Below are 144,179 nucleotides of genomic sequence, written 5' to 3'. Positions count from 1 at the left end.
GGGCTGGTGTTCCACTTCCCGGAGGGATGCTGTCATTGGTCTTGTTTGTGGATGGCACATTGGAGGTATCACTGAATCAAGCTAATGTGCTTTCAGTGTGAATGTCTGGCAACACCATCTGGTTATAGGGAAACCAGAGGTCTCATTGGACAAAATGTTGCACCTCTCATCCAGGAGACTTCTTCTGTTCTGGAGGGGAGTAAATATATTTATTTGTTTAAATCAATGAAGACATAAGAAGTTTGTTTGCCCAATGGGACATAATTTGAGTTTTGAGGTTTATTATCAGTTTCACTTGGTTGAGGGTGTGAACAGTTGTGAGAATTTCTGGGGACTTCCCAGTGCAAGTAACACCCTCAGACACAAATTGGTTCACCCGAAGGACAAAAAAGCCAAACCAAAACCCAACAGTTTTGCCGTTCAACGCATCGAGGAGTACTTAGACCTGTATGTAAGGGTTCAGGTTCAAACTTCAAGAATTGCCATGACTTGGATGAATGAGAATCTACAATACTAACTGAGAGTCTCTACCTGTAACTCCAGAAGTACACAGACTAGAGTGTCAGCCTCACCCCCAGGCAAGGAGGGGAAAACTTCACATGAAAATCTAATTAGCATTTGTTGTTTGATTGAAGTCCATAAAACTCACTTTCTTGTTAATAATTTCCAACACTGGTCATGCTGAAAGGTAAAGAAGCATAGAGACAAAAGGGCTCTTATATATTTGGTGGACAAATAGTAAGCATTTAACAAAAAACCAGGAGATAATTGTGATGTGGCTAAGTTATAGAGCAGCTCTTATCTAAAGCAAGGGTTGAGTGATGACTCCCACCTGGTCCATCACACTACCACACCATCCTCTTCTAATACAGATTAATATTATTATTCCATGGTTTCAAAAAGGCAATATGCCCAGCACGTGCAAAAAAAACCAAAAACAGAATCTGATGAGCATATGGTACCTTATATGTCAACTTCACAAAATGTGTGTTGTAATGCAGCGTATGGGTACAGCTAAGGATGAGAAGATTCAATCTCTGCATTTCAACCTAATGAAAACCATATGTTGCAATGGACACACAAGGTTGACCTTCACTTGGATGCATTTCAACTTCTCACTCAAGTGTGAAAAGGGGGAGGGGGGGCAGGTGTGTAATATGTAAGCTTAATGTAAAGAGGCATGCCCCCAGAAGAAGGGCAGGAGTCAGACAACAAAGGAAGAGTACTTACGTTATGCAAAGGAATTTTTGCAATTGAATGGAACTTTGAGTTGGCTTTATTGCTGAGCACATACCTGCAGGTTAAGCCTACACATATGTTGCAGTGCAGGTTACAGTTGGATGATGATACTGCCCATAGAACAGAGCCTTACCAAAAGCATGGGAGTTGGCAGAGTGATGTTGTAATGTTGTAATAATTCTCTGTGACCCCCTGGTAGATTTCACTTGACCTGTTTCTAAATATCTCAGCTCTAACTGATACGGCACCATGGGACCTCCAAGCCCACTGTTCTTCCTCCCAGGTTTTCCAATTGACTGTGTGGGCTTGACCCCCTTAAAGACTGGTCACCGATGGGCCCACAACATATTGTACTGTACACCTTTCAGGGAGTTTCGGTTCCATGCAAAAGAAGCTCTTATCACAAGTATATATTTGATTTATGGTGCAGAACAACCCAAGCCAATTCCAAGCATATCCGGAACCCTGGAGATCCTGCTAATCTCACAGGTTCAGCCAAATGGTGACAGTCTCATCCATTCCCAGAAGCATAGTGGGTGCCATTGGTGAAGACTTTGTGAGAAAATGCAGGTTTTTGGATAATGCACAATCGTATTTGCACAACTCTGGAGAGATACCTAAAGACTCTGCCACCATCGGGCCGAGTTGGACTTACAGTCCCTGCAGCACACCTTCTCTGATGTGAACCTCAAATGACTTGATTAATGATTTTCTATTTGTATATTCTTGATGGGTTATTTATTAATCTTTCTATTTGGTGTTGTACTACTTTCTATGTGCTGGTGCTTTCTGTGTGCTTTTTCTGTGTTTTGTGTGCAGTGTGCGATGAAGAAATTAATTTCCCTGATAGGACCTCCTTAAGGGATGAATAAAGTTATACTGTACTCTCTACTCTACTCTGTCTCTCTAGGCATTTCTTTTCTTTTTTGGCAGTAACATTTGCATGAAGAGTAGTAGAGATGCATTCCCTGTCATTACCAAGAGCAGCACTGCAAATTCATGTCCTACAACATGAGCATCGTGTTATGCCCCAGTTCGCCCTTTTTACCCAAGGTCATCTTGAGAGTTTCCCTTACAAGTACTGCCTTATCACCAGGCCTTACAAGTCCACTGAGTTACTGACCAACTCTTTATGGGAATGTCTTGTGAATACACTGACAATATACATTATGCAAGATTGGCTAATCCACACAAAAATACCCAACCCTGGAGTATTTTGTCATTCCAGCTTTTAAAAAAAAAAAGAAGAATCAACAGCAATTTGAGTTCTAAAATGTAACTAAGGATAATATTTAGCCAAAAATGTTTTGACGTCAAGAAAGAGACAGAAAGTGTCATTTGAAGGAGTTCTGTATCCTCGCACCAAGTGACAAGGATTCCAGTGCCATCTGCTTTTGATCGTTATAGATTGAACAAACCTCTAGTGACAATACAATGTGTGATGGGAGACAATAAACAAACAGATCCACTGACTAAATGTTTGGGGCTCAGAAGCTTATGAAGCTTGTAGAAGGAAAGAGAAAGAAATTGAAAGGGTATTCCCCGTGTGGGGCACAATGTCTGTAAAATACAGAAAAAAAATTACAAACAGTCTCTGGACTATTTCCATAAAGGACTAATGCAAGTGTTTAATAGCAGTGGAGTGATTGACCAGACAGGGGTTTAGGGATTGAGTGTTGGCAGAGGGATGACATCTATTTGAATAACCTCTGATGTCGAAATGGTTATTTTCTTGGACCATCTGCCACAGCATGGAAAATAATAACTTTGAACTTTGTTCCAGACTAAAGCTTTGCCAGGCATTATGAATACTTCAGAGCATATTTAGATTTCTAACCTGAGACATTTTTCTCTATATACTTTAGCTTTGGCTGAACCAAGGCATTTATATGACCCCTCAGTAAACGTGCTTTCATTGGACGATAAAAGACCATAATAAAAAAATGGATTTATGGATTTTTAGGGTTCTAAGTAAAATAATTTTATTTTTTATTTTATTTTAACCTTTATTTATCCAGGTTAGACTCATTGACATTAAGAATCTATTTTTCAAGAGGGACCTGGGCCATAAGTTTTGTTTTGTTTTGTTTTTATCAAAGAGGGTTTTTTTTAAGTTTTTTTGAGTTTATAATCTGAACAGCCTCCATCTTCCATTGGAAAATACAATGAGATTAACAATGTCAGCCAACAAAGAGTGATGTTATCATTTAGATAAAGTCTGGCAGTTTATACATTATTTACTTGGTAAACTCCTTTATGAACTACTATTACTATTATGTAATACCTACAAATTCAGGTTACAAGTGCATTCCTCAATTTTGGGTCCCATGGGGGTTAAAAACACTTTGAAAATGGCATTTCCTGTGATAGAGGGGTAAAACATCACCAGGCACTCATCCAACTATATGTTTCCTATGGTCAGCACAACTTTCTTCATATGTTTCTAATTTTTTCTCGACTGTTATCAAGGTCTGTCTTTGTTTAAGATGCAGATTCCCTTTCTTGCTAAATAGAGACATGCAGATTGATTAAAGTATGAATCAAATTAAATCCATATTTGTGCCATAGTCATTATAAAATGGACAGCCATCATCTTTTTCAACAGCTTATAGTAGAAGTTCATGTGATAAAGGCATGAAGTCTCTTTCCTTCTCGACCACAGTGAATAACATGAGCCATAAAAAGCCAAGCTACATTTCTGATTCACACTGTGCCGCCATGGGCACAGAATCAAAGTTGTCATCTAAATCATTTAGCATATTTATCCAGTTGGCATGCTAATGGGCAACCAAACCTGTCCATATGCACTCCTTCAATTGTATTTTCTGCTGACACACATTGGAAAGTGCAGAGTCAGTGACAGTCACTGTCTCATTAGCAGATTTTCAGTGGAGACTCCAAAACCTGTGGGTGGCCTGGAGCAGGAGAAAAGCAATTTATGTCTGTATCTACTGCTTTTTTCCATGGCGACCTGAAGTCTCCAGTCATTGTGAATGTCCTGTTTCCAGTGTCTGTGTAAATAAAAAGGATTCCAATATTTCAGTAAATAGAAAACCCAACAAAACAAAGGTAGGATACTGTCAGTACTTTCAATCAAAAGCATGTGTGAAAAAAAAAAGACCTGACACTTATTACATTTAAAACACAACCTTGTAAAGTGCAGAGTGCAGTTTGAGGGTGATTCATTATTAGTTTCTTTATTTGATTTTACTATCAAGGAATGTGAGAAAATGACGTATTGCCGCTCTCATCACCTTAAATTAAAAAAAGATCAACAGAATATCTATAAAGTTGTTTAACATTGTGGAATAGTTCTTTGCGATATCTTTTAGATGACATCTTCCCTGTTGTCATTACAAGCAGATTACAAAGAGTGGGAAGAGAAGACAATGAATGGTGCAAATGGCTTTACCTTTTGGAGTCTGCACTTAACTTGAAATACAAATACTGAACATCTGTTGAACACATTTACACGAGAGATCACGCCCTCATTTCTCCCATAGACTGTAAAATAATCTAATGACTGTTGAGGAAAAATTGAATATGTATTAAAAATTATTTGCAGAGGACATAAGACACAACCGATAAAAACCCAGCAGCTATTTTACAACAAGGCTGGAAGAGTCTGGTCTCTTCACAATAGCGCCACATGTTTAAGCTTAAGAATTTTTTACTTTCACAATGCATATAGCTTATATTGGCATTCTGGCCCCCTCTAAATATATACTGACAGTCAAGCTGGAAATTATACTACACAATGATTGTAAATCTAAAATGATTTGGTAGCAGATTGTGACACTGCAGCTGTTCAAAGAGTCACGTAATCCTTACATCTGGTTTAAAGCGCATTTACAACATTCTGAACAAAAGATTAGAAAGAGTAGCATGGCTCTACTGCTGAGACAATATCTATCTATCTATCTATCTATCTATCTATCTATCTATCTATCTATCTATCTATCTATCTATCTATCTATCTATCTACATATACAGTAATATGTTACTCTCTTGAGAACAGTCAGAACAAGTTGTGAAAGTTGATAATGTAGTAACATAGTAATCTTAGTCATGGAAGTGTTGTCTTGAGCAATTTCAATATCAATGTCATCATATGCTACGTTCAGTTATTACAGTAAAATTATACATTGTCTCTACCTAGCCAAACATATCTTCTACACTGGAAGACAACCATTTTAGCATATTCATCCAAGATCACATCTGAAAATCATCAGTCTGTAATGGCTCTCTTGAAATCATATTTGTAGTCATGAAAAAATTCTCACATGTAACCACAGTCAGTGGAGTTTAAAGGCGAATGAAGAGTTTCAGCATTTATTGGTTTAGTCTGTTGTTGTTTTCTATTTGATGATTACTTCATATTCAATTATCTATTCAGTTGACATGGTAACATCTAATGGTATTTTATGTTTTTACTTTGTCATTTCATTAGCCTCAACAGATCCATCTGCCACCACCACCACCACCACCACCACCACCACCAGTGTGTAGACTTGGACTCCAGGACTGGTGTTCTATCTTTCCTCTGCTCAGGCCAGACAACCTTTAATCCCAACCTCCCTGACGGATCAAAGTCTTTCTAAGCGACAAATTAACTCGTGCCATCAGCTGCAATAAACAGTTACATTCAATCCATTCCCTTTTCTGTCTTTTGTGTTATATGCACCAAATGATTACCAGTCTTTTGTAACCAATGATACAAAATACATTCTTTTATTCGTTCATCATTGTAAATACAAAAAAAAAAATCAATGCAATGTATTAACACAATATTTAGGGGGATATAAATCTTGACACCATTTACACACCCTTTACACAAACTATTTTGGAAGTTATTGGACTTGTCTCTGTTTCGGAAAACCCCTTTTTAATCACAGAGTCTGTAATATCAGTCACAGTTAGCTATGCCTCTCCCCATTACTTAAACTCACAGCTTTTATCAATTCAACTATATTATTTCAACTGTGCTCGTCCCCTCTTCCCTTCATATCAGCCTTCATCACACTCGCCTATATCATTTTGCTGTAGCGTTCAAGATTTATATTTTTTGTAATATGTACATGATATACATTGATTCTTAAATACATTTTCATTGTTTCCTATCTATTTACAATATAAAAGCTTATTGATATTTTAAGTTGTTACAAATATTTGTAGTTGATGCTCTCGAAACAGTAAAGCAAAAATGTGATATTATATTGACTATGTAGGTAACAAATGATTGTTTAAAGTTGTCCAAAAAAAGCATGCTTCGCCTCCGGGACAACAGCACTGCAGAGTATTTCATGAGAAGAAAGAATGCAGCCATATTTGATAAGCCAGAAATTAAACAGGGCTGTGTGCAATCAACAAAATATTGATTAAAACTATGATTTTCTTTTGAAAACATGCGGTTTATGGCACATTTGTGTAATTAATTAATCTTCTTTTATCTCTCATTCCTACTGGCTTTGTGAATGGAAACAAACGTACCTTCATTAAAACTTTAAATTCGGTTCAAATGATTAAAAAGGCAGAACCACTCTCTGACTGGTATCAAAAACTACACAGTCTGCAGAGCACTATCTCAGTGCAACTGTTTTAACCCACATATTTGTATAACAATAGATTACAGCTGTATCTGACAGATCAAACAAGGTTTCCTTTACGGATACAATACATTATCTCTTTCTTCTTCAGGCTAAATATCGGGCAGAGACTTTGTTCCATATGAGGCCCATCACTCTGATGCAAATGTTCATGCGTTCTTCTTTTAAGAATTTTATGCCTTGCATTGAAGTCTGTGAAGCAAACAAGTCAAGCTCCAGAGTAAACGGTGTAAGCCATTAGTCCCTCATATGAATGATATTTAGTCAGTCTGGACATTGTTACTGGTTACAAATATCTTTCCTGGCATTGGTTGAATTCTTTAAACCTTAAATAAATGTTGTGCAGAAAGGGATATTGAGATTTACTGACATAAACAACACATTATGGCAAAACTCAGCTCCGGTATTGAAACACAGGATATTGTGATTCCAATCTTTGACTTTGGAATTTGATTTGTAGACATATGTCTTGTGTGTAAATGAAAGAGTGTATCCGTCTCATTATAAATTTAAACTTGTTGAAAGATTGATGCGTCTGTTTCATCCATCTCGAAAAGGTACAAACCTATAAGCATTTAGCAGTTAACTTTGTGGCTCCCTAAATGTCATGAAAGTGTGTAAAAACGTTGTATTTGTGTGTGAGCACAGCATTGATCTCAGAAACCCATGAGGTGCATGTGTGCCTTTGTGTGAGGGCACATGTTTGTATGTGGGTGAAGGGATGGACCATTCACAGCAAACACATTAAAGCTATCCCATTCGCTCTCCGCTTGCCGAATAGCGAGCCTGAATCCACAGTCTGTTCTGTCTCTTGTTAGTCTCTGTTTTTTTACTCCTTTCAGTTCAGCCACAACCCATCCTTTAAAAACTTTCCTTGGCAGATGGAGACAGAGGCCTCTACGCAGACAGCAGCTGCCTCCATTTCAGATCTTCTGGCACATGTGGAGCCTGGACTTGGATGAGGAGGTGGCATCTTTCCACACCTTGCAGGAAAGGCCCTTGGCACAATCACAACGTTGGAAGATCTCCAAGCCATGAGAGCCTTTCTTCCTCTGCTTCGTACACACCTCTCCTTGCCTCAGCACTGGCTTGCAGATTTTGGTCCAGAAATGGCGGGCGCAGCAGTAGCCCTCCGAGCAATCAGAGGAACGCAGACAAGGGTCACCCTCGTGCCCTAACAAACAGATTAGAGACAGTATTGATCAGTGATGAACCAGCATATAGTATATCTCCATAGAGTATATTCAGTTGCCACATGTCCACTTCAAAATGGAAACAAATGTATCACCAGAGACACAGAAGATCCACTTAAAATCAAAAACTATCCAGTATCTTGGAGTTTTAGTGGTCTACTTAAATAAAGCAAATGTATCATTATTATTCATTAGACTGTTATGTTTTCACTTTGTCCATGGTTTTCGATGTCAAAATGTTTAAGCTAGCCTTTCTTCATGTCTGAGTTTGGACTGCATTATGTGTGGCCATGTCAGAGACCAAAGAAATTCATAGAGCTGTCAACAGAAATCAAGCAAACAATTTGCTTATTCTTTACATTAACCATAACTTTCCATCTGGTCTGAGGCTGACACTTTGGCAGGAGGTCAACAATACTTTAATGAACACATATTTCGCACCATTTAGTCATGCAATTTTTTTTTCTCCTAAACATGCTTAAACACACACCACTTTTTTGCCAAAAGCTGCTCCACCATTTAAGTTCTGATGGACTGCATAGACTGACTGTGTGTTCATTACTTTATTGCCACTGATTCTCTTTCTCAAGTAGTAACTTGCATAAACACTATAATGTTTTAGGAGAAGGAGAGAGTCAAGCACAAATAAAAGTAAATGGCCTTTTTTATGGCAAGTTTAAGTAGTGCTGCTTTCTACACATTGATTTGAGCATTGCAGCCTTCTGTCCTGTTGGTCCATTTAAAGCTGAGTAATTTCGGCGTCTCATTAAGCACACTGCTTTATGGATAGGTCCTTACATAAACTCATATAAGGTGAGATAGACGTTAAGAAGGGGGCTAAGAGAGCCATTACCTATAATTGTGCTAAACCTGCATTCTGTGGTTTTCACTTGTGTATCACACAATGTCTCCTGTCAAAGAAAGTGCTTGTATGGCTTTACGTAGGTGCAGAAAAGCAGGGGCATTGTGGTTTCTTTTAGGTTTCCCATGCTGTGCGCTTGGCTCTCAGACACTGACATACGAGCAGAGGGGTAATTATCAACATAGTTTGTGGACTGGAATTGGCCATGAACTCTGTAGGGCAAGCAGACAGCGCAAAACAGAAAAGCCCAGCCAACCAAACCCGATTTAGCGAGAACAACAGCAGAACAAGAAGAACGACATTTGGAGACGACAGGATTTTTCAGTGAACGATGAATTCAGGGATATGAATCTCAAAGACTTAATTATCCAGGCTATCTTAATAATCTTGCCTTTAAGAGTATGCTTAGGATGCTTAGCATGTGTCTTCCCATTCTTCCTCCAGTTGTGGTCTTTGGCAGAGGGTTTGTAATGCTCATCTAAAGCGGAGATGTGAGGTGAGAGCACACTCTCGGAGATAGGGACACAAATATCTGAAGACAGAAAAAGAAAAGAGAATATTAATTTGATAGAAAACAATATGCACCCTGATTCCATTTGTGTTGCTTGATCAGATCAATATGGCACTAGCTTATTTTAGTGGTTGCTGAAGGAGGCTTTTCAACAAAACCGACTGCGATTGTGAAGGAAGGTCTTTATTTGTTGGTAACCGTCTCTGCACAAACATCTATAAATGCCATTCAAACTGTTCATGATGAAACAACACCTTAAAAATGTGACTATTAATTCTTGACCTCTCAGCATCAATTCAATACAGGTCAATTAGATTGAGGATTTTGTGTGAAAGCATGTGTTCACCATTATTTAAATGTGTTGGCTCCTACGCAAGGTCTCTTGGCTAGCTGTTGTGATGCTGTCACATTTTCTGTAATATCTGCAAAGGTCAACATCTCCAAAGAAATTCTAAATCACCTCCAGTCAGAAAATAACCAAAAACAACATGCATTGAAGCCCTGCTTGTGTGTCAGATATGTACAGTTACTGCAGCGGTTGCCAGGGCAGCACATGGCATCTCGGTTGCAGCGCTTCTTCCTCCTGCGGCAGGAGAGACAGCGAGACGCAGCCTGTTGAGGGCTGTGACAGTAGCTTCCCACACTGCACTCTTTGTCATTGCTGCATGGATACACCTGCTGGGGAAAACATGCATTTATTCAGTTTATAAAAACATACTTTTAAACCATAAAGTCAGCAGTTCTTCACAACCCTAAAAGCTGCAACACTTGGCTTGTACTTCTTTGGAATGTTTTATATCTGTCATCTGGTTTGTCAATAAGAATCAAGGACATCCAAAATTAGAAGATGACTATATTCGTCTTCTGTATGTGTGTATATGAAAGGCATTTGTATAAAGCCACAGGGTTACTCCTTTTGTGCTCTACACAGGAGTGTCTGGGCAGATTATAACTACTGTATGCTGTCCTGACAGGGAGTTAATCCAGAGTGCATGTTAAGCAGCAGGTACACATGTGCCCCCTGGCATGCTGGTACACTACCTTTGGAGGTTTGAGCTCTTTTTCAGCATGAAGGATTTTTGCAGAGTCAACTTTGCATGCTGCTTTGCACTTAGTGTCAGAGATTCTCCCCTGGAAGACAATTCAAGAGGTTGGCAGCCGTATTGTCTTTTGCTTAAGTTGTGGTGATGACTGCACACATGTCAGCTAGTTTGGTATCTAGTGGGCTCATCAAAGCAATAATTTCACCCCATGATCATCGTGGATCCTTTGTGTCTTGCAGGCTCACTGAGGCTCTGGATGGTTAGCATCTTGTATCAAGCACACAGTGCTTGATACAAGTGATTGTTCCTGGCTGTAATACCAGCTCAGGGGTTTGCATAGAAGGGTCATGTGACTGGGTTTAGTAAAGGTTGTTTTGTAATGACTGTTCTCTGAGTTGAGAGGTTGTCTCTTAACATCAAAGTTACTCAGAACCAGGTTTGAGTCCAGAGTGATGATGCGCACTGGTGCCTTATGAAGGTTACGTTTCTGAGTCAGCGCAGCTGGTGTGTCTTATTGAATAACCAACATCATCTGTAAACTGGGAACGGATCCCAGTATGTATGGAATAAGCAGCTGCATGGAGACTTACACTCAAAGAATATTAGTTACAACATAACCTAATGTTATATATACAGAATGTATACTGTACTAGTTTCACAATCCTGTTTTCCACCATTGCTGAAGAGAAAGAACATAGTGGATTTGTTGGTCACAGTCCAGCAAACCCCTACTTACCCAGCAACACAAACCATAATTGCATTCCATCTAATTACATTGTATGCACCACAGTTGCACCATGAACCTCAGGTCGCAAAAGTAGCAGTTAACAAGCCAAAAAATACCTTTGTTATGTTCAGGTTAGAGGTCTTTGGGGGCTTAAATTGCTGTGTGATATTGCTGAGTTTAACTGCTGAGCAAAATTTTGGTTGGACCAAATCCAAAAGCTGAAGCAGACCTTGACTTAAACATAGTTTATCGTGTTATAAATCACATAATTAACATTAACAGTATTACACTTTGTCAAAGTGGAGGACAGCATCTACCATTGCCTCACAAAAACACTGTAAGTATATGAGCTCACTATAAGTTATAAACACTCCTAACTGGAACTTTGAGAAGAACAAATATAGCCTCTAGAATGAGACATGGCAGATAGGTTATATAAATGTCATTTTTGAAGTTTTGGAAATCAAAACCAAATGTCACTCACCCTCACTCTAATGAGGATGTGACAGCAGTGTCAGCAGCATGCAAAGATCTGAAAGCCTGGATAATGAAGTCTGCAAGAATACCACTGGGCGTAAGTGGGAAAATCTGTTGGTTGTTTGTTTTGGGTGATCAAACTACAGGCTGTGGTCCCTCTGCACCCAATCACAGTGGACAACATGTTGTAGGCATATCTCTCACTGGTGTAGTCTTTCTTTTTTTTTCTTTTTTTCCAGGACCAAGACAACAGAGCCTCTGCCAAATCAAAACAACAAACCTAATAAGGCACTCAGGGGCTTAATGAGTCTACAGATGTCATTAAAGGGTGTTTATAATACTGCAGCTAATCAGAGTCATTTAACATCAATTTGGCATTATTTCTGTTGTACTTTGTAAAAATACATTCATTGATTTGTTTTACAAGAACAAATTGTTGAGCTGTCGTAACTCTTTTATCTACAACAGACCATTTGAGTGCTTTCTGTGAGAGCAATTAAAGGACCAGGCCAGATCAACAAACCCACCATCCACCATTCACTGCATCCAGAACTACAGTTCAATCCAAGCTCACTTTTTCCATTCAAATTCCTTGCATCCGTGTGAAGGTTTACTGGAATCTTTTGTCTTTATATAATTTCTTGCACATGCAAATGCTGTTGCTGTTAGACTTGGAGCAGGAGCACAGGAGTTTCACATAAATTACATCAATATCCAATTAACTTGAACAAATGTAATAATGTTGCACGTTTGCACGGAACTCATCAAGAGCGGGTGACATTCTGCACAGCTGCAGGGAAGTGTTGGATCTCTGGCTCCGGTCCACACCCACTGGGCGAGATACAATGAAGATCATCTTTATCTTATTTTAAGGCATTCGGTTGATTATGAGGGAGTTTCTGTTGCCATGGGTGGACTGAGTCATCTTTCACTTGAAAACAACATATTCAACTATGCCGATCAGTAAATATTATCAGGATGTGAGTTATGAATGTGTGAATTGTGTCCAGCGTAGACTGACATGAAGATACATGCTTGGCACCATCAGCGTCACAACCACATTTCACTGGTATCGCACCAACAGATGGGATCCGGTGTAGTTTACCACTGACAAACAACGAATAATAAACTTGAAAATGAAAAAGGGAGAAAAAAATCATTACAGCCCCAATAAACAGCTAACTCCATTTGGGTTACAAAGGTAAGCAGAGCTGCCATGGCTAAAAGAATAGGCAAACATAAACCCACACCACATGTTGAAATCAACAGTCAACAATATTAGTCTGTCATTACATGGGAAGTTGTTATTTGATGTGCTTGTCTTTCAGAAAGCGAACAAGATTCGACTCACTGGACAGACGCCACGCTAACTGACTTAGGCTGAGGTCGCATGGAAACAATTATACAAACAGAAAAATGTGTAGGAATATTGAAAGCTCATTCATCATTATGACAGACTTGCACAATTTTTAATTTGTTGATGAAAGTAGCCGAGTGTAGGATGAATTATACATTTTTCTTAATTTCTTCAATGTTAAGAATCAATCATGGAATGTTCAGACACCATAAATTGAATGAAATTTTTGCTAAATCAATTTACCCAAACTTATTCAATGTGTTCCATGGCCATGCAGGAACTTAAATTGAAAAAGAAAAATTGAGGGGTTATTTTAGCTCCAGCTTTTTGCATTTATAAATCAGAACAAAAGAGGTTTGAGAAGCAGACATATTTGTCCATGCTCGCACTTGTGTTTAAAGCAGTCAAAAATGAATTTGTGATATTTGAAGAAAACAATTAACTCATTGAGGCAGAATCTAATCTGTTTTATTACCGTTCATCAGAGACGCCATGCCAGCTTGAATACATACTGTAATAGTTAAAGGCTGAAGAAACTGATTTAATCTTCAAAGATCAGAATAAAGAGTGCCTATTCAGAGTTTTAGCTCAAGAAAGTAGTGCATCCCTGGGATGCGCTTCAACAAACAATTGTGCATCCCAACACAACATTAGGCATCCCAAACGCAGTAACAGAATATATGGTAGAAGCCCTACTCAAGGATTGAGTTTTGCTAATAGTACAATATAAAAACTAAACAAACTGTTAATTTTAATGATTTTATTAATAACGATGTCATAACTGTTTCAGTAAAAATGAAAATTAAATATTATTTTTATCAAAATGTTACACCCTGGTGGTCATTCTTTAAAAAAAAAAAAACGTTTAAGAAATAAAGAAAGATGTAATACAGTTTTTTTACACTTTTGCTTTTCACTCAATAATTTTGTTTGCCTTTAATTTATATATTCCCCTGTGGACGCTGGACCAAGCTGACATTTTTTCTAAACTGCATTTTGTTGTAGGTGCTGACATTTAGCCATGGCTCGCCCATGGAAAAAATCGCGTCCACTGCGGTACAAATGTTTGGATTTTTACTGGTTTTCACTTGGCTTCTTCTGCATCTTCCTCCGTACTGTCCACAGTAATATCTGTCTCTTTCTTTACATTAACATTTGTTTTTTATTCAGGAAAGCACTCATTGTCACTTGGGTTTTCTCCAACTTTTACATCTTTTTCAGAGGCATGGTGATAATGACAGACTAAGTCATCGTTCTCTCACTGCAGCGTGTAAAATAAGCAGACGTCGCGTTGCCGTTAGCTCAATTTTTATTCATTCATTCATTGTCACAACCGTTTCATCCATCTATCCCAGCTGACTGAGGGCGTGAGGCAGCAGAGACTCCGGGCCAGTGCACCGCGGAGCCACACAGAGACAGACAAAGACGTAAGCACACACTCATACCTACGGTCAATTTGGAGCGACCAATTAACCCTAAGCGCTTGATCTTGCGTGACTAGAAATTCACGCAAGATCAAAACATAATGTCGATTTCCGGGTTCGAAATTTAATTGGAAAAATGGATAAATTGTGAATATTTTTGTTGAATGGAACTACATTTTTTTCCCTCAATATTATATAGCAGGTAAAAGGTAGCATCGATTTTTCTTTTTTATTGTAAGTATTTAAAGCTTGTGTTCCAGGGACGCACGTAGTCTGAAAATTGTGCGTCCCTGTCAAAAAATGTGTGTCGAAGACACTGCCCATTATTATCAGACATACTTTATTAGACAGCTAATGTGTGTATGTTCCACTTCAGCCTTAATCAATGAACACATTCCCTTTTTATCAAATTTTTATCCTTCCTTTTGAAGTGTTCTCTGGCAAGGTCCCTAACTTTATGGAAGTGTAATATGAAATATTTAGCCTGTCCTTTAAAGCTGTAAACCAGCCTTATGTATCCAATGACACGCTCTAGTATCCAGACCTAAAAATAAAGTGTCTTCTAGTGGGTCAGTCTGATATTTTAGTGGGTTTACTTCTGTAGGAAAAGTTGTTGACAGTTCATTGTTGACCCCAACAGCATCTCACTGACTGAAAACTGTTCACCCTGGCGCTTTGAGAAACCTCTTCACCGGCTGCTTTGTAACCTCATTGCAACGGCAATAGTCCAAGGAGCCATTGTCCCAGCCAAGAAATAATTACACCATATGGGTTCCTGTCTCAAAAATCACAACTGACCATTTTTACATGTCGGTGCTTGTGCACAAATTGAACAAATAATATTTAATTTGTTAATAAGAAGCTTTGGCTGAGCTGTGGTCGGTAAAGTTCTGAATATTGGAAAAGCCATACTAGTGCTTTAACTCTAACCTAAACTAATTGCCACTTGGCTTGAGCTGTCTTTTAACACACAGAGATTAGAGGCCATATCATGTAATCTAATTCTTGACAAGAAAGCGAAACTGTCCACTTTTGCTTCTAACCACATTTCAGTACTCCTCAGATGAGCATCTGCTGCCAAGAAAGACCACTGAAAAGATGATTAAAAGAAGTTGTTGGATTTTTTTTTTTGATACACTACTATTTCCAAAGTCAAGCATGAACTTTCAACCTCTGTGGAGTTTTCTGTTTTTGTGTCATCCGATATGCACCTGCAGGATTTATTGGTATAATCACAGCAGAGGAGGGAAAATGCAGTAAATATGAAGAGAAGAAAAGTTCAAGAAAATACAGTGGGAGTTTTTGACTTGACATGAAGAATGTGGTGTTATCTAAATTTAAAGACAAATGGACTCAGCCACGTGCGGTATTACTTCACACTACCTGCTCTGATTCATATCAGTCTCTCTGGCCAGCAGGCTTGGATCGATTACAGTTCATAGTCCATATGGCATGGGGGGGAGGGGGGGCTCACCTCTTCCATCACGGCTGAAACCGCAAGACAGCCCTTTGAAATCCAATGATACAACACCCCCAAAAATGAATCACGACCAACAATCCCACCTTATCTTGTCAAGTTTTTAACACCTCAATCGCAACTTCTGAGGGAGGGCATTTCATTTCAGCGCACCTCACATCCGTCTACTTCGCCGCTCCCTTATTTTTCCTGGGAAGGTCTTCACACATAAAAGCACAGCGGTGGATATTGAGCAGGAAGTGGGTTTGAAAACTGTGTATCCTGCAACCTCTCTTGGTATGCTGGTGAGACGATAAAGGCAGAGACAGACAGCCATAAGGGAAGCCCCGGGGCCTGTCTCGTGCTGCTCTCGTGCTGGTAAAGCACTGCAGCTTTGAAGAGGAACCTCAAATGTGCGGGAGCAACAATCTACAAGGGATTTACTGCAGGATATGCTGGGCTTTGAAAGCTTCCCCTGGTCTTGGATCCCATATTTACCTAAGTAGAGTCATTCCAAAGGGCTGATATAATTTGATGGAAGTAATGCAGAAAACACAACATAAAGTCTGGCTTTTTCTGCTGACTTTTGAGTCTGAGGGTTGAATATTTTGTGACAGTATGAAAATTGTGTGGATGCCGAGGTTGAAGCACATATTTTTACTTCCCAGAATTGATAGTGGATCATTTGAACCCTCCCACGAGTATTAGCAGCAGCAGCTGTGCTCCCATTATTTTCATTTGAAGACAAAAGACCTGAAATCTATGGAGGGCTTCTCCACACACTAGTTGCTCACATCCACACACTTATTTGGGCGTTGTGTCATAAATGTGCATGACCTCCAGATATGAAGCATGTAACACGAAACTGTGAATGGTGTTAATGAATGGCAGAGGCCTTACCGAGTCAAATAAATGAACTTCATATGCCCTGAAAGCACAGACAGCCGGTATCAGATAACATAGAGTTGGCTGTGCGTAAGTCACTCGTACAAACCATGTCATTCAAACATGACTTGGTGTCTTTCATCACTCGAAACACATGTGTTTACAGGCATGTCTCTTTGAGTGCTAGAATCCAACGTTTCCAAAAGCGAGACCCTTTTTTAAGTTTACATTCTGGGTTTATCTTATTCATTAGACACAAAGAGTGGCAGACAGTCATCTTGCACAACTCCTCCCTTCAAAGGCAGAGGAAGGAAAGGGGGAAAGCTTGTGATGGTGATCTAGTTAGGTGTGCTGCTCTGCGCTAAAAGGTGTAATCCTGTGGAATGAAGGTTGCACAGGTCTCCTCTCTCATTAACAGGTCCAATTACAGTAAAGGTAGTTTTCACAGTAGGCCCCTAATGGCTCCGGGGCAGGGCCCTCAGAGCACCCTCGGGACCCACAGACTGGAAAGGCCACCAGATGGGAAACTGAGGAATGAACTGAGCTTGGTGCTAACAAGCACTCACACTTCTCCTCTCCTTTTTTCTCACTTTTTCAGCTAATTAGGATCATTAAACAGTCATTTTAGTTTTAAATGGGGTTCGGCAGAAAAAGCGAAAGGACTTGGCTTTTCTTTTATAGCCTATGCCCTAAGAGATTGTTGCTTGTTTAAATAACCTCTGTCTTGAATTATATAATGCAAAAAAGAATGGATGGTTGACCAGTGGCTGATGTTTTACAGATCCATACACACCCCCATGCTGTCAGTTCCTTGTGGGATCTACAGTGGTGAGTTCTCCCTTCATACTGGTCATCTTCCAAGGAGCCAACAGTGCCACACACAAGAGCTGGCTATCAGGGTCTAAGTGCCATACCTCTTGGTTGTGTTCATTTTAATCCACTTGTACTTCTGATGTGAAAAAAAAGTAGCCAATGAGAAAAAACTTGACGCCATGGGAAAGCCAAAAACCTGACCCTGGTTGTGATTAATGGAACTCTTTTCGACAAACATCGTCTGCAGTTTCAGGAAGTAAAATTACATCAAGCTGTCAGATGCTTCCTCCAACCAAAAGCTTTGAACAACAATTCTTATCTGATGCCTAAAACACAAGATTCCATTCCTGCATCCTGCTACAGTTCATCTCCAATAGGAGGTTGAACTCTTTCCTACAGTGATTCACAGCTTTTGAAATAAAGCCAATGAGGATGAGTTTGGGGGAAATTTCTCGTGAATTTTGAACAAATCTCAAGAATTTTTCAGCCAACTAAAGAACTGCCTCTCAGCTTATAAACCTATTGTATTTGAATGTTCAGTGGAATCAAATGAATCACATATACTGTATATCCCACATAAATGATCAGCTCACAATCACTCACATACCAAACACCACTGTGTTATCAAGAGACCATAATCATACTTACAAAATAACGAGGTGCCTGTAGCGGTCTACACTCAACCTATTCAATGGTATGTATCATAAATTGAAAAAGAAATTGAAGTCACACATAGATATTCCACATTTGTGATAATATGGTGGTTGGCAAAAATGTAAGCTGGCATTCATGGTCTGGAACAGTTGCTTGTGGTTGAACCTCTACATTTTACAGATGAGAAGTGCCTTTTTAATCATGTCTTCTGTCTGACCTGGACATCAGGTCAGATATCTAATATTATCATTATTAGAAGTGATAATACAGGTGGTTAAACTGTCAGAACGCAAACCTGAAGTAAGTCAATTAAGAAGTATTCATCAGTTTCTGTCGTCTGATATGCAGACTCTGCTGTAGGACATGTGGCAGTGCCATCTGCTGCTCAAAAAGATACTGTGAGGCTTAAACTGCATCTCTAAGCTCCGCAGAATCTGACTCATTATCACATGTCTATTCAATCGAGAGCTAAAGTTCACAGTGATCATTCATGGCAAATCAGAATTTCATGGCGGACCATATTAATATTAATTACCCAAATCTCTCTAGAGTGAACTAAAAAACGATTTATGGGAGACAGTTTGACATACTGAGAAGTCTTCTTACAAAACAATCAATACAGTATCTTATTCCTCTCATGATGAAGGAAAAATATTTCTCCCATAATGTTCACAACTTTTTAAAAATATATTTAGCAGAATGAAACCCGTCGTGTCTTTATAGTCTTAAAGTACATGTTTGCTGCAGGACTTTGTTGAACAGCAGGCGCTGATGAGACTTTGAGTGGCGCTAAGTGCATCCCTCAGAAGCCCCACAGTAAGAACCTCATAATCCCAGCAAGCGTCTGGACCATTTTACTGACACTGAGACCCAGACAGAAAATTACCCAAAGTGTTAACTTTTTCTCACATTTCTGGCATTAATGATTTACTGTCGAAGTGCGCTGCACCCGACTGTGGCGTCGGGTCTGGGAGGCAATTAGGGTTTATGAGGGGTCCAATCCCTGCAATTTCCAATAAAGATCCACACGTGAGTAAGTGCTTTTTAAAGGCATAGGGCCAGTTTGTTCGCGCACCTTTAAAGTGCGCTCCACAGTGTCGGGGCGAACTGAACAATTACGCACGCTTATCCACGGCACTGTCACATATCAATTGAGAAGTTTAGAGAGATTTTTTTTCTTATTATTATTTTTCTTATTATCTACGGTTGACTGTGAACTTCTAAAATGTTGATTACCACTGAGAATAAAGTATCGCACTTGCTCTGATCCGTGTGGCCAATATCAGGCTGTGCGTAAACGTTGGACTACGTGTCCATGTGTACGTCGTGAGACATTTAATGAATTAAAAGTTACCTGCGCAAGGATGTTATATTTCTTGGTGACCCTGCTGTGGACAGTGGTCGAGCGGTTTGTTGCGGGTGTAGGTGTCTCTTCCAAAAGAGCTGGCTTGATTGAGTTCGCCTTTGGGCGCGCCTCTGATACCTGGGATGTCCCCGTCTTCAGCGCAGCGACGAGAAACATTACCACACAGCATCCATTCCAAGTAAGTACGAGCATCCTTTAAAAAAAAAAAATACTGATATAACAATAAAAAAATTTAAAAAATTATCACTTGAATTACGTTAACTTTTTGTGTCACAAAAAATGAGGGTTTTCAATGAAAAGAGCGCGTTCTCTCAGTATCCACGCTTGCCCGACTGTGATGGGGCGAAATTTGTGTTCCTGAAAATCAGATTTTTCAGAAGAATGCCATCGACATCCTTATCTGAAAAACAAAGAGCCCGCTGTAGAATGGAAACAAATAAGAAGTGAATGCTGACGCACAATGGGTCAGACAGAAACCTGACAAGAGGTTCCCACTCTGTGTCTGTCAGGCTGTGAGTGTGCATTTAGTCCTGCAGCCGGGCGTTTTATGATCTCGGATACTTTCTTTTTATAGGATTCTAATGAGCTCACTTCCTCCGCCCCTATTCTACCGACAAAGAATAAAACTGACCTGTGAACGGCACTGTTGCTTGCGCATTGTCGTCTCGACACCGGCACCGTCAGTGTCGCCCAGAGGAGTCATAAAATCATAAATCGTGTGTTTTTTTTTACTAAAGTGAGTCTTTTTTTTTTTCTACCAATCTCAAAGGACGTGGAAGGGAGATGCTACTCTAAAGAGGGTTTGGAGGTAACGTGACACATTTCCCACAATCACCCGAAAAACTTTGCACCTATATGAAAATGTTCTCCACATTCATCTTGAAGAAATGTCCTGACTAAAACGAAAATAAATAAATAAATAAGTAAATAAATTCAACCAGCAGTCCAAAATAATATGTCCATACTGTATATATGTAAAAATGAATAATAATAATAATTATCCTGTATTGGAAATACATCGATCATGATGTAAGGTATGACAAAGATAAAGTTAGTGGTACTTAATTGTTAATGTGACTCTCTTACATTTAGTATAGTGATACACTTAAACCCATGTTGCTCAGATAATATCTGTGCAGGTACAATGAACTCTTTTAGTTTCAGACACGTAAAGACAGATGGATTTGGACAGATAATGCTTTTAGTATGAGGGCATGAGTTCATTGAGACGATTCCTTTTCCTGATATTATCAACTGTAACACACCTTGTGCTGCCCTTTTAATGTTTGTGCGCATGATGCTAAATCTTTGCGGCAAATGTTAAAAGAGAATCATCTCCTTGCTAAACCACTGATATGTAAAGTGTGACTCACAAGTAAGAACTACAGAGTACGTAAATCACAAATCCCATCTCAGTAATGTAAAAAACAAAAGCATCCAGTCACCAAAGACATCTTTCCCATAATTGCTCTATGACTCTACACCTGCTTCCGTCTCCATACAAGAAATATCTATTGAAGGCTGGAAACTCGGCTGGGCTGGGATGAAACCGGTATACCAGTAAAGGCGTCTGACCTCAAAAGCGATCCATCACAGGCTCCAATTCAAAGTGTCAATCCCTTTTGTTGAACACAATGGACAACCAACTGAACTGGGGAGTGGGAGGAAGTATTGGACTTGTCTGCTGTAACTGTAGATGCTTAGAGGTGATACTATTTTTGCCACCTTTGTCACCCCCGACTGAACAGTGATTTATCTTGAAAGACTGCCATCGGACAGTTGCTTATTTGCAGGAGAATATCTTTATTCAGAGGAAAGGTTACCAGCTGGACACAGAAATTTAATGGAGTCTAAGGGTGAGATTGATCTGCTGGATAATAAACTTTTACTGCCATTGTCCAGATTTCATTACATGTTCTGGGGGATTACTTTTAAATGATGAAGAAAACATTGACTCACAGCAGAAAGGAGAGGGAAAAAAAGATATATTCCTCAAAGACTGGGTCATCCAGCTGGATTCTGTCTTCTTTCAATGCAGCTGATTAACAGCTGAAACAGTTCCTGAAGAGAGGGTGAAAGTGTCTCAAATTGAACTAGAAGACTAAAGAAAAAGAGGGATGGGACTGGTTTGGATTTTCTTTGACATTTCATCACTTAAATAAATGCTCAAAGAAAAAAAATGAGACACTTAAAATAACATATTGCTGAAACTTCGGAGGACAAAAGAGCAGCATGTTGATATCCTGGTGCTGATAAGTTCCAGAGGAACCACAGCAGAGATGTGACAGGCCTGAGTAACAGAAGTACCCCGACGGAGGGAAGGTGATACTATATATCCATGTGGTGAGTCCACTCGAAACGTTTTTAGGATGAATGACTTTTCTTTTTATTACTGATCAAAAAAGAACTTTCGGGATGTCAACAATTAGTGTCAAAATGTAATCTTTAAAAAAATAGAAAAATGCACTAAACAGAAACTTCCTTTCTGGTTTAAGTTTTGCTTCAGAGAAACACAAAGGAGATCTCGTGGGCCAAGATATGAGATTGTTTTAGTGGCACTTATTGTCAGAGCCTTCACACAAGATTCACATGAAATATTATCTGTGAATCTATTAACGTCAACTCACCTGATAACATTAAATGAAGCACCTCTGCTGTGTAGAAGACTGAAGATGTATTATGGAAGTTGGGCTCCCCTGAGTCCAGAGTGGAAAGCTTCAATATCAGGGAACAAATTCAGTTTCAAGCCTTTGGCTGACACGATTGAAGGTGTAGAAACAGTAGCATAAATAAACATCATGTTTTGTCCATCAGCATTAAAGGAGTGTTAAAAGACTTAAATCTTCAGCACAACTCTCAGCATAATGTCTTGAAAACACTAAAAAGACTGGAGCTGTAATAAATATGTGGGATGCTGGGCTGTGACATCATAGTTTGAGAGCAGTTGTGTTTTGCCAGTTTGCACATGGATGCTGGTGGTATGGTGGCATTATCAAAAGATTACACTCTGGAAAAAAAGGAAGAAACATTTGGTTTCAGGTTCTGAAAAAAACTGTTTTGTATGAAAACTACAGCCAGAACACAACAAAAGTGTCCTTTTTTTAGATGAAAAGATTTTTTATTTGTATGTGTGTGTGTGTGTGTGTGTTTGTCATCAGCATTGCTGCACCTCTTAATTCACTGTCAAGCTAGTTTAAGATCAGAGGAAGAGGGGTAGACCCAAAAGTAAACCAAAGTCATTTACAATAAAAATAATAATTTGGATCCACTGAAAAATTAATGGCTCCGTCCTCGATGTTCCTACACCCTGCCATCAAGTGTCAAGAAAATTAGACTGGTACATATTCTGTAATCCTGATAATAAACAGACAAAAAACAAACGAAAACACAAACTCCTCGGCAGATGTCATCACCAGTTTGGTTTCAACGTTGTCCTTTAATGTCACTGAAGATGGGATCAGTCAGTTTCAATGTGGTACACTGAAACTGTTTTTTATTAATGGATCACTCAGTCCAGGACTGGTTTCAGCCTCCCGGCTGGTTGACCACCCGCAGCCACACATCAATACAAGGCATCAGTCAGCCCACCCTGAGTGTCCCTTTGATTCAGGGTTGGTCATAAATGCGGGTGTTTATGTGTGCAGAACATGGGGTTCTCCCCAGTTGGGACCCAGCAACATGTAAATCATGCTTTGTTAGTGCGGTGGAGCTCAGTGAAAAGGCTGACATGCTGACTTTGATGTGACTCACTCAGAACATGCATATGGACTACACCCATACTAGATGATAAACAAATGATCCAGGAGTTTGTCGATCCCTTCCTTCGTGGGTCACTGCTTCTGGGTCCTTACAGATGTGAGCTGGCAGTCGGATGACGCACTTCTTGGATGTCACAGGAAACACAATAGAGGAGAGTTGTTTTTGATTTAAAATCTAGACGTCTGTTCTAATTTTTTACGACTGAAATATTGCAGATTTAACTTTTTTTATGGATTATGTGGAAATATCTTGTCATTACAGACAGTTTCCAAACAGGATTTAGCAACATCCCAGACAGAACATCCCTTATCTAGGGGCGCTAATATACAGTATCTGGAGTTGTAAAAGCTCTTTCAGCTCTTTCAAAATAAAATACAACCTAAGTATGTGTTTATTATCAAAGGTCCTGACAATCCACCAGAAACTGGAGGGTCTCACATGTACTAGAAGATAATCACTAGTGTTTTTCTGAGACAAAACTGTCATGTCTTCATGGTAACCATTCTGAAAAGCATCTCATTAAGAGCGATTCCTCCCTATTGAGACATTTAGTAGACCGATTGAAGTCTGGGCTAAAGCGATGCCCACATGTCCATATGAGCATTAAAGCATTCGCTCTTTGAAGTCATACCTTCTGCTCAAACTGGCTATTAAGAGTTCAATTAGTATGAGTCTTAAAAAGCTTGACTCAACAAAACTCTTGTGGGTATTTTTTTTCCATGTTGTTATTCAGTCTTTTCTGTGTGAAATTGTTCTTATTTGTGTTTCATAATGAAATGCATGCAACACAAGAGGCAGAACCAATAATTTGTTTTAGTATAGAGTATACATAGTTGTGTACTGTTTTAAGACAAGCCTTGGAAAGACTGTAAAGAAATCCTTCATTGGTAGGATTAAGTGTCACGTGTCCCGTAACTTTTATTTACTGCACATGTCATATTTGATAAAGTAAACATTAAAGCAGGTTCAGCTGGATGTAGCAGGTTCAGAATGTATGCATTTAAATGCAAAAAACAGCGGGAGAAAGAAGGCACTCCAAAAAACACAGATGCACAGACTGGAAAAGAGTTGGTTTTCTGTTTAATGTGGAATCTGTCATCACTGCTTGTGCTTGTGTTTCACTTAAAGAGCTTGAATGTATTCTCAACACTGTTTAAAAAAAAAAAAAAAGCATTGCCATGTAGTCTGACAGTTATGACTACGGTGGGCATATCAGAAATGTACTGGGATGCCAAAGCATGTAATGTTTAGATGGTTATTATAATAATTCAAACATACATATGATCAAACATCAAACGTAATAACATATGGGTGTTACGGCTGTAATACCAAGACTTCAAAGTGCTTAATTAAAACAATAGCAGTTGGCAAAGTTACTTTTCTTGGTCATTAATTTTGTGTGAATTACGATTAGATCATTTCTGCCACATGTGAATGCTCATTAATCACAGCATTTAAATTTGCGGGCTTTAACCAAGCATAAAGGAAGGTAGAAAAGTTCTCAATGTTCTGTTCTATAACTCCTTTAGTTTTTGAGCCAGTGAAATTAAAGCCACTGAATAACTTCCTCTGAAATCAAAATGGTTCATTGTTCCGGCAAAGCCTAGAGTACATAGAGTGCACGTCCTGCAGCTCTGTTCTGGATCGTTAACATCATCACTTTAATCAAAAGTCCAGAAAGTGCTCTCATAACTTCCAACCGCACATTCCAGGAGGATGAACTGGAGGCCGTAGCGAGCCGTTGGCACAGCGTTTCAAGACAGGACGTGTTGCTTGAAGATAATTGTTCCTATCCTCTAAATTCCCAGGAAGATGGATTAGACCATTTCCGAAAGGGTCGAACCATCAGTTGAGAACATGAATGCACCCTGTTTCTGCTTTTAAATGACTCCGATTATTTAATCGATAACAGCGACAGTTCTCTGGCGGAATAATGACCACATAAAAGCATACATGGTTCTGGTAATCAGAGGCGCGGAAGGCCACTCCCGCCTCCAAATCAAACGATGCCCTTTTTGCCTCGGGCTGTGGGAAGAGGCGACACAGAGGCGCATTGTCGCTGCAACCGCTGCTATTTGAAGTCTTTAAAGATGGGTATACCTGCCTTGTGAAGCTTCGTAGCATACAGTAGATTGGAGACAAAAGGCAGCTTTGACATTCCTTATGATCATGTATTATAAAGAGGTACAACAGAAGACATTAGAGCACAGGTATTTCTGCGCAAATAAACCAGGCTTATTTATTTCCCCTGGTCTTTAACACCGTAGCCACTGCAAAATGACGTGTGGAGAGGCAGGACTGAATATAGCTGTCTATGCTGAGGCTGACATATTTGAAAAGAAAATTTGAGTCTGTGGTGCAGACCAGTATGAACCATGAATAACAGGCTCCAGGTACGTATTTCTGCAGAGCAGTATGCTGTGGGGCCAATAGTCTGTCAACTTGTGGCCAACTCTTCAAATGAGATTTATGATGTGCCTGACCAATATAAACTATAAATATCATGTTCTCATGATAAACTGTAATTTTTTTTTTCAAATATTCCACTGAATCAAGTTGGTAAACCAGAAAATTAGATAATAACATGTGTGGGATTTTAATGACATACTTAGAGCCCAGCTCTGTATGGACAGCACAGATAAATGTAAGCTTAATTATTCATGGTGAGATCCCCATGACGAGTGTTGATTGGTTTTGACAGTAATGGTGTTCTAATTGAAGCCAGCCCTGCCAAAAAAAAAAAAAAAAAGCAATGTGAGCATGGTATAGATGCTATGCCTGGCTGACATGAACAAGTTTCACTGTGAAACGCTGCATTAAAACGTCTGCCGTCATTACAACAGCATGCAGGCCTGTTTGTGTGAGTCCAGTCAGCACTTTAAGGGTTTGTGTTTTCCAGTAGCTGTATCAGTAGATATTCAAGCATCTAATGTCAATTTTTTATTAACGGTTTTCTAAATTAATGTGTTAGTGTCTCTCCATGTAGGTACATTATAGATACAGTAAAAACTGCTTGTAACTCTGCTCTTTGCAAAGGTTTAGTTTAGTGCCATTTTGAGATATAGAAACTCAAACAAATATCTGAATATTAAAATTGTTGCTTAACAAATGTGCATAAATATGACTGCATGTTTGCCTATAAACTTGATATATCAACTTTATGTGGTAATAAATATTCAGATCCTGTTTCTGCTGCCCCAGCTTCATCTTTGGATAGTCGAGCATTTCATATCACATTATTTCTCACTCAAAGTTGCTAGAGTCTAAACCTGAGTGTTTAAACCGACAAATACATTCAATGCAGAGAGGGGTTCAAATTTAATAAGTAAATTTAATGCTGCAATCAGATATAAATGCTCGGAATACTTTTGACCTCTGACCCAAGTTCTAGCCCACATCTTCTGAGAGATTCTGTCAACAGTGCCATGTAATCACTGTGACCCTGTGTGTATTATTTAGGGCTCCTCAATCTAGGAGTTCCCTTCTGGCTTTAATCTGACTTCAGATCTGCCCATCTTAAAAGGTACTTCTTTGTTGTTCCAACAAGCAGCTGTGATGACATCATATTCTGTGATCACTCGCTATCAGTGTTACAGCCGACCAGTGGGTTGAATTACTGCCACACAATGCTCCATTGTCCCCAAACCTGTGATGTCGGTGCACAGAGAAGTCACAGAGATGGACCTCTTTGTATATTTTAAGCGTGGGTTTATATCAGTGTAGTTCCTTAGAATATTTCATTCTTTATATTTAGAACTCTCAGCATCCAACACAGTGACTATACACACAGGCCAAGATATGTATACTGTACATCACACACACACACACACACACACACACACACACACACACACACACACACACACACACACACACACACACACACACACATTATCTGAATACATGCATAATTTTGTTTTGTTTCTTTAATGAAAAAAAGTTATCGCTTAATGTGCGTTGAAACATATTTTTCTGTGCGTGCAGGATTCTCGATAAAGTTCTTTTTTTTAATGAACATTCAGTTTCGAATTATTTCAAAAACTTACCTCAGGTCTTATTACTGTTAATACGACTATCATATCATATTCAACTAAGTTGGAGCTCAAACAGATGCTGAAACATCTTATTCCCTTGGCTTAACATGAGAGGACGCTTGTTCTACTACTTTCCTTTTCACCAGTAAGAAAGACAATCTTTGCATATCCATGACTGCCTTACTGACTTTCTGTGACTCATTTGATACACAACAGATTGACCTGTCAGCCAACTAGATGCAAGGATTTTCACATACTTTGCTGTAATCTCTTTGGAAGAAATAGATTTCCTGAATGAACATCATTTGAAATCAGTTTTCCAAGCACCGCCATTCACCACACGACCACAGCCATCTATGGCATCTCTTTTTAATTTCAAACGCATTTTGGTTCAGTCATGGGTCACACAGATGTATCACTCAAGTCTGGAATATTTCTGGTTTGCACAAGCTTAAAGATGTAATATCCAAAATAAATTATTTCCTTTTCGTGAAATACTTGCATGCAGCTCTGAACTGAAAATGATAAATTTCTACAAGCATATATATACAATGAAATATTAAACCAACAGTTTAAGCAAATGTATTGAAACTTTTGACCTCCACTGTGTTTTATAACAGAGCCCTGCGAAAGACGTTTTGGGGTTCAGTCTTCCTTGATCTGACATCAGATTGTTCACACGTGCCCACAAATGGTGGTCTGTTCTCAGATGTTAATCTATTTTCATTAAATGGGTTCTTTTCAAGAATACACGATTGAATTGTTTTTTCTTCCTGGCCGATTCATATCTTGAATAGATATGGCGGTAGGTCGGTAAAGGCGCACGTTAAACAAAAGCAGTGGGAAAGCATGTAGATGACACATTCTGGATTCACCACTGTCTGTCTGCCCAAAGGACGGGAGGGTTTTCAAAAACCTTTGTCATGGAGGAAAAATCATAATATTGTTGGAGCGGCTCTGCATAAATGATGCATGAGTTTCTTTCACTTTCTTTAACATATGCCATATTTCAGCATTTTTATCAGACATGCATAAACTTTGGCATCCATCGTGTCTGAGTGCTCAGATATTCAGACATTCCTCCTTTGCACTCTTTTCTTAATTGTACTAAACAGTCATTCATGCAGTCTGAGAATAAAGCAACGTAATCAATATTTTAAAAAAATAAAATGGATTTGATTCAGTACAGAACTTGCGCATGAAAAAAAAAACATTCCAATTTTTTAGTAAGAAACCAATACATCCAATCTGAAATGACTTTTTTTTTATTCTGCAAAGTCATCTGACTGTTCGTGTTTGGTTGTGTTTCTAACTTGTTAAGTACAGTATTTAACCATTAACCATCAAAGTTATGGTCAAATAATTTCATATAAAACAATGTTCAAAGTCAAAATTTGAGACAAAATGTTACGATTAGGAATGTGTTGCTTTCTAGGATTACTTTCTGTACACCATTTCAGCTTAAAGTGCTTTCATATTGAATGTGACAATATAACAAAGGGGAATTGTGACAGGAGACAAATCTGCGTCCTACTGAGAAAGGTAATATCATGTATGTGCAATGTCATTGATGTAAATTAGGGCCCCCCCAAAGCTCCCCGGAGACCCACTTTTCTTAATTGAAGTAATCCTCCTGGGATTTTTCTCAGTCAAAACCTTCCAGGCCGGTGTTCCAACATTCAGTCACCTTCAGTGCAGCAGTGGGTCAAACACCCACACAGAACATCTGACAGAAGAAAAAGTCTGGTTGTTAGTTATTGCCGTCATCTGTCCTGGTCCTCTCTGTTTTTTAATCAGTTTGATGAAATGGGACCAGATGTCCTCAGCTGTTAACTTTGAACTGCCAAAACTTTCCCTGTCCCTGTCTTTTTCCAACAAAGAGAAACACCAACAAACAAAGCAAAACCTGAGGTGAAAATAATCCCAATGGTATGTTTCTCATTTCTTTGCAGTCAGAGTTAAAGTGAAGCAACTTGAATCCGCTAATGTTAACATGTCAAACCTGGCAACCTTACAGACAGTGTCCTGGGAAAATATCCTTTGATATATCCTCAATCGTCTTGCGACTACTTACATCAACTTAAAAATGATCAAATTCAGGATTTACTGTTTCCTCCAGATAATGTTTTGCATTTAAATATCCAGTAATTCAATGTTTGCAGTAAAATTTCCAGTGAACACATTTAGCTGTACAAGTATTCCAATCCACTTCCTAGATGACGGAAGCGTACGGGACGTTGTATTTCTGTGAGTCGCCGAAGGCTCATCTGAGCAACGCTCATCCTTTGAACGACAAACACACAACACATCTTCAACAGGGTGCATCCTTCTCCTCTGTTTATTCACTAACAAACAGCGCTAAGCAATTACCCAAGAAGCAACAAGCCATGGAAACACGAGCGTTCATGGTAGACAGCTTAAAATATTTTCTTAATTATGCAACATCGACCACAAACTTCGCTGACCAAACAACATTCACAGATGTTAACACATGCCCAGATGCTGACTCGCTGGTATAAATTACAGACTTACGTGAATGATGGAAGCTTTGCACTGCCTGCTTATTTCTTTTAGTATTATCGTCTTACATTATTCCTTTTTCATCCCAAACTGTGCAGTAAACAGTACAACACAACATTTAAGGCTTTCCTTGGGCAGATGTGGAAAGCAGTGACCACAGGAACACCACCAGCTCTTCACTTCCCTCAGTTGTAATGTTTGTCATGCAGACCTTTAGGCCTCCACCTCTGGTTCTTTTTCTCTTCTCTTCCATATGATTTTACTCTTCATCTGCATGCTAAGTACCTGCAGCTTGACACGCTTAAAAAACAATAATAATATTCTGATAGTGTGGATAGCAAGTTTGTTATATTTGTAGAAAATATCTTAACACCCCGCAATTAAAAATTTAGTTGTATGAAAATAGACAGAGAAAACAAACATTTGTAAGCATTTTTTTAAAAAGCATTTTCTACTGATGGCATGTGTAACAAAAGGCTACGTTTACATGAATTATAATATCAGCTGGTTCTCTTTGGCATATTTAGAAAGGTTCTACCTTCATGGGGGAACACATTCAGAAGCAACAAATTTACAGTTTTGGGCCACTGTCATGCAAACCACTCCTGAGACACAAAACAGAACTCTGTTGTTGAACAGTGAGTCAATGCAACCGTGGGAACATGTTTTTTTCCAACAGCTAATAGTTATCTGCAGCATTTAGCAGTAACACCGTGAGCTGAAGAAAGAGACACCACCTGCATGATCGTTGAATTCAGCTTTTCTCTCCGTTTGGTTGGAAATTACACTGAATATTCCTTTAAAACTCTTCTTGACTGTGCAAATCCCGTGCAGTGAGGTTTCTGTCATCATCTGTGACAACCAAAGCCGAAGCACTTGTAGCTTCAAGCATCAAAACTGTTTTCAATCAATGCATCACTGGAAGGGCAGCCTCACAAAAAAAAAAAAAAAATCAATCCCAGGGAAAAGAGATGAGGAGAGCTGCTGACTCAAATACGGTTTTCTCGTAAGCAGCAAAGATATTAAAACATTCTATGATTCAGCGTGTTTATCTTTGTGTCTCCATGCACGTGTGCATTCAATATGTGCTGTAATAGATGCCAGGTGCTTGACCATTCTCAGGTAGAAGATCCATAAAGTACAAGAGGAGTGAAATCTGATTTCTATAATAAAATACGCTGTTGGTGAACCAGTGGTGCTGCAGGATGAGAGGCTGTTAAACTTATAAGACGGCTTCTGTGACTACATTAAATGACACCACAACATGACGAGGGATGTGAGGCAGAACTGTTTGGGGTGAGAGCAGTTACATAGCAGATGTTAGACTTCGCGGAGGTCTGCTACTTGAAAAGCTCTTATTTTTTATTATCTATTTACAATGACTGAGTCCAGCTGAAATTAAACCTGTGTTAACGCAGCCCAGTCAAAGAATAACTTCAACTGTCCTTTTTCAGACAGCAATATTTGGTCAGATTTCACTTTGGCTAATTGTGGTGTGGAACCACAACTCTTGCGTCGGTTTTGACAACACTGAAATGCTGAATGGGTCTTGTGAACTTCTCAGAAGCATGCTGACCCATCACCTCCTCGGGGGAGTTGTTGCGGGGGGGGGGGTTCATGTGGGATGCATATTGCGGATGTTTTGTTCCTCAGTCACCAGGCAGATTCCAACAACTTTGGCTGCCGTGAGAAAATGAAAAATGTCTGTGGTCAGCGTGGAAAAACCACGGCACACCGAGAAGATCTCTTTCCTGAGGCTACATGGAGAAACAAAATGTCCCATTTTTTGCATGTAAATGACACTAAAAGCACTTCCCAGAAACTGGAACCCTTCATCTAATACCTTAAACCCTCCAGCAAAAAATTTTCTGTGAGCATAAAATGAGGAACGTATGTTGGATAGGAAATTAGAAAAACCCCTGAGAAGCAATTACAAACTCCTTTGAATCATTTCTCACCGCTGAAGTGAACTGAGGCATGTAATCTATATATTATAAAATACCGCTAAGCATCACCGCGTCCTGTGGGTCCAAGACAGATTCTCAAATTGTGTTTTAATGTCTAATTAACAAATAATATATAAAATAAAAAGAGATATACTGTGTACTGTCAATATACAAGGATTTACAGTCCTGACTCTATCGGATAGATTTGTTCCACACTCATAAGTAATTGTTCCAGACAACTCAAATTAATGTACTGAAGAGTCACAGCGGAAGATACAAAAATATGTACAGACCCTGGATATGGGACTCCTGTCGTGGCCCCCTTCTGGGTCCCTTAGGGGTGAGAGACACGTGTTCTTGAGCCCTTCAAGCTTGGTGGGGCTGCGGTGTTGGTTTGGGTTCCCGCCTGCTTACGGTCAATGTGGTGTTGTAGCGACCCCCCACTTCAAACCGCATCCATCCACAATGGTTCACACACACACACACCCATACACCACTGACACACATACACACCCTAAGGTTCACGTTGTTGTCCTATTATATGTTTAGTCGAACCTCGGAATCAAGAGAAGCCGTGCGGTTTTTGTCCTGGTTTTGGAATGAGGGCGGAGACGGCGTAGGATCATGTCCCTTGTAGTTCTGTCTGGTATTCCTGAATCGAGTCTCGATTTAGAGAACAACTCATAAACAAACACAAAAAAGAAAGCAGAGCGCCATAGTTTATCCTGTAAACTACACCTTACTGAGTGCGAAGCATGACAACATCCCTACTGTTTAATTCAGTGGTAAAAAGAATATAAAAACTGTCTTCCAGGGCAGAATTATTACCGCCGCTAAGAAGAGATGATCACCCATGTGTCTTTGTTTGTCTGTTTATTCACAGGATACTTCTTTAACTTGTGAACTGGTTTTGATGACATTCTGTGTTTGGATGGATCTTGCAAAGAGCTGATTAGATTTTGAAGAGAATCCAGGTTTGGATTTGGTTCTGAATCAATTTTCCTTTTAAATTTATGAGATAGAGCCTCCTCATATTTTTGTTTGTCTATGGAAGATAAGACATTGTATCTCAATAAATGACCGATCCATACCTCACCAGTACGGAAAGTTAGATTTTTTTATTGATGATTACATAAATGATTAGAAAGACTCAATTTCCAAATGCTAGGGATGGTATCTCCTGATAGACGGAACACTATTTGGGTTCTACCTAGAATTCTGCAGTTCAGTGAAATCCTGATTGAATGAGACGATGCAAAAGAATCAAGAAGAAGCTCATCACTCACCAAAAACATGTCTCTGGACAAACATAAAAGTGTTTAGGTGGACTGTGTGCGTTGTATTGCTTATTGCTGCAACCTCATAGCTTTTCCTTCGTACTTTGAAAGTCCTTCTAAAAGCTTGGTTAAACTGCATGTATATACGTGTGTATTGATGTTGGCTTCTTTTATTCGCTTTAATCCTCAATTTATGAAGTTATGTGACAATATTCTACCAAGCATTCCAGCAACAACACAGGATTCTTTGTCACTTCATCAGTAGAGCACTTACGCTAAATGTCTTCACCTTGAGCACCTAATTTATCACAGATTTCTACAGTTGATCCCTGAGGTTTGTGGCTCTGTATTTGTTTATTGTCAGGTTGTAACATTAAACGCATGTTAATAAAGTATAAATAAAACCATTTTTCATCTTGCTAAACGTATTCCACTATAATTCAGTAAAAGGGACTCACTGGGCTTACAAGAGAAACCCTTTTTCAAGAAGCTCAAAAAAATTTTTTTGTCACCACTAAGAATCCTTTTAAGGCCGCTTCATCTTAAAGCGACAGTTCAACTTTTTTCTTTCTCACAACTTACTGGTTTATGTTAGCATAAGAACAGCAGTGAGTGCGATGGGATCAAGCCTAGTCGTATGGAGAAAACAATAAGCATTCTAAGAGGGTAGTATGAGTACACAGTATGTGCGGAACTATTTTTTTCGCTTTTGAAAAAAAAACAAAAAACTTTAGTCTTTGTTTTTATCATAAACATTCATTTTTTTAATTAGCATAAATCACATAACACTTGCATGTGCCGTATAACTTTTAATAGTAACATATGTTCATGAGGCTTCACTTGAATTTTTTGGTTTGAGCCTCGGCTTTTTTCGGAATTGTGCCAGTAAATGGCCCAAATTGAAACGTAGTCACAATCGACAAACATGTGTGTGTCTAAACTCTGTGTAACATTACTGCTTACGTGTCCTTACACTACATGAGCGCCAGCTGAAGGGGTCTTCTGGTGGTTCTGACCTCGGGCTAATGCGAGATAAAATACGATTTTAACAGTGAAATTCAGCTTGGAACTCTGAGCCAAATAAATGCGTGACTTTTTTGAGGAAGTTCGATAGATAGATAGATAGATAGATAGATAGATAGATAGATAGATAGATAGATAGATAGATAGATAGATAGATAGATAGATAGATAGATAGATAGATAGATAGATAGATAGATAGATAGATAGAAAGATAGATAGATAGATAGATAGATAGATAGATAGATAGATAGATAGATAGATAGATAGATAGATAGATAGATAGATAGATAGATAGATAGATAGATAGATAGATAGATAGATAGATAGATAGATAGATAGATAGATAGATAGATAGATAGATAGATAGATAGATACTTACTTACTTTAATAATCCTAAGGGAAATTCAGGGTGACATCTGCTCACAAAAGATACAAATAAATACACATAACAGTGACTGGCACAGACAAAAGGACGTTGCGTAAATTACATAATTAACATAATGACATAATTATAACAACAGCAAAACAGAAGAACCTAACATAAAAAGGAAGCATAGGAACATGACGAACATGAAAGATTCAATTTGATTTTTAAGAAAACCAGATGGTGTATGGACACAGTGGTTAAGAATGAGTTCATGAAACGTGTTAATGTGTTAATATACAGTGATACTGACTGATTTATCTTTAAAACATTTCAATCTGTAGGTCTGATATTTAGCCTGTTAATTGGATTTTAAAGCTAAACATATGGTTTGTGGTGACAAACCCACAGAGAATTATCACTTTGCTGTGCAGACCCCCCCTCATCTCAAGAGACTACTTTAGGGTTACTGTCTTAGTGTCTTTAAGCTCATTGTTTTGATTCCATTGTCGCTGCCCCCGGCAGGGTAAAACCAATGGAACCAGCACACAAAGCTAGAGAGGAGCTTAGTGGAGCATTAATGAGCCGCAGCTGAGGTTGCACTAAAATATTTTCATTAACCTTAATTCCTGTAAATCTTGATGTATAACTTCTTGCTTGAACATAATGTCAGATTGATAACACAATGCAAAGTTCTTATTCCACTCAGGATTGAAATCAGAACCTGATTTCCTCTTCTGTACTCGTGTGGCGATAGGCAGCGGCTGTTAATGTTAAATCCGGTCCAGGAAATGCACAGAGCATTTATATTGAACAGCAGTGTTCACTTGCGCACAACAGTGAACAAAACGTCTAGAGGTGGATTATTACAATTTGGCATCTGAACACACCGCATTATAAAGTAATGATCTCCCTGGGGCTACACATTTGATACTGTTAAAGGGTGCACATTTCCTTTTCCAAGTGTTGCACAATTGACTGTGAGGCTGGGGCTCGTTCTGAAATCATATTCGGTCTTGTTTTCCATCGGGGTATGCTCCCTTAGAGCCACCGGCAAAGATTTACTCATCGTCTTATTTTGAAACACTCTTGGCCTGGCTTTGGAGTGCCCATATTCTTCATCTGACACTGTAGCAGCAGATCGGACTACCTATGGATCATTTTATCTTAAACTAATGCATATGGAATGAAGTTCTAACTTGTCAGAGTATAACATTCCTTAGATCACCATTCCTTTGCTCATGTCCCAGTTGAAATACGGTCATATTTTTCACATTAGACAGCTTGTGGCTTTAGAGTGACTCAATGAGAATACGTGGGAAATAATTTTCAGTTTTCAGCATGAGGAAATCATCATCCCGCTCCGGGTCATGTGCATCTTCTTTTTAATCATGGCCTGTTAAAACAAGTCCACAAAACAATCTCACCTCAAGGTCTCTTTGGTAGCTCATCAAGAGCTTCCATCTGTATGCCATGGTCTTCATCAGCAGAGTGTGCTCGATTCCAGTGGGAATGTAGATGGATGTAGGAACACAATTCCTGCGATCGGTACCATAAATACATTGCTGCACAGGACACATTGCGTCGCATCCAGCGCTTACTACACGTCTCATCCACGTCGACTAAAGCCTTTATTCTTGATGCTACAAAATAGCAACTGACAAAACAATGTCACCTTAAAGTAACCTTGGAGAAAGACTGCTTTCAATTGACAAACCCAATCCACTGATTGAAACCACGGTGATTTTGTCAAAAGCTCCACAACACATTCGACATAAATCTTGTTGTTTTGTCAGCTGCTGCTGCAGGGATTACACTTGTCTTCCAAGCGTGGCGTACATTCAACAAAATCCATTACAGGTCAGGTTTTATTAGTATGAGGCACAAAATTTGATCGAAATGCATTTTGAAGTGTTTACTGAAACGACCAATGACTGCTGCTGGCTCCTGAAGCAAACATGATTTGAAACATTACAGACAAAAAAAAAAAAAGAAAAGAAATGCTATACATATCCTGATAATGTTCAAACATCACATGTTCAGTTCCACAACATAAAATTTTCAAAGAGAAAATTGTAGTGCTGATGGTTATCAGCTCTCTTGCAACCTCTTAGGCTTAAAAAACATGTCCTGACACCACTGGAAGGTTTAGCGCTCACATCATGAAGGGTTTTCTGGTTAGAAATACAGGATCCTTGGAAATTTTGTCACAATTTTTGGATAACCACACTGAGGTTCCACTGTGGCCTGATGTTGAATTTCCAGTGACAGAGGTTTTTTTGATGTCCCAGGAAGTTTCATTGTAATATGTCAGGAATTCTAATTACCAAATTTTATCTTGGTAGGGACGCATAACTTGGATTTCAAACATGTTTGTTTCCTGTTGAACAGAGGCTTTTTTTTTTAATTTCTTTTTTTTTTTTTTTTTCTGAAGTAGATGAAAGACCATGTGGCAAGTGCAAGGGCTAATTGTGTAGCTCCTACTATTGACTGACCAAAATCACATCCTGTTGTAAATCCTGGTTGCTGCTGTTTTCTAGTCCATAGTGAACAATTCCCTCTGCTCATACCTCAGATTCAATCATGTATAGATTTTTCTTAAAGATGTAAGAATTTATGGAAATAGGAAGCAGAGGAGGAGGCAGAAATAGATCAGTATTATCTGCACATCTTAACATTTTCTGATGGGTGCGTCCTCGCTGTAGCTGAGCTGTGAAGTGCTTTGTGAATGAAGATTCCTCCTGCCACAGAAAAAGTAATTTACAGTATGTGAAGCAACATACCACAGGCCTCCGTGACGGTTCTTGCGAACACACCAGCTTCTCCTGTTTCCAGAGGAAAGGGGTAAGGGCCTTGAGTAATTACTGCTTTACATGATCAGATCTACAGCGATGTCCAAGACAAATACAACCGTGGCATCGGATAGCAGCACATTTGATGATACGGTGGGAACTTGAGATAGCCCGCGAGAGCCGTGGCAAAAGCGAGAGAGAGGCTGAAACCGCATCGCCACGTTTTGGTTTTTTTTGCAGGCGAAAGCGGCTGGAAGTCAATCGCAGGTATTCGTTACGTCTTTGAGCGTGAGTCGACCCCGTGAACTCCCATCAAACTGCGCCCAATGATTTACGATTCACCAAATGCAATAGGGGTCAACAACACATGGATTATACAAACCGGCTGTCACATGGTGCAAGAGTGTGGAAAATATGCTCGAATTCGTGGCGCTGATCTGTGTTGTATTACAAATGAAGTGTTTTTTAAACTTAGAGTCAATATTCATTTTTAGCTTTGAAGTTGGATATGAGTCTGTTGGAGCCTGTTTTTTACTCACAGGACAGCACAGGTGTAAATAATAAAATTACTGATGGTTGAATTGCATTTCGCTGCCTTAGTGTCAGGGTCCTGGCATCGTGAACGCTGGCTCGCTGTCACACACGAGGCTTACAGGGATATTTGAGTCGAGCAGAGACCATTGATATTATTACTAACACCTGTGCTTTCCCTCATGTGAAAAGTGTGCTGTGCTAAAACAAAATGAAATTCAAATTTAGTCTTTATCTCGCATCTATATTCAACCGCCATCAGCGCTGCGGTACATTTGTACTCTTCGCTCTTGATTCTGCTGCAGCATTTGGCCGCCATTCAGCAGTTGTTGTTTTTTTGTTTGGTTTTTTCTACCTCCACTTAAAGAAGATTAGTTGATTAATCTGCTGGGTGAGACAGATCCCAACAGGATATCAGACGATGAGGTTATAAATCAAAACTTACGGTGATCAATCAATGGTTGAGTCACGCGTTACCTATATCTCTTGTTAGGAGATCTATAAACAAAGACGAAGACGTTCATTTTCTTCACATGTTTGTGGCATATTGATTAATAGATTTCCCAAATGGAGAGGAGAAAATAATACACACTGGCTGGTTTGCTTTCCTTTGTGATGAAAGAGCACAACAGCATGCATTAAAACCATCATAAACTAGACGCACATGCCCCGTAAGTCTACGTAACACCTTTTTAGATTCTTGTAATTGAGGAAAACAAACATAGAGGCTGGAGAGAAGAAGACTTTTGCCAGCTGCAGTAGTAGCCAGAGCAACAATCTCAGATCAGCATAGAGAGTGATTGACAGTGTGGAGGCCTTTTAAACCAGACCTGCACCCAGAGATGTGATGAGTGTGGTTGGTGAGTGGTCGACTGACTCAGCACTGTGTCATGCGTCACTTTGAGTCCTGCCAGAAGTGATTTATTTAGTGTTGATTCATGTAATCTAAGCTGATAAAAGAGCCACAATAAGAAGCTTTGTTTCACACCTAGTAAGCCTTTCTCTGCACATCATCATGTAGACTTTACAAAAGGTTTTACCCAGATAATACCTATAATAATCCCAATAGATCCATCTCAAATGAATGGATTATGTTGCGATAATCATACTGGACTTGGATGCAACTTTTCATGTCAATGCTGCTGCAGCTCCATGTGCGTACCGCCGCTGCGCTGTCAGCCTCACCACCATCCAAGTGTTCACCTCCAGGCTCTGATTTTCAACATATCTGCGGCAGGCAACATGATCAGAGCCCAGAGGCAAAACCCAAATTATGTTCAACCACTGCAATAATAAATATTTCAAAATTGTTGTTGGACTGAAATTTTTTTTTGATTAGTTCGTGTGCTGGATCCATTTTTATGGTTATAGTTAAACGTCAGTGATTTAATCTATTCAGGAACCTTTGAGTCTGATGTATAGAGTACTGTTCATATCTCACGTCATCTACATGCCGGTCCGTAGGAGCTGTACTTTTTATGAAGATGTCTTTTAATATATAAAAAAGCCTCCTTTAAACTCTGTCCATAGAATATAACATCAACATAAATAAGAAATGTTGAAAGTTTCTGGCTGTGGAACATAAACCCTACAGGTTCTGGTTATCTTTCCCAACTTGCACTTTATAAAAAGCAGTGGCTTTTCTCAGCTACAATAAATCAATGCATTGTCACAGTTTAAATCTTAGAATTTAATGCTGGAAGCAACTGGCAAGCAAATGACATGAATGAATTGATACAATGCCCACTGAGATTAGCGAGACAATAACAGGAGCGACGCAGTGCAGGTAAGTGCATCAACCTAACACTGTTATTTGCAGACATCAAACTTGGAAAGGGGAGAACACGAGTTTCACCTATCATAGAGATTTTTTTTTCTCCTCTGGTGACCACAATAGTTCCATTTAATGTTCACTTCAAAGTTGCACACATTGTTACCTGCTTTTAGAAGGGAGACACGGAACCCTGACGTAATTTTCTGGCACGGCACAACCTGAGTAGTAACTATGTTGGACCACCCAGTTCCGAACATGAGACTTAGGCACCGTCAGACAAAAGCAGGCATGTGATAACGAGAAAGGGTGAGCGTTTGGTTCTGCCCCCTGGGTGATGCAGTTTATTTAGTGGCATAATTAATCTTTCAGAGAACATGATATAGAGAGATCAGCACCTTCTGAGAAAGAGGGCTACATCAAAGAGTAAAGCATCACAATGCGTTAAATCTTCGCTGCTAAATATTGCCCCACTTTGAGCACTGGAAAACATGCAGACCACAAACGGGCTTCCGACCCTGCCTTGTACTGGTGGGATAAAATGGAGCAACATTTTATCCCACCAGTGCATTTGATCCACTCTGTGCTCAATAGTTTGTTGTCTTCTCCCAAAACAGCGTAGTTATTTTAGGTTGGCCTTCGCCCACATGAATTGGCCAGAATAATTACTTCAGTATTGTAATCATCCCTTATTCATCGTGTCAATGTTATTTGTCCTTGAGCTACTACATGAAAAGATTATTTTCATGCTGAGGATGATCTGTAAAACAATCACTCAAGCTCTTGTCAGACGCAACTGTCTGCACGACCACTACAAGTTATACAGAGAGAAGCTTCACGGGTCCATCTCTGTCCTGTGAGGCCTAAGCTGCTAAAGGATGAAGGTCCCACAACTCATCTCCATGTCAGTCAGAAACCAAAGAAGTTTTTGATGAAATTTATGAAGGGATGTTCAGCTCATGATGTTCCACCATAATGATCCATTATAATTCAGAATCCAGCATCACCGTAATGCGTGTGTGCTACATCCTGGGTGCAATTACACAAAAATTAATTATCTTCTCATGGTGAAACAAAATATAAAGCACTTATTGTTGACTCTTACAAGCACCCATTTCTTCTTTCAAAGATCTAAATGAGGATGGGAATTGATGAAAAAGATGGGAAAAACATTTTGAGACATTTCAGGTTTTAGAGATTTCGCCCAGAGGCTTTCGCGCTCTCGTGCTTTCTTGTTTATGTTGACAAATGCAAATCACATGGCAGCCAACAGTACTTGACTTGTTGCTGTTGACGACAGTATGGAACTGCACCTGTGAACAGTATTAATTATATAAGTAATTGGTGGGAAAAGTTCAATCAAGTGGAAAATGTAATGTAATGTTTCAAAGGCTGACAGAAGTTTAGCCAATTTTTAATCCGAAGATAAATATTTCGTCCAAGTGACAGAAACCTGAGGAAGTGAGACGACGACTTGTGACACACTCAAACCGCAGCTTAAAGTCCTTCCTAATAATGGATTTGGAACAGGGAATGAAAAGGATTTATATTTCTGGATATGGAAATAGAGAAATATATGTCTACCGCACTCACTCTGATGCAATTGAATTATCACATAGTCTCCAAAGTGAATCTGCTGTTTATTATACATGACTGTGTGCCAATGTCTTCTTTATTGGAGAAACATGATGCTGACCAATAAACATTGGGAAGAAATGCTTTTAATAAACGCACATGGCAGGACATGAAAAGTTGATACCAGAACGTATCAATAACATTCACTCAGTTCATTTACAGCATATTTCTTTGGTTTTGCAAAACATAAAAAAAAAAAAAAGATTTTATCTTAACTTTGTATGTCCACCATCAACCCAGACCCATCATGGTGCAACTGTAGTGCAACACGTAAATGTAGAGTCATTCAATCAAGTAAATGTTGTCTTTGAACACAATCCAATAACAAAAACCAATCCAGTATTGAAAAGTGGATTTTGTTGGCTTGTACTGACTCTTTCCTGAATTTCATTATCTCTGCCAATGAGAGTTGGAGGACGCTATGCGATCGCCCACATTTGTTAGTTTGTCCATGAGATGTCTCAAAAAACGTCAACTAGTTTTGATGAAAATTTGTGTGGTGATGGATCTGATGGCCCAAGAAAGGCTCATAAAATTTTGGGACAGATCTGAGTACGGATGTGGATTGTGGATCACTACTTCATTCTCTATTTTTTCATTATATTAAACAAATATTAAGATCTGTTGAGGCCAAGATGTTCCACCACTGTGTATAATTAAGAGGTAAATATATATATTTGGAAGACATTTGACTCTCAAATATAATACTTTCCTATTGAACCTAGTCTGTTTGAGGGTACATGTGCATTCACGCTAATGAGTGTGTCAAAATGACTTCCAGGATGGGACAGTGTTTAACACTGGACACCTCTAACCTTCAATGGACACCATCTTGCCTACATAGCAGGAGATGAGGCCATCCTCATGTAGGAGATCAAGAGCACAGTATAAATGTAGTTGATTTACGTCTAGCAGCTTCTGCACCTACGAAGTACCATTATACTGTTGAAATGAATGGACTTCTGGTTGACTCAATCCCTTTTCATCTGTCCGGTCGACTCTCCTGTAACTTTCCACTGCACAGAGCTGTCAATCCTGGGTGCTGGTCGCAGGCTCCAATAAACTGTTTTCCTGTCTCTGTCTCAGCTGGGCTATGGGTGGCTTCCTCGCTGAGGAGGGTCGTGCAATTTCTGGAGGTGCTAATGGCTATCATCCCTGCTTCTGTGCCCGACGGTGTATCCGCGGTAGAAGGGCCTGGAATTCTCCTATTCCAAGGTTGTGAAACAGATGCTTTCCTTTGATGTACTCACAAAACAGCATCTGATGCATGATCCGTCTCCCTCCACATTATCTCTTTATATGGAGCCTCTGGCTTGTGAGGTAATGTTCCCGACATGGTGCTCTGACAAGTGAATCATGCAGCAAAATTATGTTTCAGGTTCTGGTTTGTGTCTCCTGCATCCCGTATCATAGGTCTTTGTGATGAAGATGTGATGGCGGCATGACTAATTATTTGTGATTATTCACTTACAATCACAATGTAATGGTATGCATTAAGCAGTCAGCAACTCTGGAGTGTCTCACAGAAACCATACAAACAAATGACATCATGACCCTTTTGGATTTAATTTGTACCTTTTCTACATTCATTATCCTTGTGAGACATTTTAGGGGTTGTGCAATGCTGCACAATAATAGCAAATCAGTTAATGATCATACTTGATACATTTTAATTTGGTAATTTGAGAACTAGAAATGAAGATTGAGTCTGGACAATGTGTGAAGATTAAACCTCAAGGGAAATTACTTGGTAAATATATGCTGGTCTAGAATTCAGTCACCATACAGGAACCAAATAATATATAACTTTTTTTAATGTATTATAATCTTACAGTGGGTATATTTCTTTTGTGTGATTCAGGATAAATTACAGTACAAGATGTTAACCAGGTTTTTTTTTACTGCAGTCGATAAAACGATATGTGAGATAACTCCTTCTGCTGCCATGACGATCCAGATGATCATGAACAATCATGACTGCCCAGCATGCACCTCAAAGAATCGCAGACGTCCGTGGCTTTTCTTACATTTTGACCATGTCCTATCACTATATTGCACTTTGCAAAGTAAAGCTTGTTTTTATCATGACTGTCTTTGAATGAAACTCAAACCAGATGGAAGGAAATTGGAGATAAATGCAGCTGGAGTCCATGTTAAAAGCAGAACCTTTTGGTGCTATGGAATGAGACAGCAGTGATGTCATTGCATGTGCAATATTGCATATATATGTGTGTCTGTGTGTGTGTGTGTATTTATGCCTGTGTGTAAAACAAATTTTCTGCCACCCTCAGTCTGGCACTCCCAACACAATGACACAGCACAGGATTCTTAGAGGGATGAACATTTTCAAAGTAAGATCTGATTATGAGGAAAACAAGCTGAAAAAAGACCCGGCGCTAGAAGTGCACTGTACAAGTAAGATAACATCAAGAGATTAAAGACACACATAGTAACAGACACCTGCATTACACAAACCCCTGATCTTCTACAGATTGAAAAAAAAAAAATCATATGGTAGTTTCTCCAAAATCATTTGATCACTTTTTTGCGTGTGAAAAAAGTACTCTTCTTTTGAAGTGACACTGAGAAGCCAGCTTGATTACCATTTGAGATTGAACACGATCTGGCCAAAGGTAAAAAACATTGCTGCTGGCAGGTCTCTTCATTACATCTTGGATTTAGATTAGATGAAATATCCAGGGTGTTTCTAACAGTCACTTTTCTCAGTCTGAGTTTAACCCTGTGTGTTCCACTTTCACTGCGCTGCAGCATCTGGGATCCAGCTGTCGTTCTTTATACATTGTGCGAGAGAGTCTGAGTCTGATTAGGGTCAATGGAGGGTCTGTCTCATTACAACTGACTGACCAACTAGGATGTCACAAACATACCAGCAAGGGAGGCAGGAGAAATTCTAGAAATGTTCGTAAAAATTCAATTTACCTTTGAATAAGTCACTTAGACATGAAACGATGGAGTCACAAAGTTGTCACAGGCAGCTATAAGTCTCCGACATCTCATCACGGCAAGTTAGTTCCCAAAACTAACTCGGCGCTATCATTTAGAATTGAGTTCTTTATTTGAAATTCTTTCCCGCGCTGCGAAAATAAAAAGAGAACACATACATACATCATACATACGTATATAACAAGACGCAAATAATTAACACAAAGATCACAGAAAGGCAAAGTAAACATTCTTTTTTTTTTTTTGCTATAAATGGTTTATTGGACAAAGAAGATTACAAACTGATCCCTTGATGGCAACCATCAACTGTTTATACAGGTCGACTCCTTACAATGAAACACCACATGGAAAATATTAGGAGGGGAAAACAATAGAAATTAAGAAAATGTAACAAAATATTAAGACTGCAGGGAGACGAGTTAAAAACACACACATGCAGTTTGAAAAAGAGAATGTAATTATGTAACAGAGAAAAAAAAAATCAAACATAAAGACAAAAAAAAAAACACGTGTCTTCCTGTGGGTTTTGGAACGTTAGGCTTGCTTATCCACATAAAAACATATTTAAATGCCGATGTGCGTTGCAGACCATTTGGGGATAAATCTGGTGTGGTATTGAATATACGTGGGACGAGAAGCAGGTGTGTCATAAGTAAAACATGATGTCAAGCAAAATCACTTTCCCAAGATCGAGGCACTAAAACTTCACATCAAATTCACCAAAATCTGTGCAAATTCCACCTCAGCTTTTAAATGTACAGTGCAAAGAATGGTTTCCGGGGGTAACAGAAGTGAGCTACAGTATGTGCACACAGCTTTTTAAACTTGTACATGATTCCTTCATCAACACCTGTTTCAGTTACTGTTCAACAGTTACCAGGAGTACTTAACTTTGTATTTTTATGACAGGATATCATTTGTGTGACTTTTCTGTCCTCTTTCCTGACATGTTAGTCAGAGTGGGTTTAGTAGCATGAAGTAAATACAGTACAAACCGACAGGATGAGTCTTAAATCAGCCAAGTGTAAAGAGTGGCAGGCAGAAGTCAGAGCATGATTGGAAAGAGTTATGGTCCCCGCATTCACCGGTTTACAATACCAGTCAAGACCAACGTTTTGTGTCATTTTTAATCTGCTCCACATTTAAGCCTTCTCCAAAGATTTATAGTATTCTTTAAGCACAGCCCACGCCTTTGGCGCCATGAAGCCGTCAGGAGGGTTCTCTCCGCTGCGGGCCATCTTCCGCATACGTGTGCCTGAGATGAAGTCATAATTTTGATGGCTGAATAAAGAAGGGAGAAAAAAAAGAAGAGAAAGAGTTAATATATATATTTTAGATCAATAAAAAGATGATTATCAACAGCACTGGTGAAATGGGCCAACAATAACTGCCTGCTGCTTTAGAATCAAGTGCATGACCCAGTGGAAGCAGTCTAGCTTTTTATTTCTGCAAGCACACTGCAGCATCCAGGATCAAACATACACTTTTAAAAATTACACGTCCCATTGCGGATCGATGCTGAGCTTTTAAAACACATCCAGGCTGGCCCAGATCCTTCAGATCCACATCAGCTTGGGAGAAATGAGACGTGAGCGGTGGCGTGTTGCGACGCCTTTGGCAACTGATTTATCTTTAATTCCTCCAAATCACTCTGTGATTACAGAGACACAAGGACAATCCTGCAAGCGCCAACAACACACCGCGGCGAGAATGTGAGCTCAGTGCAGCTGACACTCAAGCGTCCATTAGTTTTAATTCAGTGTTGGAATAGTAAACAAATTCATCTTATTTTTTATCCCTGTTTGTGAAGAAAAACTTTCTCCCCATCAATACAATATGATGAGAGTTCATCACGTTACTCTGAACGATGAAAAACTTACAAATTAAAAAAAAAACGCTCACACAGAGCGAGGTAAAAGAGCTCCAGGGAAATTTTTACAAGAACATTTTAATGCAGTGTCAAATTAGAAACAGCTTCTTTGTGATCTGAACCATTACACCGTTTAAAGACGGAGGGGTTTAGCCGTGATTAGGTCAAGTATTCATAGTCATCCTAAAATGTTTGTGAGGCGCTGTCAGTATGTGCAAGAATGGAATGCGATAAATTTGAGTGAGTGACGACAAAGAGATGTAGAACACACCCACTAGAACTAACCTTCAACTGATCAGTGACATTCTATTAAAAATACAACGTAGTTGATTTTATGTAAAATCACGCAGAAGTGTTCTTACAGTTTAGTGAAGGCGCCAGCTTATGTTACATTTGATACAACTATAAAAAATGTAATATATCAACATTTTTTATATCAACACTCTAACGTGTCTAAATTGTAGTGGACAGTAATATAAAGTAACTTATAAAAACATAAAATTATTGTTTTTGTGTTATAGCCCTCAAACCTCTCTTGATTTCTAGCATGCTACATTTCTCTTCACACTGGCTTGTATATTTGGCGAATAAAAGCCTTAAATCCTTCAGCCTGAGACTGACGAAAAGATGATTTGACTTCACCTCAAAGATTTTGACTGCCAGTTACTGAAGCTGTTAGAGATTATAGATCCATTTAGAAATCTGGATCATCTCTCCATGTATAACATGTGATAAATAAAGTTTTCATCTCGCTGAGGAAAAGGGAGATGTTCGACAAACAGAGATTTAAGTGTTTAAAACTTTCTTCTTCTTTTTTTTAAAACTTTTTCTTAAATCATGTCATGATTTAAAACTTTTAAATCTAATCCAATAGCTGAAACATACTATTTTTAGAGGCACTAAAAGTACTAGATGTTCATGATCAACAATTTTCTTTTGGACTCAACATCATAAATATGCATCACAAAAAACAAAGCAAATCTTTTGATTAGTCTGGCCATATTTAGTCTTAAAATTCCTGGCCAGACTCAGCTGAAGTTGCATAACCTGATGGCGGAGGCTAAATCAAACCCGGACGTGAGGGAGTGAGATTGCACGATCCTTATGTGCAGTCTGTCTGTGTACAGACTTTAATTAAGGGCAGGTCTTTCTAATTTATGAGCAACAACAAACCTCTAATCAACAAAATCTTTTAACTGCATAAGAAAGAAAAGCAATTCCTTTTGTTCTCGACTTGATTTAACTGTCCACAGGCGAGGAGACGAAAAGGACAGCAGGAACTTTTTGGTTTTTAGAACAAGACAAGCTTAATAAGTAAGCTGCTGGTAAATAGTCTAAACAAATAACATTCGGAATTAAATTCACGAATGAGATATTTAATTCACTGTGAGATATGAAATTTATTTTTTATTATTTATTTCTTGCGTTGCTGTTCTGACTGAAAACTATTACTGTAATCAAAAACTACAGTAATTCAATTCAATAAAGAAAAAAAAAAGAACAGACTTTTAAATTGATTTGCAAGAAATACAAATGCTCACTTTTTCGGGTCATAAAAGTCCATGGCTTGTTTGACCTTGTTGTAAGCAGCAACCTTGAAGGGCACGATCTCCAGTGTGATGAGGCCCGGGGCCATGGTGAGGACCTTGGCCCCGTGAGTGGGCTCATACAGGTCCTTCCCTGTGTTGGGATGGGGCATGCCTGCGGGGTCCCGGCCCACGATATAGAAGTTGGCTCCAGCCACCATGCGAGCTCTGCAATGCCACTGCACCTGAAGGCCGAGCAGAGAAAAAAGATTTAAAAAACACCCGGTGGGAGTTAAGGAAGATAAGATTGGTTATTTAATGTGGTATTTAATCTTGAACCATTCAAATCATTGAAACAAATGAACTGAATTGTGAACTGGGAGCTTATGCAGTGGGCTGGGAACCATTCTGGCTTGTCGGCCTCTGAGTAGAAATGTTTGATGACGGTAGCTAACTTTACAGAGGGACAGCATATTTCTGTACGATAAATCATTCTGATTTTAATATCATGTTGACCTTTCATGGTGTTTGGAACCTACTTTCTGCGGGTGCTGCTCTGTAATTCCAAATATTATTTAAGAAATCGAGGAGGTTATAATTGCATAAAATAAGCTGACATTTCAAAAGAGCTGGCAGCAACGGGCCCATTTTTTCAGCCTCCTGGCGTCAAACAACTATTGACTTAAGAAATCTGAATCCACCAACACGCAATGAGGATGTTCTTCTATGTCTTATTATGAATACATTTATTATATGGTAAATCTAAGCATCAAGCCTTGAAAGTTCCTAATTTGGGTGTCATTTCTGATTTTTTTCCCCTGCAGTTTGTATATTTTAAGGATACACTATTCAAATTAGCACCACAAAGCAAGTGGAAGCTATACACTTTCAGTGTGTTGCTACACAATATTCTTGGCATGACCGACACCAGGATGGTGTAATTAATATTTGACTGGAAGAGGGATCAAGGGAATGCATTGTAATTAAAGGGTAAACAAGGTCGAAGATAATGGGACTGGAGCTCAGCCTGGCTATCAAAAGTAATAAATTGAATCGATCAGCCTCCAGTCTGCTCCTAATAATTTGTGCTGTGTCTTTTCCATCAACATGAGTGAATGATAAAAGGATTCTTGGCGATACAAAAATGCTTAGTCACCCCGAGGTGGTGTGCATGGCATGGAAACACTTAACACGGTAATTCTAGACATCATAAATTCCCTCTCCTGACACTTTTCATCCAAAGATTTGTGAGAACATGACAGCATGTTTTCACAAACAAGCTGTCATGTTTGTCATTTCTGTGATGCAGTCATATTTTCTTTATCTGTTCTTAGGACAGGATGTAGCACACTACAATCGTTACCTCAGTTGGTCCAGCATACATCATGGGTGAAGGAAAGATTGCTACAATGGTGGACTCAGGGTTCAGGATGCCCTCCTCCAGCACAGCAGTGTGCTGCTTCATTCGCCACGGCAGCGGCACGTCGTCGTCCTTGGTCCAACCTCCCAGTGGGTGGAGCAGCAGGACGGGCCGGCGGTAGCCTCGATCAATGAGTCGCTTGTGAGTGTCCTGCATGAGAAGAGCGTGGCCATTGTGGACTGGGTTACGGAGCTGGAAGGCAAATACTGCATCTAAATAGAGAAAGAGAGGGAGGATGGGAAGGGTTTTTATTTTAAACTGTGATCAAATACATCTGTGGAGCACAAACAAAGGGGAGCAATGTGCCCAGAGATGAAGCAGCAAAATGTCAAACCACTAAAACCAAATAGAGCAACGGACTGAATCACTTTTGTCACTCCTGCGACTTCAATAGGATTCAATACCAAAGAGTTCAAGTAGGTTGGCTCCTTTTTTAAGAAGAAAGTGAAAAACACAGATGTCCCTGTTATAGAAATGCAAAAATGCCAAATTAGCAGAAACCAATTACGCTATGCCCACCAGCCGGGTCGCAAAACTTTTGAGGAACTTCCATAAAGACAGTTTCTGAAGAGATGTTGGCAGACTGTACCCATAAAAAAAAGAAAAAAAAGATCTTCACTCATACCTGCATTCATTTCTTTAAACTTCTGTTTGAGCTCAGTGGGCGTCAGTCGGTACTGATCCAATCCATCGTTCCAGTAGATCCTGTCTAGAACCTGCAGGTCTCCCCCGACCAGCCAGTCGCCACTTTCCATCACTATCTGCAATATCACACAATGTCACAACAATCATGACAAGGAGACACAACTTAAAATTAATCCAGACTTAAGATGCTGCAGTCTATAAAAGCTGTTGGAAACAGGCAGCATTAATTCTAATAAAATGCCTGAGTTATTACCCACTTGCAACAATGACATAGTTGCATAAATCAGAGAATGGGTTCCATTAAATTATCAACAAAACTCTGGCATGCAAGTCTTCGTCCTTGCTATATCAATTACCAGACCAGAGACAAAAATCTGATGATAGAGCATGACCACAGTCTTTCCTCTCAACAGATAAATCCAGTGTTGTCGCAGAAATACAGCTGAGGCTATTGTTTCAGGGAATATCTTATACCTGCTTCCAGCGGTGTTCATGAGGCTCTAGCCAGAATTAGTGAAAACTCACACTTGTGTGATGCTACTGTGAGATGAGCTGACAACTCTCTGCAGCATCGACAGTAAAAAAAAAAAAAAGTGCACCTCCTGCATTGAGTCAACAAGCTCAAAAACAGAAGGTGGCAAATGAAACCATAAGTCTGTGGGCATGGTGCAAAGCTGATCTGGCAGTTGATAAAAAAAAGACATTATTTCATTGACATGTTATTTATCATGAGGGAGAGACAAAAAAAAAACCAACGCTCTTTGATATCCAGACTTGACTGGTTTAAGACCAGTTTTGGTTTGATCCAGTGAACCATATAAAAATCAAATCTCTGTCAGCAGTATGGATGTCTGTGTGATGTGATCAATAACCGCTTGGCTCTGTTGAAAGAAAATTTCAAGATCGTGTTGAGATTTGTTTTCCACACTCCTATTAATCCAACCTGTCCTCTCCTGGACTAAGAGCAGTCTTATTCTTTGAAGAGATCAACGGTCATAATTTATTTTCAAGCTAGAGTGCATGGAAAATATCACGTATGCACGGACGTATGAAAAGGCGAGTGCCCCACTCGTACATATGTGCTCTGTTGGACTGTTTGAAATAACCCGAGACTTCACATGTGAAAAGGGACCTAGCCAAATAAACAGTTTCCGATGGCTGGCATCCTGTCTGAGTGACGACCGGCTAAACAGGAAACGGAGGATTAACTGCGTGTAATATTGAGCTGTCGTTTCTGGTTTAAAAGGGACAGGATGGAAGTGGAGATATACGCGCAGGTGTGTTGACAGACCAGCTCTGGCGCAGGGAGTTAAAACATACCCTTAAAGTATACATACACTCTCTCTTAATGAGTGACACCCTAATCACAGCAAGCTGAGCACACATCGTCAGCTGTGACGGGTTAGAGGGGATTAAGAGTGACAGCTGAAAGTTAACATGGACTGTATTTCCACTCAGGTTGCGTTGAAGCGAGAACTGGGTCATCAGGTCCCGACACTGGATTTAAGAAAGGATAGGTAATGATTTCGTAAACATCATAGAATGTATTATCAAACCACATTTAAATTACAAAGTCAAATGAGCTGAGATTAAAAGATCTAGAACCATAGAAGCAGCTGTGGATTAAGATTCAGGTTTTTTGCGCATAGTCTGCCGTTAGTGACACCAAAAAGTGGTCAACCAACTGCACAATATGAAAACAGAGGCATGTTAATTTTGAAAGTAACCTGGCACTCGCAGCCAAGGGTTTATGGAAAGGTTATCTTTGTCTGCGAGCGACAGCGAACCATCACGGTCTTTTCCATGTACATTTCAGGATGTTGTATCTCGCCTCTGGTTCTACCTGAGCCCCAAAGCAGTCGACGGGTGACAGATGGAAACAATTCAATAATGTTTGGAGGTCAGAATGAGGTGGGAAAGGTGGAAGCTGGCAGGGATCCCACAGCCTGCCGGGCTGTACGAGACCAAACAACAACCTCCAAATTTAACACCTGCGACGCGAGGGTGGACCAAGAAAATCAAGCGATTACACTGGACGATCTGCTAGACTGTGAGAAATGCTCCGCTGCTCCACCTATTCAGTTCTTTCCAAACGAAATGAGCAGTGGTTGGCTCGGATCTGTGTTGGATCAGCGTCTGGGAGGCTGTTTGTTTCCACATGCAGAGTGTTTATCACCAGGCCAGACTGTTTGCACTTCTACAACGCCGCTCATTCCTTCCCCCTGAGGTTGAGTTTTTTGGATTCCGACACATTAGCCTATTTATTTAATTTTGAATTCCGTTTTCAGATGAAGAAAACTGTGACCCCCCAAGTGTGTCGTGGCTGACATTCACCTTGATGTAGGGATGATCTTTGCAGGTGGTGCCCCACTGGCGAGCGCATCGCTCTTCTTTCCGATGCTCATAAAATTCAGGGTTTCTCAGGATGGCGACCCGTCTGCCCTCATAAACCAAGGCCATAGCGGTCACGCCATCCAAACACTCTTTGTCTGCAGTAGACACCGGCAGTACCACTGGCACAGATAGGTTGATGACTCCACCTGGAATGACAGATAATTTTTTAAAACATCAAAAGTAGAGATAATATTCAGGGTTTTTTTTTTTTTTTTTTTTACATTTAGGGAATTTTAGCTTCAAGAAATGCAATTTGCCATTTACCATAAGCAAGACATTTGTTCCAGTAATAAATGAACTGCTTCAACCATAACATTCATTTCACTTTTGTGCTATTTTTCCACTGCCTCAGTTCAAGACACACATTTAACGGCCACCTGTGAATTTACGACCACCGGCAGCAATGAGGAGCAACTTTGTAAGAAAGTCTCTGACATATGGATGTGATACACAATCCTGCCAGATGGTGGCAGTAACACACCAAGAAGTCATGTGGTGAATAAAACAAAAGCAAGATAGAAATTGTGCCTGTATATATCCCATAATTTCAAATATAAAAAGAATGTTTTTTTTCAGCTGGTTTTATCCGGGAAGGAAATGCCTTCAGTACGATCCACTTCAAACTCTTTGAAGTTGGAAACTTCTGAACTGCAAACGCTGCATTTGTGTGCAACTTCAGTTTGTTTACAAGAAAACTCCACAGGCCATCTTTATTATCAGATAAGCATCCAAGAGAGACAATGTAAAGGATCCCAGTGTTTTGCGCTGCGACCCAGACAACAAACGTCCCGCAAAAAGCAGGTTAAAAATGTTCAAAGGTTAGGTATCAACAGAGCAGCTCAACCATTCTAATTAAGTTTCCATGCTGTACCCCTTCAGGCTAAATGTGGAATATACAGCTAAACCACAGGCTGCACTGAGTCTTCAAGGCTGCAATTTAAGAAGCTTGTGGAGAAAAATCCCCTCTCAAAAGAAGCTGGATCTTGACCCTTTCTCATTTTATTATTTGGGGCTGTGTAGTGAAAGCGTTACGTTCGTTTGGTCGTCCAGGTTGATGAAAATGCTTTGGAGTAGCACGCTTTTCACATCACATCAGATCAAATACAGTGGGAACAGGAGAGGACGCAGACTGTTGTTGCCCCCCCACCCTGGACCCTCTTCATCTACCCTCTGTCAGTGAGGAGCTTACAGCTGGTTCCAATATAAAACACACACACACACACACACACACACACCAAATGTCCAAGCAAGAGACGTTCTTGACTTTTGAGTCTGTTCATGTCTGCAGTATATTTCAATAGTCAAGCACACCGTTTTCTGCATCCCAACAACTTTTAGTATTGGAGTGTGTGCTCTTTCTTTATGATTCTTTCTCAAGTAAATCCCTTGTGAAGGATTTACTTTGCTCTGTCTCTCTTGGGAAACGTGGACCCAAGACTTTTGACATCGATACATATTTTTGTCTTTGTCAGCTCCTGACTGCTTGGTTTCTCAGGATAGCATGTTTCTGGGGAACAAATTTGAATCATTTGTGGTTTTGTACCAAGATATAAGAATTTGTAAAATTATCCCTGAATGAGGACCGTGGTTGTAATAAAATGCCTGTCAAAATCTGAAAATGAAACACAGGAAATATTGACTTTTGGTTTATCTTATGCAATTTACATTTGACTGTTTGTATGTAACACAATAATTGCTGTAACAACCCACAACTGAGGTTTTAGTGGTCGTATAAGCAATAAAAATAAATGGGCCTTTATGTGAAATTTCAAACAATGCATGAGAAGTTGCTGTAAGCAGACCAAGAAGCTGTATACCAAATATGATATTCAATTTCTTCTGTTATGACAAATTCTGTTTTAAAATAAATTAATTAAATATGATACCACATAACACAATATTGCCAGAGACCAGTTGGGAAAGTAAAGGTAAGCAGATATCATCTGCACCCAGTATGGTCAGTTGTGGAAAGGAGATGACAACAATAAGACATAAATAACCACTAAGCAAAAGATAAATTAGAGATAATACAGAAATAATTCCTCAGAAAAAATAATCACCTGTGTAACTGTATGTACTGTATTTATTTAAAATCCAAATCCGATAAATACATTTTAAAAACAAATAATTCCTATTCATTGAATTCAGTTTTCAAATTGAGCTGATGGTGAGACACTATTGATCCTAGTTGAATAACTGAGAGGCATGTTTCTTAACCGTGACCTTCGTAACAGTTAGGAGAGAACAGATCAATTAAAAATGACAGATTAAGCGAACACCCGAGGTGCTGAATTTCTAGTAAACATCCAATGATGGATATTTACAATCCTAAAATTTAAGATTTGACTTCACTTGTGAGAATCGGTACTGACGTCCTGACAGAAAGCCAGTCAAATCTTTGAGTATTGCATTCTGTGAAGGCTTATCACTACCTAATACCATTACTTCAGAACAGAAACAGTATGTTTTTTTTAAAGCTTAAAAATCTTACCATCCAGCAGACAGTCAAAATGAAGACACTGCAAATACTCTCTCTCTCTCATGAAGCCGTTCAGAGGAGTGGCCCAGCCTTCAGCCAATACCTGCACCCACTGCATGTCCACCTGGGGAACGTAGTCAAACACTAGGTTAAGTCCAAAAGAACAACTTGAAACACATGCTGTTCAAAAGAGCATGACCTGATGAATGAATCAGTGGATAAATAACTACTTTTTGTACATTACTGTATATAAAAAGAGTATTCATCGTTAGTTAGCAAAGGATTAACCAAAATGATTTAAAAAAAGACATCTTCTTAATCACCTTCCCAATCTGGACAGCAGGCAGAGTCTCTGCATCGGCTTTAGCCAGGTCCAGTTTATTCTCCTGGACGTAAAGCTCTTTCACTTCATAAGATGCATCAACAGGAACTATGTCCTGCAGAATCATACAAATGTGAAATCAGCCATAATTCAATCAATTAATAATAAATAAGATATCCAAAATAAGCAAACACAAAACACAGAGCATAAATAAAACATTCAGCAAAAGAACACTGATTTGTGATACGTTTACCGGTGATTCACAGATGTGAGGCGCTACACCCACCTAGTGGCCAGTATTATATGACGGTAATGTGTCACAAATATAAAGGGAAAACTTGAAGCGCTTGGACGTCTGTAACGGTTGTTTCAAAATTCTTTTAAGAGGACACGGCAAGTAAAAAAATCACCTAGATGTTTCTGAACATGATTTGTCTCACAGCAGGACTTTTCTTCGCCTCACCCTCTCCTGAAGCAAGTCAACAAGCTGTTGAATGCACTCATTCACACTGCAGGAGTCCGTTTTCAGCACCAGCTCTGGGGCTTCTGGTTTCTCATACTCTGAGTCGATTCCAGTGAAGCCTGTTGATAAAATACAGAAAGTCACATGCATGGCTTGGGTTTTATCATCTACACAAAATATATAATTGCAATGAGATTAACTCTGTAGAGAACAAATTATATCACAAAATTCTTACTTGTTAACCAAATACACCATGATCAATCAATGTCAAAAGTGATGTGGTTAATAATTTCTTTATCTATACTCTTGCATCGAGACCTGTATCCAGGAGATAGGCCTTTTTTCTGAAGAAAAAAAAGAGCAATGAACCTGAATTAATTAGAACTTTAGTGCGGGTGCTAGAACAAAATATTTCTACTTGTATGTACCCTCTGTTCTGGAATTATAATCTGACATTTTATTAACAAACGGTTCAGAGCACTACATTTTTCTACATGAGTCTTAGTACGAACGAGTCTGGATTAATTATAATAAGTGCAAAGACCAAAACCATGGATATATTGATATTTTGCATCAACAATTCACATTTCTTTTTCATCACCTGTTATCTCCCCCGCTCTGGCTCTCTTGTACAGTCCCTTCACATCCCGCTGCTCACAGACATCCAGTGGAGCGTCCACAAACACCTCAAAGAAAGGCAGTCCCGCAGCTTCGTGAATCTTCCTAGCATTGAGGCGATCCTGGCACACAAACATTTGGTTGCAAACAACAGTATGTCATCTCTGTCATCTTACAATTCTTTCTTTTAGCAACTGATGTTTTCTTTGCAGAGGCGCTCACCCTGCTGTAGGGAGAAATGAAGCTGGCAATGCAAACCAGTCCAGCATCAGCAAAAAGGCGGGCCACCTCGGCAATACGCCTGATGTTCTCTTCACGATCCTCTGGGCTGAAGCCTAGGTTTTTGTTCAGGCCCTGACGGATGTTATCTCCATCCAGCGTGTAGCAGGGGATGCCGTGACACACCAGGTACTCCTCCAAAGCCATACTCACTGTGGTCTTCCCTGCGCCTGACAAACCTGAGCACAGAGGAAAACAAAGCGGTATGAAATCAAGCAGTGGGGACACCTTGAACTCTGATTTTGCAACACAAAGCTGCTGAAATATCATGACTTACCACTTAGCCAAACCGTGCATCCTCGGAAACCTCCTCTTGTACCCACAACCTGCCCACGCTTGTTTCGACTGACATGATGAGCTTGATAGGTAACATTAGTTGCACGTTGCATTCCCTGAAATGACAGATTACTATCAATTAATCCAGTCAATTTAGTAAAGATTGTACAAGCTGTAACAGTAGGGTAACGTGAACAGATCAGCCCCAATCACATCAGATACCAAAAGCCGGCTTTATGTTTTGTTTGGAATAAATAAATCTGATGGAAAAATATCAATGAAACATTACATCTTATTAAATCTGTTGATGAATAACCGGACAACAAAGTATAAATGTTATACTGGCATATCATCGATCCTGTACTATTTTTCCTCGCGGAGGAGAGTCACCTGGAAAAAGGCAAAACACTACTGTATATCGCTACCACTGTTGTTGGAAACGTGGAGGCCAATGTGACCACAGCTCCAAGGGCATAAAACAAACATGCCTCTTATAAGCTGTATTAGCAGCTAGTTGTTTAGCAGCGTTTCAGTCAAAGTGTGCCTAAAATCCCCTCGTCATTAGAGATAATATTTCTCAATAACAGCGTCATATTTCACTCGTCTGGTTAGCATGGAAGCTCAGTATTAGCAAGTTAGCGGTGAGCTGCCGGGATAACTCACCCAGTTCTCGGCAGCGTTGCCGAGCTTCTGTTTCTTGTTCGAGCTGCCATACGTTTCCATGGCTGGCAGCGGAAAGTAGCGACTTCAAGCGGGTTCTTCTTTTGAAATAGGAAACGTCTAACCGTTTGGGTGCGGTATATTTGAGATTACTGTGATTGTTTTTGTATTATTATTATAATTTGCATAAGAACCTTCACTGAATAAAGACGCCCGGAGCCTGCCTGCCAACCAGGAAGAGCTTTCACAAGTCTCCACGTCACCGCCGAAGTGATGACGCATCTCCTTATTCAAAACTGATCTAAGATCAGCTTTGTCTCGTTTTTGTCCCCTAGAACGGCGGCTGGCCCAACAATTCAACAGATCTGTAACCAGCTGAATCACAGTCTCGACGTCTCTTCTCGCGTCCCATTAATGGCCTGAAATTGTTCGGGGTAAAAAAAAAATCACTTTTACAGACGTCACTATAAATCAGTGAAATGACTTGGAAGAGTTTAATACGTGAATATTAAACAGTATTTTATCTTTTCCGTAGGCTTTATAACTTGTCGTAAAAAATAATATTATTTATGTCAATAATAAATATTATTTTAGAAGCAAATAATGTAATATCCCACACTTTTCCCAGCGGTTGAACATCTCAAGACACCAGAGGTACAGGACGACTGATTACAGGACAGTTACTCGCAATTAAAGGGGATACTAGGCGGGAGGCCGGGAACAGAGGCTGGATGTGGGGCTTCAGGGAGGGGCGCTCTCTCAAAAGCGAGCGGCACCGTTACACAGCAGACATTTGAGCCTAAGCGGAGCGAGTGTCCAACAGGGCGCAGTATCAGAGATCCAAGGAACTGCAAGTACAGGAAGAGGCACTAGGAGGCCCGAGGAAGGCAGGCAGGTAGGATGCTACCAATTGTGCAACATGTGAATCTAACCGCAGTTCTTCCCCTCCATAGAATGTTTTGTATTTCTTCTTTGTCAAATAGACAAACTGTGGGATGGATGAATGTGATCCTCCACAGGATGTGACAGACTGGGCTGGATTTTGTAGGATGATGTTGAACTTTTTCCTCCGTCTTTCAGATGCAGTTATACAAATACGAATAGCCGTAAACATGGTCAATGTTTGCATCGTGGTTAGAATAGTGATCAGTGACAACCATGTAAAATATTATATGGCAGATTATTAGATTAATCGTGTTTGTGGTGATGTCATTGATGTGGATATTTATATCGGGTTATCAGCGTCACGTGGTGCAAATAGATAAAAATAGATTGATTAAAAAGAATAAGTCAGGTGGTCACTGCTTTTTAAACTTTAAAATTCAAATGTGCAATGTAATTTGTGAATGACCCAGTAATCACACTGAGATGCAGCCGTGCATTGCTTTAATGTCGATTTCAGCATGAACAGCATTAAGTTTGACTGAAAACGACATGACTTAATTACAGAACACACAAACGATGATGACCTGTGGCCCCACCCAGCAGCTTCAAGAGGAACATGGTGGTTGGCACTGTGTGGGGTCAGGGTGCTTCGCCCCAAAAAGCAAACTTTAAAAACCAGCTGTGCCGCACACATCACGTGACACACTGCCGCCCTGTAATCCACGGGTGGCACTGGTGACACCCTGTCTTCAAGCTGGCATTCCCACCCACATGTGGTTGTGGTACCCGGGGGAAAAAAGCAGGGATGGCTAGTGTGTGTTATAAAATTAGATGTCTTCTCAGGAGGGGAAAAAAAACAACAAAAAACATAACACTACAAAATGCATTTATTTTTTCAGAAATGCTGTGTATTCGTGTGTGTGTGTGTTTTCAGTGTGTGTGTGTGTCTTTTTTCTTGTGCAGAGAAATATAGTTTCCTCTATGATAGTAATTGGACTCATTACAGGAAATGAACATCATTGCCGTAAAAACCAATTGTTTGAAACATTTGTCTTTCAGTGACATTACAGACATCATGTTTCCTGAGAAATGAAAAAACAGGATCAGTACGTATGACAAACATGCTAATTAAGACCATACGTACTGTGTACATCCGATAAGCCTGTTCTTTTTATTACTGCACTTTAGAAGCAGTTATGTTAGTTTCTGCTCTTTGTTGACAACCACAAAAGCAGCAAAGACTCAGAGTTACGGTATATAACATATGATGTGCTTATGCAATATATGATGCATTGTTTTAAACTCATTTACATTGGGTTATAAGGAGGGTATTCAAAATGAACCAGCTACATGCATCAGTAATCTGTCCATCTGATAGCACTCCAAAATAAATCTTATTGTTACTTAAAGCATATTTTAGGTACTATTTTAAGAGCAGGTTTTTGTTAATGAATTTGTTTTGGTTTGCATTTTTATTTAACTTATCTAATATAAATTCCTAATAAGTGCTTTTTTGCTTTACTCTGTAAAACCTTTAAATGTAAATTTATGGTAAATAACTATAGCAGCTGCCTCACCTGGAAAGAACTGTATTTTTTTATAGTATATTAATTTTAGACCAGCATACATCTGCAAATGATGTGTGCAGACATCTAAATTTACAACAACTAGTCAGTTGTTTTTTTCACCATAGTGCTGTATATTTTAAACACTTACTGTAACACTACCAATAAAATGATAATGGACTATATTTTAAGATTGCACCTTTCTAGCTGTACTGCTCAATGAAATTTACCACAAAATTATTAATATAAAACAAATGATAGAAAAATATCAACACAGTTTTAGAAGGATGGTGTTCCAATGTTTAACATTTGACATTAAATTAGAATTATACGGTTTGACGTCCCTGGTTATTGAAAAACCAAATATACCGATGTGGACAAATCATAAGTTCTGTCTTTGCAGAAGTATAGCAGAATGACTTCCAAATGGTTGGAGCAGTGGAGATTGCCCCAGTTGTTCAGATTCTGTTTTATTGTAAACATTTTGGAGCCCTCCAACTATCCAGAGGAATCTGTCATTTATTTCAAACCCATGGTGTGTTTCATTTGTTCACTTATTTACTGGAGAGAGTCGGAGCATGAGGAAGGAAGTGGACGATTAGATTTTTATCTGCGTTGGTTGGTGTTTAACTATTAGGGTACCGGCTTACATGAGCCAAGCTACTTGTGTCTTTTGTTTTCTTCATTACGAGAGATGCCCAGCAGCACACTCTACACATTGTTTATTACAGCAAACTGTTATTCATAAAGCATTTTTTTAAAGCACACTGATCTTTCCATGTTAGACTCAGTGAGACTTGAAACTTAAAACTCTATGCAGGTTTTATTAAAAGCAAATAACTTAATGGAAAATGAAACTAAATCCTAAACCAGTTGTACCCGCAAATTTAACACTTCATTTTCGACAAGTACATTTTTACAAGCCGGCATCGCCTCTCTGTGGTTTTGCCTCTTGCTAAGAGGGCTGGGCCACACTTCTGTGACTTATTTTTAAACCTCTCTTTGATGAAGACAATCCACATGATTTACAGAAGAAAATGAGTGGATGGCGATAGTAGCGTGTTATTACCAAGGCCTCAAAATGGAGTCCAAGCTGTGGTAACTCTGGTGCAAACTATAGCCTTCAAGACAACTGGATGGCTTCTCTTGAAATAGCCTGAGTGAGTGGAGGCAGCCAAGTTATCCATTACAGCCCCGTGACCATGTGGAATCATTTTTTTCTGCCAGTTTTCCATCACCACCCATCCCAATGGTGGGAAAACTGTCTGCTGTACCCCAGGGAGGAGGGAACCAATGGAAAACTAGTCTAATAGAGACACACGGCGGGCCTCCCCTGTGCAACACACTGTTACAGTCCTACAGTGAAAATAAAGGTTGTACCACATGTAATGTTGAATGAGCGATGTGATGGTGTCACAGAAGATACACACTTGAGGAAAATATGAGGTTTATTTGATTAAAAAGAGAAATCCAACCAAACGCAGAACATTTTGATCCTTTCAAATTCTGGGCAGTAAAATAAATATTTCTGACAATTAGACCATCCATAAGCTGAAAATCCAAGCATTAAGACTGGCAGGAATTGTCCTCACCAAGCATTTGACGACAGCATTTGTCATTAAGTGTTTTTAATACAAGATGAAAATGTAGATGAAATGAAATTTAGCCGCAAGAGGGAAAATGTAGCTGCAAGAGGGCACAAGCCAGTGTCTTATTGTGCCAGTCCCAAGCCCGGATAAATACAGAGGGTTGTGTCATGAAGGGCATCTGACGTAAAAGTTTTGCCAAATCAAACATGCCAGATCAAATCTATGACTTCTATACCGGATCGATCGAGGTCCGGGTTAACAATGATCGCCTTCGGTGCTGTTCACCTACAGGGTGCCGGTGGAAATTAGACTACTGTTGGTGGTAGAAGGAGAGGAGGAAAGTGTGATCGTAGGAAGAGAGAGAAGAGGAATGGCAAGAGTATAGGACTGAGGGTAGGGACATTGACTGTTAGAACTATGACAGGAAAAGGTAGAGCGTTGGTTGACTTGATGAAGAGGAGGAAGGTAGACATACTGTGTGTCCAGGAGACCAGATGGAAAGGTAGCAAGGTTAGAAGTTTACGAGCAGAGTTCAAGTTGTTCTTTCATGGTGTAGATAGGAAGAGAAATGAAGGAGGAGGAGTTGAAGGAGGAGTTTGCTAGGAATGTCCTGGAGGTAAAAAGAGTGTCAGATAGAGTGATGAGTCTGAAGCTAGAAATCGAATGTGTGACGTTCAATGTTGCTAGTGTGTATGATCCACAGGTAGGATTTGAGCTGTGATGCAGACCAGGAAGTGATGCAGAGCATGTCTAAAAGTGAGTGTTGTCATTGGTGCAGACTTTAATGGACATGTTGGTGCAGGAAATAAAGGTGATGAGGAGGTGATGGGCAGGTTTGGTATCCAGGAGAGAAATGCAGGACAGATGGTGGTTGACTTTGTAAAAAGGGTGGAAATGGCTATAGTGAATACTTTCTTCCAGAAGAGGCAGGAATATAAGGTGACCTATAAGAGTGGTGGTAGGAGCACACAGGTAGACAACATCTTGTGTAGACAGTATAATCTGAAGGAGATCAGTGTAGTGGTAGGCAAGAGTGTAGCCAAACAGCATAGGATGGTGTTGTGTGGGATGGACTCTGGTGGTGAGGAAGATGAAGAGGACAAAAGCAGAGCAGAGGACGGAATGGGGGAAGCTGAATAAGGAAGAGTGTTGCATGACTTTTAGGAAGGAGTTAAGACATTTTTTTATATAAAAGGTAATTTTTTAAATTAATCAAGTTATGAAAAGAGTTTGTACAATAATGTAAATCCGACAAAGAAGAAGAAAAAGAAGAAAAAAATCCCTCCCACCCAACCACCCCTTCCCAGTCAAGACATTTTTCAGAACAAGGGAGATGTGCAGAGTTGTGGCAACTGCAAAGAAATAAAGCTGATGAGCCATACGATGAAGTTATGGGAAAGAATAGTTGAAGTTAGACTGAGGGCAGAAGTGAGCATTTGGTTTCATGTTCATAGGAAAGTACAAAGAAGTCCAGAGGGAGCTGCATTGTGTTTTTGTAGATCTGGAGAACGCTTATGACAGGTTGCCCAGAGAGGAAGTGTGGTATTGTATGAGGAAGTCTGGAGTGGCAGAGAAGTATGTTAGAGCAGTGCAGGACATGTATGAGGACTGTAAGACAGTGGTGAGGTGTGCTGTAGGTGTGACAGAGGAGTTCAAGGTGGAGGTGGGACTGCATCAGGGATCAGCTCTGAGCCCCTTCTTGTTGCTATGGTGATGGACAGGCTGACAGACGAGGTTGGACAGGAATCTCCATGGACTATGATGTTTGCAGATGACATTGTGATCTGCAGTGAGAGCAGGGAACAGGTGGAGGAGAAGCTAGAGAGGTGGAGGTTTGTCCTGGAAAGGAGAGGAATGAAGGGTAGCCGCAGTAAGACAGAGTACATGTGTGTGAATGAGAGGGACCCAAGTAGAAGAGTGAGGTTACAGGGGGAAGAGATCAAGAAGGTGGAGGATTTTAAGTACTTAGGGTCAACAGTCCAGATGGAGAGTGGAGAGTGTGGAAAAGAGGTGAAGTGTGTCCAGACAGGATGGAACGGGTGGAGAAAAGTGTCAGGTGTGAAAAATAAGTTAACAAAATATAGGGTAGGCTTCTACCGTATATTCTGTTATTACTTTTGGGGATGCATGAACCTTATGTTGGGATGCACAATTTTTTCTTGAAGCACATCCCAGGGATGTACTACTTTCTTAAGGTAAAATGAACTCTGACAGCTTAAAGTTTCCTCCTTCAACAAAACCACCTGACTTAAGGTTCCTTACATTTAGCTTTTTCTGTATCTTCAACCTCATCTTGCTCTGAAATGCTTCAAAATGCTTTGATGATCAGCTGTAGAGGGACTACAAAATGGGTCTTGACATATAGGTTCACAGCCTGTTGCATGACACAGGGCTGCAACATAATCTCAATGATAACAGAGAGGACATGACATTATAATTGGCTTATTTTGTTTCTCTGTCCTTGCTGATCTTATTTTCCTTCTCATGGTCTCATTAAATTCCTTAAAGTCTGTCAGACTTTGCGTCGTGTTGCCATCCATCAGTTTTGTAACAGAGGCTGAATCGGCTGTGGCTTGTCAGAGGACATTCTACTTTGAGCCTTTCTCCACTGTAATATTTTCTCAAAAATTGATTCTGAGGAAATTGATACTTGCAGCGGCTCTTATGTCTCATGTTTCCAGCCATACTCTATTTCTATTTAGCTCAAGAGCCACGTTTTGTTTTTGAGTGAACATGCTATTCTCTACGTATCTCAGAAGGTTTTTTTATTGTGATGCATTTCAGAGCTGATGGGAGCCTTCTTACATCCGTTAATGGAGCTGTTAAAAGAACCAGACGCCATTTAGAAATGTAAGAATGGAAATGGTCATTTTGTTGCTGCGCTTTCTGAAGTCATTAACTGAAAAAGCATAACAACAACCACCACATCTCCGAGAGTATTTGTCTTCCATATATCACTACAATGCAATAATTCCAGCCTCCCAAACATTGTTTTAATCTATTTTATCTCAGATTACAGTTCATCTTTAAATTTAATTTCACTTTTGTTTTGTGTTGTCAATCAAATGATGGCATCAGCAGCAGTTTTGGTCATATCACAGAGTTGTCTTCAACTGGTGTAGTGTAGTTTCCTCAGATGCTCAGAAAATAAGTACTATCGCATAAAATATTATGAAAAAAATGAGCAAACTGTGTAGGAGATATGGCAGGAAGTGGCGCAAAGCTCCAAGGTTATAATTTCAAAAGTGTACATTTGGCTGGTTGGTTGGGTTGTCAGGAGGATGACTCAAAAACTACCCAATGGATTTTTGTTTTTCATTTGCTCTTCTTCAGTAGTCATTTGTGTCCCAGCGTTTACTCTACAACTTTTTACTGCAAGACAGGGATGTCAAACTCATTTTCACCGAGGTCCACATCAGCATAATAGTTGTCCTCTAAGAGCCAGGTGTAACTTATAAATGTAACTAAATATATTTCAATGTAATATATTTCAATGTAATGTTAAATAACTCTGAATTTATTAATTATTCAAGTTACAAACATTACAGTTGTACAGAAAAAAATATGTTTGTTGCTCTGTTTTAACATAAATCCTTTTAATGTCAGCTTATGAAACCCACAAAACTCCATCAATCTGGGATCAAACCATCCAAGTGAATAAAGAATAATAACATCAAACACAATGTAGGACATTAACTTTGTTCAAAACGATTTTGACAATGTTAAAATGGGATTAATTACTGCATTGTGGGAAATGTAGTTTTGTTCAAAGCACACTTTTGACCTATTTATTAATAGACACTGACATTTTATGCTCTTGTGGGCTACATAAAATGACGTGGCGGGCCACATTTGGCCCCTGGGCCTTGAGTTTGACACATGTGCTATAAGATAAAATTATTAGGAAACAAATGTGCTGTAAGTGGTCTCTCCAGTGGCCAAACCAAATTCCATTCTTTAAGCAGGTTCTTACAGTATGGCAATATTTTTTTCCTCAGTAAAAGCTTTAGATACATTACCCCCTGGAATCAAGATGTTTGCATCCATCTAAAACTTTATCTCCTTCTTTGTTTATCTGTAGGACAATTGGAAAACAAAGTTCAACTGCTCCGTGTTTCTCATGTGAGTGATTTTGGCAACCTCAGCACAACTTGTTGAGTCAAGCTGCTTTGCTCTCCTGTGCAGAATATAATTCCTGGATTGTGCTTTTCCAGTCGAAGAGTTTATACGATTCCAACATTCTGTTTTGTTCCACTACAGTGGAAAACCTTCAGAGGACCAGCTTCTGTGGACGGTCAGCATACGCACCCATGGCATCGCAGGACCTCAGTGATGCGAGAAACTCTGCCGCTGATCTGAAGTCGGGCGTGGAGGGTAACGCTGAGGGCATCAACGGCCAAATGTGTACCGTCCATGCGTTGGGTGGAGAGGACACAAAGAGGGGTTTTCGGAAAGGCATGGGGAGGCATAACGACTACGAGAAGATTTCTGTGCCAGAGTCCAAGGTCAACCGTCTGCCCATGGAGTGGTGGAAGACGATTATCGCCTTCTTTTACGCTGCTTTTAACTTATTCCTCACGACATTCGTCATCGCTGTGGTCCACGAAAGGGTCCCTCCGAAAGATAGCAACCCACCTCTCCCTGATATGTTTTTTGATTACATTGACAGGGTCAAGTGGGCCTTTACCGTGACTGAGATCAGTGGCATTGTGCTCATGGCTATTTGGATGATCCAGTTGTTTTTCTTCAGATACAAGTAAGATCCTACGAATCATTGTATTCCAGCTTCAGTGGAATCTCATGTTCTATATTTAAAAGCAGTTATTTTTTTTTAGGTTTGTTTACAAGGAAAATACAGAAACATGGCAGACTTGTAATGTAGAATCAACATCTGATTGTTTTTTTTTTTTAAAGCACTAAAGATACAGCAAGTGGAACAAAAACATTTTAATTTGCTAAAGACAGTTTTGGCTGCAGCATTTTATTTTTATTTGGCACAATTAGGACATTCGTGGGCATGTGTTTCCCATCATATTATAATGAATGTTATATTCACCGATGATGCTGTATTTGTCTTTCTATCTTCTTCTGCTCTCTGGCTCTGACAACAAAAGAGACACATTTTTGTATAAATCATTTAAAATGTCTGATCAAATTCAGAGTTTATCTTCCATATCTGCCTATGGGAATAAAGATATAAAAATACAAACAGAATCAAATGAAATGTAAAGTTAAGATGCTGACGGTTTATAATTAGTATGTGTATATACATGAATGCATCGCTCACGTGTGGCTCTAATATTGTCCATTCGCAGATCAATAGTAAGCAGGCGGTTCTTCTTCCTCGTTGGAACCCTGTACTTGTATCGCTGTGTCACTATGTACGTCACCACCCTGCCTGTACCTGGCATGCATATGACTTGTGCTCCTAAGGTGAGAGTGGTGCATCAGCTGTCTTTGCTCATTTGTGGACTCCTTAGCGCCCACAGGGACTCATTTTGCACAACCGCGAAGGAGAGGCAGCAATAATAAAAAAAAATAAAAAGCCATTTTGACTTTTTTATTGCCTCAACAAACAATATTGAGGTGCATCAGTGTTTGATGAAAAACATGTGCGCCTGGCATTTGTTGTGTGGTGTGGAAGTGTAGCAGTTGTTTGTTTCAAAGGTTTTGGAAGGTTTTGAACAATGATTTAAATCCATTATTTATTGGTAACACGGGTCATCTGTGGCTGCCAGTGATCTATCTTCACTGGCCTTGCTTCAATTCCACCTCATTTTGACTAAATGTTTCCCAGGGTAGTAAATTATCACTTCTAATTACGTTCGCAAGACTTGAAGATGAACAGATGATTACAGAAATTGTTACCTATTGGTTTCAAGACTGTTAAGTTTACTGGAAACAGCTACCTCCCTGTGTCTCTGTGTCGCTATATCTAATTATTATAAAAGCATGTTAAGTAAGTAGAAACAACACATTTACTGGGATATCTTTGTAGTTATTTCATGTCCTTCCCCAAAAATGTCCTATAATCCTAATCTTTTTCATTATCCTTAGCAGTTGCTGTAAATTACTTTAAATGTAGTTTATTTGACTTTTGAGCTGGTCAAGCAATTTGTAGAGGAAATGTTTAGCACTCGGCTATTACTACTTTATTCTAACATCAGGGATTAAATTATTAAGGAATTAAAAGTTGAATTAATTAAATTTGGTAATAATTTAAAGATGGCAATAATCATTAGCCCTGCTGTTGATGAGGTATTCATCTACTCCACTGCCTGTTTCTCATCAGCTTCACGGAGATTTCCATGCAAGATTTCAACGAATTCTGAAACTGGTCTCAGGAGGAGGTTTGTCCATCACAGGCACCCATCTGTTTTGTGGAGACTATCTTTACAGCGGACACACTGTTATGCTCACCCTCACCTACCTGTTCATCAAGGAGTGTGAGTATTCAACACTTGTTGACTTGCTTTTACTGAACAATTGCATTCATTTCCCATGATTAATATATGAACACATGAACCTTCATAGTGGTGAGATGAAGAATAGTAACATGTTGAACCGCTGATCTTTTTCTTTGTTGTAACATTAGAATTACTCCCAGAAGTAGCCTAAATCAAAATGATGCAAATCTCTATTCTTCAATGCATTTTGTATATCTGTCCAAAGTTAATGCCATCTTAACAACACCCCCCAATAATTTATTCTTCTTTCGCGATGGCTGTAATGCTCGGATATACTGTATGTTATTTTGTGCTTTTTTCCCCACAGTATCAATAGAAAAAAGCATAATGCAAATCAACACTATCTAAAAAATTGTAATTCAACACTTCTATATAAAAATTTCATCTTCTTTTAGCCTGTCGAACCATGAAGTACTTTCTTCCTGATAAAATCAGATATACGGTAATTAGGTCAAAATATGTATAAAAGCTAAAAAAACAGCAACATGTTTTGTGAAGATGAGTCAAGATAAATAAAGGTTATAAAACCTCCTTTACATTGATACCATCATGAAACCCATGTCTCTGCGCCTCTTTCTCCAGACTCCCCTCGGTCGTTTTGGTGGTACCACCTGATGTGCTGGCTGCTGAGCGCTGTGGGCATCGGCTGTATCCTGGTGGCACACGAACACTACACTGTGGATGTGGTTGTGGCCTATTTCATCACCTCCCGCCTGTTCTGGTGGTATCACACTATGGCCAACTTACAGGTACACACGGCCTGATACTGATGGGTTTTACTGTCTGTTTGGTGATACAGGGTTTATCTTTGGTTGTGTTAGTTCAGTCCCACCATTTTTCAAGACTTTCTTAAAACAGTTAGTACTCACTTAAGAAAAGGAAAGCACTTTAATGCCAAGTATGCAATGCCCTGTTGTCATGTGTGCAAAGGTATGTGAATTAGTTTTAAAACCAAAAAATTTAATACATTCTGTGATATTATGAAATATTATTTCTTCTTCACATTTTGAAATAAGGGAGATTAATTAATAGGGAGTTGATGGAAGGAAATATATGTGATATTAAATATTACTATAGATGATACTTTTGTCCTCTTCACAGACTCTGAAATGTTCACCAAACAACTACCTCACCAATACCTGGTGGAACCCGCTGTTCAACTTCCTAGAGAAGAATGTCCAAACCGCAGTGCCATGCTCGTACAGTTGGCCTATCACCTGGCCTCCATCCTGCCTTAAGAACAGCTGCAAGAAATACAACATGGTACAGAGCATATGAGAGGACTGACAAGGCACGGATACCCCAGAAGAGTTGCCTGATAACTAAGTCGCTTAAGTGTTCTGAGAGCTATGAAAGAAGTGTTTCCATAAAAATGTCTGTAGAAAGGTAGTCCTGTTGTCTCTGTGTGTTATTTGTCAGTGCAATTTATTTATGAAATAAAGTCCTTCGAAGCATTTATTGCTTCTATAGCCAGTGCTTTTGTCAGCTCTTCACACATGAACATACACTTGTTGTCAACATTGTATTAAAATGTAACCATATTAAACCTCTAATGTGTTTGTTGATTTAATTTTTAAAAATCATACATGAGCTTAAATAATCACATTTCAACATCTTTAACCCAATTTTTAATTGGTTGAACTAATCCGGAATTCGAAGTTGTAATAATAATAATAATAGGAGGTCCCTATACATCCAATTTTAGGTTCATTTCATTTCATACCAAATTTTATTATTGACCTAAAAGGTAAATCCACTCATCTGAGTCTTTGTGTGTCACCTTTAAATCTGTTATACAAATAAAGTTATGTCATTTTAAAGGGCTGGATATCGCGGAGGTGAAGTGCACCAATCACAGCAAGCCTAAACAGTGTCGACCAATAAGAAGCCAATAAATGTATCACGTGGTCACAACAGGAAGAGCGTGAGCTGCAGCCTGCAGGATTTTCCACCTGTGAAAACTTCACCGTAAAACGTTAATAGTTTTCAATAATACTGACTTTTTTTAAAAATGATTTCGCTAACATGGCTGGAAAACCTGGGCAGCTGCGGGTCGTTGCATGTCGCGGTCATAGTGTTCTTAATGGTATATTACCTTCTTAATTGGCATCAGAGACGAAGGGACCTCGCAAACATTCCACCGGGCCCCAAACCGTGGCCTTTTGTTGGTAATTTAAGCGGCTTTCTTGTCCCCGCTTTCATCCGTAAAATAATCGGGCAGAAACCGTTCAGAACCGACAGAAACGCGCTGGTAGTTTTCATGGAACAAGCTAAGAAGTATGGCAACGTTTACAGCTTCTTCGTGGGGAATCAGCTGTGCGTGGTGCTTAATGGCTTCGAAGTGGTCAAGGATGCTCTCTCCAACCATTCCGAGGTCTTTTCTGACAGACCAGACATTCCTGTCATCACTATGATGACCAAGCATAAAGGTAAGGTGCGTTCAAAGATCATGTATGTCAAGTTTATCCTGACGTGATTTATCATTTACGGGTTGTACTTTGTGGTGGTGTGGAGTTGCTGTATATTGTCTTGTAAAGATAGGCATTTCCATTTCAGGACATAAACACAGCAGATTGATAAAAAAGTAGTCTTAAAATCTTAAAGGATCACACTCAAAAATCTCTTATGAATGTAAACCAAATAAGCTGGATATTGTAATCATAAAACTCTGACTGTATCAAATGTGCTGTGCAAATAAACCTTTAAAGCATTGAAGCTCTTCTTTAACTGGATTTCAGGAATAGTCTTTGCACCTTATGGGCCAGTGTGGAGAAAGCAGCGAAGGTTTTGCCACGCCACACTTCGAAACTTTGGCCTGGGGAAGCTGAGCTTGGAGCCTTGTATCCTGGAAGGCCTGGCCACACTCACAACAGAGCTACTGCGACTGAGTGAGGAATCCGATGGAGCCGGCGTGGACCCGGCCCCACTAATCGGTAACGCTGTGTCAAACGTTATCTGCTCGATGATCATGGGTCAGCGCTTCCATCACAAAGATCACGAGTTCCGCACCATTATGGACCTGATGATTCATGGACTGGAGATCTCTGTGAACAGCCATGCGGTCCTCATCAACATTTGTCCCCTGCTCTACTACTTGCCTTTTGGGGTTTTCAAGGAGTTACGGCAGGTGGAAAGGGACATCGCCGTGTTTCTGAAGAGGATTATTACAGAGCATCGGGAAACGCTAGACCCTGACAACCCAAGGGATCTCACAGATATGTACTTAATGGAGATGTTGGCCAAGCAAGCTGCTGGTGAAGAGGACAGCAGCTTCACTGAAGACTATCTCTTCTATATAATAGGAGATCTCTTCATTGCTGGAACTGACACCACTGCCAATTCTGTTTTATGGGTTCTTCTCTACATGGTCTCGTATCCTGATATCCAAGGTAAAATTAGTCACTGTCCATGCAGCCGGTTCTGTTCAAACTGCTTGCATGCTCTTGTAAAAGGTAGACCTTGTTTGTATGTATCACCATGACATCCATAGTGACACTGGAGCAGAGCTGTTGATACCATCACCTGCAAGCCTGAAATGACTCCAGTCTGATTTTATCCAGTTCTGAGGAAGGAATAAACCTGTTATTTCTCTATATTGGCCATCCAGAACAATACATCTGATCCGAGTTCATGTACCAGTAGGTTTGTAACGAATAAGAACATTTAAGAGTAGTGAATTGTTAATGATATAGACAAAAAACTTATCAAAATCAACATTGCTTATGGATTAATAATTAATTTGTTGGGTTGATGTTCCTCAGATGATGTCTGTATGGATGTGGGACATAGGCGAAAGCAAAAACTATCTACCTAAACTGATCCACTTTCAGTAGAGGTGAATGTGACATTCGAAGCAGTTTGTCTCGATACTTTTGTTTACTGGATGCCATCTGCATGATCTTTTTGTTTCATCTGTATTCAGGTGTGGAAAAATGAAGGTCTCTTGAACTTGTAGATATGTGTTCCACCAGTGGGGGGTGCCAAAGGTCTGTGTTGCAAGATAGCGAGAACTAAGACTTTGCACCAGGTGAATTAAATAGGTGGAACTCCCCAGCAGCCGTGTGGAACAGAAGAAGCCTGATAGTTGACTTTATTCAACACAGAGATCCGAGTAGGGTGAAGGGGGGAAAGGAAGGAATAAAAAATAGATAATTAGTTCTCATTGAAAACTTTAATGGGAAAATCTGTTTTAATTTACATTATACAAAGATCTCCACCAATAAGGTGAGAAATGTTATGTGAACATCCATGTTTGGTTGATTGTCTGCAAGATATCATGAAACGTTCTCAGATGAGTTTGCTTTCATTTTTGTAAGAGAAGATTGTGGCCCAAGATGAAGCTGATTGAATGCCGAGTTGGATCCGGGATGTGGATTCTGTATCACCTCTCTTTAACATAGTGAGACAGGGCTTTTTTGCCACTACGGGTAACTAGATCATATCCAGCCCTTAGAGATCATTTTCATTTGGAGGGGGACAGTGAATGTTGAGTAACGGTACAACATGTTTAAATAATTTTCACATGCGTTCCATGCATTTCTATAAAAGAATCAAGACGCTTAGTACTGTTTCACTTTTATTATTTTGACTCCAGATAAGGTCCAGGCAGAGATTGATGAAGTGCTGGGGATGCATCGGGGCCCCTCCCTGACTGATAAGGGCAGTTTGCCTTTTACTGAATCCACCATCATGGAGGTGCAGAGACTGACAACAGCAGTTCCTCTGGCTATTCCTCACATGGCCTCTGAGACAACAGGTAGATTTTAACATCGACCAGTGTCATTAACTAATCATCTTGTAATGCTGAACTGATAAAAAAAATAAACTCAGAGCTGGATTCAGTTGATTTCTCATACGTTCATGTGCATCTTTCCATTGATCAAAGTTTTTTTTTTGTTTTCCTTCTTTTTTCCAGAATTCAGAGGCTACATTATTCCCAAAGGAACTGTTCTGGTGCCCAACCTGTGGTCTGTCCATAGAGATCCCACCGTGTGGGATGACCCAGATACTTTCAGGCCTACACGCTTCTTGGATGACGAGGGAAGGTTAATAAAGAAGGAGTGCTTCATACCTTTTGGGATCGGTATGTTTTTCCTTTTCCATACAGGCTAAATATCTGAAGCATTGATCTGTTAATCAATTTAATTCAACCAAGCTCTTCTGATGTATATCTTTCAGGTCGCAGGGTGTGTATGGGTGAACAGCTGGCGAAGATGGAGCTGTTCCTGATGGTCACCGACTTACTGCAGGCCTTTAGATTCAGGATCCCAGAGGGATTGCCTCCTCCACCCCTCCATGGACGGTTTGGCCTGACGCTGGCACCCTGCTCTTATACCGTGTGTGTGAGCCGTCGCAGATGAAGAACAAACAGAAGATGACATATTGCATGATAGCAATGATGTACTAGATGTTATTTAATATAAGACTATTGCATTGTTATATATTTATAATTTATTCATAATTATGTTTATATATGATCTGGGTTTTTTTAACCCCAACCCTGATTGTTTGACACGGGGTAAGGACAAGTCTCCTCTAACTGGAATATGAGTGAGAGACTGTAAAAATAACAAGGGAATGACAGCACACAGGAAAACTGGAAGAACGAAAACTGGAATACTGGAACCATTCTGGAGGGGACGGGTGAAGAGAGATTTAAGTTCCCTATGTCAGACCCTCCTTCAAGACATCACAACAAAATAACCATGAATATATCTGTATAGGAAACGGCTCTGGGGTTCCCATTATCACAGCACAAGTGAGGTGGTGAAGAATCTTGAGAAGCATTTCATTTAATAGGAAAATCAAGAAAAAAAAGAAGCACAATTGTTTTCAAAGGCAATAGGATTAGGGGCCACAGTGGATGAGTGGCCCCAGCGGATCCAGGTACAAGTGAGGGCTCTGGTCAAAGGAGTGTGGAGTTCAGCAGGATGAGGGAGAGATTTTTATTGACTTTTATTTATTGTTATTATGACTCAATCTTCTACTCCATCCATCTCACTCCTCATCCATGTGTTGTCTTGTTCCAGTGGCCCCTTTCCCCTCATCATCCTGGTTCTCCAATCTCTAACTCTGACTCTTAGTCCATGGTACGCGTGTATTGGCATGGCTGTAGTTAAATTTCTCATTAATATTAATGGACATCCATCCATCCGTCTTCCACCGCTTATCCGTAGTCGGGTCACGGGGGCAGCAGCTTCAACAGGGAGCCACAAACTTCCCTTTCCCCGGCCACATCCACCAGCTCTGACTGGGGGATCCCAAGGCGTTCCCAGGCCAGTGTTGAGATATAATCCCTCCACCTGGTCCTGGGTCTGCCCCGAGGTCTCCTCCCAGCTGGGCGTGCCAGAAACACCTCCCTAGGAAGGGGCCCTGGAGGCATCCTCACCAGATGCCCAAACCACCTCAACTGATTTCTTTCCACGTGAAGGAGCAGCGGCTCTACTCTGATATTCTTCTACTTTAAAAGTGGACAGATTTTGGTGCAATAAACGTAGACTTAAATTTTAAATATTACTGACCTCGGTACTATATATGGTTCAGCTGCCATAACTACCTCCACCTTGATCAGACGATTTAAAAAAATCAGTATTTAAATATTTATGATCTTTGTGCATTAACATTTTAACAAATATTTAAGTCTTCTGGCAATAATTTCTTACCGTCTGTTAATAAATAATATTTTAAATACAGAACGCGCTGGTCTCTCATTATCTGTGCTTAAGGCCACCGCCTGGAGCGCTCCTTATCACGTGACTGGTAACCTTCCGCCTACTTTCCGCGTGTTTCCGAACCAGAGCCAGTCTCACGTCACGTCCAGTACACACACACACTAACACACACAACATGGCTTTCTTCGTCCACCATTTCTGCAGACGGTTCTCCACCTCCGCCGTCAGGAATGTCGCTATTAAGCACGTAACCGTCATCGGAGGAGGGCAAATGGGCGCAGGCATCGCTCAGGTGAGCCCCGACACCCGGCGGAGCGTTAGCCACTTAGCTAGCAACTAGCCTCGCAGTAGCTAGCCAGCTGTCATTGCGATCGACCAGACAGAAACTCTTCAGATTCTTCTCGAGTTTTGTTTTTGATTCAACCACAGGAAGATTTATCATCTCTCAGTGTATTCAAACGTACAGCAGGAGTTATGGCATTGAAATGAAGTTGGATCGTTGCTGCAACATGTGCGTTTATCAGTATCATGTATGTATGAAGATCAGTAATGTGATCAATACAGTCCACACATGACCTGGACTTTGACGAGCTGCTTGTATTTGAAACGATTGTTTGCAGATCTGATATTTTAATACATCAAAGTCAGATCTGAAGGGCATGAGAAAAGACAGAATGATGAAGTCAATGCATCTCTTTAACACTTTCTTCTGTGCTAAGATGACGTAAACAATGAGGTAGTACAGATGTAGGTCACAGAGGAGAAACATTTGCTGACCTTCCTTTCACCCGCTGCTGAGTAATACATTTCTTTGGCATTTGTCTTTCACTTTTTTATTAACCTGTGAGGGCTACATGTGTCACTGACTTTGTAGTTTCAGACCAAAAAATGACAATAGTAAGTATCATTTCACATCATGGATTATTCTCTTGCTACACACACACAGGCATTCTTTGACCCTCGAAGGAAGTTATGAAATACTTGTCAAACATTAAACTCTATCTTGTCGTGATGACGAGACGTGTTGAGGAGTCAGCTCAGAACGATCTTACATTTTAAAATTAACACAAATTTGTCTCGGGGGTCTGATCTTTATTTAGCCTCCAGTAGATTGTTGCTTACATTCACTGAGGAGTCAGTTAAGGAATCAGAATCAAAATCATTACTATGTCAAGCTGAGTAAAATGATTATAATAATTTGTTTCTTGTAGGTTGCTGCTTCAACTGGCCACTCTGTGACAGTGGTGGACACCAATGACGACATTCTACAAAAGGCTGTCAAAGGAATCGAAGGAAGCCTGAAGAGAGTGGTGAAGAAGAAGTTTGCAGACAAGCCTGAGGTGAGACTCAGTTCTCCTCTCCAAATTAAAAAGACTAAACAGTAAGGAAGTGGAAATTGCAGCATCTGGTCTGGTCTGGTGTGTTTCAGGCAGCCGATGCATTCATCCAGAGTGTACTGCAAAACGTGTCGACGTCTACAGATGCTGAGTCTGTAGTTCAACACTCCGATCTGGTGGTGGAGGCCATCGTGGAAAATCTAAAAATCAAACAGGATGTCTTTGGTCGGCTTGACAAGGCAGCTCCAGCGTAAGCCCTGTCCTTTTTCTGTTTCTGTTAAACAAGTGCTGTGACACTGAAAGCTTATTTAACTGCTGATAGTGCTGATGTAACGCATCTCATGTTGATCACAGAAACTTATATATTTTGAGTGGATTCTGAAAGATTTTACTGTAGCACACATAACCATTCCCTCGCATTCTCTACACACAATAACTGTTTTATCGTCAATGACAATATAACGGTTTCATAGCCTCAAGGCCTAAGAAACAGGAGACACCAAATGTATACATTACAACTACGAACTGCTATGATAAACATCGTTGAATGATTACAGTATCATGTATGTTAGAACAGGAGGATTTGAGATGCTAGGTTCAAGTTTACAACATAAGAGATTTTAAGGAAATACAAATCAGTCAGTTTCTGAGAGGGAAGTACATGTCATACTTAATTGAACAGAAATTAAATGTCTGCTTTTATTATGATTCTTAATCTGTTTTCAGACACACCATCTTCACCAGCAACACATCCTCGTTGCCCATCTCTGACATCGCCAGCGCCACCAACAGGCTGGACAGATTTGGCGGTCTTCACTTTTTCAATCCCGTCCCCATGATGAAGCTTGTAGAGGTGCAAATCTAATCAGTGTGGTTGCTTTCACATATGTTTGTGTATTTAACAGAACACATACCAGCTGTATGTTTCTGGTTCCTGTGCTTAAGACTGAGGCAGGATCAAGAAGAATCCGGTGTTGAATTAGTTTGTGCACCATAGTCAGGTTGGTTTATATCACATAACTTTAGCTGAAGAAACTCCAACATGCTTAAAATATAAAATCCAGTTTGTTTGATAAGAAGGTTTTCAGAAGGGCGCCATGTACTGGCCATTGAAACTACAGCAAGTAGTGCCTTGGTTCTGTTCAGTGGAGAGAAACTCTCCTTGCCTATGAATCTCAATAACTTATTAAGAATAACAGGTTACATTTATAAAATGATCAATAAAAAGTCATTTATTTTAGGTCATTGGAACCTCGGCAACAAGCCAAGAGACGTTCGATTCCCTTCTGAACTTCAGCAAAGCACTGGGAAAAACACCAGTGTCCTGCAAGGTACGGTCCAATCTCAGGTCATTAAGGCTGTATTTGTATGAATTCAACAGCAGTATCCATCATCTCGTTATTCAGGACACACCAGGATTCATTGTAAACCGCCTGCTTGTTCCTTACATGATGGAGGCCATCCGGTTGCATGAAAGAGGTATGTTTACCTGCATCAGCCACACCAAGATGGAACAAGTGTCCATTACTATGTTTAAAATGAAGTCCATTTAATTTATGTACTGTACCCTACAAAGATCACAATGTGCTTGAAGGGGCTTTATGGGACTTCTTTGTTGTCTTTCTCAGGTCATGGCTCTAAAGAAGACATCGATATTGCCATGAAACTTGGTGCAGGTTATCCTATGGGACCCTTTGAGCTTGGAGACTACGTTGGACTAGACACCTTAAAATTCATTATGGATGGTAAGTAAGCTACTAGGAAACTATAACGTCATGCGATTTGATTGTAAGACGCTGAATGGGAAGCAATCAATTCATATCATACATTTTAAAAAGTCATTTCTTCCTGTTTGCAGGTTGGAATGCGATGGATTCCGAAAACCAACTTTTTGTTCCCAGTGAACTACTAAACAAGCTGGTTGCAGAGGGCAAATTTGGCAGAAAGTCTGGAGAAGGTTTCTACAAGTATAAGTGATTTAAATTTTAGAGTTGCTAGTTTTCTAAAGATAGACTTCAACTTGTGAAATAAGCCACCCAACAAAGGTTGATCAGCAATGGAAACTTGGAACTTATGAAGTGCCTGTGACCTCTAAGTTATAGGTAGACTTTTGTCTGTTGTTCCATTTTCTCATGGACCATATCTTTGTGCTCCTGTGTGAAGAGATGGAATCAGATTAAATAAATATTTTAAATACTTGTCTGTATTTGTCAGAGGAGTGAAACAGCCAGTGTCTATTGTGCTTAAAACCTCAATGCCTCTACTGGCAGCCGTTCAACAACAGCAATAGTGTTTAAATGTCATGGAAGTTTTTGTTAATGTGGCCTAAGGCTTCCTTTTTATTTTACTGTTTCTTGATCTTGGATCATGAGGTGATGCATGAGTCCATCCTCATAAAACATTTTTCAAGTATTTATTGCTACTGCTAATGGGATATTACTACCATGGCATGGTTTATTTGAAGCTTCAACTGAGTTTGACCAATCCAGTAGATGCCTGAAAGTGATGTTGGGTTCTAAGCAAACAAAATTGTCTTTGTGTCATGGCCCCCCCACTGCTGCTTAAATATCCAGCTAAGGAAAAACCTGTTTGTGTACTGACGTGGGAATCATATAAAATTTAAGGTCGTTTAAAGTTCCTACCAGATATTACATTCATATTAAGAATGCTCTGTATTCAGCAAGTAACACTGCTACAACACAAAAAAAAGTATTAGAAATGAAAAATTTAAGGCCCTCATTTAAGAAATCCAGAATCAGCAACTAAACATTATGCATATGTGTATTAATACAATATTGGACATGAACAGTCAAGTAAAGTAAAATGCAAGCAGAACACAAACATATATGAAGACAAATTGACTGGATAGATGAGAGGAATCATTTGTCAGATACTCTTCCATGATTACACAGTGGGATTAATGCGTCTTGCCATTTAGTTTATTTACCCTAAATAGACACTAGGGGGAGCTGTTATACTGAGAAAAGACTTAGAATCAATACAGGTACAGTTGACCTCGGCTTATTTCATTAATTCGTTCCAGGAGACGCAACGTAAGTCGAAAAACGACATAAATCGAATTAACTTGTCTCCAGTCTGAAATGAAGATAACCATTCACAGTTCCGGACTGTACTTCATTTAGAAATGTATTTTCAATAGTATTTGGTTGATATCCGGGTTCAAGTCCCGCTCTGTGCGGAGTTCGCATGTTCCCCCCTTGTCTGCGTGGGTTCTCTACGGGTTCTCCGGCTTCCTCCCACCTCCAAAAGCATGCGCTTCAGGTTGATTGGCCGGTCCCAAATTGCCCGTAGGGTAGGAATGAGTGTGTGTGCACGGTTGTTTGTCCTTGTGTGTGGATCCGCGGCGCAGTGGCGTAGTGCCCGGAGTGTCCCCCGCCTCCCACCCTATGCCAGCAGATATAGGCTCCAGCTCCCCGTGACCCGCCATGGCGGATGAAGTGGCAGAAAATGAATATTTTAAGCTTGCAGTTAACTTGTTTTTAATACAGTACTGAAAAATCGTGGCAGTCTTGTAGGTCGCCGTCTTAGCTTCAGCCGCTTCTTCCAGGCTAATGATGTACATCTTTTTATTCTTATTGTACTAATGATTCAACGATTCCATATTTGTTGCAGAAAGACATATAGTACAGAAAAAATGTCAAGAGTGTTGTCTTCAGGCGTTTTGTTTTTTGTTTTTTTACATTGTGGGTCACTGGGATGCTACAGGCTAATTTATTATTTACAGGAAAGCGTTTTTAATAGTTTAATATTTTACAATTTGAGGTGGACTGACGTATAGTGGAGTAAAATGATGTAAATTTGATTTACATTTTTTTGTTTTTTTTAAAACCAATGTATAATTGAGAACGTAACTCAAAAGAATGTATGCTGAGGTATAACTGTATTCAGATTGAATAGCGGACATTTATATATTGAAAGAATGCATTGCACCCTGAATTTCCTATCCAATTGACAAGACATTGTATTTGGATGAAGGTTTTCATTACTGTGTGTGTGTGTGTGTGTGTGTGTGTGTATATAAAAGTGTTCCAATTACTTTTACACCAATATGTTCAGTACTGTATATCTGTAACAACCAGTCATAGTGAGATTAAAATCTTCAAGAAGGACACACACTGTTACCTCTGCCACTGGTCTTTCTACCACACGAGTGATCAAATGAGCCAATGGTGCCTTTTTATTTTTCTTACCAAAAAAACAAACAAAACAAAAAAACAGTTCAAATATAACCACTTGGGAAGCAAAGTGCTATACCAAGATGAGTGACCCAAAACATGATTAAAAAGAAGGAAGTCATCATGTAATACTAAAATAGAACATTAAAATCAAAAATATTACAGAAATGCTTGCATGGAATAAACAACATGGCAAAAGACCACACTATTAGCTACTAGAGAGAAAAGACAAAGGTCCATTGCAATAAAAGAGAGACTGCCAAGTGCTGGGGTAAATATATATATCTGCTTCATTTGTCATGTTTTAGAACAATAAAATATAGGCCTCTGAGCTATTACTCCCGCCTTTGTCCTATTGTTGCCTGCAAAAATACCAAGAAAATTGACATATCCTGACAGTTTTAAAAAGTACACACAATGAGCATTATTTTACATCTGAGCAAGACTTGAGGTCACTATTTGTTACAAATAGTTATCAAAAGAAGCCTTAAGTTTCAATTTTTCTGCAAGACGCTTCAACAAGAAAAATGGCTTTCCTTTGTCCAAAGCTTATTTTTATATATACCACTATATAAAAAAAACAATATTAAAAATAAAAACACTAAAATATACACCAAGAAAATGAAACAAGGGTTCAAGATACAAAAAAGCAAAATAAAAGTCTGTCTAAAATTATTTCAAAAAAAAAAAAGAAAAAAAAAGCAAATCAAATTATTGATCCTTTGTTGCACCAACTGGTCGGCAACCAACTAAAATGGCATCTTGAGGATGTTTCTTGGACGAGATGAAATCCCTCCATCTTCCTTAGTGCAGTCTTGAAAGAGGTGTTTGGTCGAAGCGGGAAAACCCCCAAATGGTCTCGAAAAAGGGAGAGAAAGCAAGACAGGAAGTGGGGCGGCAGAGGTGTTGAGAGGCCGAATCCCAACTTGGTGAACTGTACAAAAGAAACCAAGGTGGCAAATAAATTACAGTAACTTAAAATAACACTCGTTTGGAGTGTTTGGGCATTGCAGTGGAGAACTTTACGATGCTGTTTTGTTTTTTTTTTCAGTGCAGTGCCATAGATTGCTGTAAAGCTGATTGTGAAGAAAACTGACGAAACGCAGATGACATAATGATGTTTCTCGGTGAGGAATGGTTGCGTACGTGAGCTCCGACCGATCGTGATTGTCTTGGTCAGTTCAGTGTCTCTACAGCAGGCGCCTTCGTGAAGGGAGCAGAGTCAAACAGTGAAGTGTTTTGTTTTTGTTTTTTTGGTTGTGGTGGTGCCATGTGAGAGGGGGTGGGGAGGAGGGGGAGGGATGGAAAGGAACGGGTGGTTATGTTTCAGAGTAGATCGGGGGTAAGGGTGGTGGTGGTGGTGGTGGGGGGGTTCCTCTGGCGATTAGAGGCTTCGGTTTGGAGATTTAAAGGTCTTCATGGAATCTAACAGGCCTCCATCTCGAGCAGAGGGCCTGTAGCTGCTGCCTTCGCTTTGCATGTGGAGAAATTGCTACGTTTTCCACCTGAAGAAAAACAAAAAATGGGGGGGGGGGGAGAAAAGATATGGATTAACCTCTGCATTGATGGTGAAATAACTACATTGGTCACCATTGAAGGAGAACACCCTAAAACATGGGCCCGATGGGTGTCAGAATTAACACCAACCAGACTGGAGATGGTTCTTCACCAAACGCCACCCGATTCTGACAAACTCCATCCCTGCTGTCCAGATTGAATCGTTCTTTCTTTTGTTTCCGTAGCGTTACAGCGACTTGTTTAAAAGCCTTTGCAGCGACGCTGAACAAAGCGCTGAACTACAGAGGGGTTATAGGTCACCGACAGGATGTGGGCCGGCCTGGCTTTGATCTCATCTAAAATGGGGGGTTGCCGTGACCCAGCTGGCAGCGCTGCGCTCTTCTTTGCCCTCCCCTGACTGACTCAATCCTCCTCCTGGCCCTCTGGAGATGAGTGACCAATCGCATAGCTTCTGCTTGACATTTAGGCTACCTCTGCAGGTGGGCGTTGGGGAAAACAAGGCAATGAAATTCTCAGAATCACCACAATGACCCAATTTGGTTGGAAGTAACTAAGTTCATGGAAACTCTATAAGGTTCGGGGTAAAGAATTGGTATTAAAGGATACCTGACTGCTCAATCTCCCCCCACACATGAAACGGGACTCTCATTCCGACAAGGAAATTGTCAAATGTGCAAAAGAGTTCTTTTCCCTCTTGTGATCTGTGCTTGAGCTAACATAACAGTTAGCTACGCTTATTGACAAGCCACGAGATATTTTAGACGCGAGTAGCATCAAATAGAATCTGTGATCAAAGTGGAGAGGCAGAGACAAGAGGTGGATGGGCGCCTCCTCTGACGGGAGAGATGGACGCTCGGTGGGGAGAAAAAGGAAAAGAAGCGGCGCTGGTCTGCTTTTCCCTCGAGCCGAGAGTGTGGTTTTTTTCATGGGAGAGGAGTGAGTTGAGCCCGGCTCCTTGCTGCATCTTAAAACACACACACACACACACACACACACACACACACACACACACACACACACACACACACACACACACACACACACACACACACACACACACACACACACACACACAGCACCCTGCATACTACTTTACCACATGTGGATAGAAGGGAACAGGACAGAGGCCACCTTTCCAAAGGAAAGCTGACCCTGAGCTGCAGAGAGCAGAAACAGAAAGGAGTCCAGCACTGGGGTGGGGGTGGGGGGGGGGTGAAAGAGAGAGAGAGAGCCCCTGTCGCTTTTATTTACCTCTGCCACCCGCCCTCTTTTCATCCCAGGATCTCAAAGTGAGCCTTGCACGCCCGACGCTGCACTCTGTTTCCTGGGGAGCATTACCCCCCCCACAACACACACACCCCACCCCCACCACCACCACAGACATGAAAAGCTCTGGCCTTCCTGCCTGGGGAAGAGGCCTGAGGGGCTGATGGTGGGTGAGGAGCGTATGAGTGTGTACAAGTTCCACAAAAAAAAAAAAAAAAGGTTGCCTGTAACAGCAGGGGTGTGTATTTGCGTGGTGGTTGGTTGCAGGGTGGGGGGGTGGGGGGGCACCAGGCCATCTTTTCACAAGGTCCAGCCGACACAAACACTGGGATTCAGGAGCAACTTGACCCTGCCTCCCCCCCCCCTCACCACCTCACCTCCCTCTACATTACTGCTCAGGAATGCCGGCTGGACTTTTTTGCAGGAAATGAAAAGCTCTTCTGTTTCGGAAGGCTAGCAAAGGTTTAGTTTCCCTCGTTGCCCCCCCCCCCCCCACCACCACCACCAATTCCGTTCCCCGTCCAGGACGGAGGAGGGGAAGGAGTTGGACGAGCTCTCGCCTGGCGTTTGAAGTGTGGGAGGTTAAGATAACTAGAGCAACCTCGCGTCTCAATCACAGCTTTCACCTCCCAGGCTTAAATCAAAGCGCCCACAGCTGGGGCCGGCCCGCCTCGTAGCCCCCTAACCTCAAAACCCACCGAACCCACCCGTCTCCTCAGCTGCCTATCGCCCTACACACAGCTCTGGGGTTTCTTTTGGTGCCATTAAAAAGAAAAACACCACTGACAAATTACTCTAAAAATACGCCAAAAGTTTTGAGAGTCCGTCTCTAGAAATCGGCTGAGATGCAAAAACTTGAACATGGAGAAGAAGAAGAGCAGAAATTTGGATAGTCCTGCAAATTAGGAAAGATGTGTGACGATTGGTCACCGCATCTAGGGGTAAAACCCACGCTCGGGGCAACTGAACATTTAAAAAAAAAAAAAAAACAAGTTAGAAGTTGTAGTAAAACAAAAAAAATCTTAAAATACCAAATGTTTTTCTGTTTGAAAATGACTTCAACTACCCGCATTGTTGCACATCGATCCAAATGTGGACGAGTCAATGAACCACCACCGATCTTAATTTAACCATTTTTTTGTTCTGACAGACATGGAACTAACATTTCAATCGCTGTCTCTCAGACGGAGATGAATAATGAAACTACAGCAAAGACAGAGAACCAACCCTCTGTCCCATCAGCCCATCACTTCAGTCAAATACGACCGAGGTGTGAGCTCTACTAAGTAATTGTCCAAAATTTTCCTTGACTCAGGGACATCCAACATAACAGAAATCGCCCCTTTGAATTTTTTAACCTCCAATCAAAAGGGAGGCTCAGGGGATGTTGGAGCTTTTCCAGGAGGGGATATCAGAAACTAAGAAGTCTGTCAGGAGGATTGGGTGGTGGTGGGGGCAGAGTCAAAGAGAAAAACGAGGAGGGGGAGGACAGCACCGATGCTAAATGGTGGGAGAGTTGTTGAGGGTGGGGTGTAGCTGTGGTCAAAAGGGGAAAGGGAAGGGGTAAATCCTCAAACCTCAGGTATGTGCAGGTGAGAACCAGAGGGTGTGGGAGGGAGCCGTCGCCCACATCTGAGGGCGACATCGCTGGGGGGATGTTAGGGGATGGTGGGGAAAAGGGGTGGGGTGGGGGTTGGTGACTGCTCTCTCTGCTGTGGTCTGGCTTCAAAGGCCTCCACCCGTACTCATATTCCTCATTGGGACATTGGAGCAGGAAGAGGAGGTGGGGCAAAGGAAAGCGAGGGGTTAATAGATAGAAAATGGGTGAAAAATGTTTAAAAAAAATAAAAAAATAAAGATGGCACGGGGGGGTGGGCTGGCTTTAGTCCCCGTTTAACAATGGCCAGATTGACTTGAATGAAATGAAAACAAACACACTTCCTTCAGGCCCAACGTCTTCCTGTCTGCGCCCACGTGTTACCTGAGGGGGGTGTGTGTGTGTGTGTGTGTGTGTGTGTGTGTGTGTGTGTGTGTGTGTGTGTGTGTGTGTGTTGGGGTGGGGCTATCAGCCAGAGATAAGCGTCTGGTGAAGGTCACATATCTCCGCTTCTTCGTATGAAGGGCTGCAGTGCCTTCAGGAGCCACAGGGGTGAAGACGTGTGTGTGTGTGTGTGTGTGTGTGTGTGGGGGGGGGGGGGCAGACATCGAGCGAAAGGGGAGGAAGCGGAGAAGACATCACAAAGAGGAGACTGGACCCTCATACTGTTACTGCAGCTGGCCCCCACCGCAACACAATGGCCCCGTGACTCAATCAAAACACATCTCAAAGCCCCAGTCTAAACAATGGGATCACTATATCAGTGTTTTCTCACATGGAATCAGACCTTTAAGAGGGTAAGACCCCCCCCCCCCCCCCACACACACACACACACACTTAGTACTCGCTCCTCTTTAAAGTGTCAAATAAGGTTACCAGCTTATTTGACACTTTAATTTGTAAGATAAGAATGTCGGAATGAAAGATTTGTACGTTGGAGCTAAAAGCACACATTCAAACTTAAATTACATCAGGTCTGACAGACTGCTACCCTCTGGAGGTCCACAGACTGAACGGGTAGTTTTTTTTTCTTCACAGAGGAGGCTTTGTAGAGGTCAGGGGGGAACGAGAGACGGGACGGACGGAGGAGGGAGGGGAGAACATTTCCGATTCCATTCCGGACCAACAGAAACATTAGACAGGGCGTTGTTCTGATTTAATCCCAAAATCTGTCTCTTTTATCCCCCAACGCTTAAACCATTTTCTGTTCTTTTTGTACATTGTGTGTCGTGGTACAGTTTTAAATATATCCCCTCATCTTTTGAGTGCTGCTCGGAAACCAAGAAGGTTTTTTTTTTTTTTTTCCCCTCTCCCTTGCCCAATTATCCCGTGCCACTAATAGGGTGGGGTGTGGAGGCACTGGGCTGTGCTGCTGTGGCCTGGAGGCTCAGCGCCAAATTGAAAAGAATTGGGGAGGGGGAACAAAAAAAAAAAAAAAGCAGATGCTGAATCTTGCCTAATTGCAGCTGGGGTGTCTGGCTGGATGCTAAGATGCGGTATTTGTGTGTGCGAGACAGAAATATGCAAAGACTGATGGGGGTCTGGGAGAGAGAGGATGAGAGACAATGACTGAAAAGAGAGGAGAGGGAAGGAAATGAGGGGATGGAGACAGAAGGATGAAGTGGCAGTCGAGTCAAAACGGGTAATGTGGAACTCAGGAGGATAGGGATTTTCTTCTGGCCCTTTTCTTTATCCTCCATCCACTAACACACACACACACACACACACACCCTCCCTCTTCCTGCCTCCACGCTCATCAAAAGTCTTGACAGCTAACTTTTGGCTGCACATGTCAAAAGGAGGGCAGCCAGGGAACGATTGATGGGAGTCGAGGAGCATAAAGGATGCCCACCAGAGGTGCTTCAGCCAAACTTTTTGATTTCAGAGTTTCTGGAGTAAGACTTTGTTAGGAATGACCCTGAATGTACCTCCCAGCCTTTAATAGTTGTAAAGGATCTTATTTAATGGTATATCCTGGATCACGTGAAACAGATCTCCACTCAAACCTTTACAAAAGCCTCAGCGAGATGACTCAGGGGTAATTTTATGGCAGTTTTCAAGTGATTGCAACTCCAACGGCCCTCGCCGGCTGGATTAAAAGACCCTCCTTTGTTAAGAGTGTCTCCCCCGTGTGAAAAAAATGCGCAGTGGCTGAAACTAGGAAGAGAGCCTCCAGGGCACGTATGTGTGTCTCGGACAGATAACTATCTCAAAGGCTGTGAATCAGCAGGCTTAGTCAGACAAAAGGATAACAGCGCCAGAGGAAGCGGGAGGGAGAGAAACTAAATAAAGAAGGGAGCAGGACGAGCGAGGGGAAGGCGGCGTGAGTCTGAGACTTTTGCAGTCAGGGTAGGAAGAAGAGAGCTGAGATGATGAGGAGAAGACGGTGTCAGGATGGTGACTTTTAGGGCTGCTTGACATGTTGAAGATAACAAAAGAAAAGTAATGACAAAGTCGTAAGAAAATTTTTTTTTTAAAAAGGCAGCCTGGCTGCAGCTCCTGGTTGGCCTCACAGACTGAAACACGAACACGCTTTAAGTCAGTTTTCTCTCGGCCAAATCCAACGACATTAAAAAAACATTTCCCATTTGTTAAGCCGACTGCACGAGCGCTACAAATATAAACCACACATGAAAATGTGCCATCAAATTCAGCTTATTAACAAACTCCTCTTCAGATTTGTCTTGATGGGTTAGAGGTTGGGCCAATGAAACGAAGCAGACAAACGAGTTCATTTAAAGATGTTTTCAGCGCCTAACGCCAAACTAACCTCAATCCAGCTCTTTGGGATCTGCATAAATTGAGGGCTTGGGGAGTTGTGGCAGTATCCTTGGTATTATGCATATTAGTTTAAGGCTGTCACTGAGAATCAGCGAGGGTGTCCATCCCGCTGCGGCTAGGCGCTGCTAATTATTGGATCAGAGATAAAGTCCTTTTTAGAGCTCGCTCTCTTTGCGCTTTGAAAACTGAGTGTGGCGAGAAGGGGGGGGGGGGGAAGAAAAGCAGTCCAATTTTGGGTTCAGAGAGAGAGCCACTGGGTCAGGAATCAATCAAGTGGAAAACCTTTGTCTGGTTGGGGCGATTTTCACGTAAGACCAGATTTGTCACATCTGCCCGGGTTTTCCTGCCGCCGAAAGGAAGCGGAACAACAGGATGCTACCAGACTCACGGGGAAGAGAGAGGAAGGGGAAGATTGAGGGCAAAAAAAAAAAAAAAAGATCCGTGGAGAGTAAAGAAGAGTGTCACATTTGAAACATCCACTTTTCTTAAAAAAAAAAAAAAAAAAACAGGGCAAGTGACAGTTTGGTGAGGATTTTACAAGTCATTTGAATCAATACACCTCAACATATCATTCATATGTAAAAAAAAAAAAAAAATGCCCCCGCAGTGCTTTTGTCATGACGCCATTATAGACACCCTGAAGCCCCTGATACCGTGAAATCTTATTAAGGTATAGCATCTCATTAAGTTTCTGCCAACCGCTTTGCTTTGCTGCATAAAGACGCTACAAGAGACAACAAGAAATAATACTTATATATATATATATATATATATATATATAAGTTTTAAGTAAAACTGTTTTAAGATGAAATGTTTAGTCACTGTTGGGAAAAACACCAAGTGAAAATGATGATTTATCGCTGGATGATGGAATAAACTGCTGACACGGCATCTGACCTTTCCATCCAACCAGCAGTAAAAATAAAAACATCAAGCTGCTTGGGCATACACACACATGCACGTTTGATTGGGACACAAACCGACACAGAGAGGGAGAAAATCCAATGGCTATTGTGTTGAGGCCATTGAACAAACTCCCCGCACAAAGCACAATCCTTCTCCGAGCCGTAACACCGCTGACACAATGACTATGGTGAGGTTAGGGTGGACCTTTTCAGGATTAGTCTGTGTGTACATACTCTCAAGTCAGTGTTTAGCAGTTTGAAAAGACTTGACATGTATTGAGCTAATCATACAGGGAGTGTAGGGGGGGGCGGGGGGTGGAGGGTTTGTCTTACCATTTTCTCAGATGTACGCCGTTTTCATTCTCTGGCCTGTACCTGCAGAAAATTGCATCTTTTTAAAAATAAATTGAAGTATCTGGAAGGCATAGATCTTTGCCATCCAATCGGCCTACACAGTGTACAGACCCCCCAAAAAAGTACTGACATTCTCAATATGTAATTCTCAGTTGGATTACAGTTGCAGTTCTGAGAGGATGCTCGTAAGCACAGCTAAACAAGGTCAGCAGAAAGACAAACTGTAGTGCAGCAGGCAAACAAACGGTGCAAAGCCCAGAATCAGTAAGTAGTCCTACAGAATGGACAGACTAATCCCAAAGTAGGTGCAGTATGTGATGATAAGGACAAGAGAGGAAGGAACAAATGGATGGATGTATACAACAACAACAAAATATACTGCCTATAGAGAATCAAACCACTCCACTGAAGCCAAATGAGGGTTGTGAGAATTTTTTAATCAAGCCAAGAACTCTTTTCCCCTTCCATCTTACTATGTAAAGACAACTCCCAAGTTTAACACAACTTGAAGAGAAGGGCCACTTACCGGGGGCCGTTTCCTGCATCTTCTCCCTCTTTCGCTTCTTCTTCTTTCCCTAAAAAATATACAGAGGAACACATAAAGTGTGGCTCCAGCACTCACGCTCACTAGACCACTCTGATATCCTGCTGCTGACTGCCATGTTCACTCATCCCCTGCTGGGCAACCAAACCAGCATCCCTCGGACTCCAGACTCCACAAACCAACCGCCTCGCTGAAAGGGATGGACGGAGATGTGAAGTGTTCCCAATCACTTTGAGGCCTCTTTCTGAGCCGGTCTTCTAACTAGATGGATGTAGGACTGCTGAGCGGTCTGTCCTTGTCCTTCTCCTACCTTTGAAGTCCCTCTAATGACAAATATGAACAGGAAGTGCAATTAAAATCGCTCTGTGTAATTAGGCTAGCCTAGCTCGATGACAGAGAAGAGCACCACTCTGTTTCCAGCAAGGTGGTGGGAGTGTGTACGGATTTATAGCTTATGCTAAATCCCCAGGGGGGAGACTATAGGTATAGATAGCAGCGTAGAGTCGTTCTAGTCAAATATGAGCAGCACTTTGGTTTCCTGCTGCAAAGTCTGTTAATCCACTTATTCATGAGCTAATCTGCCTTCTACTGCTGTGGCAGACAGGGAGAAAGAGAGACCAAGTGAGAGTGGGTGAGAGAAACGATGAAGAGAGGGGAGGGGGGGTACATAGAAAGACTATGAATGCGGCATGCTCTCCATGCCAGTGCGTTACCTATTTTGGGGGTTTCCAGGCATGATGTGCTCAGCTGAGGATTTTGGTTTTTTTTGGGGGGGGGGGGGGTCAGAGCATCAGAGACATTTACAGTAAGATGTATGGTTTCTCTGCATCTCTCTGGTATGCTATATATAAAGGCACGCAGAAATTCCTTTACTTTTCTCCAACGTGTCAAATAGGTTTTGAGCTACCAACGATGGAAATGAGACAAGCAACTGTCACTAAACTCCATCAGTAAAGAAAGCCCCCCCTCCCTCCCTCCCTCCCCTTTCAGCAAGGCATTTTGGCAGCGGAGCAGTGGAGGCAGAAGGGGAAGGGATGCTGTCGCTGTCCGAGGGGAGGCAGATAAACACCACAAAGCACTTTTGGTGGTGGAGTGAATGTGAGTGCCGGAGCCACACTTTTAATAAAGGCTGGTGCTCTCTCGCTCTCTCTCACACACACACACACACACACACACACACACACACACACACACACACACACACACACACAGATTCATTCACGCCACATACTGAAAGACAGACCTGACAAATTTCAAATGAATACACACACATACACATACACACACACACCGATGTACACCCAAACACAGTTTGCATCTGCAAAGGTTGCTGCTGCCGGATGCTGGATGTGCGATCTGGAATCCTCCACCTAGTTTAACAGCTGCTTATTACATCCAAAAACTCCGTGTTGATACAGAACATCAAAGCCCAGCAGAACCATTACCAGGCAGTTTTCACTCGCTGTGATACTAACAATGTCCAGGATGCTACAATCCATTTGTATAGAAATAAAACAGTGAATCGGAGTTATGAATTACACATTAGGTTGAAACAAAAGCTCACCAGAAAGGACCCTGTTAGCATGGAACTGACTAGTGTGTGTGTGTGTGTGTGTGTGTGTGTGTGTCGTTATATTGTGTTCAGCTTAAAGAACCATTCATGTAACGCTGACATAAAGAAGCAACATCAATCAACCAACATATAGACACACAGCCGCACCTCTGCAGGTCTGTTCTGGTGATACTTACATAGTTGTCTCGAGCAGACCAGCCTGGGTAGAGCTGCATGTGGAGCTGCCGTTCCTTGCGGGCTAACTCATAATACTTAGCTTGCTCTTCCCGAGATAACGCATGCCACTGTTCAAGTACAAAAAGGAGATTAGGGTAGAAAATAGCATCTAGTCAATTACTGGCATACAAGTTGTACGTTCCTTGCATGAAAAAAAAGTGATGAAACTGGTGCTTTGATTAACAAAAAAAAAAAATCTTTTCCCATTTCCAAATGTTTCGATAGAGAGAGAGAGAGAGAGAAAAAAAACGGGATAAAAAGAGAGACAAAGCAGAAGCGGGACACATGATGAAGAGATTAACATACAGAGAGTCGGAAAGGCGGAGAGAAGAGGAGGGGGGGGGGCAGAAAAAAACTTTGATTTCATATCAAAATACTGGTTCCAATTTAGCAGAGCTTTTTATTCGAACTATGTCACTGAGCAATTACCCTACACTGGCCACAAACTAAGCTTTGCTGTGGCTCGCTGCCTCAACCGCTAGGCCTATTCGTTAAGGCTTTTAAACACGGCTCTGTGGTTCCACTCCTTTCCCAATCCTCAAGAGGAACAAATTTTGTCATTTCCAACCATGCCATTATCCAGGCATATTTTATTAAAACCAATTTTGATTGAATGTCAGTTAGATAGACAGTCTATATCTGTGCAGCTGAGATGAGAAGTAATTGGTTGGGGCAATTATAATGGTAATAATTACGACTATTTCATAAAAGGCTGTATGTTAAAAGAGATAACTGAAGCTGGGAGGGCAGTCCAGGCAGTTTCTTCTGCTTGGACCTGTGTGAGAAGCCAGAGCAACAAAGAGAACGATGACGATGAACCTACCCTTCGTCCCAGGATCTGATTGATGGCGGCGCTCTCCTTCAGTGTGCACTCGGCGACCACATTGGCGCGCATCTCTTTCATGTAAAGCATGAAGGCGTTTAGCGGCTTCTTGATGTGCGGTCTTTTGGGCTCCTGCTCTTTTCTCTGTTCGTGCTGGGGTTTCCTGTAAAGACAAAAACAACAACAACAACAACAACTTAGAGGGAGGTAAAGCAGAGGAAGAAACAAAATAGTTGGAAAATGAGAGAATGAAAGGGCAAGGCAACACAACAGGGAAATTGCGGTGACACGATGGCGTCAAAAGCGACGAGGGTCTGGTCGCTCTAGGTTGATCGTGACGATGTTAGAGGGACGCCCTGCATGGAACCCCCCCCCGGCCTGCCTTTTACGTCATGTGTCGTTGGATTTCATTCCTTTGCTGGTAACGCTAACCAAACCCCGTCTCATCCACAGCGCTTTCGGGATGTCTAGAAATACAACTGAGGAGACACCGTCTCTGTTCTGGACGTACTTTCTCATAACCTTGTTCATACTGGTACAGTCTTAGTACCCGGATGGCCATGAATAATGGAAGTATCCAGCTCGTTTCCCCCTCCACACGCTGGGGATGTGAATTCAGTTCATGAGCACTAATCTAGGACCTGTATCTGTCTCTGGCTAAGTGTGTTTGTGCTCCCTGAGGCCAAATGAAGCATAGACCCGTTATCAGCAGAGCGCGAGTCCTCGCTACTTATCAGCTCACATCAAGGGAATGAGAACAAGGCTCTGACAGAAGACGTTTTTTTCAGCAGTGGCCTACTGTAATGCTGGAAACCACAAATACCTGGAAGTATGTCATCTCAGAAAACCACTGGGAGAGAGGGGGGGGGGGTGAGTATGCCAGCGACTCCTAGAGATAGGTTGTTATTTGCAGGACTCACATGTGCATGATGTCCGTTTCATGCAGAGGCTCATGTTTGACCTGCGGGTTGACGATGGCTGGGTGGGGGATCCCTGTGGCGTGGGGACCCGGGGGGCCGGGCACCATGTGGTGAGAGAACCTGATAAAGCAACAAATTTGATTCATCGCAGGGGACAGAAATGCAACAGTAAATGTCACCGTAGAACCTGAGTGCTTGATTTGAGCTTTAGCTCCAACATCTTTCCTGACATAATTAAAAGAAAATTGCAGCAGAAGCCGTGATGTCTCCGAGGGTTCATTTGGCTTGCAGACAGCAGTCAGTGGTAATTATAATAATATCCTGCTGGACACAATAAACAATAAACAAGAGTTACTAGACTAACAGAGGGGTGTGAGATGATCACCCAAGTAGAAATAAAACAATATTTATATCTTATGTTAGACGTCTGAAATCTCTTTTTTTTTCATTTTGAAGAATTTTGTATTTGTTTTGACTTCATTATTCTGTCAAGATTTGCATTGTCTAATTGTTCACTTGTTTTGTCCATAAGTAGAATGTTCATAAATCCAAACTGAGAATAAACAATAGTCAGAAAAGGTTTCCCAAATGACAAAATGGTTTAAGTTTTCAAATTTAAGAAAGTCTAAAGCAGAAGAGCAGGGTTAGATTGTGTTGGGCTTAAACCAGGGCCTTATATCACACCTTCCATCCGTCTTTACTCAGGGCACGCCTAAAGCTCTGTCATTAAAAAACACCGAGTTGATGGAGAAAGATGAGGAAGAAGAAAAAGGGCAGAATTTTTTTTTTTTTTAAAAAGGAATGACAGTAAGGAGGCTACTGTCAAAGAAGTACAAAACAGGTACTAAAGAAAAATGTCTTGACAGTAAAGCTTTCATGGGGGGGTTAAACAGCCATATGGTTGTAAGGGGGGCACACGATGGGTTTGAAGCATGTGACTCAAACCACAGCAGCGCAGCAGGAACAGCCAGAGGACCCCCCCACCCCCCAGGCTGCTGCTGTTCCTCCTTTCTGTACACAAGCTGTGTCAGCGTGCAACTGATGCGAGGAGACGGGACAGTAATCGCTCGTTGTTTACACGAATCAACTGTGCATGCCTTCGCCGTGGAGCGTCCATGACTCACCATCCTAGCGGTGGAGTGATCTGGCCGACTCCTCCGGGAGAAAGGGAGTAGAAGTTGGGCATGTCTGGTCCAGGGTGCTGCCTCTGCATTCCTGTACAAACAATAGTACACAACTGTTAGATAGCATAAGTTTCACAAGTTTTTCTCTTCCTTTGTTTATTTGAGCCTCATCCGTTTCTAGTTAGCAATCAAAATGAGTCAGTAGCATCCGATTGGGCCAAAGGTTGTCAGTATAAAAAAACTAGTTTATGGTGACACCAATGAATCTCACATTTATTAAGTACCTGCAATATTTTTGATGACAAAAGTAGGGTTAAAAAACATCTCAAACCAATAATCAGGAATCCAATCGATATCCTCCGATGTTTGTGTGTCGCTCTGACTGAGACGTTGTTGTAGTTTTATGGTGTACTGCTCTGACTAGCTTCTATCCTCTGATGAAAACCCACCAAAAAGCCCATAAGTGTACTCCCTCCTTCCACATCCTACAAGTCAAGGACAGCGTTTGGCTTTAATGCTCCCATTGATCTCACACACCAGTAAGAAAAAGATCATATTTTCCCCGCTTAGCTCGAGTCCTTCCAGTGTTTCGTCGTCTCTAAGCTGTTAATTGAGGCTTCCTCTTTGTGGCAGAAGCTGCAGCTCTCCCTGTGGACGAGGGATTGACTTTCACTAACTGTCTGTGTATCTTCAGGACTAAGCTCTCCATCTCTACCTCCCCTGCTCCTGGTGGGTTTCAAGGTCGAGGGTCTCTCTTCCTACAGTGAGATTCAGCGGAAATCGAGCAGTAAGATTTATTTATTTTTACTCCTCTAACTTACTTATGTTTCATTTTACAGCAGAGCAACAATATATTTAAAGTCTGCCGATACGAGAAGAAGCTTTTCATACATGAACGACCATCGTGTCTACATGTGTGTTCAAACACACACACAAAGAGGGCAAATGCCTGCAGATTAGCACCATTTTCTAATCCCTGCCAGATTTTTTTCCTCTCTGCCTCTATCTTTTCTCTTTCCCATTTCTCTCTCCAGGCTGTGGTCTAAAGGGGCCTCCCTCCCCATGGGCAGCAGGGCGATCCGGGGCGCTTCTATCTCTAAAGCCAATGTTGCAAAGGCTGGATCCATAGCGTGCACGGCGCTACCCCCTGCTCGCTAATCCACCATGTAACACTCCTGAGGCTCCTACTGAGGGCGCAAGGGAAGGAGGTAAGGGGACGAGGTGTCGAAAAAGGAAAGACCCCGGCGTATTAACCTTGTCACTCACACCCTTAAGGTGCCCAAATTACTCACTCCTCTTTTCACACTTTTCCCATCCAACGCAACTTCACGCTAGCAATTCCTCTGAAAACAAGCAACACTAACTCGATTCTTCTTTGGAAACCTGGAAACGATCTATATTTAAATTGCCATTCCCATGTTATGTTTAAATTTATTTCAACAAAACACACACACAGAGAGAGAGAGACACACACACACGGCCTTCCATCCCGCTTTGCAGCTCTGTGCATATTAGAGCTCATAATGAGAAAATCCATGATTGTTTTTCATAATTAACGAGTAGATCAAAGTCGGAGCCCACTAAGGAAGGACAGAGCAGCAAACGGTCGATATGAGAGAGAGAGACAGAAGCGTGGGGGGGGGGGCAGCAAGAAAGAGAATAGGAGAGATTCTTTTTAAGCATCTCCAGCTTTGCTCTGCTGGTATACGCGCACATGAATATGCCTACAGGGAAATCATTTGCAGCTAATTCGCCAATTGGATCATTTGGACATGGATTTCTGTTGGGCTGCAAGTGCAAAAGATCAAATATAGTAAGGAAAAAAAAAAAAGAAGCTCCAGGGGTCTTTTTCTGGTCTTCAGTGTTTGCCAGAAATTCAGCGGTTCTCTACGGACAGGCAGGATGCACACCAGCAGTAAAATAGAGAGCATTACCTCATAAATTGTACTACACGATAACAATTTTTTGAAATCAAACGCTCGCATGTGCACACAGTGTATTTATCGCTCAATTTTTGTGTCAACACAACTCTCTCCTGCTCCTATTAGAAAATATTTAACAAATTGTGATGCTTGATTTCTCTGACATATGTGGAGCACGGTTCCTTTATGCGTCTCGCTGCCTTCATCTCACCGTGCTGTGTACTCTGGTGCTCGGTTCCACATTGTTATTTATAGCCAGACCCTCAGAACCTCCCAGACTCATCTTCATCATCGCCTACAACATCCTGACTGATCCGTCTCCTCCTTTCAACTGGCAGCCGCAGGAGAAGAAAGCCAGGAAAAGAGAAAAGGTGTGGGACCAAATGACGACGGGGCCCACGTCTTTTCACGTTTTGTGAGGAGCTGCCAAAGACTCCAGCTGTGCGATGCTTAGGAGCTCGTCCCGACTGCCGAGAAGCTCGTCTGCAGCTGTCAGAGTGGCGGCTTGATGTGTTTGGGGTTTTTTTTTTTTGTACTGAGAAGCAAACAGTGAAGAGGAAGAGGGCAGCAGAGCTCAGCGCGCCATCCCACAGGCTGCTTCAAATGAGTTCATGATCAGAGCTGATGGAAAGGATGACTTTACTCTGACAGCGCTGGCAGACGGTTGGGTTGTAAAATTAACTCAAGGATTCAGTTTCAAGCAAAGCCCTCCAAAAAGTGCTCCGTTGAGTAATATTGTGATATTTTAAGTAAAATCTTACTTTGGTCTGCAACGCCTAAAGGCGGCGTTAACCCAGTTTAACCTCCTGTCCCAAAGGCTCTTCTTCTGCACAAAACTACTGACCAAACTCAGTATTCCAGAATATCTCCATCAAAACCCTACTGTGGAGTATTAACTTCATTTTTAAATAAATTGTCAAATTAAGTTTTTGTTATTATCAGTGCAAATTTACAGACTAGATTTAGAAAAGCCTAAAGTGTTGTGCTAAGTCAAGTCACTGTCATTTGAATAATGTGAAAAAGCATCCGGAGAAATGTCTGCATATCATTCATTTTTCTTTAGTCAGCATTATCCTTTTTAAAAAAAAATTCAGTAAAGATTTAGCAGAGAGACAGTCTGGACATTTAAGCCGCAGAAAACACAAAAGCATTTTATTCTAGTTTCAGTTTTTAAGAATAAGAATGTAGCTTTTCAAGTGTCTGGATTTATGATGAACGATGAATTTAAGAAATGCACACAGAAGCGCTTTTATTTGCCATCTGAAGAGACAACGGTCCAAATATTTGCTTCACAAGATAAAACTGCAAGAATCCTATTGGAAACTATTTGGGGTTTATTTTGGAGGAAACCAGCTACTAGATGATTCCATTACTGTAGTCTTTTGTTCCTATACCTGGTAAACATTTGCATGTCAGGCTTCCACCAGTTTGTTCTGGATTCACCCTGATGGTGTGTGTGTGTTGGGCCAAATGGGCCAAAAATGTGAGTTCGAGGAGTGGTTTGGTTCAGACTAACCAAACAAAAGGCAGTATTGAGAAGCGTCTTTGCTGTTATTATCTGATCTCTGTTTGAAAAAACACTTTTAAAAGTTTGAGAAGAGTTTCCTGGAGTCTGACCTGTAAAGAAATAAAGCCTGAGAGGAAATATCGGAATCTTTGAGGTAACGACTAGTATGGCTCCTTAGTTACTACTTCTAGATTTGCTCAGGCAAGTAGTTCAGGACATTTTTGTGCATTTTATACATATTTCCACTCCTTTGACTTTCTCAACTGCGATTGGGTGATGATCTCATTCTCTATATACCTTTGTTGTTTGCATCCTGGGGGTGATGACCGGAATGGGATCCAGGGGCGAAGTGCTCGTCGCTGTACGTGATCAGCGGGGTGAGAGGGTGGACCGCATGGGACGGCTGCACAACAGGGACTTTGTTGGACTGTGGAAAAAAAAATAAGAGAAGATATAAAAACAATCTGAAAGAGTGATGATATTGGCTTCAAGCGGATTATTCCATGTGCAGTATGGCCCCGTTCCCAACAACACGATCGGGGGTGGGGGGTGGGGGATGGCTCGACCGGCACGGGTGGTCTGCTTCTTTGTAGATGTGAGTGAAAGAATAAAGTAACGAAAAGAGAAAAAAAAAAAGTCCTAAAATTTCCTCTCTTAATTTAGTAGCTTGAGCAACAGCACCTCCAAACTTTGTTCAGCCTAGGTCAGCAGGACTGAAAAACCCTTGTCCCTGAGGGATGGAGGAAAAACAAGTCAGAGAGGTGCAGGAGAGTGCTTGAGCCAGCAAAAGAGAGCGAGACGCAGACAGAGCTGGAGCGTATGGGAGTGAAACGGCGATGGAGCAGAGAGAGGGGAGAGAAAAGAGAGATTTGCTCGGGTGGAGTTAGAGCACAGGTCTTAGGCGGAAGATCAAAGGCAGTCATTAGCTGGTGAATAAGGGGGGTTCATTACAGAGCAAGGGCCGGGGGGGGCGTGGGGGTACGATGGATGGAGGGGAAGGGAAGGGTGGCTATGGAGTCTGAGCGTGAGGGAGACAGATGTCTACGGCGAGTCACATCATTGGTGGCCTGGCCACAGGTCCGCCAACCCCGGCTGACTCAGAGAGACCTGCGTCACCATACATGGCGCCGGCGGCGCTTTGCATGCTTGGGTAACACATGGTAACATTTAGCAACACTTAATCTACTCCAATCTGAGCTGGAGTCAAACTTGCACCTCTATTAGATGGGGGGGGGGGGCAAAATATTCAGCTGTCCTTTGCAGACGCTGGCGCTGTCAGGTGGCTGCCGAGGTGACATTCCTGCAGTCCGTGCTAAGTGGTGATTGGTGGCCCTCACACACACACACACACACACACACACACACACACACACACACACACACACATACACACACACATACACAAAAACCCCATGGACCCAAAGGCAGCTGGAATGTCTGCATTTCCCCAAACCTCTCCCAGACTGGCACGGCATCAACTTAAGACCCCACCTCCCCTCCCCCACCTTCAAAGGGTATGTTTGGTGTTCGCGTGTTGAAGAAAGGTCTGCTACACTCGAGCACATGACGGGCCGCTGACATCAGACTCTTTATCGGGCTGCGAATCTCATCTCCCAGGGCCCAATTTTTTCCCGGTTCCTCTCTTGATGTGAGTTTCTTAAACCAACATCCGGCGCACATTGTGCGATTTCAGATAGCATGTGCCACCTGATTCAGCAGAAGACATTTTTTCCAAGTCACAAAGCAAAGGCTATCCCCATTAGCCCAGGTGAGTGTTGTTCCGTGACCCTGATAAACAGGAGTCAAAGGTGACGGGATAATCTGCAAGTGTGGGGGTGTCAGACCTATTTGCAAGCGCTGCTAACCCTAAAGGAGGGTTAACTAGGATTGGGCGGATGGGGAATGCCTTCACCAGGGGCTAAATGATAGCATTCTCACCCATATTATTTTACGCCTCTCCACTCCCATTTGTTATCCTGTGGGAATGAGATAAGAACCGGCAGATTATCATTTTAGCTGCAAGTCTTCTTCAACTTTTAGCGGGCAAAAACAAAGAAAAATCCAGTTGGATACAAAACTTGGTCTATGGTATTTGTTGACGCGCATATAAACTGTGATGCTGCAAAATAAAAATAAGTTGAACGTAAATGCTTTCTTAGCATATAAGAAAGCCAGAGGCTTCTGCGGCAGAAGACAGACCTCTATTACGCTTTTTACCCCGTTCCAGATGTCGAATCCCATTTTTGTCAATTTCTTGATAACGGCCTCCATTGTAGCAAAATCCACCAAGAAAAAAACAACCTTTATGATAAAAATAAAGTCTATGACGGCTAGGTTCACACTTACATAAACTGCAGGCCACAGCTAACCGTGTTTACTCTCTGAGGAAAGAAGAAGCAATGACTTGGTATTTATGCTTCTTATTTCTTCATATCACTCTGAGTATTAAGACAATACGATGGAGAAAACTGTATCAGTGTCAAAATCCTCACATAATAACATTAAAATTGAAATTTATAGTGGATGCTGGATGACACACCCTGCACTTGGAGTGGAGAGAGAGAGAGAGAGATGTCCAGGTGAAAACAGCCACAATAGTTACTGACGTCTGTCACCTTGGTTCTGGTTTACATCAGTGGGTTTTTTTGCATTTTACAAAAAAAATTAAAATAAAATCGGCATGGATTTCAAAGAATCCCCATCTATGGATCCGCACGACTGAAAACACTGTAACACGCATACCCGAGCAGTAGTTGGCAGTGCGCACTTCAAAAATCAAAACCACACAATTAGTTCTCAGTAGTGGTGCAGTAATCTACAGAGGAGGTACTTAAAGAGAGTCTTCATGTAAAACTGGACAGTGGACATTGGGTTGTCTTTCCATAGTGATGTCGTCTGAGTACAAGAACGAGACTGGAACCACCCTTCTTATGTAAACAAACGACTAAAATGCGACAAAACATGGCACTTTTTGGGCAAAACTGTTGTCACGTAAAAGTCTTTAGCAGTAGCAGGAGTGTTGCAAAGGAGGACGGACATATTGGAGGTTGTTTTTATTCTAAAGGAAAGATAATAGGCTTAGAATCCTTCTATTCATATTTTCAGGCAGAGAGAAAGAGGAGAGGCTACGAGGACTGAAAAGAAAACGTTTCATTTTGGAATGTCATACACCGGCTTGGCCGTCCCTCCTGAAAGAACTTCTCAGATGTGGTTTTAAGAGTAATTCATTGTGCGGAACTGGAGCTGGCAGGGAGCCCTCCATGGAGGAGACACTCCAGTGTGTTTCAGCACAGGGAGCCAATGATTTGGCATTCCGTCTGAAAATGGGGGTAGGGAAGGGAAATGGGACGTTTCATTTTTGTTTCTTTTCTTGATTTTCTTTTTTTTTTTTAACAGGGAGAAATGTACTGACGGCACACCGGTTTCTCCAAGCTTGTATTCTGTCAGGTTCCACCAATATCCTGCCATGTTTTCTGAGCATGACTGTATGCGTTTGTACGTGTGTCTATGCGATATATGCAATAACTGTCCCTGCAATATTGCCTTTTTAGCATGTCTCTACCTCTCTCCCCCACACAGCATGGCTTTTGTACTCCTCTCAATTATACCACTTCTGCAGAGTAGAGTGGAAAAAGGGAAAGCGGGAATTTTATAATAATCACTTCCCACTTCTGTAATTTATATGCAATGAGGACTCCTTGTGCCTGCAGCTACAATCAAGTGTGTAGAAGCCATGTGCGGTGTTTCACAAACAGCTGGGGAGACGGCAGCTCAAGCGGTGGCTATGGATTCCTATGCTGCTAAATCATTTCACATAAATAAAGCCTTTCTCACCCCGAAAACACAACCTTAACAACTCACAGGGGTTTTTTCTGCACTGGGAAGAAAGATGATGCATCAATCTCAAACTCAACCATGGTAACAACTGAGATGGGATGAGGTAAGAAACTGGCAGAGGGCCTCCTGTGATGGTTTTGATGCTGTTTCATTGTGATTAGATGCGATTATATATTACAAAACCAAAAGTAGGGTGTGCCCACTGATGACATCTCACCCCTAGACCACATGTTCACACTCAGGTGAGTTTGTGTTCAAGTGGCCGGTTCAGCATCATCCCAGGGTGGCTTTACAGTGCAGAAAATAAAAGACCCCCCCCCCCCCCTTCTTATCAAAACCAGTGGAGACCAACCTGAGGAAGCTTGAATAAATAACCAATTACCATTTGCAGAGAGGGTTGAACTCCACCAGCTTCGAGTGGAGTGCTAAAAATGGAATGTTTTATTGGGAGGGTGGCCCCTTGGCCGGGGGGCTTAATGTAACGAAACCCAATTAATGGAGAAGAAAGCCGGGCCGCCAGCAAGCGAAGGAGCGCCATGTGCCCGGGGTAATGAGACGAACCAGCGAAGCCAACCACAGGGACAGTAGTGGAGGAGGCTACGAATAACAGGGAAAGCCAGCCACGGGAAGGAATTTACATCTGCGAAGCCCCCAAATCTCTCATTCTCCTTCCTTCCTCCATATATTCTGTTGGCGTCCAAAAGTCGAAAAAAAAAATCCAAGACACTAAAAACCAAGGCCAACAATGTGGAAGATAGCAAAGGATCCGATGAAGTTTGAACAACATAAAAGGACTTACAAAGCACAGATGGGTTTCAAGCAGTGGTATAGATTTATATATTACAAGTTAAAATGATTTAACTGCTGCATGTGTTCATTATGCAAATAATGTATCACACTGTACTCTAAATACGCCCACAAAGACTGACAGGCAAATGCACATTAATGCATATGGCCATTACAAAAAGGGTGCATGAATGTGAAACTCTCACATGCTAAAAAACCTAAACTAAAAAAAAATAAATGCATGGCTGTGAGATCCAGTCACGGTATTTAGTGATCAGAGGCTGCAATAACCATGCCTCTAACGCATACATATGGTAAATGAACACAAAGGAACCATTAACAGCTGACTGTCTTCCTGCCACCACCAAGCAGCACAACTAAATAAGACGAGTTGGATCAGCCGCCATGCTGCAGTTGGCATGGAGAGCATGCGCTCCGAGCAAATCGATCACGCTAGTGTAAAGACGATAATGCGTGTGAAATATGCCTGCCCCAGATGAAAAGACTTTACCCGCTTTTTTAAAAAAAATGTTCAACTCTTAATGTCTATATCGTCGAGCTATTTAAAACACTGAGAGAAAAACTACGGAATGTTTTTTTTTTTTTTAATATGATCCATGATTCTCAATCCAATGATTTTCTTCGCAGTTAACCCACAGCAAGATCAGTGAGAGTTCAGCGATGACGACAGTCAGAGTTGATCTTTTAGACAAGTCATATGAGAGGTCATATGAATTTCAGTTAGAATTTAGTCAGTTAGAATTTAAAGGATAGCGGTCATCGCAGCCACAAAATATTGTATTGGCAATAAATTTAATTTTGCACTTAATTTCATGTTGTCCTTGGGTTCTGGCTCCCTCCCACATTCCATCCTTAACATAACAATATCTATTAAATTATCAATATAGAGTTTTTACCAGGGAATTATTTCTATACTGAGTATTCATGGCACAGGATGGTGAATGTTGCACCCAAATTGAATCAAGTCATCAGGTGTAATGGTAACGCCCGAATACCTGTAAGCTCGTCCTTTATTTGCGATAAAAAGGAACAGAAACTTAATAAATAATCTTAATATTGGTCCCAATATTGAGCCGTGTCACCTGACACTAAGCTGGCACACACTGTGTGTGTCGTACTGGACCTGAAATGCTTCTGTGCTGGGAGGATTGTCGTCATGTTTGCACCACTATCCAAGCACAGTGAGGATGGAAGCTGATCCGCGCTGAGTGGAAGGCGGCTGCATCACTGCTCTGCTTGTAGTGTGTGTGAGTGTGTGAGGGATGAAGGTGTGTGTGGGGGTTTGGCCACTGCTCTGGCAGAGCCCTGGGCGAACTGCAGGATGTTCACCTTGCGGTGGGGCACAGGGCTCATTGTCACAGCAGGACGTGGTCACATCAAAAGGACTGAGGAAAGGGCAAACATTCTGTTGAAGTGGCACTGTCAGCAGGCCTGCAAGCACACAAGCAAACACACACACACAAAAGGCAGACCGCACACACACTCAAGCACCCACCCACTCAGCATCTACACCCCCGTTAAAGACAGTGGCTGTTGTCTGTAGCGCTGTCACTCTCAGTGGATTCTACTGAGAAATGATGACGGAAAATTCCAACCATACTTTAGATGGTATCTGCCCTGCAGAGTTTCACAATACGGTTGAAATCTGGACACTTTCACTTTGCCTATCTTAAAATGAGAATGGTAACACATTTAGCTCTGTCATTTCCTCATTTTCCCTATCAGCTATGTATTTCAAACCAGGACGAATGCTAATCTTGGGGCCCCCGTATTTGGTAGTCAAACTTTCAGACTGACCACCACCAGAAAATTTTTGTAGCACACTTTATTTTTCTTCCCAAAATTATCGACGCCAGCAACTATTTATAGAAACCCTGCTGCTGCATTAACACACTGCATGATTTATCATTAGAAACCAGCTCTGGTGTGCTGAGTGGCTACATTCATGGCAGGCAACAGCAGTGCCAACATCCACATTCAACAGCAACACATTCAAAAGACCTTGAAAGATGTACACAAATAAAATTGCAGCACAAGTTAACTTTGTGTGGCTAAAACCTTAGCCTCTTCACAATGCTGAAGACGGAGAGAAAGAGGAAGAGAAAATGCAGTGCAGAATGGAGGAAAAGTGCTGATGAGTTGCCTTATGCGGGAGCTTCATAGATCCGTCGAACAAGAGCGGATTTGCCTGCTACACCTAGATAGTGTTTCCCCCCCTCAGCCTTCACCCAGGTATTCTGGGCATGAATGGCTGTCAGTTTGGATTTGGGAGCTCAGCGTTGAGGGGGGAAAATAGAGTCTGGTGGGGTCTTTGTGCATCTCTACCTGTGGAGATCAGAGCTAGAGACAGTTGATTTTCCCATTAGCTCCCATGCAACACTGCATCCCCAGTAAGAAAGTGGTAAATATTAGCATGGCAAGCTAACCAAGAAGAGCTGAACGCGAGCATGAAGCAGCAGGCAGCGGAGGCAACTGCCATGTTTGTGGGGAAGGTTTTCATGGCACACACTGGGAAAATGTGGATGGGGAGGTGATTTGAATGAGAGCTGCTTCTGCCTGAGCTGTAGAGAGAATTGACCTACTTTTCCCTCTGAATTTCATTCACACAGACGAACACGCGAACACAACGCGTAGGAATAGGAAAAAATACAAATATGGACGGCTAAATGAGCCCCCTCGATTGACAACTCAAAGGAACGTCAGGACAGACTAAATGTCTCGGATCAGTTACGACGTCATTTAATGTTTAGACGATGTTGTGTCACAAGAAGCCCCATTGCCCCCCAGGTGTCCTTACACCTGTGCCCCGGTCGTGATCTGAACTTTTGACCCTGAGCCACATGATCAATGTGCTTTTCACTTCACTGAGCAATGCGACATGCACACATGCAGCCGCTCTCCTTTCACTTTTAAAATGAGCTTGTCACGTAATTGCGCAAGCCTCCAGATAAAAGCTGCGTTTTTCATTATGTTTCAAATTAAATGACCGTTTTGTCTGCGGTTACAACGAGGTAAGGTTCATACTGTAGCGCCAAGAAGAAGCATTCATGTTTGCAGATCACATTGCAAACCTTTCAGCTTATGGATAATGCAACAATACTGGTAGCCCACTGTTTGGGTGTGATTCTGCGTTTTAAGGGATTAACTGGTAAAGACTACCAAACAACTGCCTTTCAGCCTGGAATTAGTCATTAATCGAACCACACATTTTAGGGCTCCTTTCTAGCAAAGTGCACACGCCCCTGTTAAGATCCGAATGAAAAGCACAAAGCTATTCAAATCTGATCCCCTCCAAACAAATGGCCTTACTTCATCCCTGCAGACGCAGGGGACACTTCAAGAACCTCTCCAAGGATCTGGACGGTCACATGACAACTCCGCCTCATCAATTAGCTTTGTGGTTGGGTTTTGTGAGCTTTAATACAAACAAAACAATGACCCATGTACAACATGGCAATGGACAATGTCTGCTTATCCCTTGATACTGCTAAAGAAATGGAAATAGTGAATTCTGAGCGCACAAAAGGGAGCCCTTAGACTGGAGGCATATGGTTGCAGCAACATTATAGGGTACACTCGTGCACCTGAGACCACTAATCTGAATGATAAGTGATACAATGAACACAATATAGGTGTAATTGAGCTGAGGTGTATTAACTTATAGCATACAATTTTATATAAATTATTTTTTCTACTAGGAAAGCAATGTTGGATGAATGTGTGCAAGTCATAATTGGATTCTTCAGTTTACTTCTTTTAACATGTTTGGCCTTTTAACTTTGCATTCAGATGTCATTTGTGCACATCTGAGTAAATTTCATTTCACACTTTTTGTACCAAAAGATGTGCATCTCGTAATTGCTCTCATCAATTTATATATATATATATATATATATATATATATATATATATATATACACACACACATATATATGTGTATATACACACTGTATTTTAAAGAAAAGTTTGAAATTTCCATGCTCAGTCTCCTCACATCCCCCTACGGCCCTTCCACATTAGCACAAATTCAGTTTTCCAAGTTGACAGGGGAACCTCTGACCTTTTACATAAATTTTCTTATTAAATATTTTATATTGACGTCAATATTTTTGGGCTGTGGGGCTCAGATTTATTTATTTATTGAATCAGGAAGTCTGATGGAGATCAATATCTCATTTACAAGAATGATGTGAACATAAAACAAGTACACATCCACAATAAGCGTTTAATCAATGTAGACGACAAAATCACACACAAAAATAGCAACTCCTGTGACAGTAATGTGTGAAAGAAGACGTTGGGCCTTCAAAGTCTTGGAAGTGGGATGGTAATTTTAGAATAAGTGTCAAAATGACACTTTGAAACATTCATGTCATGGTACGATAGCCTAAAAATAGAATGCCTTCTATTACTGTTAGATGTTTAAACAATTCAACTGTGGAATATTGAATAAAGTGTTTTCACCTTGAGTTTTATTCACATTGTGTGCAATCATGCAAGCATGGAATGACAGGCAGTGGAATTTATGGTTCAGAAATTTTACCGACACCCAGCAGAGCACAGTAAACTTTCATAATCCCAGAATTACAATTCCAGGGACTGTAATAACCTCCTTTCAACCTTAGTAGGAGGGTTAGGTAGATTTCAAATAAAATCTAGCACAGCTTTGTCTCTGCATCATTGCGCCTACATGTAGGGAGTGTCGCTTTACAATGAAAGAACCTACACTGATTTGTAATGGGGTGATGGGTCAAAGGTGGGGGTGGGGGTGGGTGGGCACAGATTTTACCCACATCTTTCATCTCGAAAGATAAGGATCCAGTGGGGGTGGATTGATTTGATGTTTTGATGCACTGTTTGATGACGGGCAGCTCAAAGGGGAGGAGGCCTCTATGATGTCCGTCCATTGAAGGACTTGAAACGTGTCACCTGGCCCCTGAGCCGAGGGTTATGGCCGCTAGTGGATTTGAGGGGATCCTGCCGAGCCGGACGATGGCTCCATTGATGCCACATAATCCATTCAGCGTGACCTGTATATTTTTAGAAAGCTTCACTTCCCTGTCAGCCTGCCTTGTTAAATTATTACCAACATCAAGGTCCTGATCAACTACATTCTATCATAAAAGGATAGTATGTCTAATTTATTCAACGAGTACATCACACAAGGAGAATAAGTGCCTTCCATCAACCGAGCGAGTAGCCCGATGATCAAAAGAAACATGAAGCACAAGAAGAGCTCATCAGATGAACAAACATATTCTTACTAGATATCTTTGTGGGTTTCATCATCCCGCATCAAGTGACTGCGGAGGAAAAAAAAAAAAAGCCTTGTTTCCATCCCTGTGACATCAGTGCTCACAGGCAGAGCACAGGGGAAGAATCAAAAGCCCAAGAAAAACCATACATTTCCTACTAATTACCATTAACGTAAATCTGAGAATTTTTCCCTCTGCCCTTCTGCCCCAACTCCAATTAATTGTTTCTAAAATACCGCACAAAAATATCACAGGCTTAACAAAAAAAAAAAAAAGTCATACAAGAAATAATCTCATAATGTACGGTAGGTGGTATTAGTCATGAGCATCCAACTCCTACCACGTTGAAGATTTGCCTAAACTAGGAGCAAACATAATTGGGATAAATCTCCTCAGTCAACCACATAAAAAAAAAAGCAGAAGGGTGTAAATTGTTACACGGCTGTATATCAAGACACCGAAACAGTTGCACAGATCAGAAGGAGTGAGGCGGCGGCGGCGAGAAGAGCGGCATTTGTGCTCGGCTTGTTTTCCTCTGTGACTTGAGGCCACTGACTTTTTCTCCAGCCATAGTAAATTGGGCGCCTGGGGCAGCCGCCTTGGCCAAGCTTGCATTTCGGAGTTGACTGTGGAGGGTATGAGGGATAGAGATATGGCACTGGAGTTGGGGGTGGGGTGGGCGGTGGAGGATGTTGGAGGAGGACTGAAAGCGTCGTTGAGGTGACATCACGCACATGTTTTAACACAAAAGGGGTCCCATCTCGTTAGCACACCAACTAGCCGGCTCCATGGCAATCAGCTCTTGTCATTCTCTCTTTTCTCTCCACCTCGTCATAAATATGGCTACATCTGCAAGTGTAATCACTCCATTGTACTGTGATTTTCTGCTCTGCTGGACAGTAGCATGGCTGCCTGCTTTTCAGCACCTCTCCCTTATCCCCACCACCACCGCCGCCGCCGCTACTGCCACCGTTGCCACCGCCTCCTTTCCCTCAAGTGCCCCTCGCCCATTCCTGGCAACTCCTGCGCCGGTGAGGCCGCTGTGTCCCACAGATTACCGAGCTCCGGTCACTCAGGTAACAAGAGTCACTAATCTGGCTGGGGTTGAATTACACATAATTGCCTCGGCACTGTGATTGATTTCAGCCCTGGAAAGGAAAAGAGACGACCCTCCCCACCCCCCAAACCCCCCTACACACACACACACACACACACACACACAAAAACAACCCAACCTCCCTCCCTGCCTCTCTCTCTCCAGCGTTCATGAGCGGCAGCCAAGACTCTCCATCTAGTAGGAGGCAGGAGGCTTTGAAGAGATCAAAGCCAAGGCCGGGAGCAGTTGCGCGCCCTGGGAATACGGGAGAGAGGCTCTCTGCTCCTCAGCCCTATTTTCTAGCGTCATGTCGGATTGCAGCTGTATTGCATTTCTCCAGTTTTCTTAATGCTCTTGGTTTTGACTTTGACATCAGTGATCCCCCACCACCCCCCCACCCCCTCCCCCCCACTCGGTTTCTTCAAAAACAAGGGGAGAGTGGGGGGGTTTACTGGAGGAGAGAGAGAGAGAGAGAGATACATGGAGAGGAAAGAGAAGGAAGGAAAGAAAAGAGAAGTGGTAAAGAGATCTACAGACTGATTTTTATTTTCACAACTCCATAATTGGCCAGTTCAAAGGAGAGGAGGGGAGAATGTAGCATTTGTTTTCAATTCTGCAGCCAATATGAAAGGAGTGACAAACTTTTATGGGTTTCCCAAAAATTAAAGACAGACTTTTTTTTTTTTTTTCACAGTCAAAGGACAGGGTGCTTTTACGGCTCAGACCACACAAAATGAACTGATAGCAAAGCCCTCCTCTTTGTCCTCCCACATAAAGCTCAACGGCGTGGCGCAGCTCTCGCAACTGGCGCATGTGTGTGCCTGTCGAGAACACACATTTGTGTGTGTGTGTGTGTGTGTGTGTGTGTGCGTTGGAAACTGTCGGGCAACGGGAAAGCAGTTTGATGTTTAACGCAAAAACACAAAAGGAGGCATGAAGAAAGAGCGCGAGCTATATCCATCTATTCATTTAACAGCTTGGCTAATAAAGCCTGGTGGCAAGAAGGCACCCTTTGTACTGTAACTATGCAGGCCCTATACCAACCTCCTACACTGAGGACCATTAATATTTCAGCACTGTCAGATACACATTGCATGCAAGCATCTTTAGCACTCACACCCACAGCAGCAAAAAAAAAAATAATGAGCTCCTGAAAAATATGAAACAGCAATGAGAAGGAGGGAGGGCGAGAGCGCTTTAGACACTGACCAACTTCATAGAACAGAGAGGCTATTGATCATAGCTCTGTTTCTTAGCCGGACAAAGTGAGGGCTGTTTGAGCTCCTCTGAAGTCTGGACACAGCCGTAAGGATTTGCACCCATGTTCGCTCCTGCGGTCCCATTGTTCCCTTTTCTGCTGTTTACTAGCTGGAACACTGCTCGCCTCTATACGGACCTCCAAGCTGTCGGACAGAAGTCAATAAAGCTATTCATGTTTTTACTCCATTTAAGTGTGAATCAGGCAAAACTGAGGTACTGTGGTCAACGTCTAGGGACTGGTGACTCTAAAAAAACTGACCCGTATCAATTAAGGATGATGTAAGAGCACATTCAAGGTATTTTCAGACAACAAAACGATGATAAAACTAGTTTTAACGGTCGATTTTTAAACTTAAAAATAAGAGTAAGTTCCTGAAATCCAACAAGAACATTCACTCTTTGACCTCTTGCCCCTAAAAATTAAAAAAAGAAAAACAGAACAAAAAAACCCTCAAACACGCAGACACACCACCCTGCAGTCTCCAATTCTGATCCACCCTGACAGGAAGTCCACACCCAGGCCATTGAAAACAGAATTGGGCAAGAGGGCCAGCCTTTTTCGAGGGCCTCCGCTGACCCCTGGAGATCGGCGGCAGGCAGCTGGTGAAGATTGAAGTCCTCTGAGCAGGTGCTGCTGGCTTCAGCTGCAGAGCCCTGATTGGTTGGCTCCAGGCAGCACAGCTTGATTGGTTAAGCTTCATCCAATTCAGTGGGAGGATGGAGCACGAAGAAAGTGTCATCATCTAGGAGTGCTTCGCTTTGAGCGCTAACGCATGCCCAAAATAAACATCAACCGGGGGTTAAGTTTGCACTCGAAACCGTGATTGCTTTTCTGAGAAACGCACATTTTCAGCTCTTAATAATTTTCATGACTTCATTGGCGCCACTTTTATTATCTCTTTTCTTCCATAAAATGAGTTTTCAGAATACGAGAAAAAAAATACTTCTAACATTTCATTGTTTAGTGGCGTAAACACAGAAACACAGCTAGCTTTTTACACTCATACCATCCAGAAAAATAAAGCTCAAAACTTCCCCATCCTGGTAGGCAGTTGCTCTGCTGTGCTCCATTTAACAAGATGAAACACATCGATAAGGTGATTGCAGCCACATGGCGTCATTAGCGCCATGCATATGGAGCAAATGTGTCAACCAGCATCACCGATACAGCGAAGGACGAGAAGAAACCTTGGCGTTAATGGTGCTGTTTATAAAACACCACGACCCGGCGGCACTACAAAGAGTCTGCAACGCCAAGTATTTCTTCTGTGTGAGGTCTCTGGTGCTGTCCTTCATGTGTACGCCCATATTTCACCATGGATGGTGCTGCACGGCAGATGACATCAATGTCAGACTGTCTCTTTGATATGCATGATGCTGCTTGAAGAAAATTAATGATCTGGTCGGTACGGCATAAAATGAGGCAATTATAGTCTGTCTTTAGACCGCTGCTATATTTTTAGAGTAAAATATTCAGGACTGATGCTGTACTAATGGCTTCTTATAGAAAATGAAGCTAACTGACAGTGAAATCATGTGTGATCCAGTTATTTAGAGCTAAATGCTACATACAGCTGTGCTAAAAAAAATATACACAAGCTGCCATCGACAACATTATGTGAGCACATGGAGGGCTGCTGGTAAATGTACTGTTCTCTCTAACAGGGATCTTCCACGGTAGTGCTGGGGGCATGAGCTCGGGACACACATGGCACCGAGGGACACCAGAGCGGTCCTACCAAATCCCGTTAGGTAAGCCTGGGTTAGTGATTCCACGCTGCGAGACACTGGCTAGCAGATCTGTCACGTTCCCACTACATCAAAGGAAAGTACAGAGCTGCACCCCCCCTCCCACATACACCCGCCCTTTCTCGCCACGAGGATCTGCGATTGAGGGTCCAACTGGGGAAAAAAATAGTCCACGGCAAAGGAGCGCTCTCTCTCTCTCTCTTTTTACCCCAACCCCCACCACAACGGAGGCAGCAAAACTTGGCTTTAAGAAAAAAAAAATCTGTGTTTTTATTCTTTCCTCTCCTCAAGCTGTTGCACAGACCATGAGACCGTTCTGACACAGCTGGAGATCGCCAAACACGTCTTCAGTCAGGTAGGAAAAAAGCCTCCATCTTTATCTCGTGAGCTCAGAGGTCGTAGGATTTCTCTAAACCCACAGAGGAGCCTCGACAACATGGGCTTTTTGTGAGTTTAACAAAAAGGGAAACAGCAACATGTACTGGTAATAAATCAGTGGGCATTTATATGTTGATCGGTCAGGGAACAAAACTCTTCAGACGCAGTTATACACAACCGGTATCTCCACTACTATTCTGGTGTATAAATGTATGATTCATTGGCCAATACAAACTATTACAAACCCACAGAAGTCAGAGGAAACACAATTCTCTTCCATATTTGCAATATTCTCCCCAGTTTTACGCACCAAAGGCCAAAGCTTATAACAATACCAGTATGAATCACAACATGTGCAAAAGTTTCTTCTCATAATCCCATGTATCTGGAAAGGTTTTGGTCGGCTGCCACGAATGTAACACTAACCTCGATCAAGATGACAGAAAAAGCAATCAAAGCTGAACCGTAGCACAGCTAGACTGTTTCTGGAGAGTTATTGGTGATACGTATGGGTAACTGGGTTTTTAACTGGTTGACACACTCATAGCAGGAGATCAGGGACAGGAACTCATTGCTGTTGGATCCGCATGGAGGGATGACAGAATAGGTTATTTGTCAAAGTTGTGAGCCGTACAAGGAAGGATTGAACCAATCTTTTGTCCCAGTGTAACAGAAATAAATTAATGCGTTTGGTTTCTACAGCTGAGCAGCATGCAGTTGCAAAACGAATACATATAAGCACAAGCAGAACCATATGCGTGCTGTCTCTGCAGTCTAACTTCAACAAGCACAACACATAGAACCCTCCACCACGGGTCCACTTTTCTGAAAGAAGTCGGTTGGATGTAAATTTAGCCGTCCATAAAAGCCATTCCTGATAACTGCGAGAGAAAAAGTTGCATCTCAAAAGCTAAATAAAATAGTTATAATTCCAGAGATACCAAAAGACTGATTCTTGGTTGTTGAGTGCAGGAAGGTTTCGGCAAATACTCTGGAAATTAAATACGATGGGACGGGCGGGTGAGTAGAATGGACAAAACCCATGCTTTATTCAGCCCCCCTCCTTGTAGGAAGAGTCTACAGGCTAATTTAGAACCCTGGACACACTTAGAATAAACCAGTATATTTTCCCATTTCACCCTAATTCCACTTAAAAACCTCTTTGTGTACACATGCATGTAAATGAGATGAAAATAATATAAACCCAACAATTAAATGATGATTACTGTAAACCACAATGCAGTTACTTGGCCGCCAGTTCCTGGTGTCATGTGCAATAAACAGATGCCTTGTTTGCACCTTCAAAAAGAAGGATCGCCATCCTGCAGCGATTCCAACATTGTTACACTTCCTACTCAGAATGCCCCCTCAGACTTCCCATCCCAACAACAGCTATATTCTACATAAACATCGACGTATTCATAACCAACCAGTGAATCTTTGAAGTGGTCAACATTGTTTAAAATCCACATGCAAATGCAACTGAACACCATTAGGCATCTTGGCACAGACATCCTAGCTCTTGTGGCGGAGGAAACTTATAAAGCTGGAAGCCCTAAAATCTGCTGACAATCAGCTACTCCCAACAGCTCCATCATGACTGGACGGCATGTGCAGGAATGTCATGGTCAATGGAAATCAATCTAAACTACTGGGATTGGGGGCAGCAGTGGAGCTGGGGATGGAAGAGAATGAAAGAGAATAAGCCTTTGATGTCGGTGAAAACTGATCCCAGGCCTGCAGATACTGTGGCTGCGGTGGCCAGCAGCAGAGGCAGCGGAGCTGACATCAGTGAGGGAGCCAGAGGACTCATGTTCCATGATCCTTCCACCAAGACTCGTCTCTTTTTATTGGATAAGTGAGAGCAACGTATATAAAATGACTACCGTTTTATTGAAGACTGGGTGAGGTGGAAAATTGGGAAGAAAAAAAAAAAGCTAAAAAGAGAAGCCATGATAAATGAAATGAAAGCAGGGCTTTAAAGGTTTTGGCAGCCTAATTCATCTACAGTGATTGGTGATTTCCTCTCATAGTCAGCTGGTCCCCATACAGGCCTTCATGAAACGCTGGAACAATTCATAAAACTGGCCGGAGAACCAGCCACTGAAAGAAGAATTTGGAAAAACAATACATCCCAGATTTTATGAACTACTCTATGAGTAAACCCGAAGAGGGTGAATCATGGGCGTAATCTGGATGGTGTTCTCTCAACAATGTCGTATACCCTCTGCGACTTTTGGCAGAGGTGGAGCAATGCAATTTTAACATCATTCCGTGGTAGAGTTGCGTGTGAATCATGTTCCTTTAGACGTAGCATGTGGCATCTGCCCCCGACAATCAAATCCGCCTCTGAAAAAGCTGCTCTTATAACACAGAACTCCAATTTCACAACTTCACCCCTATGAAAGGAACACATGTATACACTACAGAAGCACAAACAACCCCACAGCCTCTGGTTCCCCTGCATAGGTGTGTGCGTCGGTGTGCCCATGTGTGTGTGTCCTATATGGAGGCACCACACCAGAACACAAACCAGTTTTATACCCAAGTGTGGCACAGACAAATTGACAATACAGGATTAGCGTGGACAGCTGCTGGTACTCCCTGCGTTTTTTAAGTCGGTCTTGAGAGGAGAAATTTGCAAACGGGACAGACACAGGAAGCCGCCAGAGAAAAAAACCTGCAGCTGGCCTGAAATTAATACTGTTACAGGAACTGTATCTGCAGCAGCACACGCTGCCTCTGGATGGTACTGTAAACTCCCCTGCAGGCCGGCCTGAGACACAACACGCTGCCATCAGAGGGCTTTCCTGGGTCAAACGGACACGCATCGTTTCACTCATGTTAATATTCTGGGAAGCGAAGTAGGGATTCGGGTCACATGTGGTCATAAAAACGACAAGGAAAGAGCAAAGACACTCCAGAAAAATAAGGAAACAGCCCTTAAACACAACTGGGGGGTATATAGTTTTGATTTTATCTGCATCATATCGCATGAAGTTTAGGCTTGCGTGTAAATAAAGAAATGTGGTATTAACTGAGATAATTTATCAATTTGTTTAACGTGACATTCATTGATCATGTTTTACAGATATTGTTTGTCAATATAATATTGATATTTTAAATTATCTGATGGTATGAGAGTAAATTCCACACAGCTATCTAAAGATTTTGTAGCATGTTTATTGATATCCTATTCCAAAGGAGTACAGTCCTACGTCGTAACAATTTAATTTTGAATCATGTAGAGCTGCTGGTAAAGATTTTTTTAGTGATGATTCCAATAAGATTTTTTATAAATTGATCGAGTGATCTTTAAAAAATTGTTAAACAGTGATGTCATAAACATAATAACAGCTGACAGAGATATCTCAACATATCAGAGCTATTATTGCTTCATCAGCAGTACAAACCAAAAATATGGATTTTAGTGTCTGGAAATAGTAAAAAATACACAAAATATTAGCTCCAAAACAAATATTTGTCCTTTTAAATGTTCAGCATCAAACAAACTCACCTGTCGAAATTTTGCGTGACAAAGCAAATGCATTAGAAGTGTCAAATTAAATTATTTCTATTTCTAATTATTTTTCCATGTAGATCTTCACGACAGTGAATATTTATGATAATCATTAATGATAAGACTACTTAAGAGTGTGAAACTTTAACAGATGCTTTTTTTTTTTTAACCGTCTGTCACACCTGAACTCTGTTTAACCCGAGTCGCTGCGACAGGAAGTTAAATCTCATCCATATTTTTTTCTATGTCGGAAACAAAAGCTCATTTACAAAACTAGAGCGCATGTAGTTCAGATTTTCTGCATCACCATAACAACTTTTAACAAAAAAACAAAAACTTCCAACGCCTAAAGAAAAGATTTTTCACAGGAAATCTTAATGCTGAATCCCGTGTTTGTTTGTTTTTCCACAACCGTTTTGGATTTATTTTCTGTCAACTGACTTGTCAGAGGTTTTCTTCTTAGCATCCCTTCCTTACAAAATTCATACACATTTGAAAGTTTAATAAAAAAGTGGATACTGACCATTCTGGGCATGGGCGGCGAGAGGGAGCCGTTGTTCATGTAGGAGGAGTCGTTCATGTTGCTCATCATGATGTAGCCCGGGTAGTACGGATGGCCTTTACTGTACATGTCTTGGAGTTTCACTGGTTAAAAAAAAAAAAAAAAATTTTTTACAGTGAGTCAATTCTTAATTCATGAGCATCAAATCTTTTTGGATTACTCATTACTGTGGAGCACATAAATAAATCATTTCTAAAACATTTTAAAAATCTGTTTGTGTTTCACTCAATAAGTCAATAAATATAATCAATAAATCCGACAAATGCAAAGTGAGACTGCCTGTTTTGGTGGTGTAATGATATCAGTGTTGATCGCTTTAACCCGTGCCCTATTTTGTCGTGGCCTTTTGTTTGTGCCCTTTCTTCCTGTCTGGAGAGGAGGGCCGCATTATTCAGGGGAACAATGGAGCCCCTCTGTGCCAATTAGCACCAATTACAAGAACATACAGACTGTGTCAAAATAGGAGACGCCCCAACTGTTCCTTTACGCCTTTGACCCGAGAAGGGGGAGTTTGGTACAAGAGGCCTCAACACTTCTCCCCTCAACTTGTGTGCTGCATAATAAGGCCAGGGTGGGGTGGGGCGTCGGGTTGTGGTAAGTTGCCCGATGGCAACATAGATCTTGAAGGAAGCTCGTGTTTGGTTTGAAGGGGATCCTATTCAGGAGTGAAAAGGGAACTAAGAGGAGCCACACTCCTCCTCAAAGCCACAGCGATGACCTGCTGCAGGAAGGTCAGACGACGACTGTGAGAGAGCAATGAGCCCTGAGCGGGAATCAACATGCTGTATGTGTCAGTGGAGCCTGTTGGGGTGGGGGTGGGAGTGGGGGGGTATGTATGTGAGGAAACTAGCTCGTTGAATATCAAGAAACACAAGAAATGTGATCCTGAATTCACTTTAATTGCAGGCTTTTTTACTCCAGAGCTCATCACCACATTCAAACGCAAGAAAAGCGTGCGGTAATTTGTCTTTCCATTGGAATATCCTTTGTTTTCCCACCAGTGCAGGCACCCTCATCCACCAGGGAGGTAACAGGTAGCGGTGTCCTTGAAGGTATAACATGTCCTGACAAGACTTAAACAGATTATCTGTCTGAGAGCAGCAGAAACAGGGGCCCTGATAAGAATTGGAGCAAACAGTGCGAGGGTGTGACCGATCACTTCTGGAAGGGGTAAAAAGATGGGGTGGCACTTATTCGCCCCACCCCACCCCAACTTCTCAAGCTTACAGCAAGTTATTCTGAAAATCCTGTGCTTTTATTGCAGCTAATCGACACGCTGGCTGCATCATCAGAGCATGCAGATTTAAAAGGTTCTCGCTCCAGGTCGTGTCACTTACCATCGTCTGGATGGTCTCTGTGTTTTTCATGATATGAATCTTGTGGTATTTGGGACTGTCTCCCTGTCTGTAACAAAAACAAAGGAATAAAAAAGGGGAAAAAATAAGATGGTTAATCACATAGGATGCACAAACACATACATACATGCTGATACGCTCCTACAAACGCTGTTGGGACAAACTCTGCCTCTTTTTTTTTTTTTTTTGCTAGTCACCAAAAGAGAAATAAGCTTGCACACACGCACACACACACACACACACACACACACACACACACACACACACACACACACACACACACACACACACACGAACCACTTAATTAAGCTTTATGCCCTTAAGGAGCTTACAAATTAACTTGTTTTCAGTACCACAGGTCCACTCTCTAATTTCATCGTTCTCTGTTTAGGCCTTCTTATAAATAAAGAGATTCCATTGATGCTATGAAACAAAAGCACACATCCAAATTTAGATAGAAATAAATCAGGCCACAAAAAGAGAAAATAGTGATGGTGATTTTTGCTTCAAAAACAGCAAAAGAAATAAAAAAATCTGCTATTCTTGCATGCATTTCCTTTCTCATTTGAAATCAGGATTAGGAAGAGGACTTCGTTTTTGGAGTTCAGACCCCTCAGGATGGCTTCAAGCTGAGCGAGGGAACTTCACTGGATTCTTAATTAACATGCAGCCTTCGTCTAGTGCGTCTCTAGGACATTTGGTGGTAAATGTGAACTCTCTCCTTCAGGATGTGCCCAAAATTTTATTAAAACTGCAGCTAATGACCAAAAAAAAAAAAAAAGCTTGGTGATGGGAGACTCAGCAGCCTGTACCTTGATCTCACAGCCCGGCTAACGGGATGCAGGGAAAATCAGAAACACATTTGAACTGATGTTTCCATCCTTCTGTGCAATGAAATGTTATTTTTATAGTGTGCAATAATACTCACTAGACCAAGAATTAAAAATTCCTTGAAAACTCTATTATAAGAATTTAGATACAAAATAAATTCAGCAAGCTTGTTTATTTTTCCCCCCCAACTGGATTGTTCTCTCCCTTTTCAATCTGATCAGTAATGCTAAAGAAATAAGCTGTAAATGTGTTTGTTCGATTTCTCTCTAAAGGCAATGTAAACACAATTTATTAAACGGTATAATAAAGAAATATGAGGGTGACATTGTAAATACATAAACAAACATTCTGGTGACAAAATACTCCGATATTGTCCTCTTTTGCTTAGATCATAGTTTATCATCTCTGACCTTTAAAATGAACGAATCATCATTTTTTTTGTTTGCTTTCCAGCCATGTGTGTTTAAGGGATTCATGTGCTGGTGTTTACAGCTGCTAAGGTTTATCTTCAACCCATGCTAACACAGCTATTAGCCTACTTGTCATAGAGGTCTCACAAAGCCAGAGGTCTTCTGTCTAAAAATCATCCTTTTTCCTTAATTAAACAACTGATTAATGAAATATAACTGAATGACAATTAGGACTATGTTTCCAAAAATGGAGACTTCAATATTATACTGTTGCAAAAACTGGTACATTTTGGTATTTTGAGGATCACCATAACAATTAATTTAAAAAAAAAAATTAAAATATGAACAAAGTGAGAGACTGGTTAAATAAACCTGAACTCATTTTTGTAGATTTTAATTAAATGTGCATGATTAGCAGGATTAACATGGGTGATTTAAAACTAAAAAATGAGCAGGAAGGGATTTAAATTTAGGCCTGTATTTGTTCTGTAAAGGATTATCAGTCTTCTCAAGAAAATAAACCACAAAGGAAGTTCCAAAAGATAAATAATAAAGCAGGTAAACTTTTTTTTTTTTTTTTTTTTTTTTTACAGGCTGGAGCATGCCGAGTCTCTCTTGTTTGTTGGTGGAGTTTCTTCCTCTTCCTCATCAGCACACAGGCTGTTATCTATCTACTATCTACTCACATCGTGGCTGTTGCTGTTCGGGCTGCTTTCTGACTCGTTGACCAGAGATGACTTGATGTCTGCCAGGTCTCCTTCTTCCTCCGAGTGGCTGAGCTCGGCGAAGATCTGCTCCTTGTGCGGATCTCCTTCGTCTTTGAACGGGATCATTTCATCCGTGGCGCACAGCTCCGGGTCTCCACCACCGCCGCCTGATAGCTGTGGCATTTTCGGACAATATATATATATATAATTTTTTTTTTTTTTTTGCCGTTTAACCGAGATGACACGACACTGTCCGAAACTACAGAGGAGAAAACTCCCACTGAAATCTTCTCTCCCCCCACACACGAAAACGAATGGGCGAACGTTCCCCCCTTCTTTTGACCGGAGCGTCGATCTGGAGTCACCGGGAGGAGAAGCGGCGTGCGTAACACGCTGCCGGTGTGTTTCTACTGAAGCAACAGGAGCGTGGATGATGTCGGCGTCCTTTTCCACCACGACTGTTTATTCTAAAGAGTTCTGACGCTCGGACGTTCGGATTCTTCTGATGGCAAAAGGCTCAGATTGAGAGTCCGGCGTGCGCCTCAATGTCATGAGGAAAACATCAAAAGTGATGAAGACGCACCACGAGTTTAAATCACATTAATATTTTTTTTTTTCCAGTCAACACACACATTCACTCACACACACGCGTGCACGCACGCACACACACACACACACAAACACACACACACACACACGCACAAGACGACCGAGGGTATGGTCCAGTAGGGAAAAATAAAAAGTGCATTTATAAAAGTGTGAGAATATTTCCTTGGTGGTCCAGGGAAGAAGTTGTGACGTCCTTAAGAAGAAAAAAAAAGAAGAAAAAAAAAAGAAAAATAGACACTTATATTCGTGCAACTTAATTGGAATAGTTTTAACAGTTAAGACGAGACGAGAAGTAACGTTTTCATGCTTCAAAAATACATCCTCAAAGCCGGTGGGATGAGGACGGAGAAAAAGGGTAAAAAAATTTTTTTTAAAAAAATCTTAGAAATCAAGTAGGAAAAGCAGGTATGAAGGAAAAACGTCGTGGAATCAACTTCCCAGCGCTCCCACACCGCTTGAGTGTAATGTAACCAGTGTGTGTATGTGTGTGTTGGTAATGTAGCCCATGCTCCCTCCTCCTCCTCTTCCTCCCTCCTCTTTCTCTCTCCTCACTCATTGGGAGGAAGGAGAGATGAAAGGGAAGCCGGGGCTCTGATTGACACCACACGGATTGACGCTCCTCCTGAGATTTACGCGCAGCTCCACAACAAACGGGCAGGAGGAGGAGGAGGAGGAGGAGGAGGGGAGGAGGAGAGAGGAAGATGAGCGGTGTGTGTGTGTGTGTGTGTGTGTGTGTGTGTGTGAGATAGGTTAGAATAATTGTAGTAAATAAAAATGATGACAGAAATGCAGAAAACAAGAGAACTGTAAGAATGTGTGAGAAGAATTCGTTGTAAAGCTGTTAATGTGTGAAACAGCGTGACAGTTTGTGGAAGGAGACGCTACAAGGGCCGCGGGAGGGGAGGAAAGTCATATTTATTCTTATTTAAAAGGTTCATATATTGAGGGAAAGTAGAGTATATTCGTTAATTTTTTATTTCAAGACGATTTTTCATTTTTGAAAACAGAAAGTGTGTCCCCTTTTTTTTTGCCCATTTGTTTACAGGATCAAGGATGTGTGGCAGTTTTCTTGCGCTCCCCCCCCCCTATACAGTGTGTTTAAACAAAATTGTCTAAACATTATTGCATTTAAACCTTTTCTCAAATAACTAAATGGTCTCTGATCAAATAACCGACAGCAGGTCTGTGTGTCCCTGAACTTTTACATTAGATGTCCTTAAATATTTAAAGCCACTCTGACTGGTTTTGTTGTCATCTGTATGAGAATATGTAAGGAAGTATTTTAAGAGGGATTATTTTCATACAGAGCTGGCAAAGACACACACACACACACACACACACACACACACACACACACACACACACACACACACACACACAGATCTTAAATGACATAGCACACTTTGATACGCCAGAACTGTTCTGCATTTACTATATTGATTTTATTTATAGCGTGCTAATAATGAGGATCTAAAAATAAAGAAAGACGGTAGACATATGTGTGTGTGTGTGTGTGTGTGTGTGTGTGTGTGTGTGTGTGTGTGAGAAATCGATTGTTAAATCGAAGGTTTCCACCTAAAATACAGGGGGAAAGCAGTGAACCACGGTGGCGCTGCTTCCCGTGGCAGTGAGAGGTTGCGTGAGAATCAAAGTTGGGAAGGGGAGGCAGATCTTTATAAAGCGCGGAGGTGGGGTTAGGGGGGCGGAGCCGCGGCTGCCTTTGATCTTGCGGCGGCTGGCTCTTTCATCCCCGACTCCCCCCCCCCCCCGCGCGCCTGGTCCCCCCGCCCCCCTCTCCCTCTCCCTTGCCTTTGTATGACTAAATTTGGCCCGAGTGTGGAGCCGGGCCAACATTTCCACGTGTGCGTTCATCCCAGCTGAGAGAGAGAGAGAGGGGGGAGAGAGGGAGAGAGGGGGGAGAGAGGGTTCTCTTCCGGGTAAGGAGACAGAAAAAAAAAAAAAAAAGATCAAAGACTTTTCGGTTTTGGATTCAAAAGAGCCGAGACTGGCTGCATTCCAGAGTATAGCGGAAAGCACGCGCTCCGAACACGCGCCCATTCACACACGAGACCGCACGAGCGTGCGCGCGCACGGGGGGGAAAACGGGCCACGACAAATGCGCGTGAATTCAACGCAGCAAAATAGAGCGCTAATTAGACAGATTTCACACAGGAAGACTCGAACAACCGAACCTTTTAAACCTTTTAACATCATATTCCTTGTTTTCAGCCAAAAAAAAAATTAAAAAATTTTAAAAAAAAGGAAGAAGAAGGAAATTGGGATACAAGGTAGAAACTCTGGCTGTTTTCCTTCCTGCTTCCAAAAAAAAAAAAAAAAAAAAAAAAAAGAAGTGTTGGTTCTAGCCTACTTAATCAAAGTACTTATTTAAATGAATTATTCGCCACTCTTTCATGGCACAAAAATGAAGCTGCTTACATTCACCACCACCCCGAGGAACAACCTCACTGCCTTGAATTTTTTTTTTCTTCTTCTTCTTCTCTTTCCTGTATTTTATAACATTCACCTCTGGATATGGTTTGAATCATAACATTGGGAGAAAAAAAGGAAAATCAGGGGGAAAAGCGATTTTTGGTAGGCCTATTAAGAAACTAAAAAGAGACAGTGCAGGCCTGCGGGGGGCCTGAGGTAAGAGGTGCGAAGATCAAAACTGTGAAAAATGAACCAGATTAAATAAACCACAGGACTGAATGACTCACGTTTGGTTTTTTGGCTTTTGTTTATTGGCAGTGTAAAATATTATAAAATGCAGTATATATAACTGCTATAGATCATTTTAATTCAAACAATCTGTTTGTGGTTTTTCAGGCCCCAGATCCTTTTTTACAACTTACTAATATACTTCAACATCTTTATTTGTTACTTTTGTATTTGATTTTTTTTTTTTTTTTTTTGCAGATTAGATCTCTCAAACGTAAGTGGCATTATTTAAAGTCACAAATATGTATTTACTCCAAACCTTTAAAATATATTGTGTCTTCATGTAAAGATTAATAAAAACACATTCAATTTTATATAATCAATCCTGTCCATTCTGTCAAGGATGTGGTAAATTGAACAGCTGCCTTTTTCAATTATTTTGAATTACATTAAACTCAGAAGACTTGCATTCAAAATTCTAAGTAGATTTTTCTACTTAGTTTTTCGGACCCTATCAAACAATGAGGAAGCAAAGTCATCATCAATAAATCTAAAATCTTGAAGAAAACATCAACCCTCTTGAACAAAGAAATTATTTTTAAAAATTCACAAAGCCTGGAATATTGAATCTTAAAAATAGGCAGTATTTTTTTTTATAAAGCACCTGAACTACAATATTCACCTTTATATACATAAGTTAAAAAGTAAAACAAAGACACGTTCTGTAATATATTTAACTTTTAGTATATCATTACAAAGTATTGCAGTTTTCATGCATTGATTCTTGTAAATAACCTGAAGTTTTGCTTGAATTTCTTCTTCTCTTCTGGATTCATTATTGAATGCCCTCTGCAGTCTGATGAGCGATCACCTGTTGAGAGGGGTCAACGATATACATATGTACTGAGCACTATAGATTGTTTGTGTCTCTGTCATTTATTTGCTGAGTGTTGTTTTCTGATATTGCAGCTCAGCGATGTGTTGACAAGGCAACAAATGACAATCTAATGATGAAGTTGTCACATCCAACTTGCACACTTCCTTTTGACATCACAATAGATAATACTCTCTGTATATTGCCACCTCGGTTGTTAAAATACACGGTAAAGTTGAAATGGAGAGAAAAGAGAGAAAAGGAGTGGGGGGGGGGGGAAACAGAGCTACATTAGCATTTTCCTCCTAATGAGTTCATAAGAGTGACCCCTCTGGATCTCACATGAAAAGGAAGATTTCCTACTGCGCTGTGACCTGAATTCAGTTGTCTCTCACTTAAGATGCTACATTTTGCATGGTGTTTAAAGAAGGAATACTATATCCATACATGTGGCATAATTTATCAGTGGAGTCCGATCCCTTATTTATCTCCTGACCTTTAGTTCATGTTAAGTTAGGAATAAATATTTTAATTATCCTTTCAATCATGACAGCGTTCATGGAAATAGTGCTTACATAGCAATTTTAGTTTCATATCATGTTTCTGCCCTCTTAATAAAAGTTTGGAAACCGTATTTGTCTGGCAGACAATATAAATTGTGTCAGACAAAATGCTTTTTGTTGGAACAACTTCTAGTCAAGGTCCTCTTTAGATCTATTATAGTCTCATCTTTTATCTGTTCTATTTTCATTGCGGTGCATAATACTTCAAACAAAATTTAGCCAATTATCTCTTGTTCACACTTTGTGCTGTGTATGTACGACTATGCGTGTGTGTGTGTGTGTGTGTGTGTGTGTATGTGTGTGTGTGTATGTGTGTGTGTCTGCCTCAACACACGTGTGCAAGCACTAAAAAGTGTTGGGTTTGATCATTTGTCAATATCAGTTCCAGAATTCACCTGCCAGGTGAGTTCAGCGGTGAAATCCCGACTCCGCTGTTTCTTCCACCTGCTCGTCATTCATAACAACTTCCTTCATGTAGAAATTACAGCCCTAGAGCTCACAGCCATCTCCAAGAAAACGACAGGAAACAAACATCAAATTATGATGAAAAGAGCTTGCAATTAAAGTCAGGCGAGAACAATATTTATCAAGCGTGCAAATCAAAACTAGGGGAGGTCCGAGGTGAGTGATTATTTTGGGCTGCTCTTTGATTGCTTCGAAGGTGAGTCATCCTCTTGAAGGAGAGGAAAGTGTCTTGGGGGTAAGGTGAGGAAGAGAGGGGGCAGATGTGAGAGATGTTGATTTATGGCCATGCGGTGAGCTGGCTGTCTGAGACAAACTATCATTAAAATAAAATTATCTCCTTGATGGAAGAGGAGGGGAATTTGTCATGCTATGGGTATATTTTGGATGTGTCCAATTTGAAAAGCGGAAGCTGGGTAATAGGAAAAGAAAGCAGCAGCAACTTCTAGAGTATGAGCATACAAAAAAAAAAAATCATTATAAATTCTATCATTAGCATGCTAAAGTGATTTGCTTATGTATTTAGTTGTAAACTGGAGTTGTGACCTAATTCAAAATATTTTACGAACAGGGACACAGGATAGTTTTCTAACAAATGTCAGAGTTATCAGAAAAAGGATCCAGGAAGTCCCAGGGATTCATCCTCAGGGATCAATAAATGTTAGCACAAATTTTTATACCATCTGTGTCTCTGGGATATTTTAGTTAAAGCAGTTGTCCAGCCAACTCATTTGTATTACCATCCGTAGAACTAAAAAGGCACCATTTTGACTTTAGAAACTATGTAGAAAAAGCAGTTTCCCCATGAGCATTGACTCCCCCACCAACAGACTACCAAACCCAATCAAACTCCTCTATCTGCCTGTTGTTAGAATCATTCTTTCTGAGCGATACCTGGTGCCACCTTTGTAACCACAGAAAAGCGAGAATAATAATCTCCGAGGAAAATGACTAGTGTGGTTAGCGATCAAGTCTTAGTTATATACTCCCAGCATCAGAAACCTGTGTGCCTTTCGGCCATCGTTGCTGAACATTTGACAAACACTCTCATGTACAAATCAAATCTTTATTCCATGACTTTCCTCAGCGCACACACACACACACACACACACACACACACACACACACACACACACACACACACACACACACACACACACACACACACAGCATGTCTACGTCCCACGCCGATTCCTCACTGCAGCCAAAAGAACAATGCTCATTTCAGCTTGTGATCGATGGCTTTACCATCCTGTGTGCGTACATTCAACCCCGTCCGGCCGTCACCCCGAAGACTAACGTACAGATTGACATTTGTGCTGAACCAGTTACCTGGAGAGAAACCTGATGGTGAGGATGTTTACCTACAAACTTTCACCCAGCTGGAATGAACTCCGGCTCTGCAACGGACTGTCAGTTTGTTGGAATTTGTGAAAATGTGCTGAGCTTGCCCATTGGCAGTGTGGATATTTATTGACAGGGGCAGCCGTAAAACAATGTGTGTGCAGCGAGGATGATCTGAAATGACCTTTAATGCAGTGGAACATGGTGTTTGCTGAAATTTTAAGGTAGGAAAAAAAGTTTTTTTGTGGGATTTTGTTTTTGTCCTGCTCTTAGTGAAAGTTTAGAGGTGCTTCCTCCAGCAAGTCTGCAGGACAGATTCAGGTTTCATCTGGTGTAACAGATCAGGTTAGAGAGGCATGACAGGGCTGCTTTTTATCGAGCATGGCCCCCATGTGTCCACAGGCTGGCTGAGCTTCACCGACAGCCGTCCTCCGCTGTGGGCTGCTGTGTTGTGCTGCATTCTTCAGGTCCAAAGGGGAAGTGGCCGAGTTCTCTTCGCACACACAGCTACTCCTTTCATCCCACTGTGTTATTGGAGAAAGCATGGAGCAATGTGTCGGGGCCCGCTGTGATGGGGTCAGAGGTGAGAGCTGGCCCGCTAAGAGGTCGCGGGGCCCCCATCCAGGCTGTAATCAGGCGCACAGCACACCTCGCTGAGCCCGCTCCTCTGTCTGTCCCGTCACCCGGCCTCGGCCCGCCTCAGCTCCCTGAGATCAAACACGGAGCAGCGGTTCCCCCGGCCCGGCGTTATCAACCGGGGTGTCTCCCCAAATCACCACGCTGGGCTAAACAGTAAACACAGCCAACCTGGATTTACTCACTCTGTGTGTGTGTGTGTGTGTGTGTGTGTGTGTGTGTGTGTGTGTGTGTGTGTGTGTGTGTGTGTGTGTGTGTGTGTGTGTGTGTGTGTGTGTGTGTGTGTGTGTGCGTGTGTGTGTGTGTGTGTGCAATATAGAAGCCTGTGCATGACTTTTTCTTGCTTTTTTTTGCTACACTAACTGCTGTGATTATTATATGTTCAAGGTAATGCCATTAACATTTTCTATGCATACTTTAATTACTTTAGTTACAGTGGTAAAAAACTGTGCATCATTATGCATTATGACCACTTTCATAATAAAAAAAAAACAAAAACTAAATAAAAAAACAGAATTTTAAAGATGTGAGTTCCAATCAATGAAAATTTTAATATTTTTAGTTATTTCTAAAGTAAAGGGGCTTATAATTCATCATGACTACACTGACCTATGTAGGCTTACGCCACAATAATCATCTATAGTGAGGAGTCATAGTATCATGCAATATACCATGTACTTTAAGTTATCAGTGCATGTGCTAAGCAGAGCTATGATCCAGCACATCAAATACAACACAAGTACGACAGAGACAGTTTTATAGAGACAATGAATTTCTCCAGTGACTACTTTGTATTTCCAGCATGAAATCTGAGCGCAGCATCTTGTGGTTGTCTTGCTTGACTACCGGTAGGCCGTTCCTGCTGAAACTGAGCAGTCATGAGTTCAAATCTCTTTGTGTCTAAAACAATGAAAAAAATGTCATTTCTCTGATAATAACATTTTTTTAAATTGTTTTTTCACATTAGAAATTGGCTTTTGGACATTTTTTTTCTCTGCTGCCTGTTGAAGCTGGAAATGGTGTTGATGACAGCAGAAAAACGTTGCAGGTGAAAAACCCAAGGCTTTAAAGGCAAATCTGGGTTTATTTGAGCGACTCTTTTTACACACCTGTTAATAATATAAAAAATATTAATCATAGCAAGTTTTCATATCAATAAAAGTCTTCATGATAATTTCCCTTCATTTAAAGAGCCAAAACCATTCTACTTATAGATGTGTAATCATTTCAATCCAAACTTGATATTAAATATCCGGTCAATGTTGGCGCATTGATTCAGGTTTTATTGAAATGTAATTTAATCTTTAATTCTTAAGGGCCTACAGGAGGATATGGCCCATCCTGAGATATCTAACCAGGACGGCGGCTGATTTCCTGCGTGCACCAGCCCACACCATCAGGATATTAACTGTTAAAACCACCAGAGTGTGAAACGTACTGGTGCTGATTGATTTCTTCTAGTCTCACAGGAAAAGAAGACCACAGTCCCCGGGAATTGTAACTAGAGAGAAAAGCGTTTCCAGACACAGGCGCACGCTGCCAATTTGACAGGTTTAGCTCGGCACCTCGGCTCGACTCCTTTGTTGTATTCAAATGTTTGGGGGGGTTGTTGTTGTTGTTTTGTTTTTTTAAAGATAGACTTTGTTGACTGTGTTTCAGAACGGAGAAAACATTCATTTCATTTCTTTGTCTGATGCACCCCCCCGCCCCCCCGCCCCCCCCCATCACCCAACATGAAGAAATTGTTGCGGCTGAGTAATTTCTTCTTGGCAGGCCTTAGGTGAGAAAGAAAAACCAATAGCGGTGTTACAGAGCAGACAGAGGTGATACACGCCCCATTCACTGCTTTAACATAGCTAAAACTAAAAAGTCATTTTCATAATATTGGGAACATTTATAAAAATTTGATTGGATTTAACCTGGTGGGGGTGGAAAAAAAAAAGTTATCCTGGTTGAAAGCGCAACAATTCCAAAAGTTGGGTCTGGGGTAGCGCCTACATGTGTGTAGGGGAAACCGTTTAGGACAGCGTGCATTAAGGATTATGTATGTGAGCAGGCATGACGTCATGAGCGGGTAAATGAGTGTGTTATTGTTCTTGTCGGTCAGGGAGGGGAGATCAAAAGCAGACCTCATCTGTCCGTGACTGGCCTTCGTTTCTGAGCCGAGTCGAAACTGAAAATGTCATAGTTTCCCTTCCAAGTTTCTTTGAGCTCCAACATGCGGTTGCACATAATATTTTTGAAGTGTGATACATACAGTATTGGGGGGTGGGGGGGGGGTGGCGGCAAGACATACCGTCTGCTATAAAGCTAGACAGTTTTGTCTTGTTAATTTTATCTCTGCTGAAATATGTGGCCAGGAGAGCGTTTGAACTCTTGCCCTCGGTCTCGCCCGTGTCTGGGCCCGGCTTGAGCCAAATCCAAAATAGTAAAGTCCCGGAGGATGTAAAGTGAAGTGAAGTGCCAAAATCCATCTTGCTTTGCCTCGCCCCACCATCTGCTTCATAAAGTGTAGTCACGAAAAGGTCTGCCGGGGTAGGATTTAGTGCCACCACACCTTAAAGACTGCTCTCAAAGCATTCACTCTTTTTCCAAATATCCTCAGACGTACTTGAAACGCACTCGGAGGACGTTTCATTCAGGATGCGGTGATGTGTGTCTTCCCGCTGCCATTGATGATATTTGAATCTTCTATTTCACTTTTCTTTCCTTGGCTACAAAGTTACCGTACATTGCATATACATCGCTGCATCTTAGACACATACAATGGTAACAAATCACTGTGTCAGAATGTAATTGTAGGCAGCATGCTGTTGCTATAGGAGTTCAAAGTGATGTAACATGTAAAATGACTGTTGGATCTCACTGTTGTATGGGCTTTGCTGTCTCTTTTATCCATTGATACAGCTATGAAGATAAAAACCTGGAAACTGTTTCGTAAATGTGGCATTTTCAGGTCCTAGAAATGATGTTGTCATGTAAACAAAATGCAGCATTTTTGTCCCTAAAGCCCCTAGTGGCAGGTTTCATCATAACATGCTTTCAACACGTCATACTTGTGTTCCATTCTCCCAGATTGTTGATTAATCTCTTCAATTCTACATTAAAACAACTGTTAGAGTAATGTTGATTTATATGAGTCGCCTGTGGGCGTTTCTCTGTCATGGCTTTGACTTTTCAGGGATCCAGTCTTCTAATCGGGGTGTCACCTTCATTTGGCAATACAATGTCAAAAGGGAAGGATGGAGAAGTATCCAGCCAACCCTCCTCACATCACACTTGAAATATTCACACTTTTCTATAGACAGAAATCCCTCCCACCACACATAAAACATGTGAATGCTTCCTCTCTTTGTTAGCTGCCACTGGTCCAGGTTCACACTTAAAAGGAATTTCCATTCTCTTTATCGAGCCTTTGAGCCTGTTTTATATATATATATATATATATATATATATACATACACACACACACACACACACACACACACACACACACACACACACACACACACACACATCATTCCTTGGTCTAATATTCAAAGACTTTTCTGGAATTATGAGAATTCCACAGGTCAGTGATAAAACACTTGATATGGAAAAAGTCTGGTTCACCAGCAGATATAGTGCCGCAGAAGACGTGGAATGCAAGGTCAGTGGCCAACAATGTAAAAGAAATTATTTTATGCTATGTGAAATTAAAGTCATAGCAGACAGGCCATTGATTCGGGGTTTTTTTTATTGTTGTTGCTGACATTTGGATGAGAAACTTTTATCATTTCTCACGTTTGTCAGTCAAATATGAGTCTATGGACAAAAAAAAAAAAATCAAACGGCAAAGAAATATTGTTATTCTTTGTTTTTTACATTTAATAAACCAGCTAAATAAAGTTGTAGAGCTTTGGAGGTTCTTTCATTTCTTGCTACCTCTGGGCAGCGTCACGCTGTGTCCTACTTCTACCAGTCTTTATGTCAAGCCAAGCCATCCATCCACCCGGTGGCTTAGCCTTTAGAATGAACTGATCGATATTACATTCGGTGTCCACTTTCTCATCCAACATCTCCCCACAATAAAATGAGTAGGAGTATTCCCACAATGTGGAATTATTCATTTCAGACCTATTAGGCAACCACACCCATTCAAGTATGTTAGTTTTGCCAATATTTTAAGGCTATTTTGAGATTCCTGACATGAACAAAAGCACCGCTGTCGCTGTGATCTTCATCCACACGACGTCTGAATGTAGCATCTGCAGAATAGCAGAGAATCAGTCCCTCCATGCAGTGATTTCAGTATTATTACTTGTCATACTGTATGAATGAAGACGTTAGCTCAGCGCCGTAGCGTTGGACACTGTTGTTGACCCAGCGTGACTCTTGGAGCAGTGAATATGTCTTCCATTCACCCCGAGTGCTGCTTGGTTTTGTAGCATTGGCAGATCTGGCCAGATGCTCAGTGTGATCTGTCATAGAGGATTTGGTCGGATCGCTCCATGTGACAATGAAACTAATCTTGGTCCAATGTGACTTTGCGCAACTGTTTCCTGTCAATGATATATAAAAAAAAATGATGAAACAAGAAGCAAAGAGCTTTGCATATTTGTGGTGGTTGATGAGAGCGGTGGGAGGGGTGTTCTTTGTTCTTGCAATTTGGATCAAATTAAACGATTTCTCAGACAAAAAAAACCCCATATTTTTATCAGATGCTGTCATCGGATGAGAAGCGAACTTCACATGGAGACTCCAATTAAAACATACCTTTTTGATGTATAAATAAATCTGCTTAAAATATAATATAACCTTTCAGGTGAGCATTATAGTTTCATGAGATCTAAGTTAGTCCTTTCAAAAAAGACCAGCAAAGACTTAAAGGAAAGACAGAAAAGTAAACATAAAGCTTTTCTATGTCACCATTAAGACATGTCCTGTCCTGTCATTTTTTTTAGAGCGGCTCCTTGCTGCTGTAAATAAAGTCGGATGTTATGTTTATGAATACATATCTTGGGAAAAAGCAAGAAAACCAAAGAGTCGCCATGAACGTGAAGCGTTTTTGGAAAGATGATCCTCAAAAAACAAATCCCCTCGACGCGTCGCTCCAGATGACACTGTCTCAACATACATTACACATGCATATTATCTTCACTAATCACCCAAATTGTGTGCCCGATTGTGGTGTTCCTTAAGACAGGGTGAGCATGGGGGGGTCCTTTGTGCTGGAGCTAATGATGCCCCTTTGTGATAAGGCTGGGTGTGCGAGTTGAGGACACTGAAATAGACTCCAAAGAGGTGCTGTGCGGGTCTTACTGTGACTGGCAGCTGCAGTAATCCGCCCTTTGTGTCTTCAACAGGGCCCCACTGAGCTCCCCTGACAGGGACCGATGTTCCCGACTCCCCCAGACAGCCCAGATGGGCCGAGTGACGCATAGGGAGAGAGGGAGGGATGGAGGGAGACGGGAAGATTCGTAGGGAAGATGGAGAAAGTCACGTGAGACGGGGAAAGGAGTTGATCTCTGCTGCTGTGAAGACATGATGATCGCAGTGACTCCAGATTAGATATTTGCATTTCATAACAGAAAACAGCAAACAGTATTTTGGCCTTGTTTAACTGCTGCTTACATTTATTTGGATTATTAATATACCTCATTATTTTAGTTATCAATCAGTTTTAATTGTTTGCTCAATAAAACCTTAGAAAACCAGTTAAACGTCCCATCTCAGTTTTTCAGAAGCAAAACTAATCAGAAATGCTGATTTTGACCCCATTTAGAAGATCCAGGAAATTTTGACTTTAAATATAAACAAAAAAAACAGAATTAAATGTTATGAAATGTAATTGTCAGTTGATTAATTACTTGAATAAATGATTAATCGGTCCAAGTTTTGGAAAATAAGTGTTTTTCAAGCCCTGAAAATAGAAGTACAATAAAAAAAAACAAATTTATTGTTTTATTTCTTCTTTGTTTACTCTATTTTATCAGAAACTTTAACAGAGTAAACTGGTAAATACGAGTAAACTGTTTGGTTTTTTTCTTGTTTACTGGTCTCTGATGACGATCAATAAGGGAAGTAAACATGTCGGTCAGGAGGCACTGAGGGAGTCAAAACACGAGTCCAAGTAAACCTCCCAGTGGCAGCAAGCATTTCCTGGGGGCTTTAAAACGAACCCCTACCCAATGTCCCTGCACCATGATATTATCTGCTCTTACTGCAATCCAGATGACAGGTCATTGATTTCAGAGTGAATGAGCTCTTCACTCGAGACATCAAACAGAACACAGAGCAACGTGGATTTGAAGGCGATAGAGACCTCACTGATCTTCCGCTTTCTTCTTAATTTATTATTTATTTAAGAATTGACTTTGCACAAAGAAGTCCAGCTTTATGGCCTCCTAAAACCCATCATTAATTTCTTACTGCTAAACTGAGACCAAGCAACTACATAAATACTTTTAATCGTAGATGAAATTGCATGATTTCAACGTTAACCTCGCCTCATACAGCCAGGTTTTTACACACGCTCCCACAACAAGCTGCTGGGCCTTCAAGTCTTTATTACCAGACTGCCTGGAGAGTAAATACTGACCTGCATTGAACTGCATCAGCTAAGATGTGAAATTTTTAGGATGTTTTTGGAAATAGATTTGTTGAGGGGAACTTATTTAGTTTTCCATTGCAAAAGTTAGTTTAGAAATTAGTGTGTGCAAAAAAAAAAAAAAGAAAAAAAAACCTTTTTCAAAATACTGATTCAGATCATATGGGTTTTTAAAAAAAAACTTAAACTAATTGCTTTTGATATATAAAAATGTAAGATTTTGTTGTGTATTCTAAAATGTAAAGCAATTCAAAACTATATTTTTGCAAACTTATATGTGAAAGCGGATGCTCATTATCACCGACTCTGCAGCTGTCCTCATCTGGAGCTGTCAGCATCTTCATTGATTTGGTTTTCCGGCCTGCAGCTTCAGAAGTTTTGTTTGGTCTCTCTGGTCCCATCAGTGATGTTGTGAGGTTGTAAGGTGCAGCAGGCAGAAAAGTCAGAGCCTGTCCTGCACAAAGACGGAAAAAGTTTGTGACCGGCCAGAGATCCAGATATATCTCTGGGCTGATGGAGACCAAAAGAAGTGCTTCTTTTGGTCCTCAAAGCTACCCAGGTGCAGAAAGTATCACTTTGGAATTAAACAATATTGGAAAACTGAAAAATGTGAACACAGAAAAATTCCATCAACATTCAAGATGTTTTCATTTCATTTGATATTTATGTCATGAAATAAATTAAATCCATTCCAACACCTGTGGTTGCAGTGCCTGGTGGCTAAAGAAGGGTCACATGACCAGCAGTGAGTTTGACTTACTTAGTCTGTGGACATTAAAGTTTTAGGAGCAGATTAGAAACTGGAGAGTTGCACTTGTATTTTTCTGCTTCTGAAGGAGCCCTGTAATAATCGGTTAGATGCAAAGTCATTCAGCAGGGAAATATTGGAGACCCACAACTCGAAATTTGGCCTTCAGCATTTGCAGCAATCAAAATGACGTCTTGACAAGATATATAACGGAGAATGCCGTCATTTCGTCTTTGTTTTTAATTATGATCTTTTATCAACAGTAAATGTCGCACTTCTTTTTAATGCACTTGTTTCCATGTGTCCTGTCATTTTTCATCACCACCACCTCTTACTTAGAATGAAAGCAATCAATGCAAAAGTTCTGCTGCCAAACTCAAAAGTGTTACTGCAGCAAATACACACATACAGTATAGTCGTAATGAGATTTCCACACATGGATAACCAACTTCAAAACTACAAACAAGCACCAAAATCTGACATTCACAGCACAGAAAAGTGGAATATAACTGCAAAAGGTGCAAAAAAAAAAAACTTTCCTGGGAGTTTAATATGCTAGTTCACATACTGGTAAGTCATATTTGAGCTTGGTCTCAAGTGCTGCTTCATGAACATGATGAAATGGCCTTTTAAAGTGCTCTCAGAGGAGCCAACACTTCAAGGGCTTCTTAGAACCCACACCACTGCCTTGTATCACCCCGGGAGAGAAAGAGAAAAAGAGGGCCAAAAAGTAAAAAAGAGAGAGAACGCAACAGACGGCAAGCAAGAGGGAGAACGCTTTTAAAGACCAAAATGCAAAAAGAGTCATAGGGGCTGAGATGAGCAGAGAAAAACCTCACAGAGAAAAAGAAACTCAAAATGAAAGAGCACAGAGCCCCAAAAAAAAAACTTAGATTCAGAGCTGATCCTCAGATCAGATGAGATAAGAGCACAGTAAGTTCACTCTCTGCTTGCAGCTGAGTTTAGGCATCTCTTTCTCCAACTTAGTGAATGTTGGACTAAAAGGAGGACCAGAGGAAGAAGGAGGCAGGAGTGGTACGAGCGTGCCCACTAGCTTTTAGTCGGGAAGCCTAATGAGTTCCTGTGGGATCGGGGCCGACTGTCAATCACCCTCATTCTTCTCCAACACGAAGCTGAATCGTCCTGCAAATGCGGACCCAAGGGGCACGAAATAATTAGAGGTGGTCGACCAGCCAGGGAGCGACTTCACATGGTGGTGGTGGTGGGGGGACGACGACATATTAATGAGTGTTAGAGGACACTGTTGCCTCTTTCATGACGACGCTGAAATGTGACAATGAGGTAATGGTGTTACAACATATTACATAACGTCACCGTGTTTCCTTACTTATTGGGGGGTGATGATGAAAAAAGAAAAAAGGGGAAAAAAAGGCAAGCGGTGGATTCAGCATATCATGAAAGGGAGACCCCCCCCCCCCCTGCTGATGGGGCATCTGTGAGTCAGTTTAGGAAGATGGGTCGGGAGAGAATTAGGAGAGGAGGCAGAGGAATTCAGTATCAGGCCCATTGTTGGGCTGATGTTCCTTTTTTTTTTTTTTTAAGCATAAGGAGAATAGGGGGGGGGGGGGGCTGAACATACAGCTTGACGCCTACAATAAAATATTTATCAGTCGTCATCTACACGTCCACACAGTGTTCAGGGTTTGGTTATATAAACCATGCAACCAATTAACATTTCTGCACCATTCACATTTGAGCTTAACCTCCTTTTCTATCGGCTGTGAAGAACACAAACACAGAAGGAGAGGGAGCAGTTGGGGGGGGGGGTTGGGGGGTGGACAGAAAATGAGCTATCAGGAAAAAAACAAAAACAAAAAAACCACAAGAGGAGGATTTAGTGTCATCTGCATATGAATCGAAGCTGCCTAACACCAGCTGGAGGGACTTTACGTGAGTGCAGATGAACGACGTCACGGGGACAGTGGATTGGGGGGAGGACTGGGTTTAGAGGGTCATGTGACCGGAACTGTCCTCAGGTCACATGTAATTGTGACGTTTTCTGTCGATTTACCCTCGTAATCAAAGGTAAAGAGGAAATTACTGCCTTCTGCATTAAAGGTCTTGTCAACGGTACCTTCATTATGATTGTTGCAAAGGAATTTATTCTTGTTTTTCTTCTACCAAAGAAGAATCAGATAATTCTCATTTGATCCAACCAGCAATCTAAAAAACTCAATAACATTTATTATACTCAGAGACAGAGAAATGGAGAAAATCTGCAGCTAGGAAACATAGGGCATGAAAAATAACTTAAAACATTCATCACTTATCAAAATGATGCCAATTGTTGCAGCTCGGAGCGTAAACATGTCTGCATGTTTGCATTGCAGTGATTCTTTCTGAAGCCCAGACTGAGTGAGTCGATGGAGCCACAGAGGTTAACGGATGGTTTGTCATTTATTTAGCCTGCCTCACAAACCATTAACATTCCTAGCTGGTAGAAAATAAACTGCCGTCGGAGCTTCTGCAAGAGCGGAAAGGTGGAGTAAAAACGCACACAGTCCAAGGTTAACGACAAATCCATCTCTTCACAAACGCGCCGCCGTGTATCCTCGGTGGTTCGAGAGGAAAGCTGGCAGCGGAAGGTGGGACTGTGAGCGCCAGGGGTGGCGGCATCATCTCATCGGGACAGAATGTGAAGGATGTAGGAAGAGGCCAAGACTGACCTACCGGGCATGGTGGGAGCATTGGCCCAGGATCTGAGGGAAGGGATGGGGAGGGAGGGGAGGTTAGGGAGGGGAGGGGAGGGGAGGGGAGGGGAAGGAGAGGAGAGGAGAGGAGAGGAGAGGAGAGGAGAGGAGAGGAGAGGAGAGGAGAGGAGAGGAGAGGAGAGGAGAGGAGAGGAGAGGAGAGGAGAGGAGAGGAGAGGAGAGGAGAGGAGAGGAGAGGAGAGGAGAGGAGAGGAGAGGAGAGGAGAGGAGAGGAGAGGAGAGGAGACACTCCATCTCCATCACCATGAGAAAAGTTCTGTACTGAATTTCGGACTCCAGTTTTTCCTGGAGGGGGGGGGGGGGTGGAGGGGGGCTGGGAGTCAGGTTGGGAGGCCCACCTCATGCGATGCTGTCATGCCCTGAGCTTCACAGTTGGGGATACTTTGATGCTGTTGGGGATTATACCTCCTGTTCGTTGGGATGTACACCAACACAGCACAGCGGCGGCAGCACATACATGAACCAACACACACACACACACATGCACGCACACACGCACATACACACGAACACTCACACAAACACGTATACGCACATACACACACACACACACACAAGCTTAACAAATAACTGCACATCTATCTCCTTGCACTGTCCCACTGTATTGATGCTAGTGTTGCTATCTGGATACTCGCTTATAGTTTTGATGATTCTTCCTTAAAATCAAATTCAGAATTCGCTTTTTTTTTTTTTCATCCCATAAAAAATAAATCTCTCTCAACTCAAATAATAGGGAAGCAGAAGATCTACCAATTAGTGCAACTTTTTTTAAAAAAAAGATGATTTGAACCTCTCTTTACAGAGTCTTTCAGCTGTAATTTTGTGTGTGTTGGCGTCCGTGTGTGTGTGTGTGTGTGTGTGTGTGTGTGTGTGTGTGTGTGCACGTTGGCGACACAGTACAGGTCCCACCCAAACGTCTGTGCGCCAATCTCGGGGGCCGTCTCTTCTTTGAGCGTCCCCAGAGGAATTGGGGAGCATCCCCTTAATGATGCTGAATGGCAGTGAGTCTGCAGGCGGCTGGCGTGTCGGCGCTGCTCGATGGACCAGCAGAGCTTCACAGCACCTCATTAGAACCAGGGCTCCCGAGCTGGAGCCACATTAAAGAGCAGCCGTGCCTTTCAACATGTGCCGGCTGGTCTGCCCTCCGCTTTCCCCTCTGCTGGAGCAGCCTTTAACATTTCAAATGCATCCACACATATATAAAATATAGGGGTGGGTGGGAGAGAATGATCCAGAGCATCATAGCTGGTGTTTGGTGTGATGTGCCGCGTTTTATATTGTGGATAAACGTCTTACAGGAAACATCATAAAGATCACCAAGCAAACCTGAACCCAACGATTCGGATTCCAAAAGTCAGAGAAAAGCGACATGAAAGCACCGACGGCGGAGACGGGGGCCTCCTTCCATCCTGACTTTCGGCGCGGCCACTCCCATGCGTGTGCCAGCGAGACAGGGATCACAATAATCCAGTAAATCCCTCCACCTCTTCACACACTTAACAGAAGTGGAGGCCGCTCCTCCTCCTCCTCCCTCTGTGAAGTTTGTGGATTTGGGAGGACTTGCTCGGGTCAACCTTGTTGTTATCCTCGCCATCTTGATGGAACACTCAGCTCGCCATCAATTCCAGCGGTCATCGTCTCTAAGAGAGAGAGGGGCGGGCGGGGGTGGGGGTGGGGTGTTAAACTGACTCTCATGACGAGAGCAAAGAACGAGTAAAAAGGATGTTTGCTGAGGATTGCTGTGGGAATTCAGCACGCATGCTATCTGTGTTTACGACCGACTCGAGGTTCGCTGTAAACAAACAAGCATGAGAGAATGTTTGGTTGCCACGACGATAAAACGCATGTCGCTTTTAAGTGTCGGAATCAACATCCCTTATAATTACAGACATGAGGGCATCCGAGAACGAAAGGAAGGACGCACAGTTTGTCATATTAATGCAGTTTAATTCAATTAGCTCTTTACTGGGTGCGCCCTGAAGGCCCAGAAGGAGAGTTTGTTGATGGTAAGCAGCGAATAGAAAGGAAAAAAAAAAGGGGGGGGGGTGTCAGTTAATATGGTGATATGAGGACATTTGGTGCCATAACAAGCATCGTAACTGAAAAAGTTTGAATAAAAGTAAAAACAAGCTGTCGGCCGCAGACGATCCAAAGTTTCTCAACTGGCTAGAAAAAACAAAATTCAAATCTATCACCTTCTTTGTCAAAAAAAAACAACAAAAAAACCAACTCCCTCCAACCACGATTAAGAAAAACAGTCACTTTCACTGCATGGAACAATTTTAGAAAAATAAAACACACAGAAAAAAATAACACAAAGGAGAGCCCAGAGGTCCCCTCCCCACCCCATCACCGGTGACACCAGCAGTTTTTTGTTTTTTTCTGTATTTAATTTAAATTTATATTCTCTCTCTCCTAGAAATGAATATTTGATCTTTTCCCCCTGAACCTGTCACCGGCGGGCCTTTGAAGCTACGAGACGCCGCATTGTGTTTGTGACACTGCAGGATATACAGGAGAAAAAGATCAAACTCCTTTCTGGAGAGAGAACAAAAAAAATATATAAATCAAATAAAACAGTAAACACTGTCCTGGCGGTGTACCTGTTTATAAGCACAGTTTTGTTCCAGGTATTCTGACCACAAATGTTCCGGGGCAAAAAGTGTTGTCTGCTTTCATATTTTCTTTCTTTTTTTTTTAATTTGCTTACATCTAACTTGTTGGGTGAATGATGCTGCAGTTTGCAGAAAATAAAACTTTCTCTCTGACATCTTTGCACTTCTTCTGTTCTAACTTTTCTTGTCTTCCTGCGTTGGTGTGTGCTCAGCATGCACGTACCTGTGTGTGTGCATTTGTGTGTGTGTGTGTGTAGGTGTATGTGTGTTCAAACAGGAGCAGCATTGGAGGTCTTTGCTCGAGCAACCTGTGGAATTCCCCCCAACTTGGGATCAAATGGAAAACAAGATATATGGGCTTCCACTGGTTTCCAATTAATACCTCACCTGTGCTTATGAGAAGATGAAAAGTGATAACGACGAGAACCGGGGACCGCCAGAGGTTGGAAGGAAATGTTGAGCGGAGTTGAGCTTGATCGTTTTCTTTGGAACTGTGTTGATGAGCAACAGTCCAAAAAAAAACAACAACAAAAAAAAACCACACATACAAATGTGGAAGAAATATACTTGAAGGCATATAACAAAAATGTTGATTCTACGCTCCAGATTACACGTAAAAATAGAGAACACAAACATGATAGGCATGATCTCATCGAGAGAAGAAAAAAAAAGCGGAGCTTGGAGCTTGAACACCTTAGTTAGACATAATTGGCTAATTTTGTGTGTAAGGTCATGATAGCACTTGAAGCCTCTCTGGATCCGTTCCTACAGAAATGCAACATGCAACACAGGCAACCCTTTTGTGTTCCAGCGAGCAATGATGTGCTTTCTGTTTCCATGCCAACTCACTTTCATCTTTCATCTTTCTTACCAGCTCATCCTACGCTTCAGATGAATTAGGTTTGTTGCAAATTCTTTTGAAGTGCTCGCGCAACCCCCTTATACTACCCCACTTCAGCGAAACAAAACAAAAAAACACTGAGGAGCTACAAATGTAAGCCAGTAATCTTGCTCGTTTCGGCTCCTTGGCTAACCAATGGCACCGCTGGATGGGATATTTCCACTTCATTTCAATTTGGAATACATCCTTTCTCCTTCCACCTCTTGGCTTCCATTTGCTGCTGTTGTGAGCCGCTCCGCAATCAACAATTCATTTCCATTATGGAGACGGCCGCTGAGAGGGTTGCATTGTGGGTTGGTAATGATCTTCAATTACACTGATGCCTGTACCCAAGGGGTAAAGGAAGGCGGGGGTCTCTTTAGGATCAAAGGTTCAGACCTGAAGAGGACTTCTGCTGTCCTTGCAGATGCATTTTCTCAAGATGCTTGGATGAATTCTGCCTCCGGACACTAAGAGGCAATAACAAGGATGTGGTTCGTGTGTGTCAGACGTAGAGGAGCTGGAAAATCTGGTATCAGCTGGAGCCTTGGCCTTTGAGATATCATCAACAAACACATCTTCCTCTGAGCAAACGAAAGCACACTTGGTGTGTAGCTACAATTATTTCTTATAGAATAAATTACCCGATCTCTGGGGAAGGATTTCAGCGTAACTTATAGGCTGGGGTTACGTGCATAAAAAGTGTTTAAATTTAACACATTTTCTTTCTTTTTTTTGAGTTTGAAGTAAATTTTATTCAAAACCATGTGTTTCTGTATCAATTGATGTCACATGACCTCTGGCTTTGAGGTTCAGGCGCATTGTCCTTCCTCCTCCTAACAAAAAAATTGCATTACAGTGCGCCCTCGCGCATCAACGCTCGCCACTTCATTGCAGATTTTTTGGTCGGCAGTCACGTGATACCATAGGTGCATTCTATTGGCTGACAGCATCCGGAAGTGCGCAATGTTTTGTGAGTCTCAGATTCTCGTGAGATACAAAAGTTTAAACAGTAGATAAGAGTGTGGGAAAAAGATTTAAGGACTTGTTAGCTGTGCAAACCACAGCTGGGAGGTTAGCATTTAGCAGCTAACTCGAAAAAGTGAAAACGACTTCATCAAGTTAGCCAGGTACACAAAACACACAAACTTAAGTGGCTGCCAGATTAAATCTGACTTTGAAACCAAGGAAGGGTCACATAGAATGATTCAGATTGCAATAAAAAGCCAGTAAATCAAGTTGGTATATAAGGCGGGTAATCGACACTCAATGGAGCAAAAACACGGAGCACGCTCTGCTGCAAAATTTGTCCTTGGTGACATCAAACCTGCCTGATGGTGTGAAGGCGTTGGCTCCACTGGAGAGAAAGAAGGAGTTATAAAAATAACACACTATCTGGAGTTTCACCTCAAGTGTGTCTCGACGTGAACATTTTGATTTATTTGCTTGGAAGAAAACAGAGAAGGTGCCAGCTTTGAGCAACTGGAGTTTGGAAGAGAGCTGAAGGAATAAAAGTTTTTGGGTTACCCCTGATGTGCATGTGAGCAACACCAAAAAAAAAAAAAAAAGAAAGAAAGAAAAGGGAAAAGTGCTGGAGGACAAATCAGACAGTAAAAAAAAATTGTGCTCTGTGTTTGCTGGAGTGGAACAGTAATTGTATAAATATTTCTCATCTCCTAGCGAGAGAGCCTTGGATATTTTCATCAGCAGTTTGGATGTTTGCTGTCTTTACCAAAAAAAAAAAAAGAAAAAAAAAAGCTTCACCTCTGTTCTTTCTTCGTATTCAGTGTTCAGTTTTAGACTCAAATGATCTGTTTTATCTGCTATAAAATGCTGACAGCATACAGATGCAATAGTGAAGCAGAACCATGAGTGAGCGTAGATTAAAAAATAAAGATACCGCTGCCAACGCGCGTCAAAGCGCGCACAAAGAAGACGCGCGTAAAACAGCGAAACGCGCACGGACCGTGTAGTCAAAAGATCAGCTCATTTAATGCCTGATTATTCCTGCCAGTTTGTGATGAAAATTAGCGACAGCGAGTCTTTGGTCAGCCTTTCAAAGCTGGGATGCTGTGGTAATTTACTTGATTGGAATACAATTTTGAGGTTCAATTAATTCCAAGCTGATTTAGACGACATTACAGGAAGACTGATTTATTTAGGTTAAGCTTCCATTCTGTGCCGTGCAGAAAGAGTGAGAAGGCTTTAACGGAATGATATTTTATAGTACAGATGTGGAAAAAAATATTCAAGCCCCCTGAAAAGGCATTAAAGGAGCATGAAAGGAGCCAAGGGTGATACTATACCCCCTACAACATTTGGTTAATTGGAGATTGGTCACGGGCTGTAATATTTGACTGTAATCTGAAAGGCCTGTGAAAGCAGGAGTGTGTAGAGAGAGAGAAAAGAGAGAGAGAGAGAGAGCGAGAGAGAGAGAGAGAGAGAGAGAGAGAGAGAGAGAGAGAGCAAAAGAGGGAGATCATCACAAGCTGTGAGGAGCAGCCAGTGATAAGATTAAACCTATTCACATCTTATGATGGAAAACCAGCAGCTCTGGCTCTTCTTTATCAGCTTTGTGTCTTCCATTCCATCATCAGTCCTCTAGGTTGTTTGTGTAAATAACTAAATACGAGACAACACAACAACGCTTGTTTCCCCTTGTAGAACATGCATTAACATGGACTCAGCGTGGTGTTTGAATACCAGGAGGAATCAGAAGTGGAGAAAATGCCGGCATGAATATCAGCCCTGGCCTTATTTTTCCTCCCTGTTCCTCCGCATAACCAAACTGACTCATTATGAACTTCAAAGACACAGATACGAGTTTTAATTAAGAGAAATGCTGCGGAGCAGTGGAGATAAGTAACATCACCCCAACACCACCCTCCAACCCCCCCACCACCACCACCACCACCACCCACCCATCCAAGCCCCATCCCCACCCCTGAGTGCTCAGACAGCATCATTAGGACTTCACGGAGAGGCTGGCGGAGAGCGACATCCAAGCATCGTCCCACCGCATGGACCAAAAAAAGCACGGCGCAGCTTCTGTAATCCTCGCATTCACCACAGTTGACCGTACGTGTTTCACTATACACATGCAAACAAAAAAACAAAAAAACACGGGATGATCTGTTACCAGCAGCAGCATCAGAGTTATAGGTAAATCTTTTTAGACTTACCTATAACTCTGTAAAGGTCACAGCTTCATTTGCTGCCTATGACTTTTGGATGTTGTCACAAGAATACAGATGAAAAGATTCATAAAGAAATAAACACATAGAGTAAGAATTGGTTAAAAAAAAAAAGTTCAACTGTTCATGCAAATTCAAGAACTGGGATGAAATTCTTCTTTTCTGTGTATTTAGATGCAGAGTTCACTGTATACTAGTGATCCTGGTGATTCTGATGTTGCAATCAAATGATATGAAGGAAGGGGCCAGCTTCAAGATGGGGAGGGGGGGCAGTGGGGACTTTTTTTTATTAAAAAATAAATGGGATGTTGTCAATATGCATTGTCATCAAAGCAAAATCTACAACATTTGTCTCAAATCCTAAAATAGAAGTTGTGCTCAGACAGTTTTCACATTCCTTTGGTAGTTCACAAATAAAACTTTAACTTTACCAAGTAGGTCAAGTAAAAGCCAGATCGAACTAACAAAAAACAAAAAACAGCCTCACCAGAACGACATAACGTAGAAACAATAAAATGTGTCATGACATTACTTTATGTGCTTTCCTAGACTTCATTAGCCGACTATCACACCACATCTTGCATCACGCTATCTGGCCCATTCCAAGCCAGGTGAGTTCTGTCTCGCGTCTCAGGTGAATTCCCTCCTGCATAAATCGGCTGGTTGAACTTCAGACCGCCCACATGCCCCCCAGGGCCAGTTTGCAGCAGAGACCGGCATCAACAGAGAGAAATCTGCCCCCATCCCTTGGGGTAAGGCCTGATGTTGGAGAGATTAATTGCAGACTACGGAGCTGCTGCATGCTGGGAGCACACATCGCTCGCAGGCTCAAATATATTCATCTGACACACACACACGCACACACGCACGCACACACACACACACACACACACACACACACACACACACACACGCACGCGCACAAACCTAGTCTGCTGCTCACAGGCAGGATCCATCAGCATGTTGAATCCCAGATGAACATCAACCCCCCCACCACCACCACCCCCACCCCCAGAGGTGCTGCTCCTTTGTCTCCAGGTAGTGCTGCCTGGCATTCTGCCCGCCACCTTCTGCTTTCATGTGGCCGAGGGAATTATCCTTCCTTTTGTGTGTGTGTGCATGTGTGTGTATGAATGTGTGTGTGTGTGTGTGTGTGTGTGTACAAATCCTGGTGTGTATGGTTTGCGCTGGAGTGTGACGCCTTCACAGGTACTATCTTTCATTTCTGTTTTCTGTTCTGGCAAGAGGCCAGGCAGCCTACCTCACAGGTGGCTGGCTGGCTGGCCTGTGTTCTACCCGGAGGCTGCGGAGCAAGGCAGCCAGGCTGCAGTCAGCCGCCGATTATGAGAAGAGCAGTCATAACTCTCATACTGCTGCACTCTAGTTAGCGGTGCAGGGTTAGGAAGTGGTTTGCCGTGTGTGTATGGAGTGCATGCACGTACAAGTACGGTAAATGACTGAGGCTTTTTCATGTATACAGACTGCCCCATGAAATGCCCCCACCACCCCATGCGCTCATGCATGGATGTGTGTGTTTGCATTTCCTCCCATGTTTAGTTTTATTTGT

The 144,179-nt window shown here is 41.4% G+C and overlaps 6 protein-coding genes across 13 annotated transcripts; 3 read left to right on the top strand and 3 right to left on the bottom strand.

The window, feature by feature from the left end:
- Positions 1-5,954: 5,954 nt before the first annotated feature.
- Positions 5,955-20,141, bottom strand: dkk2 (dickkopf WNT signaling pathway inhibitor 2). 3 transcript variants are annotated; one of them, XM_068321902.1, is made up of 5 exons: positions 20,073-20,105; positions 19,602-19,806; positions 9,936-10,089; positions 9,292-9,432; positions 5,955-8,019 (listed from the first exon to the last, which is right to left on the bottom strand). In XM_068321902.1, the coding sequence occupies exons 2-5, from the start codon at positions 19,803-19,805 to the stop codon at positions 7,769-7,771; spliced, it is 750 nt and encodes a 249-aa protein (XP_068178003.1). In that variant the 5' UTR covers position 19,806; positions 20,073-20,105; the 3' UTR covers positions 5,955-7,768. The 3 variants fall into 3 exon arrangements, with proteins under 3 accessions (XP_068178003.1, XP_068178002.1, XP_068178004.1); XM_068321901.1 differs by having other exon boundaries at positions 19,602-20,141; XM_068321903.1 differs by having other exon boundaries at positions 9,936-10,086; positions 19,602-20,141.
- Positions 20,142-44,451: 24,310 nt separating this feature from the next.
- On the bottom strand, positions 44,452-57,417 carry papss1 (3'-phosphoadenosine 5'-phosphosulfate synthase 1). The gene is made up of 12 exons (XM_068322507.1): positions 57,185-57,417; positions 56,523-56,637; positions 56,189-56,424; positions 55,950-56,088; positions 55,349-55,467; positions 54,887-55,000; positions 54,576-54,687; positions 52,025-52,230; positions 49,671-49,806; positions 48,989-49,257; positions 47,641-47,870; positions 44,452-45,510 (listed from the first exon to the last, which is right to left on the bottom strand). The coding sequence occupies exons 1-12, from the start codon at positions 57,242-57,244 to the stop codon at positions 45,372-45,374; spliced, it is 1,875 nt and encodes a 624-aa protein (XP_068178608.1). The 5' UTR covers positions 57,245-57,417; the 3' UTR covers positions 44,452-45,371.
- Positions 57,418-57,993: 576 nt separating this feature from the next.
- sgms2a (sphingomyelin synthase 2a) lies at positions 57,994-69,233 on the top strand. The gene is made up of 8 exons (XM_068322030.1): positions 57,994-58,076; positions 64,005-64,070; positions 65,302-65,342; positions 65,481-65,976; positions 66,536-66,653; positions 67,513-67,666; positions 68,270-68,436; positions 68,789-69,233. Coding segments are annotated over exons 2-8 (1,155 nt in total). The 5' UTR covers positions 57,994-58,076; positions 64,005-64,068; the 3' UTR covers positions 68,966-69,233.
- A 425-nt stretch (positions 69,234-69,658) lies between these two features.
- cyp2u1 (cytochrome P450, family 2, subfamily U, polypeptide 1) lies at positions 69,659-74,278 on the top strand. The gene is made up of 5 exons (XM_068322173.1): positions 69,659-70,116; positions 70,426-71,076; positions 72,282-72,443; positions 72,603-72,770; positions 72,866-74,278. The coding sequence occupies exons 1-5, from the start codon at positions 69,699-69,701 to the stop codon at positions 73,045-73,047; spliced, it is 1,581 nt and encodes a 526-aa protein (XP_068178274.1). The 5' UTR covers positions 69,659-69,698; the 3' UTR covers positions 73,048-74,278.
- A 194-nt stretch (positions 74,279-74,472) lies between these two features.
- Positions 74,473-77,893, top strand: hadh (hydroxyacyl-CoA dehydrogenase). Of its 3 annotated transcripts, none has more exons than XM_068321527.1 (8): positions 74,473-74,650; positions 75,570-75,698; positions 75,788-75,945; positions 76,422-76,548; positions 76,937-77,026; positions 77,102-77,174; positions 77,324-77,440; positions 77,554-77,893. In XM_068321527.1, the coding sequence occupies exons 1-8, from the start codon at positions 74,534-74,536 to the stop codon at positions 77,670-77,672; spliced, it is 930 nt and encodes a 309-aa protein (XP_068177628.1). In that variant the 5' UTR covers positions 74,473-74,533; the 3' UTR covers positions 77,673-77,893. The 3 variants fall into 3 exon arrangements, with proteins under 3 accessions (XP_068177628.1, XP_068177629.1, XP_068177631.1); XM_068321528.1 differs by lacking the exon at positions 74,473-74,650 and adding an exon at positions 74,714-74,888; XM_068321530.1 differs by lacking the exon at positions 74,473-74,650 and adding an exon at positions 75,229-75,255.
- Positions 77,894-77,996: 103 nt separating this feature from the next.
- On the bottom strand, positions 77,997-119,938 carry lef1 (lymphoid enhancer-binding factor 1). 4 transcript variants are annotated; one of them, XR_011036909.1, is made up of 11 exons: positions 118,688-119,938; positions 116,743-116,809; positions 115,367-115,488; positions 97,239-97,368; positions 93,513-93,603; positions 92,389-92,508; positions 91,469-91,631; positions 90,606-90,713; positions 88,839-89,179; positions 88,292-88,333; positions 77,997-81,396 (listed from the first exon to the last, which is right to left on the bottom strand). XR_011036909.1 is itself a non-coding variant. In XM_068321526.1 (11 exons), the coding sequence occupies exons 1-10, from the start codon at positions 118,889-118,891 to the stop codon at positions 88,299-88,301; spliced, it is 1,080 nt and encodes a 359-aa protein (XP_068177627.1). In that variant the 5' UTR covers positions 118,892-119,938; the 3' UTR covers positions 77,997-81,396; positions 88,292-88,298. The 4 variants fall into 4 exon arrangements, 3 of the variants coding, with proteins under 3 accessions (XP_068177627.1, XP_068177625.1, XP_068177626.1); XM_068321526.1 differs by having other exon boundaries at positions 88,839-88,878; XM_068321524.1 differs by having other exon boundaries at positions 88,839-88,887; positions 118,688-119,937.
- Between the last annotated feature and the right edge of the window lie 24,241 nt (positions 119,939-144,179).

Source organism: Antennarius striatus, chromosome 8, assembly GCF_040054535.1.
Source record: "Antennarius striatus isolate MH-2024 chromosome 8, ASM4005453v1, whole genome shotgun sequence".
Lineage (NCBI taxonomy): Eukaryota > Metazoa > Chordata > Actinopteri > Lophiiformes > Antennariidae > Antennarius > Antennarius striatus.
This window is presented reverse-complemented; position numbering and strand designations above follow the sequence as displayed.

What these genes read in the sequence shown, in the direction of transcription:
- dkk2 (XM_068321901.1), bottom strand. Translation starts at nt 19,805, where the DNA reads ATGCTCGTACTTACTTGGAATGGATGCTGTGTGGTAATGTTTCTCGTC. An exon ending in TGGCAACCGCTGCAGTAACT is followed by an intron (nt 9,433 to 9,935) that starts GTACATATCTGA and finishes TTCTGTCTTCAG; the next exon opens with ATATTTGTGTCCCTATCTCC. An exon ending in TCCTAAGCATACTCTTAAAG is followed by an intron (nt 8,020 to 9,291) that starts GCAAGATTATTA and finishes TCTGTTTGTTAG; the next exon opens with GGCACGAGGGTGACCCTTGT.
- papss1 (XM_068322507.1), bottom strand. Translation starts at nt 57,244, where the DNA reads ATGGAAACGTATGGCAGCTCGAACAAGAAACAGAAGCTCGGCAACGCT. An exon ending in ATGCACGGTTTGGCTAAGTG is followed by an intron (nt 56,425 to 56,522) that starts GTAAGTCATGAT and finishes CTCTGTGCTCAG; the next exon opens with GTTTGTCAGGCGCAGGGAAG. An exon ending in AAGATCATCCCTACATCAAG is followed by an intron (nt 49,807 to 52,024) that starts GTGAATGTCAGC and finishes GTGATATTGCAG; the next exon opens with ATAGTGATGGAAAGTGGCGA.
- sgms2a (XM_068322030.1), top strand. An exon ending in TTGTTTTTCTTCAGATACAA is followed by an intron (nt 65,977 to 66,535) that starts GTAAGATCCTAC and finishes GTCCATTCGCAG; the next exon opens with ATCAATAGTAAGCAGGCGGT. An exon ending in CTACCTGTTCATCAAGGAGT is followed by an intron (nt 67,667 to 68,269) that starts GTGAGTATTCAA and finishes CTCTTTCTCCAG; the next exon opens with ACTCCCCTCGGTCGTTTTGG.
- cyp2u1 (XM_068322173.1), top strand. Translation starts at nt 69,699, where the DNA reads ATGATTTCGCTAACATGGCTGGAAAACCTGGGCAGCTGCGGGTCGTTG. An exon ending in TATGATGACCAAGCATAAAG is followed by an intron (nt 70,117 to 70,425) that starts GTAAGGTGCGTT and finishes ACTGGATTTCAG; the next exon opens with GAATAGTCTTTGCACCTTAT. An exon ending in CTTCATACCTTTTGGGATCG is followed by an intron (nt 72,771 to 72,865) that starts GTATGTTTTTCC and finishes TATATCTTTCAG; the next exon opens with GTCGCAGGGTGTGTATGGGT.
- hadh (XM_068321527.1), top strand. Translation starts at nt 74,534, where the DNA reads ATGGCTTTCTTCGTCCACCATTTCTGCAGACGGTTCTCCACCTCCGCC. An exon ending in CCATGATGAAGCTTGTAGAG is followed by an intron (nt 76,549 to 76,936) that starts GTGCAAATCTAA and finishes CATTTATTTTAG; the next exon opens with GTCATTGGAACCTCGGCAAC. An exon ending in AAACACCAGTGTCCTGCAAG is followed by an intron (nt 77,027 to 77,101) that starts GTACGGTCCAAT and finishes CTCGTTATTCAG; the next exon opens with GACACACCAGGATTCATTGT.
- lef1 (XM_068321524.1), bottom strand. Translation starts at nt 118,891, where the DNA reads ATGCCACAGCTATCAGGCGGCGGTGGTGGAGACCCGGAGCTGTGCGCC. An exon ending in CAGAGACCATCCAGACGATG is followed by an intron (nt 115,489 to 116,742) that starts GTAAGTGACACG and finishes TTTTTTAACCAG; the next exon opens with TGAAACTCCAAGACATGTAC. An exon ending in GAAACGGACATCATGCACAT is followed by an intron (nt 91,632 to 92,388) that starts GTGAGTCCTGCA and finishes TTGTCTTTACAG; the next exon opens with GAAACCCCAGCACGAACAGA.